Raw genomic sequence first — 144179 nt, forward strand, 5'->3', positions numbered from 1 at the left:
TTTTAATCAAATAATTCAGAAATTTAAAACTGATTCCCTTTTCTCTGTAATAATAAAACAGTACCTGTACTTGATCCCAACTAAGATATAATTACCCCTTATTGGGGGCAGAACAGCCCTATTGGGTTTATTTAATGGTTAAATGATTCCCTTTTCTCTGTAATAATAAAACAGTACCTGTACTTGATCCCAACTAAGATATAATTACCCCTTATTGGGGGCAGAACAGCCCTATTGGGTTTATTTAATGGTTAAATGATTCCCTTTTCTCTGTAATAATAAAACAGTACCTGTACTTGATCCCAACTAAGATATAATTACCCCTTATTGGGGGCAGAACAGCCCTATTGGGTTTATTTAATGGTTGAATGATTCCCTTTTCTCTGTAATAATAAAACAGTACCTGTACTTGATCCCAACTAAGATATAAATAATCCTTATTGGAGCCAAAACAATCCTATTGGGTTTAATTAAGGTTTTATTGATTTTTTAGTAGACTTAAGGTATGGAGATCCAAATTGCAGAAAGACTGGATAATGGGTCCTATACCTGTAGTATAATAAGTACTCACGGTCACAAAATGGTGAATTCACTTACCTAGATGCAGTGCAATTTCTAGAGCAATCGCCATGTGTTTCCCCATAATGCACTGGTTTTTCCTCAGAATTCTGGCATCATTGTGGACGCAAACAGGTGACTCTCTTGATGCAATTACACTGCTCTGACCACAGTTGTGTCTTATTCACCAAAATGGACACAACTGCATGTGTGGTTCGTTGCAAATTGGGTGCATTTTTGCCGAATATAAGTATGTCTGTAATCATTTGTGGTGTTAGCTGGTATCATTTCCAGTGTTCATTGTGCAAGCGAATTGTGCACCCTAAAGTTTTTGTTACAAGCTGCTCCTATTGATGGGTGCTGAGAAAACTCTGGAGCTGCCACCTGGTCACGAGGCAGTGGTAGCTTCAGGTATCCCCTGCATAATTAGGCACAGCAGCGCCTGATTTGGAACGGAAGGCAGGAAGGACCGAACAGCGCCAAGTGTAACTATACAGAACTACAAGGAGTGCATTTTGACACAAGTTCCATTTAAAAAAAAGTTGTGTTAAGCACACGTGACTGTGGGGAAAAGTGCAAGTTGCCCACTGTGCCTGCAGACATAAATATGCCCTAGTGTGTCTTGGGGGACACAGGCCTGGATTTGTGGAAAGGCCACAAAGGCCCGGGCCTAGGGCGGCAGAAGTTTAGGGGCGGCAAATCGCCCTGCTGCAACAAAATGTTTAAATTTGGCTCCCATACGGAGCAGTCGGGACCTCTCCCCACTGCTCCGTATGGGAGTTTAAAGGAGCGCACTCGCGGCTGGCGCGGGGGGGCACGCGTCCACGCATGCGCACAGGTGGAGGGGGCGACCAACAGGGGCGGCCTCGGGGTGCCCAGAAGACAAATCCGGCCCTGGGGGGACAGTCATATTGGGTAAAGAAGATATAAGAATAAGAACAGACAAAAAGGAAACTTAGAGGCCCAAGGGAGCAAAGCATCAATGGTCATTCAGAAGTACCTGTGGGAAATCTGCCATAATGCATTTTATATACCAATTTATATAGCGTTATAGATGGACATTATGAACTTGCCCAAAGAGAGTACTGGAAGCACAGGTAGGGGATCTATTATCCAGAAACCAATGATCCAGAAATCTAAAAATGCTAAAATATAGTATCTATTTCTCACAGCGAGGAATGTAATAAAAGTAATTTTTTCCCTTGTGAATTTATTAAAGATTTTGCAAATGTATTAAGTATTTTAGCAACCCCATAGTTTGCACCCAGAACTGAAAATGTTATTTTTGCATGTGGCACTTTAAACAGACCTTTGAAATGCTCTTTTTCCAATAAAATGCTCATTGCCAAATTGTCTTTTCTCTACAACTTTCATTTAATGTTCAATAGTTTCCTATTGAAAAAAAATGACCAGGGCAGCATCAAGGCATCTAGAAATCATGTTTCCCTCCTGCAAAGCTGGAGAAAACTCAGTCCAGTTCAGGCTGAATATGACAGGACAATAACCACAATGGACTGCAAAATATTTAGGTTTAAACGGCACAATATAGACCAGGAATGGGAGCCAGCACCTCAGGAATGCTCACCAAGTATACTCCCATATACCCTCAGGCCACTCCTCCTTCATACAGCTAACATTACCCCTGTATTTTCAGACCTTAGCAAGGCTTAACCCCTTGGTGTCCAGGGAACAACATTCTTAATTACTTCTGATTTGTTTTTTTCTCTACAATAATAAAACAATATCTTGTACTTGATGGTATCTAATCTACAATAAAACCATGTTTGCAGAACAACAATTTTTAAGGTTTTTTTCTTTTAAATGTTTTTAGTAGCCTTAAGGAATGGGGCTCCAAATAACAGAAGGACCCTTTTTGCCAAAAACTCCAAGTCACGATAATAGAGCCTATACCCAAATGGGGTGCCCCACGGGGTCTAAGCGCTGCATTGCAATTGAACTGTTTTTTACCTATTGGTTAAGGGGTGCAGTACACAGACTGTGAGGAACATGCATTTTTCTATATATTATGCTATTTTGCTTATATTTGTTTATAAGTGTTTATGAATACACTAATAGGTACATGGTACAGTGTGGTAAGTATCAACGCAGTTTTTATAATCATCAAGTTGTGAGTAAAAATTAATGAATAGCTGAGTTTTAGAAAGAAAAAGGGGGGCCCCCATATACTGAGCTAGAGGAGCTAGCAGATTGGTATGAAACATGTAATTATTTTGTGGTTTAATAACATTTTTTTATCATGTTTTAACCTTTGCACGGTGCACTTTTGTGATAGTATTGATATATGTGAAACTGAAATGACTGTATATGCTTACATGGTATTTTAATCACTCTGGCAGATTGCTGGCTCTTATTGTATTTTTAAACGAAAGTAAGTCAATTTGCACTAGTCACTTTGCTCATTTGCATATGGTGATGTCATGTTCCCAATTAATGGTTATCACTGGCTATATATACTTGTTAAGGTGTAGTTGCCTTGAGAAAGGGCCCAGGGAGGACTGAAACATCACGTTGGCTGTATATGCAGAGAAATCCCAGTGTTGCTGGTCTTTTTTGTATGATATATATATATATACATACTGACAGTGTATTTAAGAAACACAGCTGTCTTGCCTAAAAATGTACAGGAAAGTGGCCATTTGAGGTGCATGATGTGGACTGCAGGGGGATGCTGAGTGCAGATAGGGTTAATATTCCCTCTCAGTCAGGTAATTATGAGGCAGCTGAGAGAGGAGTTGTCTGAAGAGGTAAAAAGCGGTGTGCTCCCTAACCTGGGGGTGACTCAGTGTGAAGGGGTGCTCACTCTCAGAGCAGGAAGGCTACCTGCCCGTGTTAGGAACTCCCAGAGGGTTTTTATATGTTTTTATTAAAAACTTCACAAGAAAGAATTAGCATAACTCAGACCGACATGCCAGCCAATAATTTCAACTGGGGGTGCTGCCTGCCACTGCAAGGAGCAGAGGGAGCGGTAACCAGTGAGGAGTCACTCAGAGAATTGCCAGGTGTCACAGAGAAAGGACTCTCAGAGCAGGGCACAGGGCAGGAAGGCTGCGTGCCTGTGTTAGGAACTCCCAGAGGGGCTGGGGGTGCTGCCTGCCACTGCAAAGGAGTCGTGACCAAGTGTATGAGAGCTGAGAAAAGCTGAGAGCTGAGAGTCGGCAGGGCTGAGTAAGAAGCCCGAGTGTTCATGAGTGTCACTGTGGAAGTGTGAAATCAGGGATGGTGAGAAACCCCAAAATGGTTCCAGAGTGTGAAAGTTACCCTGGAAGGTGAGAGTCCCATAGAGGGTCTTGTCTTGAATATGTTTTCTTGAAATGATACAGAACTGTGTTCCTGTAATGTTTATGTTGGGAAGAGTTTGGCTGAAATCTGCTTACCTGCCTACCATAGCTAATTTCCCCCAATAATCTGTTATACTAGTAGTACAACAACAGAAGAGATTGCAAACAAATGCTAACATTACCAACAAAGCCAATGTTTGTATATTTTCACAAATGTAGGCAACTGCTTACAGCTGTGGTAATCTGCTGCTTTTTAGCACAGAAGAGCTGTTAACCAGATCAGATATTTCGCTGCATTAGAGAGATACTGAGTGATTCCCCTTTCCAACAACATGAATAGGTGAATATGCGATGTTTTCGGATTATCATAAAATTGTTGTGCCAAGGTATCACTGCTGGGTGCAACTCTGACTGCCATCATACAAACTGTCAGTTCCAAGAACGGTGTTAAAGAGAAGGAATTGAAAGTGTAAAACAGAGGAAATACTGTATAATTGCTTTAAGCTCACAGTGGGGCAATAAGAGGCAGAAAGTTCTCCAGCAGCACTGTATCATTTTTTTCTGCACGTTCTATTAAATAACATCAGCTCTGATCTCCCACAGCGCTGGCTGTGTCTCCAGGTATCTGAGCAGCCTCTCCACTGAGTGACAGAAAGAAATAACAGTCTGGGCAGAGAAATGCGCTGGGCAAATCAGGAGCCAGTCAGCAGTGACCAATGGGGATCTGCAGGGGAGAGAGAGAAGCTTTAACTAACACCGTGGGTGGAAGAGAGTTACTCAGAGACTGGGAGGAGGGAGAAAAAGATAATTGAGTAGAAAAGCACAGAGATCAAAACTGCATCTTGGGAAACCCGAAGGGATATCTCCAACGAGAGACGCCTGCTTTCCAGCAGAGAGAGAGAATTCACTCTCCATATATGTCAATGTGCAGCAGCCAGGGAGAGTGCACACAGTGTTGCTCATTCTGCTCTGCATGCTTCTTCATTAAAGCAGGAGAAGAACGGTGCTATTTTCAGTGCAGCGTGGGATTCCCTCACACAGGGATCTATAGGGGTTTGTGACATCAGCAACACGCTTTATAAGCCCCCAGGTACTGTTATCCAGTCTCCCACCATGCATGGTGGAAAAGAACCAGGTACCAGGGAACTTTCTCTCATGCGGATGGAATAACAAAATCTAGCAGTTCAGTTAACTGAAAGGATTTGATCCCTGGATATATCACTTTCACGCCAAGTAAGTTTCTGCAAGTTATTCTTTTTTGTGCTCTCTATGTAAATGATTGTTACAATAATGATTTCTGTGGTGCATGAATGTTGCAGGTGCATATGCACAAAGTGCTCCTCTTGGTTACAGTAAATGTTACATTCTTTTTGGTTCTGGGATTTGGAGCAGCGCAGGAGAGAGAAAAGGAGCTGTTGAATCTGGTTCAGTATCTTACTGGGGAAAGTGTGACATCTGCAGGATGGATTAACAGCGAAAAGAGGCGAGAAACCAAATGTATCCCCAGTGGTTCACAGAATAGCTTTTACATGGGTGCTGTGTGATCCTTATACCAAGGTGCACTGTGAATCTATACACTGTGCACAATTAATCCATGAACCTGTGTATACATTAGATGCAGTATGAGTTAAACAGAAAGTACAATACAGGATGAAACACTGTGTTTATAGTGGGAACTATAAAATGAATACTATTTATATAGATATTAATGGCATGGTAATATTGAAATGAATATATAGGTATAGAAACATTAGGAAATTAGCTCAAACAGGGAACGTTAAGATAATTACAGGTATGGGATCCCTTATCTGGACACTTATTATCCAGAAAGTTCTGAATTACGGGAAGGCCATCTCCCATAAACTCAATTATCAGCAAATAATTCCAATTTGTATTTTCTCTGTAATAATAAAACAGTACCTTGTATTTGATCCCAACTAAGATATAATTCATCCTTCTCTAAGGCAAAACAAGCCTATTGGGTTTAATTAATGATTTTTCAGAAGACTTAAGATATGGAAATCCAAATTACAGAAAACCCCAGCTACTAAGCATTGTGGATAACAGGTCCCATACCTGTATAATGAATGGTAGGAACAACAGTAAAGCAGAGTGGCACAGGTTTACAGACCTGCTATAATTGGAGTATTGAATAACAGATAGGAAGTTCTTGCCTTCGACAGATCTTTTGTGCCTCTTGGCAGGGAGCAGGCAGTTACATTCAAAGTGCTCGCAAAATGGTCAATAGCAGTAACAGGAGTTAATTCTAAAATAACAAATTGATTTTTTATTCATTAACAGAAGCTTTACAAGGGGAAATCCTCCGTTATTTCTAGCTGTATTTATGTGTTGCTCTATTTAAGGGAACCTAGCCAATATAGGCAATGAGGCAGGTGCATTCTATAAGGCTCCAATTTTTTAATGGGGTTTTCTATGACTTGATTCCATCACCTTACTGAATTCTGTTATGGAATTCTCATTTCTACAGAGCACAGGGGAAAAGGGGGCTGAGTGAATTACTGTGTATTGTGCTTTATTAAAAACACATGGCACCCAGGCACTTGGAATTGGATTTTGTGAAAAGTGATTGGATTTGCGGATATATTTGTTTGTAGAATTGTATTTCCCTGAAATAAATGCTGAGCTTTGCAGATCTGTAAGGTACAAATTTTATTATAGGCATTGAATCGTTTTGGATGCAGTATTCGGAAAAACGATTTGCCTGAACTGCACCCCAAGTTGTTGCGCAGATATACAGATATTTGAAGCTTGGTGCAAGTTGTGTAGAAGGCTAGAAGGCACTGGCTGCACTGCAATGGCTGCAGTCTTTCACATTTTACATTTTTATATTTTATTCTGGGTACATGAAAATCAACAGGAATGTGCTTACTGTATCTGTGCTATTGGAGGGCTGAGCTCTTGCTCCGAGTCAGTCAGGCACCGGGTCTCATTCTATTATGTCTGATCCTACCAGTGAACACTTACCTGCTGGAGCTGCGTCACATCCGTAACCATGAATAATGCCCAAGGCAACCGTATGAATATGCTCTTTTTTGACAGGTGCGCTGAAATACTAAAGAATAAAGCAGAAATCATCTCATTGTACAGGGGGTGCCCAGTGACACAGTAGAAGGAACTTTTCTGTTTGGGGATTCCCTACAAAAGCTGAGACATCCTTCACTCAGTTTCATAGGGTGGTGCCATTGTCAGTTTAACATACTGTATATAGGGAGGAGATGCATAATACCGAGATTCGTTAAAGTGTTCTGTATGATTGCTGGGTGTATGATTGGCTTTAAGAGTCTTATTTATTAACAAATATGACAGGACGTTCACGTTATACCAGTTGCCATACATCACCCCAGGATATTATTTTTTGGCTTTGGATATATAAGAAGATCTCTAGTACATCTCCTGAGGTTGATGGTGACATGCTGGACTTTGGGGCTGATATAAGAACAAAACTGCTCAATTGCATAGGTGCAGTTGCCAATAGCAACCATTCATAGCATTCACTTTGCAATTCAGAGAAGATTGTTTGCTGATTGGCTGCTATTGCAATTAAGTCCCTGTCTTCTTAAATCAACCCTGTGTCTTTTATTACATTTTCTTAGAAAACCAGAGTAAATACGGAACCACTCGATTGGCACGGGGTAAAAAGGGTATTTTACTAGTATCAGAATGATAAGGAAAATAAACAGGTATTATAATCTGGCAAGAACAATCTGAACCTGTCTTTTATTCTTTTTATGATCACAGGTATAGGATTTTTGTCTGTTAACAGTCAATTAATATTTTGGTTTGAATGACAATTTTTATGTTACTTTATTGTTCACTTCTGCCCTCCACAGACTGAGTTGTGCATCTTTCCCTACATATTTGTGTCATGTACCTTAACCTCATGTATCCTTGGTCCCCCCCAGCCCTATAGACTGTAAGCTGCCATGGACTAGGCTGTCTGCCCAAAAGTTTTGGTTTGCTTTTGTTTATTCCACTGGTTTGTATCTTTGTTAGTATTCTTGGCCAGTCACCTTTGCAGTACTAAAAAACATGTAATCACAAAATGATAATAATATGTAGTCACCGTGCGGTCCAGGCCACTGGACCACTAAGCCAATGTAGGTCGACTTACAAATGATAGGAGGTCCCTTAGGAGCCCACCAGTTGGTTTAACTACTCTACTCAACTTGAACAGAGAAGTGGGGTGCAGTGGACCCCTCCAGTGTATTTTTTCTCATCCCCTCCAATATGTTGATTGGCTAAACATGTCAGAGCCGATTGGGTATGGCAAGTGAAAACTGTAATGGTCTGTTTATTGGGAACCACTGGTGACAGCTGGTGTGGTCTAACTATTCTGTAAAATAGGTGAAACCCATACCAGCACTGATCTTCACCAATGCCCTTTGGGGCCTACGAGCAACTTTCTTAAAGGAGAATGCAAGTCAAAATGTAAAAAGCATACTGCCCAATAGTCCTCCTATTGTTTAGTAAAAACGCCACACTTTTGGCTCACCTAATCACACACTTACTTCACATTTTCTAGAACAGGCAGCCATCTCTAAAAAGGTATTCTCCCTCCCTTTCCCTCCTTGCTTCATACTGCACATGTGTTTCATTCCCTCCCCCCCTCCCCTCTCCTCTGCCAGATCCGCTTTTGATTGGCTGGTGGGCATGTGTAGCTCAGAACAGGAGACAGGATCAAGTTACACACATGCTCAGAGAATAGGAAGGCTGCCGCTGGCACCTACAGGAAGGGGAGAGAGATTTCAGTGATGTCACTGGAGTATTCACACTGCTGTAGGCTGCCAGCACCATATTTCAGAGAAGCAAGCAGGGATCTGGGAATTTAGATATGCAGTAAGTACTTAAAAGTAATGCCTTTAGACTTACTTTTAATTTATATTAACCTTTCATTGTCCTTTAAGGTCATAGTAAACAAAGTACAGGCAAACATGGTTAGTGAGGGGTTCAGGTTAGGGCAGGTGGCAGTAATTGCTGGCAGAATAGGCCCAATCCCCCATCTGTAGTAAAAGGCACTAAGTTTGCCCAGGAGCAAAGCTCATAATAAGGTTGCTATGGGTTACTGTACCTGGGTAAACTTAGTGCATTTTATTAAATACCCCCTTACAGCTACAGGCTTGAGCAGTGAACTCAGCAGGGAAAGGGTTTTTATATGTAGAAGACAGCAGTCTCCTGGTTTCCTTACAAACACAGAAGCTACTGGAGGAGAGTTTTTCATGTGCTTAATATAACTGAGTAGAAATGCACAGATGATGTGTGTCGTCTTCCCTTTACCACCCAGAGTAGGATTATCAGGCTGATTTAGTGGGCCCTTATGCCAGACATGGCACACAGCAGTGGCTGCTTGAAGATGCCTTTAGACAATAAAAGCCACCGGCATTCAAGACTTTTCAAAAGCAGCTGCAGTTCATTAAGGACAACTGCTCTAAATGAATGTAACATTTTTGTAAATAGGGGGAGGAAGTAGCGCAGCAGCATACAAAGCCATTCAATCAGATGTGCCATTTAAATAAGTAGCTTATCAGGATGCGCTAAAGGCCAGCTTAATTGCCTAATGATAACACTTCCTAATGATGGCATTCAAGTTAATAATATTCAGTGTAGAAACAGACGATTGAAATATTGTGCTCAAACACACACAGTGGGGTCATTTTCATTGAGAACTATATTACCTGCCTGTATGTAAGTAGGGGAGGGAACGGGAGTACCCTGATGAAACCAGTGCAGATATGGGAAGAACACACAAACTCCTCATAGATAGTGCCCTGGGGAACATTTAACCCCAACACTGCAAAACGGTAGTGCCACCCTACACCCCTATAAACCAGCCCATACATTGACATTGTTGTTAAAAGCTGACTTGCTAGCGTAACTCAAGGCATTGCGCACCCTTGATCTCTATAGTAATACCTTCTGACAAGACTTCTCATGCAAGTTCCGAGCTATACTCCTACATGTCAGTATAATTAGGCTGCTAAGAATCACTTTATATTTTATGCTGAATAGTACTGCAGGAAAGGGTTATATAAGGGTTATATCACATGGAAACGTTATATTGTTATCTTTAGCTTTATGTTTCCAACCTTACAAGCTTACACACTTTGGGGCTGATTTACTAACCCACGAATCCGACCCGAATTGGAAAAGTTCCGACTTGAAAACGAACATTTTGCGACTTTTTCGTATGTTTTGCGATTTTTTCGGATTCTGTACGAATTTTTCGTTACCAATACGATTTTTGCGTAAAAACGCGAGTTTTTCGTATCCATTACGAAAGTTGCGTAAAAAGTTGCGCATTTTTCGTAGCGTTAAAACTTACGCGAAAAGTTGCGCATTTTTCGCGTAAGTTTTAACGCTACGCAAAATGCGCAACTTTTTACGCAACTTTCGTAATGGATAGGAAAACTCGCGTTTTTACGCAAAAATCGTATTGGTAACGAAAAATTCGTACAGAATCCGAAAAAATCGCAAAACATACGAAAAAATCGCAAAGTACCGATCATTACGAAAAAAACGCAATCGGACTCCATTCGACCCGTTCGTGGGTAAGTAAATCAGCCCCTTTGTGTTGCAACCTTACAAGCACCAGTATGCTTTAAAGAAAAATCTCAAAATTAACAAAAAATTAAATAATTAATAAACAAAGAGAGGTGCTATAGTACTCAAATGACCTTCATACTGTACAATTTACCCTGTGTAGTCCAGGGGAACACCTACTCTGGCATAGTTTTATGGGTCTCAATGTACGATGTATGATTTTGCCTGTACATACCCCTATTAATGGCAAATCATGCTCCTTGGCTGACATTACCCCTAGATTTTTTGCACACAGAAATGATTTACTTAATTTCACTATGATGGGGCAAGGTGTCCTCTTCTTTGCATGCTGAGGTGCAACTCATTGGGCTCCTAGAATGGAGAGCAAAGACTTGTGCTTACAACTGGACTGGAGATAGGAAGAGTGTGAGTGTTCCCTGGAATGCCCTAGCTTGTGCATGATTTGTAATGGGGGGTGCTATCTTTCTGTTTTGTCTTTTAGTTTAAATGATGTAGCAGTTAATAGGCAGGGTAATGTTGCTGTTCTCGCACACCAAACAAGTGCAGGTTGTAAGTCATGCCATCTACAGTAGAACAAAGCATATTGGGTTTCTACTGGAACAAAATGCCTGCTAATGCACTCAACACTCAAGGACAAAACATTGAGTTAGCAGAAACATGAGCAGAAATAACAAATGGGGACAAGAATGAACTTTGAATAGGTTATTTATGAATGGAAAGGATCTTAAAAAAGAATTTCCAATATGGAAGGGAAACAAAAGGAATTCTGGGAGTGAATTCCAAACTCTTAAAAAAATCCCATTTACATGGGTTTATCCTATAGGCTACAGCTCAATATGGAAGGGTGGATTGAACTTTTTATACTTGCTTTTAACCCCACTGGGTAGTCTGATCAATGCTACTAAATGGCAACTGCAGTAAAAATGCCACATATTATTGCTTTCCATAGGGAGCTAAGGGAAATGCACAAGTTATGGCGCATATACCGGTGACTGGTAGAACTCAGGGGAGCTTTTAAAAGCAGACGTCCACCTATGTGTGCTTTATCTTGTGTGTTAAAATGATAATTGTGCCATCAGACTAGAGCTAATTTACCTTAAGCTATAAATCTCTTGATTAACCCAATGTTCATAGAAAATGGAAATAAACATTTGTGCATGTTTGCATGCATCTATATCTGATTCCTAATTAATTTGTAGTATTGTATCGCTGGTTATGCCTCGTGGTTAGAGTGCATGAAACATCCAGGGACCGTATCATTTCAAACTTCTTGTGTTCTTAGATAAGGAGTTACAGTTAGTACAAACTGTGCCGGGAGAAAACATTAAAGTGCGTGACTTGCTAAGGAAGAAAGACAGAACATCGTAAGAAAAATTCCTGCAGACTGAAACAAGACATTGAATTATTATATAAGTTGGGATACAAAATAGCAGATTTGGAACTTGCAATAATGAGCTCCAGTAACATAAAGGCTAAATATAGGATATAATGATGGCCCTGAACTTACTTTGGCAACAGGATAACCGTTTGAAGTAAAAGCTTCTTCAATGATTTGCATGCCATACAGTGGCATATGCCATGTAGGAACCAAGGCGGCTTGGGTGTAAATATGCAAGTGGTGGAATTTCCTAGTGGTGTAAAATACAAATATTTCAAGCCCACTGACACCTATGCCCATGGCCAGCTCTTTGGTCAACCTCTCTGCCTGTGGTAGGTGCTCCTGTTCCATTGATCCTGGTATTGACCCATGCCTGTCTGACTCTGCCTATACACCGCCAGTCCTGTACTTTTGTCTGGACTTTGTACTTTGTACTGTGTTAACTCATCATCTACCAGTTTACCCTGTGTTTACCAGTACCTACCTTCTGCCTTACTTTGTTGACCCATCAGCTATGCTTCAGTAAAATGTTCTTATTTGCCAATCATCTGTCCTGCCTGATCTCCAGTCAGCTTTCTTCTGGGTCCCTACTCCAGTTAATTTAAACCCTTTGGCCATTGTGACCCTATCGGTTTTGAAAGGGCTAACAAACCACTGGCTGTGACAGCCTGAGAGCTGCAGAACAAAAAAATGTAAATTGTAATTTATTTTAGAATCCTGCTATCCACACAACATTAATATATTGTATTTACCTTTCTGTTTTCCTAATGGCTATATTAATAGAATAAAGGATAATATTGTTTCTGTCAAAAGACCCTCTCTTTTATTACATTTTTTTCTGTTCTATTTTTATCTTTGCAGAGATAAATACTTTTTTTTGCCTAGTATCCTTTTTATCCTGTTCTTCTTATAGCAGCTTATTATGAAATCTGTTAGCAAAATACTGGTTTGAGGCTGAGCTAGTATCTCTGATGTTAAACGGCCTTGTTTGGTTCTATGTAAGTTTTATCGTAGCATTTACAGAGTGAGAAATAAGAACTATGCCTGGCGTGTGTATTTCCAGGCACTAGGTACAATTAATTAAAGAAAACGTTTGAGGTGTGAGTAGCTTAAATCCATCTCCGACATAATCTCACACCGAACCATAAAAGTGCAAATTCAAACATACAATGGTGCATCTGTTTCCTGTTGGCCTTTTCCCAATTGTCTAAGGGCTGTTTAGCGATTCTGTGACTTTTTTTAAGGAGTATTACTATCCGCCAAATTTACTTTTTTAATATGTTTTTATATATTTCTAATAAAACTGAACTGTTTTATGTTACCAAATAAATTATTTAAATTAAGGTCTTATTTCTAAATGGCTAAACTCTGTATGTGTCCATAATGGATTAACATTTTCGTATACTGTATAGCAAGCTATTTAGGAAAAAGTCTACATTCCTTTTCTAAACTGGATTTAATGTTCTTCCTTGAAAAACTGTATGCCTTTTCTGTCAAACCTAGTGTTTATTCTTCCCAAAGGGACTCCAGAGAAAATGTGCATATGGCGACGGTAAACTGAATGAACACGGGACAATAAAATGGCTTGTTGATGAGGCTATGTCAGCCTGAGGTTCTTAACTGTGCACAGAAATCACTGAAGAAAGAAAACATTACTTGTGGGCAGAAACTGGCTGATATATCACATACAAGTGGTTGAAGATAACCTTACAGTATGAAAGCCTGTATTGGTACAGGATGGTACAACTCAGCTATCATAAAATATTTACTGGACAGCATGGGATCTGTTATACAGAATGCTAGAGACATGGAGTTTTCCAAATTAGAGAGATTAAAGGGGCAGTATATCCCTTGGTTGAACACAAGTGCATTATAATAGCATAGCAATGAATAGAGCTTGAGCTGAAAATACATTTTGTCTTTTGTAATCATAAAAAAAATCTGTTTTTTTGTTACTACTTAAGCTAAACAAGGCAAACAGGGAAACTGAAACTGCTCCATGTTTGTTGCTGGAGAGGTAGACAACCAGATTCCAAATACACAGATTATCCCCATGCATAAGGAACTCCTAGGAGAGTGTTGTATATTGGTAATCTAATGATATACCTTGCAAGGACCAAACATGAAGGTGCTTCAGTTTCCCTGTTTGCCCTATTTAGCTAAAGGAATAAAAAAAATATTTTTCATGATTAAAATAGTAAGATTTTGTTCAGGTATATTCAACATGATCCCTATTCATTACACTCATGTTAAACAGGGGGTTGTGAGTGCAGAACCCCCATTGTGTCACCTGTCCCAGAGATCACATGTGGCTGCCCTGGGCTGTATCCATGTGCAACAGAGTAAAATTGTAACCTAGACACTAAAAGCCAAACTTTAGCTCTACTGTGGATGTACATATCATAGGGTGTCAGCAAATATTCCAGGAAAGGAATAGGATGGCTGCATGCTGCTCACTAGTACCCCAGACAGGGGTGTTTTTCAGGGAAGAGCAGTGCCAACCCAAGGTCTGAGGTTATGTATTACAACCACTGTGGCTCCCCAACAAATAGGTGCCTAACAAGTCTTTTCTTGTGCTTCAAGGTTCCTACATATATGCAAACATGAAAAACACAATATGACTGTTTCATCAGATAAAAAGCAAATCAGTCAAAAATGGAAAGCTGTTTTTTGTCTTTTAAATAGGACACTATGGATATTTTATGAATATTGTTTTCCCACAGGTTCCTTACATATCTGATTATATAAAGAAACAAATCTTTGTATACTGACTTAATAATGAATGAATAAGATGATATGCAGAAATGTGAATCTCAGCAGATTTGCTTTGCCTTTGGAGTTTGCGAAATCCATGAGCTTTTGTGAACTTGGCAAATAGGTGACAACATGTTTGCCCTTCTCTTTGACAACCAAGGCAAACAGGAGATGCAATCCAGTGTCAGTGTCATTTCTGTGGCCAATTCTGGTGCAGAGCAGTAGTAGCTCCATTGCTGCCATATCCATGCCAAGCACCAGAGGTCTCCTGCTTGGCACAGGCTGTGTGCACAGAAATCATAGGATGTTCAAGCTGTAGATGCTATCCTGAGCATATTCCCTGCCTGCACTAGGCAAATTAACAAAAAAAATTAACAAAAAAACCCCACAGTTTTTGCTTCGAATTTGTCAAAGTTTAGCAAAGTTTTTTACTCATCCCTAATGGTATGTGCCATCTGCAACTGTTACGGGAAAACATGTTTTTTTTTTACAAATCACATCAGTTAATAGCGATCCTTCAGCAGAATCCAGTTAAATTCATTTTTCAAAGGAGCAAACAGATTATTTTATATTTCATTTTAAAATTTGACATGGGGGCTAGACATATTCTTACTTTCCCAGGTGCCCTCTGTCAAGTGACTTCATATGACATAAACTTCAGTCACAATTTACTGTTGCGCTGCAAGTTGGGGTGATACCAACCCCCTCCCTTTCCTCCCAGCAGCCAATCAGCAGAACAATCAACAGGTAGCTCCCTGACGCCTCTGTTGCTAAAAATGCCCCAATTAGTGGCAGATGTGAGAATAGCACTCAATAGTAAAACACCCAAGTCTGGCCATGACTCCTCCAGTTAAATGGGAGTAGGAGAAACAATAGGTTATCTGAAAGAAATTCTATTTTGTAGCACTGGCTCCTTCCGAAAGCTCAGACTCAATTCACTGAGATGGCGCCTACACACCAATATTACAGCTAAAAAAATATTTATTCATTAAAAAGTAACATTTTAAATAGTAGAATCAATTATTTGCAATGTGAACAGTGTAATATAGGAATAACTACTACACCATGAAAATCACAACAGAATCTATTTAATGAAGTGATGTACATGTGCAACTAGGTGTAAGAGACTGAGAGAAGAGTCAAAGAGCAAAGAAAAAGAAAACATTGTCGGAAATAGTTACAGATTGTACAGGATATTATGTGGCACGGCAGTGGCTACAAAACAAATTACAAACAAAACGACAGGCTGTTCTTTTGGCAGATAATTCACTGTGATGTAATTACAACAGCAAATACGGCAGCATTTTTCCAGTTGCCATTTCTTATTTATGCTTCTCTGAGGAAATCTGTTGCTTGTCAGAGCTTCTCTGGATAAACTTTGCAACAATTATTGAACTGAAAAGCACTTCTTGGGAAGAGTGCAAAGTATGGAATGCAGAACAGCTGAAACCATATGAATCAGAAGAAGGACAAAGGACATGCAAAGTTTTATCTATGTCCCAAATGTAGGAACAAGAGGGAACCATCTCTTGCCTTCATGTGTTTGCATGCATACCTCTTAGTGATTAGGAATGTTCATTTGCTTCCATTGTGTGGTCTTTCCATCTCTTGTCTTCCATTCCGTACCTATAGCCTAGCCTTGTTCCTTCCTGCCCCAGTTCTTCACTTGACCTAACTTTCTCCTTTTCCTGTGCATCACAAGACTTGATTTCTTAAATTCAACTATGGTATAATCCATATCTACCTAATCCATAATTACTTTTTACTACTATCCTGTTTTTTTAATTAGAAGCTTCATTCTTATCCTTTTTACTACACTGTATATTTGGCACCTATGCCTACCACTACAGATGTTCCAGGAACCTCATGCAATAGGCCAGAAAAGCATCAGATCTTAAAGAAGGAAATCTTAACAAAGTAGTAGTCTAGAAATGCAAAGCATTTTGTTTGTTTGGGGCTTTTAAAGCCCAAGGCCAAGGTCTCTGGTGATTTCTAATTTTCTAAACTTTTTTAACTTGTTTATTAATGACCTGGAGGTGAGCATAGAATGTACTGTTTCTATTTTTGTTGATGATACTAAATTGGGCAAAACTATAAGTTCCATGCAGGATGCTGCCACTTTGCAATTTGACAAAATTGTAAGGGTTGATGCTGAAAAATGCAGTTTTGCACTTTGATAAAAATAAGATAAATGCAAGTTATACACTAAATACTAATGTTTTGGGGGGATCCTTAACTGAGAAGTATCTGTGCAGTTTTGGGCTCCAGTCCTTAAGGAGGATATTAATGAGCTGGAGAGAGTGCAGAGACTGCAACTAAACTGGTTAAGGGGATGGAAGATTTAAGCTATGAGGTTAGACTGTCAAGGTCGGGTTGTTTTCTCTGGAAAAAAATGTGCGAGGGGACATGATTACTCTGTATAAGTACATTAAAGTGGATTATATACAATTAGGTGAAGTTCTTTTTTCCAATAAAAACAATCAGCGCACCAGAGGTCACCCCTTTAGATTGGAGGAACAGACCTTCCATTTGAAGCAGCGTAGGTGGTTTTTCATGGTGAGGGCAGTGAGGTTGGGGAATGCCCTTCCTAGTGATGTTGTAATGGCAGATTCTGTTAATGCCTATAAGAGGGGCCTGGATGAGTTCTTGAACAATCAGAATATCCAAGGCTATTGTGATACTAATATCTACAGTTAGTATTGATATTGGTATATATAGATTATATGGAGTTTATATATAAGGTAATATGGTAAGGTATATATGGTAAAAGTCTATATATACATGTGCACTGGGGTTCGCATGGAGGGGTTGAACTTGATGGAGTTTTCTCAGCCCAACTTAACTATGTAACAGCTGCCCAAAGCACACTGGGCATGTGTAGTGTCACTGATGCAAATGATGGTGAACTTCTGCTGACAACTAAAGAAGACCGGTATTTATTACTGTTATAGGGATATTGAATCTCTGTTTTGGTACATTAAGTTCAGTATATAAAATATAGCATTTCTAGCCATTTTAGGTTATTTTTAGGTTTTAATTCTCCTTTAAACTGAAGGCAACTGTTAGTATCGCACATCCAGCTTCAAATACCCTCCCCTAGGTTTGGGTAGTTCTACATGACAATATTGCATGTACTGTGCTTTGGAACTTAAACATGAATGGGCATGAATGGCCTGGTAGTTTGGGAAACAAGGGAGGTATCTGACCCTGCCCACGTCGTGCAATTAAAAAAGATATATTTACCCTGTTGTATGTATATCCTAGAGATTCCAAGCCTTTATGCAGTACCTTAAAACCCCATCATCTTTGCAACCTTAAAATTTATTCTACATCTACATGAACTTAGGTCATTGTGCCCATAAAACAGGTTAATATACTGTTTAGGGCTCCATGAGTAAGTGACATATAAGATGCCATTTACTAACTGAATGCAATATGCAAAGTTTAAAAATGGATGCCAACTAACATGTTTCAGCCCCAATGCAGCATTATTACCTAGGATTCCTGTGCAATGTTTGGATAGATACCAGCTATTGATCCCAGGGCCCCCTTGTGCCAGTGCAAGGCCAACTCCACAGAGCAGACTACTCATTTATTTTGATTGTGCTCCTATGAAACAATAAAGTAGAATTTTACTTTCCATTTCAGCTTTTGCCCTGTTTAGCACAAAAATACAAATACACACATATTTTCAGAACAATCCTGATTCATTGAGCTAATATTGAATAAGTGGGTGTCCTGCCCAATGTACCATGCAACACGTTGCACACATTCTGGGAAGACACAATATGCCAGAGCAAAACATGTGTGATAATGCCAACTGGCTGGATGAAGTCAGATCCATATTTATATGTCTAAAAAGAAATGCTAAAAGCTTCACAATGAAAACACTGATGTTTAGTCTGTTAAACATTAAAGGGGAACTCCACCCCAACACAACTTTTTAAACAGTAAACATAATTTTCAGCAACTTTGCAATATAATTCAATAAATATATACAGACTTTTCTTGATTTGTAACTTAATAATATGGTTTGGAACAGTTCCCTAAGCCCTGCCCCCTGTTCCCCTGCTGATCTGGCTGACTACTTGGAGACTCAAATAAAATGTAACAGTAGTCGACTGTCCTCAGCCTGCCTTCAGCCTGCATCCTCCCAATCCCACAATTCCCTGCACTCGTGATGTCAATAAGGAAAGGAAAATCACAGTGCAATGCATTGTGGATTATGTAGTTCCTGCATGCTGTCTGTAAGCTGTAGAGAAATAATTACAATTTGCAACATCAATATTTTAGTCCCTCCTCCCCTGCTAGAATTTTGAATGATGCAGAAAGAGAAGAACTGTTTTGCAGCTGAATTTAAGCATAAAACAATTGTATTTGTATGTATATCTTTATTTATAAAATGCTACTTATGTACGCAGCGCTGTACTTTAGAATAGATTAATACAAACGGGGTTATTAAGATAATAGATAAATACAAAGTACAGCAATAAATACAAGATACAGTTGTAATAATTTAAGAGTCAAAGATACAAGAGGTCCCTGCCCCGTAGCTTACAATATATTTATTCATACTTTATGAAGGAACAAATTGCAAGTGATATTGGGGGTTTTTGTGTTGTGTTTTGGAAGCCGGAGTTCCCCTTTAATGTCCATTTATTCAGGGCTTAGGGGAGTAATGGAAGATCAGCAGAAGAAGTAGGAGACCATGAAAGGAAGGTTAGAAAATTACCAATTATCAGTAAAGGAAGCCCATTGGTTATATTTTACAGCATAAGACTGATTATGGCAACTGTTACTTACTTTGGATCTTTTAAAAACAAATGTAATTTCAAGGTCTTTTCAGGAAACAGTTTAAACTGGGTCACAACGTCAACAAATTCCTTCTCTACATTTCCCTTCTATAAAAGATTCATTGATGCCATTATTATAACATGAACATGAAGCGAGTCGGATCTTATCAATGACATTACTACTATTAAAACCAAAGAATGGTTTTAAGCAGGTGAAGCTTATTTACTGGGAGTGTAAACATTACATAAAGGTGTCTATTAAGGGATACTGATCATGTAATGTAGTAACATAGCAACTAAGGCTTACCATTTTGCCCTAGTAAAGCCTGCCTAAAGGTGGCCAGGCGTGGGAAGTTTCACTCGTTTGCGGAGGTCACCTTTTCCTGATATGCTGATTCTTCCGATATTGAACTAATTTGATCGTTTGGCCCTAGGGCTGGACAACCGGATTACAATGGCAGGCATTTATTAATATTAACATTTATTTATAAAGTGTCAACATATTCCGCGGAGCTGTACAATAAGTGGGTTTCATACATTGGACATACAGAGTAACATATAAAGCAATCAATAACCGATACAAGAGGTGAAGAGAAGAGGCATAGGTGGCGTTGGATTGGGGACTGCATCAAGAAGCTGATGTGGCTCCTGATTGAGATCTGGGCAATTTTAGGCCAGATATTGGTCGGGTAGGCCTGTTTGGGATCCCTATACATCGACAGAGAAGCTGCCAAATTGGTCTGAAGGACAATCTGCCTGTGTATGGCCACCTTAACTGTTCGTTGATCCAAAGAAAGGTAAAAAAAAACTCTTCTGGAAGCCTCTGCAATTTGCATCACAGGGACTAGAGAATTCCTTCCTTGTTCAAAAGGGCAGTCAGACTGGTCCCTGGATCAACTTTCTGCTAGGCATCAATTCAATAACATCATAAATTATTGCTTGCTATAAAGGCATCCAACCCCTTCCTAGAGCTGTTTAATGTATCTGCCAGTGGAACTGCACTGGGAATAGAATGTATTTGCTTTACAGATAATCATTTAATGTTAAACAAAAATGAAATAATGACACAAATATGTTTTTATGTATATTTAGGAAAAAGTAAGAAACTAAACTGATAAGTTTATATCAATATATAATATCCAATATCCCCAATATCCAGGGTCTGACACATACTTTTTTCTAAAACGTCCAGATATGATGATGGAAATTGGCTTGTACAAGGGAAAGTCACTTCCATCACAGCAAGTTTGGGCAGCAGAACCGCTAAAAAAATAAATATCTTTTAAGAAAAAGAAAAGCATAATTGGGCCTGGGCATAAACAGAACAGTTGGTTGAATCTATAAACATGATTTTACTATTTCTATGTTGCTGAGAGCTTTTCAAAAAGATACTGAAAAATAGAAGACATGATCACCCTGACACATTAACCCAAAATACCCTTGTAAATTAGATTGAAATGAGAATGTGTTACAATGTGCAATGGACATTTTTAAGCATTTATATCCGTGATGTTCAGCCTGTAGATCTCCATTTGCTGCTGAACAAACACAGACACCATTTCTATTGTTTTAATGCAGTTTCATTTAAGGTCAAAATCAACTTCCTTAGAATAATCAGCATAATGGGAAAGGAAATCAAAGCCAAGCACTCTGCTGATACAGGTTTCTGCCCTACTTGCTGTCACAACAATTATTAAAAAGAGCTGCTGTCTAATTTGTTATTCTCTTTTTCATTCTTCTGCCTAAAATGTGACTTTGCATCTACTGTAGTGTTTATAGACACGCAGATTTTTTTGTTTTCTGTTTGCATCAAAACTTCACTCATTTACTAATTCATTTTGGATAATTCATAGGTATATTTGTACCCTTAAAATCAGTGATCCCCAATCAGTGGCTCAGGGGCAACATGTTGCTCCCCAACCCCTTGGATGTTGCTCCCAGTGCCCCCAAACCAGGGAGTTATTTTTGAATTACTGACTTGGGGGCAAGTTTTGGTTGAATAAAAACAAGATTTCCTACCAAATAAAGCCCCTGTAAGCTGATAGTGTGCATAGAGGCACCTAATAGCCAATCACAGCCCTTATTTGGCTCCTCCATGAACTTTTATGGTGCTTGTGTTGCTCCCCAAGTCTTTTTACATTTGACTGAGGCCTACAAGTAAGAAAGGTTGGGGATCCCTGCTTTAAATTAATACAGTGTCTAATTATTTGAACTGTCTTTATTATACAATATTATTCAAACTTTTTAAAGAAAATCTAACAAATGATTTTATTATTGTTTAGGAAGGTTTTTTAGGAAGAAAATCAAGGGTTCCTTTGGATCAAATAAAGGTTTACTAATGCCCATGAAGAGAAGTTTATGTATCCCAATGATCAGTATTGAGGCACCTTGTGTTCTTGTTCGCTTTTCCTGTGTATGCTATTCTAATGAACTTCTACTATGCAGCTCTGGGGGGCTTGATTCTGGCTTGTACTTCCTTCCAGTATCTATGTGGGTTTTTCTCCAACACTCCAAAAACATACAGGCAGGTTAATTGTCTCCTAATAAAAAAAACTGACCATAGTGTGTATGTGAATGTGACCGTAGATTGTAAACTCCAGAAACTGAGGTGAATGATGTATATATTTCTTTAAAGTGATGCATAAATGTGTTGGCTATGGTGCTATTAGAATGGCGCTTCAATAAAAAAAACAGTCTGGTTACACCCCTAATCAGCCTTAGTAGTACCAAATTGTGCCAAAAATCCTCCTGCAATCCATCCAGACCCTGTCTATTTCCCCAAATCCTCTTTTTGTGACCCGCAAATCACATTTTTATGTTTCATGGGGTTCTCTCTACTATGAGACTCCTTACTGGAGTAGCCGCTAAACCCTCTTGATTCAGGCCCTGGGGTAGGGGGGGAAATGTGAAGGAGAGATGGGAGTTTATTATGAACTGACTGATTAATCCTTCATAAGGTATTGTCAGCAATAAGTCTGCCTGCTCTTGGAAAAATATTGTTATGTATACTTCTCCCTTCTATCTTATGAAGAATGCTTCATGGATTTCTGTACCTGAGGAACTACTGGGGCTTGTGCCATATGAAAAAATAAAACATGACCAGGATGTAAATGATCACATGTTGTGGAAGTGTAGGAAGGGTCCAGATCAGACTAAAACTAGTGTCAATGATTTTCTCTGCAGTTCCAAATACAGGTATGGGACCTGTTATCAAGAATGCTCGGGACCTGGGGTTTTCCGGATAAGGGGTCTTTCCGTAATTCGGATCTCCTACCTTACGTCTGCTAAAAAAATTATTTAAACAGTAATTAAACCCAATAGGATTGTTTTGGTCCCAATAAGGATTAAGTATTTCTTAGTTGGGATCAAGTACAGGTACTGTTTTATTATTACAGAGAAAAGGGAATCATTTAACCATTAAATAAACCCAATAGGGCTGTTCTGCCCCCAATAAGGGGTAATTATATCTTAGTTGGGATCAAGTACAGGTACTGTTTTATTATTACAGAGAAAAGGGAATCATTTAACCATTAAATAAACCCAATAGGGCTGTTCTGCCCCCAATAAGGGGTAATTATATCTTAGTTGGGATCAAGTACAGGTACTGTTTTATTATTACAGAGAAAAAAAGAATTTTTAAAAAATATTAATTATTTAATTAAAATTTAGTCTATGGGAGATGGCCTTTCTTTAATTTGGAACTTTATGGATAATGGGTTTCCAGATAAGGGGTCCGATACCTGTACTGTGTGGAGAAAACACTTTTCCTGCATTCCTGCCTACTTGTATGTTGCAGGTAAGTCTGCTCAACCATAGATCCATAAAGATAGACAGTTTCTTTTTTTTGAGTTTTGTGAGGAATTGAAGGAAATGGTGCACTTCTTGGCTTATAGCTATATAGCTTTGTGATCTATAGCCTTGTTGTTGGCATTCTAACTTAATAAATTAGATGTGTATAGGTCTAGGAACTTGATGGCGTTCCCTGCTTGAGTATCTTTCCTTCAATCTGTCATACAGTACTTTGTGCAGTCTTGAGTTTTTCAGGAAATCTGAAATCAATTTTTTTCACCCTTTTAATTACCCCAAATGCAGCTGTCCTGCTCATACTGGCCTGTTCTAATTACTTGACTTTCCAAAATATCTATCTGACGTATAAGTTTCGGGTTTTTTAATGTGATGAAAGGAGACTGACCTCTCTCTAGTGCGTATAAAGATTTTAGTGTCATGGGAAATATGAGATAATTTTCAAGATAGCAGTGTGCACTTGGATTGCATGAAGTACACACACACACATACACACACATACACACACACACACACATATATATATATATATATATATATAATTTCTTGACCATTGACTGCAATGACCATTGCCATTTGACCATGCAGAGTAAAAATTGTACCTTGGGGATGGCTAGCTTCTTTAAAAACAATAATATTCAAATAAACATAGAGGTCTTATTTTCTTTCATTGCTTAAAGTTTTTCATACCTGTATTGCTGGGTTAAGCATTGGCCCTGGTTGCAGTTGGTTTCTGAATGCCAACGCTGTCATAGTTGTCAGCATCCAAAGTTCCTGACATACAGTTTGAGTTGTGTCATATAGTTGTACATTCACTTCAGAAAAATTTGAGGCCATAGAGTTTCACTTCAACCATTACTGCCTCTTTCTTGATACAGTTTTATATCTATTGGTAGCATATGAATATATATATACTGACAGGGGCATACTGGAGGAAACCAAGAGGGCCCAGTGAGGCCGTAATTATTGAGCAATTTCAATATATCTTGGTAGACTAGGTCATCTTACCAATGTTCCGGGGCCCTAAATTTGCAGTGGGGCGCAGAAATATATATATAGTTACGTCACTGTATACTGGACAATGTGTTTTTTCTTATGAACCCCCCTCCATTATGTGTTCTTTCTGTTACAGGACTGGTGTTGGCATTTTTATGACTTTTGATTTCCCTATTCATAATATGAAAACCCCCTTGTCAGGCAAACAAGTTAAAGGTGTACACAGCCCATTCCCTGGGGGTGCCACTCTCCCTAGATAGAATAATGGGACCATTAGCAGCAGCCTTTACAGTAGAAATGACTGCCTTGTGATAAAGTCTTCCCTGCACATACATAAGTAAAACAGCTGCTAGTGGTAACACAAAATATATTTTTTTCATCTGTGACCTGAGGGGTAAGAGAATTAAAATGCTGTTTTTTATCATCTTGATATCTTTCTTTTTGCTCCATTGGATTAATGATTTGTAGACTAAGATTTTGCGGAAGTTGGTGCTGCTGGCAACTCCAAGTTCTATTACTCATCTGTCAACTATGGCACTGAAGGGCATATTTATGAAACTGTGAAAAGAATGGCAGAAATACACATTTCAGTGTTGCTCTTTTGTTACAGCCCAATGCAGTATAGAATCTGGCTAATTTACAAACCAAAAAGCTTCTTTTATGAATATGCTCATTGAACAAACTTTGAACTGAATGTGAAAAAGTGGCACAAGTGTAGTAAACTTGCACGGACACTAATGTAGGCAGGAAACTGAAAAAGTCCTTAGGGGTAATCTATGACAGCGAGTGCGGTGAGCAAACTAATATTGTAAGCCATGTTTTTTAACTATAGCGTTTTCCAAGAATGACAGCATTGTTGCACGCGCCAGTGGACACTTGATTTAATTATGACTGATGCATCAAAATTAACACAATTGTCATTAGAGCCACAGGACTAGAATGGAGCTCAAGGACCTGTGCCTTTCCCTATGAATATAACACTGCCTCTATTCAGCACATAGGTGTCTTCTGGCCCACTAACTTGAATGTCATTGAGATACATGGTAGGAAGCTCTGGTAAGTGTAGGGTGCAAAGGAGCCCTTTCCTTAATGCCTGCCTCTGCTGGTCCTACATTTTTTAATGGATCAGTTGGTTTTCTGTAGTTAATTATTTACTAACACTAAGGGGCACATTTACTAACCCACGAACGGGCCGAATGCATCCGATTGCGTTTTTTTCGTAATGATCAGTAATTTTGCGATTTTTTCGTATTTTTTGTGATTTTTTCGGCGTCTTTACGATTTTTGCGAAAAAACGCGAGTTTTTCGTAGCCATTACGAAAGTTGCGCAAAGTCGCGATTTTTTAGTAGTGTTAAAACTTGTGCAAACGTCGCGCCTTTTAAGTTTTAACGCTACGAAAAAGGCGCGACTTTGTGCGCAAGTGTTAACGCTACGAAAAAATCGCGACTTTGCGCAACTTTCGTAATGGCTACGAAAAACTCGCGTTTTTCTGCGAAAAATCGCAAAGACGCCGGAAAAATCGCAAAAAATACGAAAAAGTCGCAAAATGTTCGTTTCCAATCGGAATTTTTCCAATTCGGATTCGAAATCGTGTCTTAGTAAATCAGCCCCTAAGCAATACACTTTTTCTTTTTTCCCTTTTCATTATGTTTTTATTTATCTTTCACTCTTTTTCTGTGGTTTTCACACTAAACTTAACTTTTCCTTTAATTTCTATAGTCATATACAACTTTCAAACAGATCATCAGCCTGAATCTGCCAATCTTATTTTAACTGTAATTATAGCTTATGTGCCTTAGAGCAACCCGAGAACACTTCCTATGTCTTGGCGCTTGGTATTTTGCACAGCCACTGTCATTTGTTAGATTTATTTATTCGAGTGGATATAGAAAATAATTTATGGAATTCCAATAAAACCCTGGGCAATATAATATAATAGTATTGATCAGAGCAAACCTGAATTTATGATTCTCTGTGCTTCTGTCGGTTCCTAGCAAACAACTTCTATTTATAGGGTTATTTGAATAAGGTTATATGCATTATACCTTTCTCCCACAGATGTGGATTTCACATGGTCTTCTGCTGGGTTCCATTAGTACCTTTTAGATTTGTAGTGTTGTGAGGGAGCTAAGAGTTAGGAGCTGAGATGACAGTTTTTGAATCCTCATTGAGTCTAATTAAATCCCCAAGTCTGTTAAATTAACGAAATGCTAGAAAAGGACAAACACTTGGATTGGAGGGAAAAAGGCTTTGCCATCAGCATAGGAAAGGTATCAACAATGTAATCAACAAATAATGCCACTTTTGAAAAAAAAAAGTATAAAGTTCATTACAAGAGCAATAATGGGTAAAAAATCATGCCTCTTAAAAAAAAAAATTAAATACAGGGCTCTTTGAGGAAGAACAGGTCCCTGGGCTCTATTTTGAAGCACAAGGACCTGGTACATGGGCCCAAGTGCGGAAAACATGGTACATTGTGTCTGCTTATTCACCCTGCCCTGTGGTTTGTAAAACAGACCTGCTGGGTGTAACCAACTCTACGCTAGGGTTACCACCCAGTTGGTATTCGACCGGCCCAGCTGGTAAATAGCCAGCTAGGGACAGGCCTTTAGTGAGCTTCAGTGATTCATAGGGTATTTACTTGCAGATAAATTTGTAATAAATACCCTCACCAACAAGAGTTACTAGGATGGTAGGGAATTCTGGGTTGAGAGTGGGGCATGCCTGGAAGCATTGTGTGTGCAAAGGGAAATACAGAAGGTGACTATTCAAAAATGTGGTCTTTTTTCAAACACCATAGGAAGCATTATTCTGCCTGTTACTAGGCCTGGCAGCAGTGGTGTAAATACAATTCAGCAGACCCCATGGCCACATTGAGCCCAGGCCACAGGGACTTCAGTATTGTCATCCTTTTAACCAATATAATAAAGCTTTCCATCCGCTTCAGATAAGTGGCAGGCTGCTGGATAACCAGGATTTGGGGGGAGCACCGGGCCCCCGCTAAAGATTATGCCACTGCCTGGCAAGAGCATGGCTTTGGGTTCGGAGAGTCACTGGATATGATTTTTTTTTAGTCACAGTTGTTCAACAGAGTTTAGTTCAATGTCTCGTTAACATGTAGTCCTAGGGGTTTGGAATGAAGGTACCCTCCCTTGCTTATACAAGTATGGCAGAGCTAGGCTGCCAGCAAAGCAGGTGTCCTGTTTATTCCTGTGGCGTTTTGTCAAGCTTTGCATTGACTTGGCTGCCATTACATATTCAAGTGTTCCAGTGCTTAAGTTTGCAATTTTACACTTTGCGTTTTATTTCCTATGTTAATAAAGCTGAGGCCTTTAATATCCATCCTGCTCTCCCATTATGTTTATTGGCATGTTATGGGAGAGAATGGGGGTTGCTGGTTAAGAGAAGGAAGGAATAGCTTTGGTGCTGCCTTTTTCCATTATTATAACAACAATATATGTTTATTTTTTTAATTATATTTCTGTGTTATTTGTTAATTTGTTTTTACCTTAAAGGTACAGTAACACCAAAAAGGAAAGTAATTAAAATATAATTTACTGTTGCCCTGCACTGGTGCAGCTGGTGTGTTTGCTTCAGAAACACTATTACAGTTTATATAAATAAGCTGCTGTGTAGCCATGGGGCCAGCCATTCAAGCTGAAAAAAGGAGAAAAGACACAGGTTAAATAGCAGATTAGAGATAAAACACCATTGTATTCTATCAGTTAACTGCTTTGTAACCTGTTCCTTTTCTCCTTCTGAATTGCTGCTCCCATGGCTACACAGCAGGGTATTTTTATAAACTCTAGCAGTGTTTCTGAAACAAACACACAACGTTTAACAGTGCAGGGCAGCAGTACAATATAGTTTAATTTCTTTCATATATTTTCATTGTTTGGTGTTACTGTTCCTTTAATCTCCATTTTATCATTACAAGGCTTGGATGCTGTAACTAAAACAGTTAATAGGAATATACAGTACATACTGTAATACGATTGCTGTCGGTTTTATTCAGTTTAGTATGCATAGGGTGCATTAGCAATTAAATAGCATCAGGGACTGGTATTAATAAATACACTATTCTGCAGAGCCAAGCCTAACTGCCAGCAACTAACTGCTGATGCAACTCTGCCTTAATAAAGTGCTTTTAGTTAATAGCAAAGCAGTATATCACTGTGGGTTTGTACGTCTTGACTTTCTGCCATTGCTCTGGGCTCCAGTCGTGCTCCTATTATTGTGTTCAGAAAAGCAGAATTACAAGTTATTCTTCTGTTATAAAACATGTATAAATGGTATATTAGTTAGACCGCACGTACTACTCACTAGTAAAAATTCCATTTGTTTAATACATATGTGAGTAGTGATGTGAATGCGTAAAACTAATGTGTACTGTACCTTGTACTTGATCCCAACTAAGGTATAATTAATCCAATCATGATTTTTAGCAGATTTAAGTTATGGAGATCCAAATTATAGAAAGATCCATTATCTGCAAAACCCCAGGTCCTAAGCATTATAATGGATTCTATACATTTTATTACAGAGAAAAAGGAAATCATTTTTGAAAATGTGATTTATTTGATTAAAATGCTAGGGGTAATATGGGGGCCCGGGGGGTCCTGCACACACCAGTCCGACCCCATTCTTTACTTTGCAGCTATCAGTTATAATACAGACGACAAGATCAAACAAGGAAAAAAGGCAAGTCTGTTTAATCGCTTTCTCCTGATAGGTTTACTATCCACATTTTACTGCACTGATGTTGCATACATTTAACCCATCGTTTATATGCCCTTGAAGTCACCTTTTTTCTAATAAAAAAGCCAACCCCAAGTTACAGTAAGTCTGTGCAATATAATCATCCATTCCCTTAATTAATCTGGTTGCCCTTCTCTGAAGCTTTTGCAGTTCTGTGACTTTAGAGATAGGTGACTAAAGCTACATTTTTATTGGAATGGGTCTGGGTACCAAAATATCAACCCTTATTCCCTTCGCTGAAACCTTTTTTATTTAATATATTTACCTTGCATGTTATTGCATAACTTTACACATAACCACAGGCAACTTCTGAAGCCTGCCCAGTGTTAGACTGGCCCAACAGGATACCAGGAAAACTCCCATTGGGCCGAGGTGTCAGTGGGCCTCCTACTTCTGACCATTTGCCCTGCTTCATGGCAATTTCCTATTTCTGAATGGGAATAAAGAGGAGAAATAGATGGAAGAATAGATGCTAGCATGTAAATAAAAGAGACTGGGAGAATAAAGAGGTTGGGCAAGGAAAATAAGAAAAATAGTTCAGAGAGTAGGCCTAGGGTCTAAGGGTTTTCTGGTGGGCCCCTTGGGTTCCCAGTCCGACACTGAGCCTGCCCCCACCAGCGATCCCTACGTTGTGTGCCTTAATGACACAATACTAGTGATGAGCGAATCTGTCCAGTTTTGCTTCGCCAAAAAATTTGTGAAACAAACATTTTTTTGACGTGTGTGTTTTTTTTTTTTTTTGTCGCACACAAATTTTTGCTCCTGTTTTGCACAAAAAATCCATCAATGGCAAAACATGAAAATTCTCCGCAAATCCATCCTTGGCCAAAAATTTTGTTCATCAGTACAAGTTGGAGTAACAGGCAGGAGCCTATGTGCCTTTCCCCACAAGCCATTTATGAATACATTCTTGTAACTCTGGCTTTCTATATCTGATCCTATCAGCTAAGGGTGGCACTGAGCAGAGGTGAAACCCCCAATGGGGGCTTGAAACAAAAAAGGTTGGACAACCACAGCCTTATGTAGTCCTGTGCCCACAGGCTTCTAATGCCTAATCCTAGCCATTTATGCTTGGAAAGTTTTTAGTTGCCAGCAGATAAATGCAATGCCTAGATGTAATTATTGCTGTATTTGGCATCAAATTGATTTCCTAGATTTTATATGCACTTACGCTAAATGAGAGTAGGTCAGTTATACAGATGAAGTAATTGGAGTGGATCTGCGTACTGTATATTTACATGAACTGCAAATCTCTAGAGCAAGCAAAAACCCTACAAAGATTGATACCCGCCCTGAATATATTTGATATGCACCAATAACTGACCTTTCATTTGTGATTGCATGGTTCAGATTATTTCTGCTTCATTATTGATCTGCATTATAGTAATGACCTGTGTTTGAATTTATTTTGTTCTTTTTCACTACCTTTCTCACTGTTTTGTTCAATAATACCCCAGCTGTAATGCAAAGGAATCGAATATGTCACCTTAGCCCTTGGGTAATTTATGATGTTGTCTAGTTTCATGATTATCATATTTTATCCCCCCCCCCCCAAGTAATGTTTAGTTTTAGGAAAATCACCCCCTTCAGTTTTAATATTTCTGATAGGTAAAAAATTGATTGATGAGAGAATAATGAGTTTGCCTTACCAAAGCTGACCATTAGAGTCAAGCCGGAACTAGGGGTAGGCAGAAGAGGCAGCTGCCTAGGGCGCAACAATTGGGGGGGCGCCAGGCAGGTACCTCTCCTGCCTACCCCTAGTGCTACTTTGTCATTGCCTCCGCTGCTTGTCATTAGCGGTGGAGGCAATGACCGATCTAATCGCACCACCCCCCCTGCACCTCCTCCTGTGCTTTGGCGAGCATGCGCAGTTCGGGGGGCGGGGAGGTGGGCGGAGTTGGCCGACCGGGTTGCCTAGGGCGCCCGGTCGGCTTGGCCCGCCCCTGATTAGAGTGTATTTAATACAATAATGTGCCTTCTTTCCTTTTTTTGGCTCAAAATGAAAACAACGTTTTTTTCATCCAAATGTTGTTGCTAGATTAAAAACAATTTAGTGGTAGATAAATAATTTGAGTTACACCAGCTTCTCGTATTTATTTACTGTTGAGGCGTTGAGCTTTGCCCACAGTTTGTCCTTGAATGTTGTGCTTTTGGCCAGTTAGTGTAGATGGAATGAGTTGTCCTCATGGAGACAGAATGTTAAGCACAATAGCAAGATCTTATTGACTACTGTGTTAAGTAACTGTAAATACAGAAATGACTTGTTCTGGGTAATCTTCCCTAAGTATCTAACATACTCTAATCATCATATTGCCACCATTTACTTCCCAATCAAGTTGCTATTTATAATACTTGTCCTTGGACACACATTATGTTCTCTTTTCACGTGTCACTCAACACCTATCATTATCTTTCAATCAACCCATTCCATCTGTTTAGATTGCTTGAAGCATCAACATAATTTCTCTTTGAACTGCCTCATTATTTTATCTTTAGTCATAAGATAATATTTTTACATGTGAGGAGAGCAGACATATTGTACATGTACTGCCACCAGTGTACAAAAGAATACACACACAAACAATGAGATATATATAAATTGTTAAGGGCTCTGGTACACGGGGAGATTAGTCGCCCGCGGCAAAACTCCCTGCTCGCGGGCGACTAATCTCCCCGAGTTGCCTTCCCTCTGCCATCCCACCGGCGAACATGTAAGTCGCCGGCGGGATGGCAGACGCGGCGGCGCGATTTCGCGCAAATCGGCGAAAAAGCCTCGCGAGTCTTTTTCGGCGATTTGCGCGAAATCGCGCCGCCGCGTCTGCCATCCCGCCGGCGACTTACATGTTCGCCGGTGGGATGGCAGAGGGAAGGCAACTCGGGGAGATTAGTCGCCCGCGAGCAGGGAGTTTTGCCGCGGGCGACTAATCTCCCCGTGTACCAGAGCCCTAAGACATATGTAGCTTGTTAATTAGCTGGTTTATTCTTGGATCATGTTCCTTAATTAATCTTTAAAGGGGGTGTAAACCTTCCTTACGCCCCCCCCCCCCCCCCCCCCCCATTTGCCTCCTAGCTCTTTGCGCTTAATTACAAATGTGAGGGGATTCTCCAGTATGGATTATTCCAACCAGCATTTAGAATTTTACAATATAGAAAAGAACACACAGGAAAGACAGCATAATCATAAATAATAGTAAATAAATAAGTGTAAATATACAGCGACTAAGTGCCATGTGGCAAAAGGCACAGTAGGAATGATGTTCCTACCCCCAGAGTATACAATCAAACATTTAAGCCATAAAACATTACAGGGCTGTACCCTATATCCTCCTTTATTCAAAAATAACAATAATATACCTTTTTGAAAATGTCATTACTTTTCCAATACATCTCCACTTTAATATGGATTGCTACACATACATATACACACTATGATTTAGAGCAAGTAGCTTCTTCACATCAGGTTAGATTCATCTAAGGCTTTCCTGAACCTGCATATTCTGCTCTGTTTCCCTCCCCTGGGCTATTTCTATACTTCACTGGGTTGGCTACTGAAACAGAGTACTGTAGAAATTAGAAATACTACTGCACATATTTGTATTTGTCTACAGAACGTATTCATCAAATGTTCAATCAATTCCTGTTGGGAGATACTTCACTGACCCCATATGTCAGCTATTACTCCCCTCTGGCAATGAGCCCCTAGCTCTTACTGTTATATACTGTAATTGTTGAGGTTGGAACTTTTACCCAAGTAAGTCCTAATTTACTTTTATCTGATCCAAAGGAAAGTGAATAAAACGCTTTATTAACCTGTCTCCAATTTGCCACAGACAGTTTAAATCAGTAGCTGATCTGCCCATGTATGGGGGGCCTACTCAACTGTTATTTGGGCAAAAATCAGCCAGATATCAACAGGACAAGGTTAAAAATCCCCTCAGCCTGTTGATGTGGTCCTTTCCTCAAGCCTGTATCCCTGTCATTGGGATTAGTGATGAGCGAATCTGTCCTGTTTTGCTTCGCCATTAAATTCGCGAAATGGCAAGAAAATTCGCAAAACTCATTTGTCACGCTTTTTTTGTCGGCCTTATTTTTTTTCTTTGTCTCCTGCGTCTATTTTTTTGTCTCCTGCTTTTTTTTACGCGACCCTTTTGTGACCACGGCCTTTTTTGATGCGACCGTGCCCAATTTGACGTGCGCCAAAAAAAAAATCTGTGCAACGAATTTTTCCACTGCGAATTTTCACAGAAGTTTCGCAAAACAATTCACCAATGGCGAAATATGGAAGTACGCTGCGAATCCATGCCTGGCAAAAAATTTGTTCATCACTAATTGGGATTTAGGCATTTTCCCTGATTTGCCCTCGAGGTGCATCTCATTGAAACCAAACAAGCAGATCATTCTATCCTGTCTGTGCTTATAACTTTTGGGCCTATATATAGTACTTACCTGGAAATATCAGGGCGTGTTAAAGATTTTTAAAAATGCAACATCTTCTTAACTTAAATCTTTAATATACACCAAACATAGCAGGGATTCAATTTACATTGTTTTTTGTCATTTGATCAACTCTCACAAGCCTTGTAGAGCCAGAATAGATATCTTTATAGATAGATACACACAGTTCACAGCATCATTTATGAACACAAGTGCCCAAAGTTCAATATTGGATACAAATTGCCTTGTTTTTACCCATAATGCAGTATATTTTCAGTGCAATTGCAGCCATGTTGCAAGTTTCTGATCCAGTGGGTGCAATTCTGGTGCACCAGGACCAAGGTGGCGGTATCTCCTGGGTTCCCCAGCGTCAATAAGTGCAGTAGCACACTATTTATTAGAAGAGGCAGGATGGACACATGGGTAACCACGTGGAAGTGCAGAAGCAAGTTTGGACACAAAAACTTATGAATTTTGTCAATGCCCTCTCCATTTTGGCCATGTTGGAGCAACTGCATTTGTTGGCACATTCATATATTAGTCTTATTGACTATTTCTCATTATCACTGTAAACATATAAAATTATATTGAACAATGTGTAAATTATTACCTATTCCCTAGCCTAGTAGTGGCCATAAGGTTGTAACTTGCAGCCAGTGCTGTAACTATGAAGGAAGCAAATCCTGCAGTCGCCGGGAGAAGGGGGGCTGGGGGTCATGGTCTGCTATAGCTTTAGCAAAACCCCCTCCCCAACACTCTCTTACCTGAGTTAGTGAGCAGGGATCTGAGACAAGAGGGAGGGGCAGGTAGTGCTTGGGTTAAACCCCGGGCCCCTTTATAGATTTTTTGGAAGGAGGGCTTGGCACGCTCTAGGGACGCCACTTCTTGCAGCTATTTCAAAACAAGCCCAAATTGTTTTCCTGAACTGTAGCTTTGTTTGTGTTACCCATAACATTTTGCATTGACTCTTGTAGTGCAGTTATGCTGAAATTCAGCTAAAACACTGCATTGTGGGAAAAACTTGGTGCATTGTCCCTGTTTTCTGCATTAGACCTTGTATCCGGAGAAAGTATTGCCCAATATGTTTTTCTCAGCATTGGCTTTCCTATTACTGAATGTAGCGCTGCCAGTTTGCTTTCTTGCAGATAAAGCATTTACTGTTCTGATTTATACCAGCCTGTAGAGAATTTGATCAAAGATGCTGTTCCCAAATCTGATTAAAATGTTTTTTTTATTCATTTGAATGTGCTCCACAGACACCATCTGCCTGATTAAAACAAGCTAGTTTTTAATTTATTAAAGGATGATTAAGAAAATCAAGGGCTATTAGGCCTGGATCACTTTGGTACATTAGCACTTTGTCTTGCAATGCGTTGGCATCGGCAGCTAAACTGAATCTATAGAGCTAGAAGGCTGGGACACCTGAATCATTCTTTTCCTGTGTCTGCCGCTCCTTCATTCAGAGCTAAAATTTTATCACTTTTTGTATAATAGAAATGGAAATACTCACAGATAGGGTGCCCAGGTACTCTGCCTGATGTACTGTATGCTGCGGGAATCAGCTTTGATGCAACAAAACAATCCTTTTTGGCTTATTTAATGTTTAAATAATTTTTTTAAAAGACTTAAAGGGGACCTGTTACCCTAAGAAATAATTCCAAATTCTTTTCTATTGTGTTTGTTAAGCAAAATAAACTTCACTTACACTATATAAGTAATATAAATCTTGTTTCCTTCAGTCTGGGAAATACACAATAACATCAAACAGGCAGGTGCCATTTTGTGGGCACTGTCATTAAGACAAGCTTTGTATCACCCCAAAATCTTGTGTATGTGCCAGAATGGGGGGGCAAATGCCCAGGCTCATGCACTGGCTACACAGTTAGATGGTTAGGAAGGAGGGGGAAAGTAAGGGCTGATTTTGAAGTTAAATTACTTGTCTGCCCCGCCTCTATGACTAAGGCATAGAGGCGGGGCAGGCAATATATGATTGGTAGCTGGGATTTTTAATTGCCTTTATAATGGGTTTGGATGTGTTAATATAGAAATGAATTTGGGTTTCTTGTTTAACTTGAAAAGGACCTTTATTATACAGCTTTTTATGTCTGGGTGACAGGTCCACTTGTAATATGGAGATCCAAATTACGTAAAGGTTCCTTATCTGGAAAACCCCAGGTGCTGAGCATTCTGGATAACAGATCCCATACCTGTACTGAATTTGCTTTCCCTTTATCTTCCTTTACCTGCAATGTACTCTCCAAACTTCTCAAAAACTTTCACTAATTTGCAATTTACTTGCATCTGCTCATATTTTCAGCCATTTTTTCCATAGTTTTTATTTGCATTTAACCTTTTACATAGTTGAACCATTTTTTTAACCATATAACAATTCACGAAGAGTGCAAATCAGGACAAGTCAAATAAACAGGGAGAAACTGATTTACTAACCTATTAACACTTCTGGTTCTCTGAAAATAGGTTTCAGATGAGGTATTTAATGAACTGTAACTACTAGTATATATATTACCGAGTCTCTTGAATTGGATTGATTTTAGTGCTAACCCTTTAATAATACATTTTATTATCCCAGCTGTGCTTATGAGACCCTGACTGGTATTGGATAGTGGAACACTGCAAGATACTGTGTGGCCTTTGTATTTTAAGCTGATCATGCGAAACGTGGCATTAACACTGTGGGATGACAAGTCAGAAACTACCCCCATGTGGATATGGTATTATAATATTTGCTCATCTCCCATTGCTTTCAATGCCCCAAGTTCCAGAAAATGGGCTTTGTAACCTGTAGAGTTAACGTAAAAGAAAAACGAAACCCAAAACAATGCAGGTCTCTAAAAATATATGGCATAAAACCCTAATTCATCTAAATAAACCATTTTCATAAAAATATACTTTTGTAGCAGTATGTGCCATTGTTTAATCCTAAATAGAAAATAGCCATTTTCTAAGGGCCACCCCCTGGGATGATACGATTTTCATACGGGTGCACACAAACAAGCCAAGGGCACACATACATGTTAGGCCCCATCAGCCAATTAATGGACATAGTTCTGTCTTTTACTCTCTCACTTCTCCCTGTTACAGCTGCATTATTATATTATTATATAACAGATTATCAGACTAGTCTGACCTTGGCTGACCCTTGCTGGAGTCAGGAAGTGACCCACTGGCTCTACAACAATGCTGTTTAACTGGAGGCCTGTAAGTCAATTGTGGATCTCCAGAATATTTAGGTTGTTCTCAGCCTGACCACGGTATCAACTGCCCTATTTGTGTGACATTATTTTACAAATATGTTATAGTTAAATAAGCTCCCATAAAAGGTCAGACAGCACTGTTCTACATTGTCTAATATTGTAAGCTCTACGGGACAGGGATCTATTCACTCTTGTCTCTTTGGCACTCTTAACCTCTAAATACTCTTTGACAAATCCTAACCTTTAATGTAATTGTACTTTGTATTTATTATTGTAACGACCCACGTTTGTTCTATTAATTTATTGTTCTACTGTACAGTGCTGCATACTGTACATTTTGCCTGTTTATAGGTCCCTGGTAAGGCCTCACCTTGAGAATGCAGTGCAGTTTTGGGCTCCAGTCCTTAAGAAGGATATTAATGAGCTGGAGAGAGTGCAGAGACTGCAACTAAACTGGTAAAGGGGATGGAAGATTTAAGCTATGAGGTTAGACTGTCAGGGTTGGGTTTGTTTTCTCTGGAAAAGAGGCGCTTGCGAGGGGACATGATTACTCTGTACTTGGATGAGTTTTTGATCAAGCATAGTATCCAAGGCTATTGTGATACTAAAATCTACAGGTAGTATTAATGTTGGTATATATGGTTTATGTATGGTTATGTAGGTCAGTATGGGTCTGTATGTGAGTGGAGAGATAGGTCAGTATGGGTCTGTATGTGAGTGTATAGATAGGTCAGTATGGGTCTGTTTGTGAGTGGATAGATAGGTCAGTATGGGTCTGTATGTGAGTGTATAGATAGGTCAGTATGGGTCTGTTTGTGAGTGGATAGATAGGTCAGTATGGGTCTGTATGTGAGTGTATAGATAGGTCAGTACGGGTCTGTATGTGAGTGTATAAATAGGTCAGTATGGGTCTGTATGCAAGTATATAGATAGGTCAGTATGGGTCTGTATGTGAGTGGATAGATAGGTCAGTATGGGTCTGTATGTGAGTGTATAGATAGGTCAGTATGGGTCTGTATGTGAGTATATAGATAGGTCAGTATGGGTCTGTATGTGAGTGGATATATAGGTCAGTGTGGGTCTGTATGTGAGTGTATAGATAGGTCAGTATGGGTCTGTATGTGAGTGTATAGATAGGTCAGTATGGGTCTGTATGTGAGGGTATAGATAGGTCAGTATGGGTCTGTATGTGAGTGTATAGATAGGTCAGTATGGGTCTGTATGTGAGTGGATAGATAGGTCAGTGTGGGTCTGTATGTGAGTGGATAGATAGGTCAGTATGGGTCTGTATGTGAGTGGATAGATAGGTCAGTATGGGTCTGTGAGTGGATAGATAGGTCAGTATGGGTCTGTGAGTGGATAGATAGGTCAGTATGGGTCTGTATGTGAGTGGAGGGATAGGTCAGTATGGGTCTGTATGTGAGTGTATAGATAGGTCAGTATGGGTCTGTTTGTGAGTGTATAGATAGGTCAGTATGGGTCTGTATGTGAGTGGATAGATAGGTCAGTGTGGGTGTGTATGTGAGTGGATAGATAGGTCAGTATGGGTCTGTATGTGAGTGGATAGATAGGTCAGTATGGGTCTGTATGTGAGTGGATAGATAGGTCAGTATGGGTCTGTATGTGAGTGGATAGATAGGTCAGTATGGGTCTGTATGTGAGTGGATAGATAGGTCAGTATGGGTCTGTATGTGAGTGGATAGATAGGTCAGTATGGGTCTGTATGTGAGTGGATAGATAGGTCAGTATGGGTCTGTATGTGAGTGGATAGATAGGTCAGTATGGGTCTGTATGTGAGTGGATAGATAGGTCAGTATGGGTCTGTATGTGAGTGGATAGATAGGTCAGTATGGGTCTGTATGTGAGTGGATAGATAGGTCAGTATGGGTCTGTATGTGAGTGGATAGATAGGTCAGTATGGGTCTGTATGTGAGTGGATAGATAGGTCAGTATGGGTCTGTATGTGAGTGGATAGATAGGTCAGTATGGGGTCTGTATGTGAGTGGATAGATAGGTCAGTATGGGTCTGTATGTGAGTGTATACATACGTCAGTATGGGTTTGTGCGTGCTGGGTTTACTTGGAAGGGTTGAACTTGATGGACTCTGGTCTTTTTTCAACCATATGTAACTATATAAGTAGCAAAAACTAGAGGTGCTAAAATGTTCTAGTTGTCAGGATCATCTAGTTTTGGCCGATCACATGCTAATTTGAGCTAACACACAGCAACATTCTAGACAGAATTATAAATACTGAATTCTACCAATGCACACTAGGCAGACTACAGTTAATTGCAAGTCAGTACTATGGCATATTTACATTTCTGTGCCTATATACTTATCCACAAGATAAAAACTGAATACCCTTAAGGTCCCTTAAAAGCACAGATGTAAAACACTGACGTACAAAACACTGGCAGATGTTCATATCAGCAGTATTCCTGCTTCATATCATAATCATAGTCACCTTGACATGTTGATTGTGGGACTCCATAGAATTGTAATGAAGTGCTAGATTTTATGCCAGAGATATGGAATTGCTCATCACTTACTAAGCAGCTGAGTAACTTACATAACACTTTTGGGAAGTAAGACTGAAAGGAAGATTTGCTTTTGGAGAATTGTGAAATATTTAGAAGTTGATAAATAAAACAGTTCATGCCACATGAATAATGCATTGGAAGAAGAGAACTGAAGTCATTTTAAGTAACAGGAGGCTTTCATTTGACCCTTACTGTACCATCCATGCTGCACGATAATGTTTGTTCTGTGACTCCGGCAGCAGTCAGTGACATTCACAAGCTGTTGAGTTCATTAAAGGGAACCAAGGGCTTGGAGAAAATTAAAGTACATTTACAGAAAGCACACTTTTACAATTATCTTGAATTTTTCAATCATGGAAAATGAGCCAATGAAAGACACCTTTTCCCTATCTTACTTACAGTTGCAATCAAAGAATTCTGCATGGGGGTTCAGTGGTTTATTCAAAAGCCCCTGGGATTGTCAGTTCATTGGACTACGGATCTGTAATCTGTCCTTCCAGAGCCCAATAAACCCCCAGGGTGAGAGAAATAGGCATTTAATAAAGCATTATTTTATCAACGCAGTTCAATAAAGGAGAAAAAAAATCATAATTACTTAGGAGTGGCAAAAGTTAGGCACCCCCCCCAATAATTGCATTCACTTATCTGATACCCGGGCCACTGTGCCTGTTAGCAGAAAACTACCCCAGCCTTACTTTGTTGTGAGCACCACTGAGCAATCCAGTTTTTCTGGTAGGAAAGCATTTTGTGTTGGGGTATATATACAGTATATATGTATAATGTTCAGGTACGATTGACTATTGTTATGCTTATTTCTCTACATAGCAATGTAATGATTAATAACAATTTGTTAATAACAGCTGTGGCCTGTTATATCCCAACCTGGCTGTCCTTATTGTCTCTGGATGTTTGATAATGATTTGAGGGATAAGGCTGATGGCACATGGGCGTATTCTCAGCAAGCTGAAAAACGATTGGCGAGAATACGCCCCGCTACTGTACGTTTATCCTACCTCGTGCCTGCACTCGAATGAATGGAATACGCTAGGGTTCAGGCACATGTAGCCAATATCCGCCAAAAAACGCGACACCTTACATCTTCAGCGGCTATCGGCTACATGTGCCTGCACCCAAACGTATTACATTCATTCGGGTGCAGGCACAGGTAGGAGCGCATAGCGCTATTGCGTTTTTTGGCTTGCCGAAAATATACACCATACGCTAAGGGCTTCATTCATTAAATCACGAGTTCGAATACCGAATGGGAAAAATTCAGATTGGATACGATAATTTCTGATCACAAATATCACAAAAATGCTTCAGAAAAAATTGTATTAGTCGCGATAATATCGTATTGGCAATCCGAAATTTTTGTACCGAACGATTGTAAACAGCGGGAAAACCTTTCTGACTTTGATCCTTCTGTGCATGATTTTGGAAGCCTCCCATAGGACTCAATGGCACTCTGCAGCTCCAACCTGGCCCAAGGAAAGTCTCCCATAGGGCTCAATGGCACTCTGCAGCTCCAACCCGGCCCAAGGAAAGTCTCCCATAGGGCTCAATGGCACTCTGCAGCTCCAACCCGGCCCAAGGAAAGTCTCCCATAGGGCTCAATGGCACTCTGCAGCTCCAACCCGGCCCAAGGAAAGTCTCCCATAGGGCTCAATGGCACTCTGCAGCTTCAACCTGGCCCAAGGAAAGTCTCCCATAGGGCTCAATGGCACTCTGCAGCTCCAACCTGGCCCAAGGAAAGTCTCCCATAGGGCTCAATGGCACTCTGCAGCTCCAACCTGGCCCAAGGAAAGTCTCCCATAGGGCTCAATGGCACTCTGCAGCTCCAACCCGGCCCAAGGAAAGTCTCCCATAGGGCTCAATGGCACTCTGCAGCTCCAACCCGGCCCAAGGAAAGCCTCCCATAGGGCTCAATGGCACTCTGCAGCTCCAACCCGGCCCAAGGAAAGTCTCCCATAGGGCTCAATGGCACTCTGCAGCTCCAACCCGGCCCAAGGAAAGTCTCCCATAGGGCTCAATGGCACTCTGCAGCTCCAACCCGGCCCAAGGAAAGTCTCCCATAGGGCTCAATGGCACCCTGCAGCTCCAACCCGGCCCAAGGAAAGTCTCCCATAGGGCTCAATGGCACCCTGCGGCTCCAACCCGGCCCAAGGAAAGTCTCCCATAGGGCTCAATGGCACTCTGCAGCTCCAACCCGGCCCAAGGAAAGTCTCCCATAGGGCTCAATGGCACTCTGCAGCTCCAACCCGGCCCAAGGAAAGTCTCCCATAGGGCTCAATGGCACTCTGCAGCTCCAACCTGGCCCAAGGAAAGTCACGATAACAAGCTTGAATGAACCCGAAACATTAGTACTCGGTATGACAATATGATTTTGTCGCACAAATTTTGTTGCAAAGTACGAAAAAGTCACCGAAAATACGCACGGAGCGTTCGTGGATTAGTAAATGTCCCCCTAAGTGTGGCAACAGCCTTAGAGAGTCAGCCTGCCAGCTCGATGTTGCACACTCATTTCCATGCACACCCAGCACGAGGAAAGAAGCTGGAAGTGGATTGCCCCATGGTACTCTCTGAAAGTACCCCAGGCTTGGGTTTTCTGCTGAGCAGTCGATTTGAGCACCGGCCCGAGGTGCGGGGTGCCTAACTTTATACAACACCCTGTAATTGTTAACCTTTCCTCTCCTTTAAAGAAAAAATTAAATTAAACTAGCCCAGGTTGAGCTTTATGCATATTTACCTTAATGTTTTGTCAGCCTTTAATTACCCTTTATTGCCAGAATTGGAAGGCACCGTTAAAAATAATTAATTAATTAATTAATCATTATTATTATCTACTTCTCATAAATACTGTACTTTTATTCCCTATATTTATTTATTTAGTAAGCCTGGGAAATATAGCCACTGAATCTCAAAATGCCATTCCTGTTTAAGTAAAATAAAGTGAAATAAGTTTAAAAATGATTTACACGTAAATTAACTTTTATTGTAGTAAACAGATAAAGATTAGTTAGTTAAGATGAATGTAATAACATGTACAAGGTTTAGTACAGGTCTGGTAACCCACACCAACCAGAGCTTTACGCTACATTATGCTACATTCCAGTTGCATTGATATATATATATATATATATATATATAAAACAACTTTTAGTCTATTCTACTATGTAAGTTTAGGGAATGTTAATTTTCTTCTAACTTTTAAACAATTTATTTTCTAACAATCTAAGGAGTGACATCTCCCAAAATTCAGTGCACTTTTATTGCTTTATTTTACTTTATTTGGTAATGGCTGTGTAACGTTATCTCTACTGTGCTGCACAGCATCAGCTTCCTTGGCAAAGCTGATACTTTCAAACTAAGCAGAGCCATGTAAGTGTTCTTCTGTCTTGTGACCTATATAAATTTACAGATTAAAGGAAACTAAATTAGCCAGTCTGAAAAACAATGACAAAAGTAAAAAAAAAATAGTAAGTGCAAAAACAACAACAACAAGTATATAAAAGCACAATGAGCCTTTTCTCTGTGAAAGAGTTAACTTACCATCCATCTGTTAGGGTAGGTGATAGGGATATTATAGATGACAAGTCAGGCAAAAAACACTTTAATTTCAACTAGTGATTCAGCCTTTAGAACTGTATAGTACCTGTGTATAGTGCCTGTGTATAGCACCTGTGTATAGTGCCTGTGTATAGCACCTGTGTATAGCACCTGTGTATAGCACCTGTGTATAGTGCCTGTGTATAGCACCTGTGTATAGCACCCGTGTATAGTACCTGTGTATAGTACCTGTGTATAGTACCTGCGTATAGCACCTGTGTATAGTACCTGTGTATAGCGCCTGTGTATAGTGCCTGTGTATAGCGCCTGTGTATAGTGCCTGTGTATAGCACCTGTGTATAGTGCCTGTGTATAGCACCTGTGTATAGTACCTGCGTATAGCACCTGTGTATAGTGCCTGTGTATAGCACCTGTGTATAGTACCTGTGTATAGCGCCTGTGTATAGTACCTGTGTATAGTACCTGTGTATAGCACCTGTGTATAGTGCCTGTGTATAGCACCTGTTTATAGCACCTGTGTATAGCACCCGTGTATAGTACCTGCGTATAGCACCTGTGTATAGTACCTGTGTATAGCACCTGTGTATAGTGCCTGTGTATAGCACCTGTGTATAGTACCTGTGTATAGCGCCTGTGTATAGTACCTGTGTATAGTACCTGTGTATAGCACCTGTGTATAGTGCCTGTGTATAGCACCTGTTTATAGCACCTGTGTATAGCACCCGTGTATAGTACCTGCGTATAGCACCTGTGTATAGTACCTGTGTATAGCACCTGTGTATAGTGCCTGTGTATAGCACCTGTGTATAGTACCTGCGTATAGCACCTGTGTATAGTACCTGTGTATAGCACCCGTGTATAGTACCTGCGTATAGTACCTGCGTATAGCACCTGCGTATAGCACCTGCGTATAGTACCTGCGTATAGCACCTGCGTATTGTACCTGCGTATAGTACCTGCGTATAGCACCTGCGTATTGTACCTGCGTATAGCACCTGCGTATAGTACCTGTGTATAGCACCTGTGTATAGCACCTGCGTATAGCACCTGCGTATAGCACCTGCGTATTGTACCTGCGTATAGCGCCTGCGTATAGCGCCTGCGTATAGCACCTGCGTATAGCACCTGTGTATTGTACCTGCATATGGCACCTGCATATGGCACCTGCGTATAGTACCCGTGTATAGTACCTGCGTATAGGGCCTGTGTATAGCACCTGTGTATTGTACCTGCGTATAGCACCTGTGTATTGTACCTGCGTATAGCGCCTGCGTATAGCACCTGCGTATAGCACCTGCGTATAGCACCTGCGTATAGCACCTGCGTATAGTACCTGTGTATTGTACCTGCGTATAGCACCTGCGTATAGCACCTGTGTATAGTACCTGTGTATAGCACCTGTGTATTGTACCTGCGTATAGTACCCGTGTATAGTGCCTGTGTATAGTACCTGTGTATTGTACCTGCGTATAGCACCTGTGTATAGTACCTGTGTATAGTACCTGTGTATTGTACCTGCGTATAGCACCTGTGTATAGCACCTGTGTATAGTACCTGTGTATTGTACCTGCGTATAGCACCTGCGTATAGTACCCGTGTATAGGGCCTGTGTATAGCACCTGTGTATTGTACCTGTGTATAGTACCTGTGTATAGTACCTGTGTATTGTACCTGCGTATAGTATAGTACCCATGTATAGCACCTGTGTATTTTACCTGCGTATAGCACCTGCGTATAGTACCCATGTATAGCACCTGCGTATAGTACCCATGTATAGCACCTGCGTATAGTACCCGCGTATAGCACCTGTGTATTTTACCTGCGTATAGCACCTGCGTATAGTACCCATGTATAGCACCTGCGTATAGTACCCATGTATAGCACCTGCGTATAGTACCCGCGTATAGCACCTGTGTATAGTACCTGCGTATAGTACCTGTGTATAGTTCCTGTGTATAGTACCTGCGTATAGGGCCCGTGTATAGCACCTGTGTATTGTACCTCTGCATAGTACCTGTGTATAGCTCCTGCGTATAGCACCTGCGTATAGTACCTGCGTATAGTACCTGTGTATAGCCCCTGCGTATAGTACCCGTGTATAGTACCTGCGTATAGGGCCTGTGTATAGCACCTGTGTATAGTACCTGTGTATAGTACCTGTGTATTGTACCTGCGTATAGCACCTGCGTATAGTACCCATGTATAGCACCTGTGTATTGTACCTGCGTATAGCACCTGCGTATAGTACCCATGTATAGCACCTGCGTATAGTACCCATGTATAGCACCTGTGTATAGTACCTGCGTATAGGGCCTATGTGTAGCACCTGTGTATTGTACCTCTGTATAGTACCTGTGCATAGTACCTGTGTATAGCACCTGTGTATAGCACCTGCGTATTGTACCTGTGTATAGCACCTGTGTATAGCACCTGTGTATTGTACCTGCGTATAGCACCTGTGTATAGTACCTGTGTATAGCACCTGTGTATTGTACCTGTGTATAGCACCTGTGTATTGTACCTGTGTATAGCACCTGTGTATAGCACCTGTGTATTGTACCTGTGTATAGCACCTGTGTATAGCACCTGTGTATTGTACCTGCGTATAGCACCTGCATATAGTACCCATGCATAGCACCTGCATATAGTACCCATGCATAGCACCTGTGTATAGTACCCATGTATAGCACCTGTGTATTGTACCTGTGTATAGTACCTGTGTATAGCACCTGTGTATTGTACCTGCGTATAGCACCTGCGTATAGTACCCATGTATAGCACCTGCGTATAGTACCTGCGTATAGCACCTGTGTATAGTACCTGCGTATAGGGCCTGTGTGTAGCACCTGTGTATTGTACCTCTGTATAGTACCTGTGCATAGTACCTGTGTATAGCACCTGTGTATTGTACCTCTGTATAGTACCTGTGTATTGTACCTGTGTATAGCGCCTGTGTATAGTACCTGCGTATAGGGCCTGTGTATAGCACCTGTGTATTGTACCTCTGTATAGTACCTGTGTATAGCGCCTGCGTATAGTACCTGCGTATAGCATCTGTGTATAGTACCCGTGTATAGTACCTGTGTATAGTACCTCTGTATAGCACCTGTGTATAGCGCCTGCGTATAGTACCTGCGTATAGCATCTGTGTATAGTACCCGTGTATAGTACCTGTGTATAGTACCTCTGTATAGTACCTGTGTATAGCGCCTGCGTATAGTACCTGCGTATAGCATCTGTGTATAGTACCCGTGTATAGTACCTGTGTATAGTACCCGTGTATAGTACCTGTGTATAGTACCTCTGTATAGTACCTGTGTATAGTGCCTGCGTATAGCACCTGCATATAGCATCTGCGTATAGCCTCTGCGTATAGTACCTGCGTATAGCATCTGTGTATAGTACCTGCGTATAGCATCTGTGTATAGTACCTGTGTATAGCATCTGTGTATAGCACCTGTGTATAGTACCTGCAAATAGCACCTGTGTATTGCGCCTGTGTATAGTACCTGTGTATAGTACCTGCAAATAGCACCTGTGGGAGTGCAGCAAAAAGTTGAGAGTTGGTTCTCAGGTAAAGTTACAGCTGCAGATTCTTCTTTTCAGTCATTATTTCTGCCCTGCCTTCAGTCTGTAATATCTCCCTGAGCCCTGTCTGCATCTGTGCCTTGATTTGTCAATTTTACTGTCTGTCAAGAAAGCTGTGCTCTGATTGGAGAATCCACAACAAGAAAGATCCAATCAGAGCACAGCTGATTACAGCAGAACAGAGCTTGCAGGGAAAAGAGAAGATTTCCAGGACAGCGCAGAAACTGAGGGAGGTTTTTTTGTTTTGTTTTTTTTTTATTTACTAATGGAGACATTTGCATGCAGCAATCTGCACCTGTCATCTACTTGTCACTGCCCTATAGAGGCCGTATATAGGGGTTATCCTAAGCAAAACAATCAGAGAAGAACAGACAGAGCAGCAGTTTCTCTCCCTTCTGCATCTGCTAATGTCCCATTCACCTGTTAGGCCGCCATAAGCACAATGTCATTAACTATTATCATTTGTAGAATTTCTTTTAGAGCTTGTCAACCCATTAAAATGATAAGTCAAATACCAATTTGAGGTCTTCAGGGTCTTTTTTTTCAGAAATAAGGTATCATTTATGTTTTTGTTTTTTTTAATTTAACGTTATTTGAAATAGAAACAAATAATAAAACTATACAAATACAGGTTTAGGATCCATTATCTGGAATTTCGTTATCCAGAAATCTTTGAATTACAGGAAGTTCATGTCCCATTGACTCCATTTTAATCAAATAATTACAATTTTAATAATATATAATTATTCCTTATTGGATCCAAACAATACTATTGAGTTTATTTAATGTTTAAATTATTTTTTTTAGCACTCTTTAGGTATGGAGATCAAAATGATGGAAAGACCCTTATCCAGAAAACCCCAGTTCCTGAGCATTCTGGATAAGAAGTTCCATACCTGTACATTTCTATAAATAACCCGCTATGGTTACTATTGCCAACCGCATTGGTGCACTTTAATAGTAAATTAATAGAGATGCAACAAATCTGCAACAAAAGCTGCTTCTGACCCAGTTAGCTCATAGGATTTACAGGTGTAAGAAAAACATTGGTGTATCAGCCATGCAGCCATAGTTTTAGGAACATCTAGGGCAGCACATCAGTGTTTGCCAGAAATCTCATTCATAGGGGCACATTAACTAATCCACGAATCCGAATCACAAATGGGAAAAAATCGCATTGGAAACGAAAATTTCGGAAGATAGAAAATATCACGAAAATGCTTATGAAAAAATCGAATTAGTTACGATAATATCGTATTGGCGATCCGAAAGTCACAAAATTTTCGTACCGAATAATTGTAAACAGCAGAAAAACCTTTCCGATTTTTTCGTGCAAACGTCCGAAAAACTTGTGCGCCGTACGAAAAAGTCGTGCGGACGCCCGTAAAAATCGGCAAAAATACGCTCGGAGCGTTCGTGCTTTTGTAAATGTGCCCCTAACTGTCCTTTAAAGAGATACTGACACCAGAATTAAACCTTTTTTATATCTATCATAGCATTGTCTTTGCAGGCTGTTTATAATTTTGTCATAAAGGTATTAGCCCAATGATTTTACATTACCCATCTGATCCCCCATGTTTCCCCTATGAGGGGGCGGCCATATTTGTGCAGCAGGAGGCCGTTAGCATTAGAAGTGTAGGGAACTGGTAAATTGAACCTTTTTCCTATTATTGGACAGCTATGAAGGGTCCTTAATGTAATGGGATGTAAGTCCCTTGTTCCTAGGTGGTATAAAAGGCTAAGCAGCCATGAGGCTGGAGGCCATTTTGTGAAGTCTCTGCCTGAGCAAGCAGGCAGAGAGATACTGGTAGGTTCAGAAAGAATAGTCAGCTCTTGTTATAGGTCACACTAGGTGTGATAGACAGGCAGGGCTATTTAGTGAGCAGTATTTTGGCTCCAACCAGGAATTGTAGAGGGATTATAATCCCGGGTATAATACTGCCCAGAGTAGGGTTAACAGTGTACAGACCTAGGGCTAGATAGTGATCACCCAGGTTCCACTGGAAGCAAATACCTGAAAGCTGGGAGTTAACCCATTGTGCCCTGCAACTAAAGAGTTATTGTGACCATTCGTTGTAAGTACTGCCTATTCTATGAGATGCTACTACCTACCTATTCTGTTCTGTAATTACTCCTAAGGGCTCTGGCACACGGGGAGATTAGTTGCCCGCGACAAAACTCCCTGTTCACGGGCGACTAATCTCCCCAGATTGCCATCCCAGCGGCGAAAATGTAAATCGCTGGTGGGATGGCATACGCGGCAGTGCGATTTCACTGAAATCGCACAAGTTGCCTCGAGAGGAAACTTGCGCGATTTCAGTGAAATCGCGCTGCCGATTTCTACTAAGTGGCTGTGTAAATAAACAGTTCATGGTTTCAAGGTTAAGAACCACTGGCGCCTATTTATTGAGAAATACAACACATATATGCCTGGCCTCCATACAAAGCGAGGGCTCACCCCTGAAGGATAGAGTCTCATCTGGGATAAAATACGGTGTAGCTTGTGGTAATAGAAGGGCTAATTTACTATAAGCTTACAGAACTGACAGGCTGAGAAGGGACAGTCAGGTTGGCAAACCAGTCAGGTTTAGGGACTTCAAGTAACAATTACTAACAAAAGCAGCCCTATCAGTAAAAAACATGACCTATAGGCAACTTTATATGTACATTCAGATTTTGAAGAGTTGTTTTTTAGTGTCAGTATCACTTTAAGATGGGTTTCCAGAACAAAGGGCAAGAACAGTTTGTAACTTTAGGTGAATGTCTCCTTTAAGCTGTTTGATATTATTTTATTATTTCCCTGAAACTGCTAGCTGGGCTCATAAAGCCTCATTTTAGCTTCCCATGACTCCATGAATATTTGTGCTGTGATATTAGGGGTTTGCATTCCCCTTGCTGTGCCTGGTGGATGAGCATGAATCAGGAAGTGAATGGTTTATAACTACTCATGTTACCCTGTAATAAAGTGTATCTATTATTTCTCATTGCTACTACAAACACAGACAGATCTTTTGTTTTATAAAACTTTATTTAGATTTTACATATACATTGTATAATAACAAGATAAGAATGAACAATGTGTCCGACTGTCCAGGCAGAAAATGTTTTTTTTCTTGTTGAACATAATTGTCTGGGCCCTGTGATTCAGTTTATAGAACTTTCTGTGCCTACTTCAGTACTACTTCAACGTGACTCCAATGCTTGAAAAAAAGTCATTGTGTAAAAAATGCCCATTGACATCATGCGTTTAATGAATTTTCACTGTTTTTTCACTAGTTCTCAGTTCTGTCATTGCTTTTTCAATTATCGTGTATAGCAGCCATTGCTGTCATTTGCTGTTGTAATTGTGTCCTTGATTCTGTGTGGCTGTAATAAAGGGTTTTCTGAAGACCCCACTCCTGGGCTTACATGGCACTCAGAAGTCAGACAAAACTCTACATTATTTTATTTTTAGAACCGAAAGGATCTTCTAAAAACATTAACAGTGAGTGAGGAAAAAATATTAGCAAGGCGCTGCCATACTGATTCCTCATTTCTCTTGATATTCTGGAGTTTTGATCTCATCCAGTTCTTTCCGTAAATGGGCATATTCTCTTTAATGCTGTGCATAGCAACCATGGTGTCTCTATGTTCCATCTGAGCTGCAGCCATTTTATCCTTTAGCTTCATTGCTACTGCCCTTAATAGCTCCAGTGTCTGCTCTTGCTGTGAGGCAGTGCTGCTTGTTGGACTAAACCAATGAATAAAGCCTACTTGCCACATTGCCAGGGAAAGTAACACAACTGCTATGAACACAATCACAGTGATCTTGCATGTTGTGCCCCTGCCTGGGTGAGGCTTGTACTGCTGGGTGCTGTGGGGAAGATGTATTATCCTGTAATTAGAGGAAGATTCAGAAACAATATTTCTTGCTTCACCTAACATTCACCTAACGTTATATCGCTTTAATCCTTTGCCTTTTTAAATAAAACATTTTTCCAGCCTATCAAGTAAACCTACAGTAGTACTTCCACAGTTTTTACCTAATAATCATGCACTCCCACAATTCGCGATTGAATCGGTACCTTCATGATATACTTAATAGGGTCACCGACCCCCTTATGCCACTGTGCTACTGGTTATTATTATTAACATTTATTTATAAAGTGCCAACATATTCCGCAGCGCTGGTTAGAACCCAATGTTACATACGATGAGAAAAGCAACACTGTCTCTGGCAGCTAACATGTTAACTGTCTTATAAACAGGTTGTCCTATTCCAAATGGAATTATAGGAATATTTTTATCATTGCAAACTGTTCTTGTCCTGTGTTTTGGAAACCCATCTTAAAGTGATACTGACACTAAAAAATAACTCTTCAAATTCTGAAAGTACATTAAAAGTTGCCTAAAGGTCATGTTTTTCTCTAATAGGGCTGCTTTTGTAAGTAATTGTTACTTGAAGTCCCCAAACCTGACTGTTTTGACGACCTGACTGTCCCTTCTCAGCCTGTCAGTTATATCTTCTAATGCTAACGGCCTCCTGCTGCACAAATATGGCCGCTCCCTCATAGGGGAAACATGGGGGATCAGATGGGTAATGTAAAATCATTGGGCTAATACCTTTATGACAAAATTATAAACAGCCTGCAAAGACAATGCTATGATAGATGTAAAAAAGGTTTAATTTTGGTGTCAGTATCTCTTTAAAGGACAGTTAGAATGAGATTTCTGGCAAACACTGATGTGCTGTCCTAGATGTTCCTAAAACTATGGCTGCATTTTTCTTATATCTGAAAACCTTGTTATGAGCTAAGGGGGTCAGAAGCAGATTTTTTTTTTAATTGGAAAAAGTCCAAACAAATTCTGTTCTACAGACACAGCTCTTGGAAAAGATCAATGTGTGGGTTTCTAACCCTTGAATTACAGTTATACTATATACAGTACTTACAGTGACTTTTTTGATTATGACGGTGACGGTCTTAACTCGGTGCTGAATAATGGAATATTCTCAGTGGGACTAGACAGGAAAGTTGATGTATTGTATATATAATAAAACAGAAGAAATAACAAAGCAATCACAGTATCACCGTAAGGACCATTGTCCCTAGAGGATCGAAACATGTCGTTGCTTTGGTACATTTGATAAAGTAAAGAACCTTCTTCCATAACACCGTGAGAGCTTCGTTATTTCTTCTGTTTGATATCATTTTTGTCAGTGGCTGCTGGTTAACATTAGTTCTACATACAGGTCCTTTTCAAAAAATTAGCATATTGTGATAAAGTTCATTATTTTCTGTAATGTACTGATAAACATTAGACTTTCATATATTTTAGATTCATTACACACAACTGAAGTAGTCCAAGCCTTTTCTTGTTTTAATATTGATGATTGTGGCATACAGCTCATGAAAACCCAAAATTCCTATCTCAAAAAATTAGCATATCATGAAAAGGTTCTCTAAACGAGCTATTAACCTAATCATCTGAATCAACTAATTAACTCTAAAAACCTTAAAAAGATTCCTGAGGCTTTTAGAAACTCCCAGCCTGGTTCATTACTCAAAACCGCAATCATGGGTAAGACTGCCGACCTGACTGCTGTCCAGAAGGCCATCATTGACACCCTCAAGCAAGAGGGTAAGACACAGAAAGAAATTTCTGAACGAATAGGCTGTTCCCAGAGTGCTGTATCAAGGCACCTCAGTGGGAAGTCTGTGGGAAGGAAAAAGTGTGGCAGAAAACACTGCACAACAAGAAGAGGTGACTGGGCCCTGAGGAAGATTGTGGAGAAGGACCGATTCCTGACCTTGGGGGACCTGCGGAAGCAGTGGACTGAGTCTGGAGTAGAAACATCCAGAGCCACCGTGTACAGGCGTGTGCAGGAAATGGGCTACAGGTGCCGCATTCCCCAGGTCAAGCCACTTTTGAACCAGAAACAGCGGCAGAAGCGCCTGACCTGGGCTACAGAGAAGCAGCACTGGACTGTTGCTCAGTGGTCCAAAGTATGTCATTCGGAAATCAAGGTGCCAGAGTCTGGAGGAAGACTGGGGAGAGGGAAATGCCAAAATGCCTGAAGTCCAGTGTCAAGTACCCACAGTCAGTGATGGTCTGGGGTGCCATGTCAGCTGCTGGTGTTGGTCCACTGTGTTTTATCAAGGGCAGGGTCAATGCAGCTAGCTATCAGGAGATTTTGGAGCACTTCATGCTTCCATCTGCTGAAAAGCTTTATGGAGATGAAGATTTCATTTTTCAGCACAACCTGGCACCTGCTCACAGTGCCAAAACCACTGGTAAATGGTTTACTGACCGTGGTATTACTGTGCTCAATTGGCCTGCCAACTCTCCTGACCTGAACCCCATAGAGAATCTGTGGGATATTGTGAAGAGAAAGTTGAGAGACACAAGACCCAACACTCTGGATGAGCTTAAGGCCGCTATTGAAGCATCCTGGGCCTCCATAACACCTCAGCAGTGCCACAGGCTGATTGCCTCCATGCCACGCCACATTGAAGCAGTCATTTCTGCAAAAGGATTCCCGACCAAGTATTGAGTGCATAACTGAACATAATTATTTGAAGGTTGACTTTTTTTGTATTAAAAACACTTTTCTTTTATTGGTCGGATGAAATATGCTAATTTTTTGAGATAGGAATTTTGGGTTTTCATGAGCTGTATGCCACAATCATCAATATTAAAACAAGAAAAGGCTTGAACTACTTCAGTTGTGTGTAATGAATCTAAAATATATGAAAGTCTAATGTTTATCAGTACATTACAGAAAATAATGAACTTTATCACAATATGCAAATTTTTTGAAAAGGACCTGTATATATCATTTTTATTGTAGCAAACTGTTCTTGCTCTTTGTTCTGGAATCCCATGTTAAAGGACACAGTGCCGGATTTCTATACAGTGCACCCCTAGGCCGACTGGGCAAGCTTTTTATTTTGTTGGGAAAAACAAAAAACTGATTAGCTCGAAGCATGTTATTTGGATAAAGAAACCATGCAAGAGATTGGGGTTTTGGTACCCAAAGGATCGAGCATTCTTATATGCGCCCCTATAAACTTAATTACAGGAGCCAGGAGATTATGTTCAACTAGAAAAAAAAATGTTTGTCTAGACAGTTGAACACATTGTTTATCATTATCTTGTTATTTTATATGTAAAATCTCAAGATTTATAAAACAGAACTTTTATCCCTGTTTTAGTACCAATATATATATTATTGCATCCACATCCGAGCATTCTGATTCATACTCAGGCACCAGCCAAATTGTATGTCTGTTATTCTGACATATATGGCGGGTAAGATATTTGCAAGTTTAAGAGATCATATTCAAGATAATGTTCTGGAGAATGGCATTATGGGTGGGGACAATCATGGCTTTATTAAGGACAGCACAACAGAGACCCTTTCCGCACACCCTGGCTCTCCAAAATGTTGAACGCCCGGTGCACACTGCTGGAGGGATCGGCACCCTCCCAAAACCAACTTGGCAACAAAAGCAAATGGCACACAGAGCTACGAACTAGGGAGCAAGCCCTTTAAAGTTTTATTGCAGAAGTGCACTTCCGCAATAAAACTTTAAAGGGCTTGCTCCCTAGTTCGTAGCTCTGTGTGCCATTTGCTTTTATTAAGGACAGGTCACAGGAAACAAATTTGATTGTATTTTATGATGGAGTAAAGGTGGCCATACACTGTAAGATCCACTCTCTTGACAGCAGGCATAGGCGCCGTTGGTTTGGGGACTGCATCAACAAGCAGGTGCGGCCCCTGATTCGACGGTCATGCTCATACATGGACAGATAAGCTGCCAATATCAGTCCTTCAGACCGATTTGGCAGCTTATCAGCTTATCTGAAATCGGCCCTTGTATGGCCACCTGAAGTAAAGGTTGCCATACACGGGCCAATTCTAGCTGCCGATATTGGTCCCTTAGACTGATTCCGCTGTTTATCGGCCTGTGTATGTGCACTAATGATGGGCCTGCCCGAAAATCGGCCAGATCTCGGTCAGGCAGGTTTGAAAACTAGTCGGATCATTGACCGTTGTTCTAACTCGAATTAGCCTGATATCTCCCACCCATAGGTGGGGATATTGGGAGAAGATCTTTAGCGTGTATGGCCACCTTAGGAAGTTGGCCAGTGGGGATGCAGTAGATGTGATATACCTGGATTTTACCAAAACTTGGATTCAGTGTTACTTAAGAATCATAAACACAATTTCAGTTTTACATGGGCTTGAGACCCAGGGCATGTGGCTTTTTAATTCAGGCCAAACAATTGCACTGATGTATCCCGGGCTGTGCTCCTCTATAACTGCTTTGCCCATCAGAATAGAATGTGTGCAGCTGCAGTAAAATTGTGGTTAATTTCCAAATTTTCTAATTTGGGTTGTGTATCAATGAAGCATTATGTTCCCATTCTGAGAGTAAAAAAGATACGTCCCCCAAATTTTCTGGTTGGTCAGAGGGAAAGTACTGATCTGCTCTGATACCCAATAAGAGTCAAAAAAACAATGTTTTTGCACTCTAAAAACAACATATAATTTATTGTTCCGGTGTTTATTAATAAAAGTAATTCTACACACTTTTTCTAGAAAGTTATTTTTGCCCCCCCCCCCTTGACTGGACCCAGGTCCCCCCTTAAAGGGATTGTTCACCTTTAGATTAACCATGAGTATGACACAGATATTGATATTCTGAAAGGATCTGAAATTAGTTTTCATTTTCTATTGTTTCTGTTTTTTGGGTTTTTTTTTATATTTAGCTTTTCGGTCAGAATTTTAGCAGCAAAATGAGAGAATTCCATATAAATAGGAGAGGGACTTCATAGAAAGATAAGGAATTAAAAATAACAATAATACTAAATCTGTAAGCTCTCAGAGCAATAGTTTTTTGGGTTAGTGACCCCCAATTGAAAGCTCAAAAGATGTAGAAAAGGAAGGAAACTAATACAATAACTATAACAAATAAATAATAAGGACCAATTGCAAACTGCAATCTAAAACATATTAAAATGTAATGTAAAGGTGAACCACACCTTTAACTCCATACATTTGCAGTATATTTAACCTTATTCAGGGTTGGACTGGGAGGTGCAGGGCCCCGCACCCCACAAGGTACCCCCTCTGGCCGTGTCACCCGCACCCCCCCCAACCCCCTGCAGGGGCCCCTGTCACCCGCCCGACGTCCTCCCCTGAGAGCGCGAAAGTGAAACGTGTCAGGGGAGGACATGGGAAGCGGCAACAGGGATCGGGTACCAGTCCGACCCTGACCTAAATCAGTGCTAGAGATTGGCAGCATTCATCACAGAATCCATGTTGTACTCGTCAGAATCAAGATGGCGACTATAATGAAAGATGCCTATTTATGCAAGTGCTTGCTGAGGCAAGGTCCTTATGGTTGAAATGAGGTGAATTTTCGGTGAGGCTGATTTAGTTCATGGAATTATTTCTACTGATCTGTTTCCAGACTGCAAATGCTAAAGCTTAGCTGATATTATGTCAGATGGAACATAGAGACACCATGGTTGCTATACAGAGCATTAATGAGAATATGGCCCATTTACGGAAAGAACTGGATGAGATCAAAAATCAAAGCTCAACTCCAGAATCACAAGAGAAATGAGGAATCAGTATGGCAGCGCCTTGCTAATATTTTTTCCTCAATCACTGTTTCACTGTTTAATTCTCTGTAATAATAAAACAGCAGCTTCTGCTTGTTGGAAACTAAACTGTATAAATCCATATTGGTGGCAAAATAATCCTATTGGGGTTTTCTTAATGTTTAAATGCTTATTAGCCTTTAGACCTGATGGTTTGGAAAAACCCAGGTTCCGACCATTCCTGATAATATATCACATACCGTATCCCATTTTCTTAAAAAAATTAGAAAAGCATATTGGTTTTAAAAAGGCATTAATATCCCTTTAATGTGATCAATGTACAGTACGTACATATATACTGAATACTGTGTATGCTTGTTTGGTGTGTGCGCTTCATTTGAATGCTTTAAGTGAATTTATCAATAGTAAGTGCATTTAGAATTAGGGACAGCAAAAAATATTCTTTAGTAGGGCCCCAGGCAACTAAAAAAAAAACTCAGTTACAACAAAGCCAATAGTATTCATAAAGAGAGAATGTCATAGATTATTTCCTTACCTAAAGCACTCTCTCTTGATTAATGCCGTCTTTTCTTTTCATCTGTGGAAAGGCCAAAAATCAATTTAGGGATTATTTCCGAGCAGATTATTTTGAAGGTGACTCCTGTTTCTATACCAGCTAATGTACATAGATGGGCATAACTGTATATTCTTGTGCAAAATGCCACTGCTACACTGCGGCTCTCACACTGCTAGAGTGCAAGCTCTGTGACCCCAGAGGTGCATTGTGCACATACGCTGTATCTAAAGGCTGCTAGGGAACCTGTACTTTATACAGCAGGAGCAATAAATAATGAAAAAATACACATATATGAATGTCACTGGAGGTATATATATTGATTTGCTTGTCCAGTACTACTATATTATGCTAGGCGCCTTAATAAACTCCCACTTTGTATTTCAAGCACAGGCATACCTCCCAACTGTCCTGCTTTCCGCGGGACAGTCCCGGTTTTTAGAGCGCATCCCGCTGTCCCGGATAGTTCCATGAATGTCCCGCATTTCCGTAATAAATTACGGAAATGCGGAACATTCATTGACTTACCCGGGACAGCGCGATACGTTGGCGCTCCTTCTTCCCAAGCGGCTCCTCAGTGTATGCGGCTCCTTCTGCGGCGGTCCCTGGCCCTTTTATAAGGTTGCGCCCTTACGCACGGGTGACATCATTACGCACGGGCGCAACCTTATAAAAGGGCCTGGGACCGCCGCAGAAGGAGCCGCATACACTGAGGAGCCACTGGGGACAAAGAAGACGAAGGGAGTGCTGTGTATGGGGGGGGGCTGTCTCTATTGGGGGCGCTGTGTATGGGGGGGGTGTCTCTATTGGGGGCACTGTGTATGGGGGGTGTCTCTATTGGGGGCGCTGTGTATGGGGGGGTGTCTCAATTGGGGGCACTGTGTATGGGGGGGGCGCTGTGTATGGGGGGGTGTCTCTATTGGGGGCGCTGTGTATGGGGGGGCTGTCTCTATTGGGGGCGCTGTGTATGGGGGGGCTGTCTCAATTGGGGGCACTGTGTATGGGGTGCACTGTCTCAATTGGGGGCACTGTGTATGGGGTGCACTGTCTCAATTGGGGGCACTGTGTATGGGGTGCACTGTCTCAATTGGGGGCACTGTGTATGGGGGGGACTGTCTCAATTGGGGGCACTGTGTATGGGGGGGCGCTGTGTATGGGGGGGTGTCTCTATTGGGGGCGCTGTGTATGGGGGGGCTGTCTCTATTGGGGGCGCTGTGTATGGGGGGGCTGTCTCAATTGGGGGCACTGTGTATGGGGTGCACTGTCTCAATTGGGGGCACTGTGTATGGGGTGCACTGTCTCAATTGGGGGCACTGTGTATGGGGTGCACTGTCTCAATTGGGGGCACTGTGTATGGGGGGGACTGTCTCAATTGGGGGCACTGTGTATGGGGGGGACTGTCTCAATTGGGGGCACTGTGTATGGGGGGGACTGTCTCAATTGGGGGCACTGTGTATGGGGGGGACTGTCTCAATTGGGGGCACTGTGTATGGGGGGGACTGTCTCAATTGGGGCACTGTGTATGGGGGGAACTTTCTATGGGGGCATTGTGTATGGGGGCACTGTGTATGGGTAGTACTGTCTTTTAGGCTATTGGGGGCACTGTGTATGGGGGGGCAAAGCTGGTACATAGTTATAACTCACTTATAACTGACTGCCTTCTCTCTATATTTGTATTTTATATGTAGGAGTTGCTATATTGTTTCCCTTAGGTAGTACAGTATGAAGGTATAGCACATTTGCGTCTGATCCTGCCATTTCTACTATATAAAAGGAGAATTTTTTGAAAAAAAAATGGATGGGGTGTGGTAATTGGGGCGTGGCCACAAAAGTGGGTGTGGTCAAAAAATTGCCACGCTGCGCGCACCAAATCTTTTTGTCCCTCTTTTCATTTTTCAAATGTTGGGAGGTATGCACAGGGGACAGTCATAAATGGGGGTATTGTAATAAAAATATAGAAATTTTGCTCCACTTCTCATACCCCATTGCTACCAATCTGATAATAGCTTTGAGAAATCATACCAGCAAATGCTATCTTGTTACATTGCTCACAATGGGGCATATTTATCAAAGAGAAAAATTAAAGGGGTTTTTAACTTTTTAGTATAATGTAGACATTGATTTTCTGAGACAATTTGCAATTGTTTTCATTTTTTGCAGTTTTTCATATATTTACCTTTCTGTTTAGCAGTTTGTTTTTTCAACAGCTATCTGGTTGCTAGGGTCTTGTTTACCCCAGCAACTAGGCAGTGGTTTGAATGAGAGACTAAAATATGAAGGCCTAAGTAGAATTATAAGTAACAAAAAGTAAGCGTAACAGTAAAATTATAGCCTCACAGAACAATAGTTGCTTGGATGCTGTAGTCAGTGACCCCCAATTTGAAAGCTGAAAATAGAAGAAATAATTCAAAAACTATAAAAAAAAATAATGAAGACCAATTGCAAAGTTGCGAGGAATAGGGCATTCTGTAACTTTTTAAAAGTCACCCTTTAAAAGCTAGCGCAGGGCTTTAACAGAACGAAATTCCACCAGTCTCTTTTCACTTATATGGGATTTTTGGGGCACATTTATCAATTGTTGAACTGTTAATAGCTGCGGTTTAAGTCTGATATATGTGATATATGTGCCGTAGGGTCTTTGCAGATGAGTTTTTTGCCAAATCTTTCATTTCAACTAATATCTGCTTCCCATAGAACAAAAGACTCATTACATGTTGCCGTAAAATATTATTAGAAATAATGACGTTTTAATCTCCATTTTCTTCCATATTAATTATACTGGAACCAGCAATCATGACTGGCTCAAAGGTGGTTTTGGCTCAGCTTACAAATTTAGGGCTATAGCATATACTGTATGGAGTCTAATTTACTAGTAAAGTGCACCAGTGCAGATGGCAATAACAATCAATTGGCAAATAGTTTAGACCAGTCTAGTACAGGATAAAAAATCAAAGCCAAGATCTGATTGGTTGCTACTAGTGATGGGCGAAATGTTTCGCCAGGCATCGATTTGCGGCGAATTTCCGCGTTTTGCTATTGGCAGATAGTTTCGCGAAACGGATGAAAAAATTTGCAGCAGAAAAATTCTCCACGCGTCCAAAAATTGTCGCCCACGGCAAATGAATAAGCGCGCATCAAAAAAAAATAGTCGCATGTCAAAAAAGAATAGTCGCGGGCATCAAAAGAATAGCCACAGGCGAGAAAAGAATAGCAGCGCAACAAAAGAATAGCCGCGGGCGACAAAAGAATAGCTGCAGACAACAAAAGAATAGGCGTGGGCGACAAAAGAATAACCGCGGGCAACAAAAGAATAGCCGCGGGCGACAAAAGAATAGCTAAGAGGTAATTGGATAGTTGCTTAAATGTACCAGTGCATTTGCCAGTAGCAACTAGTGATGAGCGAATCTGACTCGCAACATTTTCGTCGTTTTGCTTTGCTGAAAAATTTGCGAATCTTTCAAAAGATTCGCAAAACGGCGAAGTCAGATTCGCTCATCACTAGTTGCTACTGGCAAATGCACTGGTACAATTAAGCAACTATCCAATTACCTCTTAAATACTGTATATACCACTCAAAATTCTCAAGTGTTGGGCAGCAAAACACCACATGTAGGATACAAATTAATCTTGCTTATTAGCTGTTGTTTAACTGGCAAGCCAGCAACAAACTTTATTAGATAAATCCAAAAATTGTTATTTAAGAATTGGTATGAGAAATGTTTTTCAGCTAATACAGATTTGCAGCAAAATTTGCAAGTGTTGAAATCTTTTACAAATCTGCCCTAGAAATCAATCATGAGTTCTGTTTCCAGGAATTTGGAAAAATAAACCATTGTCTGTTTCTCAATGGTTAATAATATGACAAATGGTAGAGATTCTTTTTACAGACAATGGGCAAAATCTATTGGGTCACTTATCTATTGTCATTTATCTATTATCTGTTATCATTTATCTATTGTGTCATTTGAGCACAGTCACCATGTTTTTTTCCCACAGTGCAGCATTTTTCCCAGTGTTAATTCCAGCACCATTTTGCAAGAGTGCAACACAATTGCACTGCACCTGATGCAGTTATTTCTGATTCACCATAATTAATGCAGCTGCATGTGCATTTTGGCTCAAATTGAATGCAATGGCATGGAAGTCCAGCTGGCATCATCTCTGGCATTTGGTGTGCAAGTGACATCTGCTGCCAGTTATTTAAGTGCAAGTACGCCATGCCTATTGACACTGGGTGCAAAGGAAACCCTGGAGGTACGGCCTTGTTAAGAGGTGGCAGTAGCTCCATGGTTCCCCTGCGTCAATGGGCACAGCACGGCTCAAACTGGAACAAAAGGCAGGACGGACTGAACAGTGCCGAGAGCAAACAGGTAGTGATAAGTGAAAATTTGCGAAATGCGGGTACTGCGTGACTGTTTTGTCATGCACAATTTTTTTTACTTGATCGTGCCATTTTTTATGTGACCGCATCCTGTTTGATGTGACTGTGCCTTTTTAATTTCACAACAACCTGTCCCGCGTCATTTTCACATTTTCCTATTTTTTACAATCTTTTCAAGTTGCTGTGAATTTTCCTGTGAAGCGAAGTGGCGAAAAATTTGCGGAACGTGGTAAATGACATTCATTAAATTTAAAATTAAAATTTTTTTTTATTGCTGCACATCGGGTTTTTTTACAGGTAGCAAATTTTTGCGCCCCTTTCACAAAACAATCCGCCAACGGCGAAACACGGATATTTGCTGTGAATTTAGCCTTGTGAAAAATTTCACATATCACTTCTAACCTTATTTTTGCTAGTGATAGTAACAACAACATTGCACTGGAAGACAATAACTTGCATTGTACTAAGGGACCACTTACTGACACACCTTTATTATTTGCACAAAGCATATGGCAGGCACTCCAAATCCAGGTTTGTAAGAATAAAAGTATTTATGAGAAGGCTATCAGCATAAGCTCTTCCCTACGCGTTTCATGCTGTACCTATGTGATTTTGTGCTCCCCTGTGGGAAACTTTTTTTCTGTATATTAAGTCCCAGTGTGTGGTACTCTGTCTCTCTCTATATATATATTCGTTCAAACTTCATAGGCAGATTAATTGAAGCTAAAGTTAAAAATGTCAAACAAAATGCAAAATACCCACAGTGTAATTTGAAAAAAGTGACATAAGTGACAGTTATTGACAGTGATATATACAGTAGAACTTGTTGTGCTCTTTGCTATACAAAGCTGCAGCTGCCGCTGTGACAAACTGGTACGTTCTATAAACGGGTTATTAGAGTTGCTGCCTTGTGCACGTTATACCTGTATGTCTGGGTTGCTGTTACTGGAATTTAAAAATTGTAATTATACTACAAATTGTGTGAAAAGGTACAGGATTTATTGGGATAATTACAAATTTAATTAGAAAAGTCATATAATGTTAAGGCACTCTGCATGGTAATGTGCTCTGTATATACAGAGTGTTCCATTAAAGCCCAGTTATTTTCATTATAACCGAGATATTTCTTTTAGTATATGTTGTGCAGAGAGATACAATGAATTAAAAAAAATAGAAAGGTTATGTGCTGAGTCTTTTTAATGGATATTTATTGCAAGAGAGTCTGACCTTAGAAAACATAACTTGTAGGTAGAATTTTATATTATGTAAAACAGACCTGGACTGGCAATCTGTGGATTCTGGCAAATGCCAGAGGGGCTGCTGTAAGATGCCATAGACAGTCACTATTTATTGGGCTGGTGGGGGCTGTTTGGGCCTCTGTGTACTTGAAATGCCAGGACCTATACTGAATCCCAGTCCAGACCTTGTACGCTATTACCCTTTTCTACTGACTTTGTCTTTTTTTAATTCCCTATTATTTTTGTATGTCATTTGAATTTACATCACTGAATGAAAAATGTGGAACGCTATAAGATGAATTCAGTTTGTTTATGTGGCAAAGTTTATCACTTGACCTCACAAGAAAGGGAAAAAAGCGAGCCTGAACAGCTGTGATAGGAAGGGTAACATCAAAACAAAATATGGGTTAAAATGTAGTCAAATAGATCATGCTAATAGCATAGTTTACCATCTAGAAACCATTCGAAAATATTCTTAAATCAGTCCAAACATCAGGGGGCATCTTTTTACCGCAGGCTGATGTGCCTCTTCTGTCATAAACACAGCAAACTAGGGTAATTCAAAGCATGACAGCACCATCTTTGCTGAAGCCCTCGATGTCGTTTGCGGTGGCTTGGACTGGACGTGCACAGCACAGAATGGCTAATGGCTTCCAATCAAGAAAGACTAATACAGTATAAAGAGAAGTGATCCAGACCAGTTTATTTTTTAAAGAAATGAAAAGTTACACTAGACATTGGTCATCGGTTTTGTACTTTGTTGGTCGTTTAAGAATACATTTTCTGTTGGTCTAAAGTTGACTTTTAACCTTTTTTTTTATATTGGTCAGTCCCAATAACATTTATTTATCCTTTTATCTCCTGCAGAGAGTAACATGGCATAAAATATGGCTCAGTTTTACTATAAAAGAAACACCAACTCGCCCTACCAGGACCGGATTCCTCTTCGCATTGTGCGTTCAGAATCTGAGCTCTCCCCGTCTGAGAAGGCCTACTTGAGCGCTGTAGAGAAAGGGGACTATGCCAGCGTAAAACAAGCACTTGAAGAAGCAGAAATATATTTTAAGATCAATATTAATTGCATCGATCCTTTGGGAAGAACTGCTTTACTTATTGCCATTGAAAATGAGAACCTTGAACTCATTGAGCTACTTCTGTCTTATAATGTCTACGTTGGTGATGCGCTACTGCACGCTATAAGAAAGGAAGTTGTGGGGGCAGTAGAACTGCTATTAAATCACAAGAAGCCAAGTGGAGAAAAACAGGTACGTTGATTGAGTTTCTATAAAGCATATAACATGCTTTTAACGGACAAAGTTATTTCAGGTCAAATAATTAAAAAAGGTTCTGTTAACTCAGATTACAAACTTCCCAGATCCAACCAGCTTGCTTTATATCTGGGTGCAACTGGGCTCTTTTCACTGTGAAAAATAACTTTTATAGCCCAAGTGAAACCTTTGCTTTTGAAGATATCTATTAACTAGTGATAAGTGAATCTGTCCTGTTTAGAGAAATTAGAGAAACTGCAAAAAATTGTCGATATGGTGAAAAATTTGTGAAATACAGCAACCTGTATTTCACAGACTTTTTTGACATGACTGCGGCTGTTTTTGTCGTAACCGTAACCTTTTTGGCGCAACCATTGCTTTTTCCTCCCTCTGCAAATTTTTGTCACTGTGAAGAGTTAGGTGCAAAAATATTGTGGTCCATTGTCATAAAAGGAATGTATACTTCACCCCTACTACTCAATACTCCAAAATTTGCAATACACTATGGGTCTTTAGCAGGGGTCCCCAACCTTTCTTACTTGTGAGCCACAGTCAAATGTAAAAAGACTTGGGGAGCAACACAAGCACCATAAAAGTTCATGGAGGAGCCAAATAAGGGCTAAGATTGGCTATTAGGCAGCCTCTATGCACACTATCAGCTTACAGGGGCTTTATTTGGTAGGAAATGGTGTCTTATTCAACCAAAACTTGTCAAAAATAACTCCCTGGTTTGGGGGCACTGAGAGCAACATCCAAGGGGTTGGTGAGCAACATGTTGCCCCTGAGCCACTGGTTGGGGATCACTGGTCTTTAGAATTAGGGGTTAAAATTAAAACAGTCTACAACATATCCAATATGTTTTCCTGTAAATTCTATAGTCCTGGGATGCATTATATTTGTAAAAAGACTGGGCCACATACACCCTAACTTGCATATTGAAATCTGAGGAAGGTTAAAAAAAGTCATATGTGTATAGAATATACAGGAAAACAATTAAAAGATATTGGATATGCTGTAGACTTAGAGACTAAAATTTGCAGTTTTAATTTTAACCCTTAATTCTAAAGACCAGTGATCCCCAACCAGATTGGAGGGATGGTAGAAAGACTGTTCTACTGGTGGGGAATATTAAAGAGGTTCTATTTATGCAAAATTGAATATTGTACTGTTGCCATTTATTTATATTGCACCACAAATCTATGCAGTGCTGTAAAAGGCAGAAACACAGACAGGCAGTGAGAAAAACAGATCCTTTCAATTTGGTCCAGATACAGTTGGGATGAGGTTCCTGCCCTGAAAATCTTCCTACCCTTTTACAACTGGTTGTTGTAAAATTTCAAAAAATTTTAAAATTGTAAAATGTTGTTATCTTTCTTTAGACAAACCTTAACCTTTACAAACCTTAACCCCAAGATATAGGTTTTAATTTTATAATTAAAAAAAAAATGACAGTACCTGTCTAGAGTGTAAGTGTTAGTTTCCCTTAGCCATACAACTGTGTCTGTGTCCCCCAGCACTAAAGGCATGAGGTACAGTAGGTGGAAAGGTAGTGGGCCATTCAGACGCAAAATAATTATGTATCCACAGCACACAGTTTAAGGGCTAGTTTAAACATGGAAATTAGTTTAAAAATACAGGTGTCTGTCTGGAAAAAGCAATACAGGTTCCCCCACACAAAAACTGCTCACGGCTCAAATCCTCTGGTCCAGGTGCAACCTTCTCTGAACCCTGCACTCAGGTGAAAAAACTCATGGCCAGGGAGAACCCACTTCCAAACAAGAAAGCATTATGCTTACCAAACGATCCTGTTGGCCTGGGTGCTCCTGCCCCGAGTCCGTAGCCAGGGGACAGATGTTGTCACAAAACTTCACACATTGGCAGTGCACTCCAGGTCAGCATAAAGCCGCAGCGGTTGGTATTAAAATCGATCAACCTTTATTTGCACATCTAAAAAACACAGCTTGAGGTGTCAAGCTCTCAAGCTGTGTTTTTTAGATGTGCAAATAAAGGTTGATCGATTTTAATACCAACTGTTGCGGCTTTTTATACTGACCTGGAGTGCACTGCCAGTGTGTGAAGTGGGCCATACAGGGTTTGTACCCATCAAAAATCTGCCCTCAGTAGTATTAGAGTGACTCAAGTTATCCGCAAAACTAGTTACGCATCACCTCCTATCCAATCCACTGTAAATGCAAACCTTCATATAATACAGTACAATGAAACATGAGCTAAAAGTAAACTAAGGTCTAAAAATCAATATACAGTTGTTAAAATGTTGTATTTTATATACTGAATTTATGATATGAGCGGAAATGTTCAGCAGCCCGGGAGGTCATCATCTTAGAGCCTGTTAGGCCACTTCTTGAGTGTCATGCTCAGTATGCTCTGGGCAGCTTTTACACAGCTCAGCTTATGGGTTGTCATCAAGCAGGGAATAAGGAATAAGGTTCATTTTAATAGAAGTTGATGCTGTAGGCCTGATTATTATATATATATATATATATATATATATATATTGTGAGTGGGTCCCTCAGCACAAAGCATGTGCAGTGAATCAGCAGAAAAGAAGATGGGGAGCTACTGGGGCATCTTTGGGGGCATAGATCTTCCCTGCTAAAGGGCTGGGGTTGCCTTGGGCTATTATTATTATTTATTATTATTATTATTATTATTAACATGCATTTCTAAACCACAACATATTTTGAATGTTGTATATTAAATGGGTGTATCCATTAAACATACAAAAACAATGAAAAACCAGTACAAGAGGTAAAGAGGTCCTTGCTAGTAAAGAAACCCAAAGAATGATGTGAAGCATTCTATCCTTCTACTTTGTTGAGCATTAGTTTTCCTTTAATGTACAGTATGCAAATATCCTTCAAATACCATCTTATTTTCTATGTGTATCTATTCACTGATTATACACTCAAAGGATCAGCCCCTTTTATATCGCTGACTTCTCAAATAGGAGCTTAGAATGTTTTTTGCAGACAGGAATTCGGCAACATTGTAATGTTAATTATCAGCAAGCAAAATGCTATTTCGGATTATTAATTGCTAATTCAGAATCAAGGTTTTAATTTTACGGAGTATTGCATCTATTGATTGACTTCTCACAGCACTGGCACGCAACCCGTTATGTAAAACTATTAACACAAAACTCAGACAGCTATCAAATATAGTTTGGGGTTTAATAAACCATTTTTAGATGCAATAATGTTTTGTTAAGTCAGACCTTCTTTTACTCATTTATTATTGTTAGTATTTTTTTTTATTCTACATTTGTGAATCCATGTTATTGGGCAAATAATACTGAATAGTGTAGTGTGCATTAGCGCATTAAGGCACTGTATGGAAGGAGGCCATAGGGCTCATTCATTGGGGGGCACAAGGACAAGGTGTTACAGGGTAACCCTTTTGAAATAAAAAACAACAAAAGTGGTAGAAAGGTGATACCATTACTGGCTAAGGTAATCAGCTTGAAATAGGAACTAAAATGTTCTGAAAGCTTGCTATGGTTATATTAGTTAGCCAATAAAGGTATCACCTTTATACCACTTTTGTTATTTTTTATTTCAAAAGGGTTACCCTGTAACATTTTGACTGGCTAGCACGGTAAATCAACTTTTCCTGCAAGGACAAGGTGCAAAGTGCAAAAAAAAAAAAGAAGTATTTGCCCTTCCAAGAGTTGCATTTTCTGCTTATTAGTGCAACCTTTTAAGGGCTCATTTACATCCAATACTGCAAATTTCCCATAGATATTTTCGGGTTAAACCCCATTTTATAAAGATACGTCAACATGTGCTCCTTTTGAACCTATTTCCACAGAGGAACCCTGAAGCGACTGCCACCTCTGGCCCAGATGGTAGTTTCAGGGTTCCCTCAGCACCCTGTGTCAATAGGCACAGCAAACTTGCGTCTAAAGAATCGGGTGCATGGATCACATTATGGCCAACAACACCAGAAATCACACCGGTCAGATTTGGAAAACTTTGGCGTCTAGGAGCAATTACATTCAATTTGATGCTACAATTTGCGTCAGATGCAACGCCGCCTTGTTACTGCAACACTGTTGGAATTTTAGGAACACAATGCATTATGGGAAAAATATGACGATTGTGCTTAAAATTGCACTTAACTCCCTGCACTTGCAGATGTAAATGAGCCCTTTTGTGTTTCCAACAATATTTGTAGAAGTGCTAAGGCTTTGATCCCCAACCAGTGACTCGGGCAACCTCTTGGATGTTGCTCCCAGTGGCCTCAAAGCTGGTGCTTATTTTTGAATTCCTGGCTTGGAGGCAGGTCTAGGTTGCAAAAAAACCAGGTGTACTGCCAAACAGAGCCTCCTGTAGGCTGCCAGTCGACATAGGGGCTACCATGTACAGCCCTTACTTGGTAACCGCTTGTGTTGCTCCCCAACCTTTTTTTTACATTTGAATGTGGCTCACGGGTAAAAAAAGATTGGGGACCCATATTCCAAGGCTGCTTTCCAGCTCCTCATGCTAAACAAGTAAAACAAGGGCATTTTTTTTGAGGGTTGCAATAGACCTAGGGCATATAAGTGTAAAGGTCTGCAGGGACTACAAGGGGATCCACTGACCTCTTGGCATGTTGTGTAGGTTGTGTGGCTGCTGTAAGTATCTGTTTATTCAGTTTGATAGCACAAGGGATCTCAGTACTTAACAGAAAAGGGAACAGGAAAAATCATACTCAGAACATACTAAATATAGTCATGGGGGACACAGCTTCTAAGAGCATAGAAGGCATAAACAAGGTCATTTTCTGGCATGAGCAGGTTTAACAGTGTTTTATTTACTTGTGCGAATGTTTGTGCCTGTTTTCAGTTCTTTTTTTTTAATGCGCTGGGCAGTGAATTGTTGAGCAGAAAGCTTTCCATTAGACGGTTGCCTTTAGGCATCTTATCATTAAAGGCAAATTCTATAGCAGCAGTTTCACCTGCAATGAAAGAAAAGAAAAAGTAGACTACAAAGCACTATTTTTGCTAAAAATACACACTTTAATGTATACAGTTCTTTGTAAAGGATGAAGAAAAATGCCCATAGGTAAACTAACTGCAGGATTTTTTCAGTAAGTGTAATATATTGGGTAATACGCTCATGCCCTGAGTAGCCAAGTAGGGACACCACCAGACCCTTGTGTGATTACACATGAATGTGTAAGAGAGCAAATTATTAAATAGTTAAGTGATACTTGCAGATGCAATCACTTGATGGCAGCAACCCCTACGATTGGCTGCAGATAGGAATCCCCTGGGAGGTTTCTAGGGTGGGGTGGTCCTAGGACCAGAAATCTGTATAGGGGGTTAGTCTAGAAGAAGAGAGTTTGGCCTGACTAATATCTACAGTGTATGTATTTTAAACTAGAATCTTCTCCAGCCTAGGTACCAGAATCTAGGGTTAGCCAGAGCATCAGGCTAGTACCTCTGAACTTGCCCTAGAATTGAGCAGCAGTTGTTAAACTACAGATAAGATAGTGCTTAGACTAAGCTGCCCTCACATTCAAAGATCCACTTGTTTGATGAGGTCGTCAAATGAGCCAAGCTTTCCCCAATATGTCCACCTTAAGGTGGGCAATATCAGATTGATCTGAGCGTTTGGCCTCAGGGATCACATTGATGAGATAAAAGCCCTCGGGACAAGGACTGCATCAACACGGCAATGCACCCCACACCCGACAGGATTTTTAAACCTGCCTGATCATCATCTGCCCAATTTTCACCGAGATATCGGTCTGGTGGGCCCATCTGAGGGCCCAATAAATTGGCTGATATGCTGCCAAATCGGACGGTCGGCAGATTTAATTGGCCCATCAATGGCCACCTTTAGTTCCAAAAACTTTAGGAGCAGCAGGAAGAGCAGTTCTGTACATAAGGGTCCAACAAGTTACAAACAGCAAGGGGAACAGCACCTCTCTGGGAAAGCCTTCTCAATAGCCTTTGGCAACCATGCCATGGGAAGTAACCATCAAGGGAGAGAAGCAAAAATTATAAGAAAATGCTAAATAGATTGTATATTCACACTAATAAAGGCCAGCAGTGCCAGGAAAGGCTGTACTATTTATCAATGGCTAGGGAATAGAGTTACAATAAGGTTATATGTTTGTTTCACCGCAGACAGTGTTCAGCAGGTTCTGGTAAAGGCTTGAAACTTCTTTATTTTTATGGGTAGCACCAACTAAGCCTGACCCACTTACACATGTGTGTGACAGACAGCAGGGTAAATAAAATTAAATATTAAAAGAATGGGATAATGTAGAAAGATGCTAGGGCAAAGGAATACTAGGCAAGCTAGACTGATGTAGAGTATCAGTGCTAGGACAGACAGGGTAGGTGGATGAGAGACTAATAGTGTTGACTGACAATGATTACCAGTTTTATCTTATAGATTTATGGTTTATTTATTAATACATGCTAAATTGCTTAGGTACATAGCATTGCTTGGAATGGTGTAGTTATTTGTCAGTTTCTCAGTTTTATTTGTATTCCTGCTGCATATAACTCGCTCATGCATTGAGCCCCAAACTGATAATAGGAAAAGTTGTTTGTATGAGGTGAAACTTGTAAGAATGAGAGTCTTTTTATGAAGTTTCCTTAGCTAAAACAATGATAATCACTGATCTGAAATGCTCAAGTGCCTAACAGCATGGGGCACACTAATAAACATTAAATACCCATTACAGTTTGGCTGCATGTGTACAGCTATGGCAGTTCCCCTTGAAGTCATAATAATAATAATGCCTAATTTCATTATATTTACCTTTACACAGACACCAACATTACTGTTTCCTCTGTAGCTGACTATAAATAAATAATAAGAAAATGTACGATTAATTCTAAACAGAGTGACTGGTGTTTATTCCCAGACATAAATTCTGTATCCTTGTCAATAAAATGTAAGAACCACTTAAAACACAGGGGTTTGTAATTATAATAAAAATATTATAGCATAGCCGGTGCCCGACGGGAGAGCTGAGCCAGTGCTTAGTGCTTGCAATAAAAATAATCCACATAGATTGCCATTTTTAAGATGCTGAACCGCTGCACTTTTAATTTATGAGGGAAGAAGCCCAAGATGGTATTTTATCTAATCATTGTGAAATGAGAAAAATAAAGTAGGTATCGTTTTAATAAAACATCGCCCAATGCAGTCTATGTTTTTATAGGATTCTGCATAACTCAGCCCCTTTCATGTCTCCATGTTTGATGTGATGCCTCCTGGCACATTTCTCATCTGCACACCACAGGCACGGGCACGTGTTTTCTCCTTAGGCATAAAGTGACACTCGTAAGGAATGAAAGTCACAAAAGCTGGTGGCAAATTCAAATTAAAATGTAAAAAAAACAAGGTTATTATTCCTATATAAAATATTTATGAATATGAGCTTCAAGATATAGGCCACACCACTGAAACATGTTTGATTTTCTTGAGCTGTGAATGAGTGCCTACCAAGATAGGAAACTACAGCAAGAGGCTTCAGATAAACGCTGTTAGTAACTGTAATGGAGGAACTAAAGCAGGGATCCCCAACCTTTTATACCCGTCAGCCACATTCAAAAAAGTGTTGGGGAGCAACACAAGCATGGAAAAAGCTCCTGGGGTGCAAATAAGCTATAATGGCTATTTGGTAGCCCCTATATGTGCTGGCAGCCTACAGGAGGCTCAGTTTGGCTTTACACTGGGTTTCATGCAAGGCAGGAATTCAAAAATGAGCACCTACTTGGAGGACACTGGGAGCAACATCCAAGGGGCTGGTGAGCAACATGTCGCTCACGAACCAATGGTTGGGGATCATTGAACTAAAGGCTATGAGAATATGACCTAGTGTCAACCTGCTGCAAATGGATAATCTTTAGCTTACATCCCCGGGGGTTAACATTTTTTTAACAGTATAGTAAGAAGGACAGTAGAAAAACAAAAGCTAGATACCATCCAGTAATCAATGTAATTAGGGCTGGACTGGGCTGGTAAGACACCGGTGGGCCCCTGACCTAGTGGGCCCCATTGGCCACCCAGTTCCTGCTGGAAACTGCAAGTGCTCCCCACCCTATCTGTGCGGCCGCATGGAGGAAGGTAGGAGGAGCATTGGGGGTGGGTGGCAGCAACAATGTCAAGCTCAGTGTGGAGCATGAAGCAACTGCCCCTGAGGTGGCAACCATGGTGGATGCCAGACACCCAATTCAAACACTGGTGATAATGTAATGTCCAATACATGGAGAAGTGCCTGAGTGATGAGGCTAACCCTTCACATTTTCTAGCTCCTAGCTACAGGATGTGGGTGTTTGAGTCACTGTGTACTGTGCAACCTTTTCTATATCACTAAATTTCTGTTTTGTTCCATCTATCATTGTACTCATGCAAGCACCATTGGATTGTTCAACAATTCTTGCGAGTTGCAGGGAGGATTCATAAAACCTTTCCTCATCTCATGTGCAATGGCTCAGCTGAGAGAAAGGGTTAACAATGTTGGGAAAAGGTGAGGGTGCCCACGGTAAGCACTCCAGCCTTGCTTCACATCACCCTTGCCAAACTCAGTGATCCCCAACCAGTGGCTCTGGAGCAACATGTTTCTCACCAACCCCTTGGATGTTGCTCTCAGTGGCCTCAAAGTAGGTGTTTATTTTTGAATTCCTGGCTTGGAGACAAGTTTTGGCTGCATAAAAACCTGGTGTACTGCCAAACAGAGCCTTCTGTGGACTGCCAGTCGATATAGGGGCTACCAAATAGCCTTTTGTTGGCACCCCAGGAACTTTTTTAATGCTTGTGTTGCTCCCCAACTCTTTTTATATTTTAATGTGGCTCACGGGTAATGAAAGTTGGGGACTCCTGTCTAACTGATTGTATAGCTCTGACCCAGATTACCATTGCTATTAAGATAAAATGTCCCAGGACGGATACCGTTCTCCAATAAAGCTCTAGCGCCAGTAAGAATGTTTGCAGCTAATATATATCATTTCTGTGTTAAAATTGGAAATCATTTGGGCCACCATCTTCAAAAAATGTTCCACTACTTTACAGGTCTACGGTTTTAGCACATCCCCTGGAAACAATTTGATATGCCTAAGTTTTTACTTCTCTTGGAAAGGCGAGGTAGACTTACGATTTTGTGGTTGTTTTAAATAATTGGCATTTTGACAACTATAGTTTCAAGCTCTTGGACTTCAGTTTCTGAAACAATTTTAGAGTGGGGAACAGAAAATCCTGTCATTTCACAATATGTCAAAATATAAATGTATTTTGATTATCTTAATAAAAAAAGATCAAATAGATTGGAAATGGATTTCTTTTGAATAAAAGAGCAACAATGTTCCTTTACTATACCTCTTTGTACAGTCTGTTAATTTTAGCACTCATTACCATTTTCCTAAGAAATATGACATTCCTGGCATGAAGAGATTACATTATAAAAGCAGAGGTAGAATGAAAGGGAACAATGTACAACATCATTTACTTCCATCGCTAAAACCAGTGCTATGCTGGGCACTTTTGTTCTTAAAGGTTACCTGTTTGATTTATGATCTGTGTATAACAGACACGCGTGTAATGAGACGTTCCTGATGATCCGGCTGCTTGCCATTTATTACTTATTCATCAGTTGTGCTAGAAATAGAAAATGGAATTTGTGGCAAACTAACAAAAAATTTAACCTGTGTGTCTGTTGTACTGAATTTTGTTTAAATTGTCTCATTGCCCATTAAATAGTGATTTTTTTTTTTTTTGCACCAAAATGAATGCAGTTTCTATGGTTACTAAAGTTTAATGCCCCAAATTTGTCTTGCGATAACTGCTGATATATCTGGCCTCGCTTAGGGCAAGTCTATTTTCTCCTACAAACACGGCAGATTTAAAATATTTATTCAATGGTGCTAAATTTTATAAGTGGCAATAGGACCAGGTGGGTGTAGAGTAGTCAAATCTAATTCCATGAAGCCGGAGTGGAACCTGTTTGAACCTGGTTGAATTAGGACAGCCCATTAACTCATTGTTTGACAACGTTTCTGCCAACAACCTTTATATGTTAACAAAACACTGAATTTCAAAATTTTTAAAGGCATATACGGTTGCAGAAAACAAAATTAACTGTGATTTTAAATATGTAGACTGTGTTCCTTATCTGAAAACATATTATTCAGAAAACTCTAATTATGGGAAGACCATTCCCATAGAATCTACTTTAAGAAAATTGTTTTAAATAATTTCAATGTTAATTTTTTTTTTGGCAATAACTTTTTCCAAACTTTTGCCAAACTGGCCATACATTTTCCAATTTAGTTAGGCAGTGTTGACAGTTTCAACCATATGACCTGACCATATAGACATGTATGCCTGTTTGAGGGTTGGTTTCAACAAATTATACCGCAATCTAGTTGGATAACAGATGATCAGATAAGTTTAAGAACCTCATTGCTGATATACCATGTTAGTAAATGCACGGTGCATCAGTTGATGTGGAAGTAAAGAGTCAACCACAATAAAGAAGGTGGGCATCCAGTGGCTCAGGGGCAACATATTGCTCACCAACCCCTTGGATGTTGCTCTCAGTGCCCCCAAACCAGGTAGTTATTTTTGAATTCCTGACTTGGGGGCAAGTTTTGGTTGAATAAAAACAAAATTTCCTACCAAATAAAGCCCCCTGTAAGCTGATAGTGTGCATAGAGGCACCTAATAGCCAATCTTAGCCCTTATTTGGCACCTCCATGAACTTTTATGGTGCTTGTGTTGCTCTCCAAGTCTTTTTACATTTGACTGTGGCTCACGAGTAAGAAAGGCTGAGGATCCCTGTATTAAAGCATATACCAGTGTGTGTATTGTACATTTAAAATTGTGTTTTTAAAGAAAAAAACAGTTTAATGTATTTTTCTGCTTCCTTTTTAAAGGCATTCATGTTTGTTTTGTTTTTTTACAGGTACCCCCAATACTCCTAGATAAACAGTTTTCAGAATTTACACCCGATATCACTCCAATAATATTGGCTGCTCATACAAACAATTATGAAATCATAAAGCATTTGGTACAAAAGGGCGTTTCCGTGCCTAGGCCCCATGAGGTTCGGTGCAATTGTGTTGAATGTGTCTCCGGCTCTGATGTGGATAGCCTCCGACATTCCCGATCAAGGCTAAATATCTACAGAGCCCTGTCAAGTCCCTCTCTCATTGCATTATCCAGTGAGGATCCCTTTTTGACAGCATTTCAGCTGAGCTGGGAGTTGCAAGAGTTGAGCAAAGTGGAAAATGAATTTAAATCAGAATATGAGGAACTGTCAAGTCAATGTAAGCAGTTTGCCAAAGATCTCTTAGATCAGACAAGGAGTTCGAGAGAATTGGAAATTATTCTTAACTACAGAGATGATGGTGGATTGCTGGATGACTCAAATGGCAATGACCTGGCTCGATTAAAACTGGCAATTAAATATCGACAGAAAGAGGTAAATGTTGCAGTTTTCTTTATATGTAATATACACCCAACCTTTAGCCAAATTCTTGATAGGATAATTGTAAAGGGATACTGCTGCAATTTGAAAAATTATTTGTATGTCATACTCAGTTTCAGTTATTATGGGAATGACACCTTTTTCTCCCCAAAATTGACAATTTCCAGCAGTACAGTTGCCTTAACTTCTAGGCCTCATTTAGTCAGGATGCTAGTGTGGAAGAAAACAAGATGGCGCCTGACTCCCTAAGCAGCCTCACTCTGTTGGGCCTGAGTGTCTTTGCTACCATATCTTTATAAAAATAAAGGTTGTGGGGCTGAAATACAAATGATGAAATGAGGCCTTATATCTTAAAATTACTTAGAATTAGATCTTGACAATGTCACTTGTCACATCAATTATTTAAACTTTTCTATTAATAAAAATAATGTGCCCTATGCTTTAAAATAGCAGTACAGGTGTGGTATCTATTATCTGGAAACCCATTATCCAGAAAGCTCTGAATAATGGAAAGGTCTTCTCTTCCGGCTCTCCCCCAACATGCCCACCCCTTTTGTGATGTCATTGCAGGGCGGGTTGGGTGCAAGTCTATAGAGGTAAGAAGATGGGTTAGGGTTGGGTGAGGGTCGAGGAATTCAACTACCCTGCTGTATAAATGAGTATATATGTCTTTTCACAATTCATGATTCTTTTGTCCTAAAACACTAAATTTTTTTTATTTAATTCATGCTTTTAGAGGTTTTCATGGTTTTTTTTCTGCTTGAAAGTCCACAAAGATTTGTGAAAAAATGTAAGAACTACAAAAGATGTGGTTTTCATGTTCTATTCATTTTTTGTTACACATTTTCATTTGTTCATGCTTTTTCAATTATCGTATAATAAATGACTAAACATTCGGGGTTTTAGTGAAGATGAGTTTAGCTGCGGTTTCAAAACCATGAAAATCAGAGTGTTAATAAATCTGCCCCTAGGAGTTACCTCGAAGTTGCACAACCTGTATAAAGCACTCAGCATGTCTATGAAGATTCTCATTCATCCAGGTCATGATATACAGTATCTAGTAGAATTAAGTCTAAAACACTCAGCATGCAATCTTATGCCATTATATGGTCATGGAACTTGGTCATGGACTCAAATCCTTATATTTTATAATAGGGTATATTATCTCTATGCATATTTTGATATATGATGTATGAGATATTATTCTGAGGAAGGAAGTATGTTTACCACCAAATTAAATCTGAGGCAAGCAAATCTACTGGATGTGTATTTGCACTTTTATTTGCCCTTTTCTCTCCAGCAGAGTAGAGGATGGGGGAAGAAAAGAATGTAGACTAAAGAACATTTTATTTTGTGCACAGCATTAAAGGGAATAATATTAGATTACCAGTACAGGTATGGGATCCCTTATCCGAAAACCCGTTATCCAGAAAGCTCTGAATTACGGAAAGCCTGTCTCCCATAGACTCCATTTTAATCAAATAATTCAGATTTTTAAACTGATTTCTTTTTTCTCTGTAATAATAAAACAGTACCTTGTAACTGATCCCAACTTAATCCTTATTGGATGCAAAACAATCCTATTGGGTTTAATTAATGTTTTATTAATTTTTTAGTAGACTTTAGGTATGGAGATCCATATTACATAAGACCCCTTATCCGGAATACCCTTGGTCCCAAGCATTCTGGATAACTGGTCCTATACCTGTATTGCCAAAGGTGTGAGAAGAAAATATTTGAGGCCCTTCATTAGATTAAATGTTCCCACTGTTATTATGTTGGGTTGAAAACCCCAACAGACTGTTCTTTGACTTTGGCTTATTCTTCCGCTTCTTCTTATTCTTAGCGCCCCCCATATTCTAAATGCTACTCCTCCTACAGGTTTAGGGGTACAACACCCAAACTCTCCACACTTCTTCGCCCTATAGTGGAGCAGGTTGCTTGTGCTTTTCTAAGGAATCCCGCCCCCCGTCTGTTTGTGGCGCTGCACCGGACCCCCCAATTTTCCCATTGACTTTGACAGGGAAGATTTCAAACTGCTGCCACTCTAACAGCTTTGAAGCTTCACCCCCCAAACATGAATAACATAACAATGGAGTCACCTCAAATAAAACAGCCACATTTGTTGGATGACCCCAAAGTGGGAGGGGCCAACAACAGCCAATCAAATTTCCCCTATGGGGAAATTGAAACTGCTGCCACACTTACAGCTTACAGCTACACTCCCCAAACTTAAATCACATAGTTATGGTGTCAGCCTGAATGAAAATATGATGTTTGTTGGATGCCCAAAAGTGGGCGGAGCTGTGTACAGCCAATCAGATTTTACCTATTTACTTGGCGGAAATCCAACCTGCTGCCATTCTCACAGTAATAACACCGGGGTCCCCAAACTTTGCACAGTCAGTCACTGCTTGACCTCATACCCAAGGTTAGAAAAAGTGGGCGGGGCAGCCAAAAGCAAATCACATTTCTTTTATTGTTATCAGTGGGGAAATTTTAACTGCTGCCATTCTCACATGTTTCATGTCAGGGTCCCCAAACTTTGCACAGTTTGTCACTGGGTGACTACGTTCCAAGTTTAGAAAAGTGGGTGGGGCCTGGACCGCAGGGTCTGCTTCCTCTATAGCCACTCTCCTTGCCAAAGTTAGGCATGCCCACTGTTTAATATTTGTAGGGGGTGCGCATAACGGTGGTGTGCGCATAAGAGTAGGCAGGAAGGGGCCGGTGTCCACGTTCCTGTGCGTGCTGGGGTCCTGCTTAAGGTTTTCTTGCATAGGGGCTCGAAGCATTCTCATTAAGCCACTGTGCCTATGTGAGCAAAATCAAGCATCAAATTCTCCCTTTTTTAAAAATGCCTTAAAATATAAATAAGGGAGAGTTTTACAGTGCTTACAAATTAGCTTCTGTTAAATAACAGTGTTACAAGCAGAACTAAATCAATAAACATCCTAAAGCTGGCCATACACGTGGCGATCCGACGATGTTTCGTACGACCATCGGTCGCACGAAACATCGTCAGATCCGCCACACACCATTCAGGGCTGAATCGGCAGGTAAGGAGGTAGAAACAATAGGATTTCTACCTCCTTCTGCCGATTCAGCTCTGAAGGGAGAATTTTGGTCAGGCGCCTTCTATGGCGCCCGATCAAAATTTTCTAACTTGGCCGATCAGCGAGCCGACCGATTTCAGCAGCTTCCTGCGATATCGGTCGGCTCGCTGACATGCCATACACGCACCGATTATCGTACGAAACGAGGTTTCGTACGATAATATCGGTGCGTGTATGGCCACCTTTACATGAGTATTTTGTTTTATCTAAATGAGACAAAGAAATGTGCTTTGTTTGTCTGTCTGTCAGTCTATGTCTCTCTCTCTCTCTAAGTTTGTCTATATCTCTCTCTGTCTGTCAGTTTATGAGTAACACTTTTGCTACCCTATTTCATTATTTTATACAATCTGAACCTCAACTGAAATACAGTACCTGAGTGGAATATGTGTATTACACAGAATTACATCCCATATTTTTTTTAATTATTTTTATTATATAAAACAATGTATTAATAAGTCTCACAGCATAGGGAAAGAAGCTATTCCACAATCTCAGGGATGATATCTGCCTATAATGTCCTCTGCTATTTTCCCAACCCTTTGTTTATTTCTTATGGTTTCTTACTGTCAGCAGCATTGGCATCCACAGTAAGGGACAAGGGAGTCACTTGCCCCCAAGAATTTCCCCCTCAAACAGGGCAAGTACAAGTGCCCCAGGTGGCCATAATGGTGTTTAAGATCTCAGCTTGTGCTGATTCTGGGTCTCTCTCCTGATAATACCGGCTGTCTCTATGGCAGTTGCTGCAGCCTGAAACGTGTTCCCTTGTATCTTCTCTGAGCCCCAGCCTGGTCACATGATGCTGTGTGAGAGTGAGGCTGGCTCACAAAATGGCTCTGCTTTAGTGTGTGTGTGTGTGTGTGTGAAGGCACTTCTTCCCCTTGATATTGTCTGGCCAGCCATCAACTATGTAAACTCTCTCTCCTATAACCCACATTGAGGTCATTTTTAAAATAAACTGAACTTAAAATATAAATAAGGGGGTATTTTACAGTGCTTACATATTAGCTTCTCTTAAATAACAGTGTTAAAAGCAGAACTAAAGACAATAAACAACATCCTTACATAAGTATTTTGTAAAGTATGTAAGTTTTGTAAGTATTTTCCAAATAAGACAAAGAAAGATGGAGAGCAGCAATAATGGCCTCCACCGTAGATGAATTGGAGCAATAGGTAAATTGCAATGGATCTAATGACTTAAGGCGCTTGGCTTTAATATGTGACATAACTACTCTTTGACTGCACATAAAAACTTGGGAGCGGCCAACTCCCGGGAACTGTAACTGGCAACTTATGTCTTTGTGCTGTGGGGGCGCAACCCACTGCCCGCACGGGGAGGACATAGAGACTCCATACGCGACATGAAGTGTCCTGCTCGGAACTGAGCTCAGGTCTTCAGCGCGCAAGGCTGCAGTGCTATGCACTGAGCCACCGTACGGCCCAAGGGGTTTGGCTCTCAGTTTATATATGTCTTTCAATCTGTCTTCTTCTTCTTAGCACCCCCCATTTTCTAAACGCTACTCCTCCTACAGGTTTAGGGGTACAACACCCAAACTCCGCTCCGAACCCCCCAATTTTCCCATTGACTTTGACAGGGAAGATTTTCAAACTGCTGCCACACTTACAGCTTTGAAGCTACACCCCTCAAACTTATATACCATAATCATATGAAACAGCAACATTTGTTAGATGACCCCAAAGTGGGAGGGGTCAACAACAGCCAATCAAATTTCACCTATTGACTTTAATGGGGAAATTGAAACTGCTGCCAATCTTACAGCTTTGAGGCGACACTCCCCAAACTTGAATCACATAGTCATGAGCTCAGCCTGAATGAAAATATGATGATTGTTGGATGCCCAAACGTGGGCGGAGCTGTGAACAGCCAATCAGATTTTACCTATTGACATGGCGGAAATCCAACCTGCTGCCATTCTCACAGTAATAACACAGGGGTCCCCAAACTTTGCAGAGTAAGGCACCAGGTAACTGCGGTTCAAGGTTAGAAAAAGTGGGTGGAGCCACCAACAGCCAATCTGATTTACCTATTGTCTTTCAATGGGGAAATTCAACCTGCTGCCATTCTCACACTATTAACACCGGGGTCCCCAAACTTTGCACAGTCAGTCACTGCATGACTTTGTACTCAAGGTAAGAAAAAGTGAGCGGGGCCGCCAAAAGCCAATCACATTTCTTTCAATGTTTTCAGTGGGAAAATTTTAACTGCTGCCATTCTCACATGTTAAATGTCAGGGTCCCCAAACTTTGCACAGTTTGTCACTGGGTGACTATGTTCCAAGTTTAGAAAAGTGGGTGGGGCCAACAACAACCAATTAGATTTCAACTATAGACTTCATATGTTTAAATTTAAACTGCGGCCATTCTTTAAATATTAATACTAAGGTCTCCAAACTTTGCAGAGCTAGTCACCTGGTAACTGCAGTTCAGAGTTAGAAAAAGTGGGTGGAGCCAACAACAGCCAATCAGATTTTACCTATTGATTTTCAATGGAAAATTCAACCTGCTGCCATTCTCACAGTATTAACACCAGGGTCACTAGGGAATTGCATTTTTAGGTTTTAAAAAGTGGGTGGAGCCACCAACAGCCAATCAGACTTCACCTATTGAATTTTTTTGGTTTATATTTAAAATGTTGCTTTGCTCACACAGGGTTCCAAAACAAGTGGGAGGAGCCACCAACAGCCAATCCATTTCCACCCATTAGATTTCAGTGGTTTATATTTAAACTGATGCCATTATTTAAATATTAATTCCAGGGTTGTTAAAGTTTCCAGAGTTAGTCACTGGGTGTTTGCCATTCAAAATTTTTAGAAAAAAAAGTGGGCGGAGCCACCAACAGCCAATAACATTTCACCTATTTACTTTCAATGGTGAAGTGTAAAATGCTGTCAGTCTCACAATGAATGCCTGAGTCCCCAAAATTTGCAAAGTTGGTCACCGGGGACTGCAGTTCAAAGATAGGAAAAGTAGGTTGGGCCACTAACAGCCAATCAGATTTCATCCATTGAATTTTATTGGTTTAAATTTAAAATGCTGTCATTCTCAAACTATTTATGCCAGGGTACTCACTGTTTGTCACTGGGTGACTTCAACTCAAGGTTAGAAAAAGTGGGCGGAGCCGACTGCCGTCGTTCTTTAACTATTAATCCTAGGGTCCTTAACTTCGCAGAGTTAGTCACTTGGTAACTGCAGTTCCAGGTTAGAAAAAGGGGGTGGAGCCACCAACTGCCAATCAGATGTCGTTGACTTTCAGTGGGGAAATTTAAGTTGCTGCCATTCAGACACTAATAAAACCAGGGTCCCCAAACTTTGCACAGTGGTTTTTACTGTATAACTGTGGTTCAAGGTTAGAGAAAGTGGGCGGAGCCCATTCAGTGACTTCATGTTTTTCAACCCAACATGAAGTTTGTTCACAAACTTCCCTTTCTAGTTGCTTTTTCTCTGTTTTTGTTTTTATTCTGTTGTTACATTTAGGGATGCACTGAACCTACTTTTTTGGGTTTGGCCGAACCCACTCCGAAGGATTCGGGCGAATCACAAAACGAATCCGAATCCTAATTAACATATGGTAATTAGGATCGGAAAGGGTTAAAAAAATTCACCTGACCATTTAACCCTTTCTAAATGCTAATTAGCATATACTATTTGGTGCTAATTAGGATTAGGATTCGGTGCGGCCGGGACCACTGGTTTGGCTGAAGCCGAATCCTTAAAAAACAGCCTGGATTATCCCGAACCGAATCTGGGATTCGGTGCATCCCTAGTTACATTGCTGTCATCTATATTTTAGTGTTTGCGGTACCCCAGAAGGCTTCCCAGGTTCATTCAACAACTTGACATAGTGGTGTGCATTATACATGATATTCTTGTCATGCATCTTCCTACAAAATGATGGTGTTTTTTTCCCCTATAATTTTCCATTGCACTGCTTGTACCTGAATTTAAGACAGCATGGACAACTTGAAAAGAAATATAGAAAGGTGACAGATGCAGACAAAGGAACATGTTTCCTAGAGGATCATTATATGATATGATTTCATATTAACACATATTTGCATCTGTCCAATATCTTACTCTTCTCCATTGCGTGCAGACTATTTTCTTTCTATTACAGTAAAATATGTAGAATACTAATATTGAGGGGAAAATGGATACTAGATGTATTCTCCTTCCATGATTCAAGATGATCAAGTCTTTGAAAAGTTCACAAGCTCTTATTTTTACTCATTAATGTGGGAAACCACACTGTCAGTACAAGATAATTATACGGTTTTCCCCCCAATTATGCATGTATTTTTGCCTTTTTAATTCTGCCATTGGAGATAGTGCTTGGAATTTTTACTGTAGATTCTGGATTTTGGTTCAAGATTTGACTGAATTCTGGTACTTCTGTAACATTTGAGCTTGACCACATCCCCAATACTGAACTAGAATCCCAACCCCTAGGGGCAGATTCATTCTTCTTTGGCTTTGTGTTTTGCCATGATATAAATTAGAGACAAACATATGTTTATGGCTTCCGGTTCAATCAATCTAATCTAAACCCAATGCAAAAGTATGTTCAATGATAACCCTGAAAATCTTGCAGTCCCTTGACCAATAGTATATATATGTTAAATAGTGATGAGTAGTGATGGGCGAAATGTTTCAGCAGGCATGGATTCGCTATGAATTTCCGTGTTTCACCATTGGCGGATTGTTTTGCAAAACAGATGAAAAAATTTGCCGCCCGTCCAAAAATTTTGCAGGAATAGTCGTGCGTCCAAAAATTGTCGCAAGAATACTCGCAGACGTCAAAAAAATAGTCGAATGTCCAAATTGTCGCAAGAATAGTCGCACATCAAAAGAATATTTTTGCCACGCAACATTTTCGCCGTTTCGCAAATCCTTTGAAAGATTCGTGAATTTATTGGCTACGCAAAACAGGACAGATTTGCTCATCACTAGAATCACAGCGAATCTGTCCTGTTTCGCTTTGCCAGAAAATTCGCGAAATGGCAAAAAATTGTGAAACGCATTTGTCGCACGATTTATTTAGTCTTTTTTGGTTGCCAATGTCTTTTTTTGCCCGCGCTTTTTTGATACAACCGCACCCAATTTGACCCAAGCATGCCCTTTTTTATGCAACCGCGCCCAATTTGACATGCAACTTTTTTTTTACGCACAGCAAAATTTTTCTTCGCCGAATTTTCATGGAAGTTTTGCAAAACAATTCGCCCTTGCCGGAATGCAGAAATTCGATGCGAATCCATGCCTGGCGAAAACATTTGCTCATCACTAATGTTAACTAGTGATGGGCGCAATAATTTGGCAGGTATGGATTACGCGTTTCGCCATTGGTGGATTATTTTGCAAAACAAAATCGCGACACATAAAAAATATACAGGTTTTTTTTACGCGTCTTTTTCTGTGTTTCCGATTTTTCGCCATTTCACGAATGTTTTCAAAGATTTGCAAATTTTCCGGGACAGATTCGCTCATCCCTAATGTTAACTATTGGCTTACTTTAGATGCATTCTGTACAGTATAGTAAAATTGCCTATTATGATTAAAATATGCCAGAATTAGTACAAATGATGCCTGCAGAGTTTTAGCATTCAATAACTATCTAAAATTGAATCAAAGCCCAGGCTTTTATGCATTATTTAATTTTTAAATTTGTGTTTAGAGAGACATCACATTATTGCAGTTCAAGTGATGCCATACTTTTTTGCTTTAATGTAATTTGTACAGAATTCTTAGCTTCCTTTATGTGAAAGCCAAATCTTCTGCAGCAATAGAAAACAGAAGACCCCAGTTTCTCCCAGAATAAGATATAAAACTAATTTGTAGCTCAATCCAAAGTGACAGTTTTAAAGAGGATTTGCAAAACCATTTTGTCCTTTTGTATTGCTTTATGGCTAAAAAGCTATCAGAGAATATTACAGCCAATTGGTTTCAAGATAAAAGAAATACAAAGAAATAAATACTTTGCGTTTTTATTGGCGAAATTTGATTTATGAAGCATTATCACAAATATGTGATGTTAAAGGATTAGCTTCATGCCCAGACTTAATAATGATATGGCACAAATTACCTATTGTCATTTTTTATTTTATTTCAAATTGTTTAATATATATTTTATATATTCTGAATTATTGAAAAAAAAGTATTTCTTGAATCTGGAAGATGCTTCATTCTAAAGGTATTCAGATTCACTCATCCATGTCACTGATTGAACTGATAATGTAGTTATTCTTGCTGCAATTGCCCATTGTCCTTGTCAGTCATTGTTGGTCAAATGGCACATAATTCCCTAGGGGAATGTGATTGAAGATGGGGTTCTAAAGATCGGGGTCAAGATGATTCCCTTTAATACGGTGTCCAAAATAGATGTAGCAGTCAAGGTCAATACATCATTTCAGGACTATATCTTGGGTTATGGAGCTGTTTCAATATGGGTCTCCTGGGAAAAAGGTTAAGAAATCCTTCACTAAGGGCCATATTTATGTTTGCTTAAGCCTTTGGGCTCAAGATATCATAAAAGAAACTCGAGTGAGTTTGCTAATTCATTCTGAGTTTCTAGTGGAAAAAGCTTGGTGATTTCCATAAGAAACCTTAGACAGCTTTTACCCAAAATGCAACAATTTCCTCCACAATTCCAGCAAATTTGTTTTGCGATTGTGTTTTGACATAGATGGACTGAAAATTGCTAAGTGATTTTTTAGGAGCAAGTCTCCCTCCTGGTGTGGGTGGTTTAGCCTGCAGTCGGGGAGGGGGATTGAAAAAAAAAAATAAAATAAAAAAAGCTATATGTATTGGTTTCTCCTACCAGAGTGTGGGCTTTATTAGCCTGCACTTCCAGAGGGGAAATGGTTTTTTTTGGACAATAGGTGACACTACATAATTCATGACACAAATTAAACGCAATCATTATTTTCTTATTAACTTGAAGTAGTGGCCAAATGCTACTAATTGTACAATTCACTTGAAGAGTTTGTGATGTAGCATGTTACAATTAGTTGGGACATTAGAAGTCAAGCTCTTAAATGGGTTCCTTTAAGAGCGCGGCCCATGTTGCCTCATACCAAGGGTGAGCACAATTTTTTGGGGGCCTGGCTTATTGCCGAAAACCAGAATTTGTCGCAAAAAAAATGTGATGGAAACATGAATGGCACCTAATAATTAGTATGTACCAATCCATCATTTTTGTATTAAAACAAATATATATATATATATATATATATATATAAACTCACATTATCCTTACTCAAATCTGAGCACAACTGAAGTAAATGCTCATCTGCAAATTGGAACGTATCTTCAACTGCCCAGCACATTAGATTCACTGAATAAGGGGATAACATACATTTTTGCAATATCTTTTTTTTCTAGATTGTTATATCTCGAAATAAAGTCAGAATGGTTAATCCAATCTACATCTATATAAGCAGAGTAGTTTGTGCTGCCATCATTATCTGTCTAAGGTTGGGCCACACTGGCAGCTTCATTACCCTGGGAAATGTATGGAAATTCACGTTCAGGTCTGATGAATGTGTACTGTGCAACTGAAAATTGAATTTAAGCCTTATTTTCAATATAATCTCCGCTTCTGTCTCTGTACGTTCCTGGCCGACTCCTTTGTTCCTTGCAGAGCAATCGTTTGGTTGCGCCCCCCACTACTACTGCTGTTTCCCGCCTTAAACCTTTCTGCCTTGCTGCCCCTTACATTTGGAATGCCCTCCCTGATTTCCTCCGGAGAGAATCCTCCCTCAGTCTTTTTAAAACTAAACTTAAAGACTACCTTTTGGAGCACTCACCCAGCACCTGATCTGGGAATCAGCACTTATATTATAGTGTCACCCACTGTGACCTACAGCACTTATATTTGCCTATTTGTGTCTGTAAGTTACCCTCCCATATAGATTGTAAGCTCTACGGGGCAGGGACCTTCATCTTCTTGTGTCTTTGACTCTTAACTTATTGCAACTGTATCTCGTATTTATTTCTATTTATTGTTATACTTTGTATTTATCTATTATTATCTTAATAACCCCCCATTTATATTAATGTATTCTACTGTACAGCACTGCGTACATAAGTAGCGCTTTATAAATAAAGATATACATACTTACATACATACATATAATCAATTAAAAATGCTGTACCATACAGAAAGAATGAAGGTGTAGATTTAGTGGGTGCCAAGGTAAACTTTTCTCGACTATTCTGACATTTAGCCAAATAATGAAACAGTGGCTTTTAAGACGATTCCTTCCTAATTCTGCATTCACTCAACTGCAAACAAGCTCTGTTTAGAATTCTTTATATGTGTATCTTAAGCTGCCCGTAAACTCCATTAACTGCACTTTTTTAGCAAGGTCTTTGCCAATCCGTCCTTATCTTTACTAGAGGAACACAGCTAAGCTGGAGGCGGCTGCAGTCGTTCTTCTCGCTGTTTATTTAAGATCTTTATCTGTGTAGGTTTTTCCAAGTTTATTGAAGCGAATGTTTCGAATTCATATCTTTACTATTGACTCAATGTACAAATAAGGTCAAGAAAAATAAAGGCAAACCAAAATAACTTAGTAGCACAATATAAAAAGGAGAAAGTGTTCATATTTCAATATCACATATCTGACTATGACTGTGATCTTTTACTTTATTTTTTTCTGCCCTTCTGATAATTTTTTCTGCTTCCATGTTCATTTAATTAATCAGGCCTAAATTAAAACTGTTTTTTCCATGTACTTCAAGAAATAAGGCCCTTTGAAACCAACTAGTTGTTAGACTTTGACAATGAATGAATTGCAATCAAATAATGTACTATGTAAGTGGATTTAGGTGAATGGCATTTGGCATTTTCCCTGCTGGGATTTTCTCTTACTAAAAAGCCCCTTTCCCATTCTGGTCTATTTGGATCACATGGAAATGCAAGTACAGGGGATTTTAAAGGGTGGCTCACCCTCAAGATAACTTCTAGTATGATATACTGTACAATGAACATTTGTTAGCAACTTTCCAAGTGGTCTTTATTTTATTTTATTTTTTTGTAGTTTTTAATTTTTTTTGCCTTCTTTTTGTTCTGACACTATTCAGCTTTTAAATAGGGGTCACTGACCTCATCAGCCCATAAAGTGTGGCTCTGTCAGGCTAAAATGTTAAGGTTACTGTTACTTTTTGTTACTTATCATTCTATTCAGGCCCTTTCCTTTTATGCCAGTTTCACATTCAACCCACTACCTGGCTGCTAGGGTAAATTGGACCCTAAAAAATAATAAATACCAATTGTCTCAGATTCTTTTATCCAATTTGTTTTATAGTTCTCTGGTGACAGATCATATGAAACAGCTGTATCTGTTCTCAATTGTTTATTGGGATTGTGCAGTGGGAAGTGCAGTGGAAGAGAATGGCTAGCAAAACTACCAACAAAATAAAATGTTGGATAATGGGCAAAAATGAAATTCTGAGCAACTTTCCAATATATGTAAATTCAACATTTTCTGGGATTCTGTCATGATTTTTATGGGGCAAATAATTCACTCTGCCATTTAAAATGTTATTCTTGAACCAACAAATGTATTTTTTTAGCTGTAATATTGGTGTGTAGGCGACATTTCAGTGCATTGTGCCTGAATCTGAGCTTTCCCCTCCCCATTTTGTTTCTGTCTCCTCCCACTAATAGACTGCAAGCTCTTTAGGGCCTTCCTGCCTCTCTAGCCTTCTTTAGCAGCAACACACCCCTAATGTATGCACTTGTTTCCCTTCCCATTTTGTTTCTGTCTCTTCTCCATAACAGATTATAAACTCTTTAGGGTAGGGACTTTATTGCAACTGTAAATTGTATTCCCACTCTCTAATTTTTAATAACTGCACCCCTGTTTGTGCTTATACTTTGCAGTAAATACTATAAATACAATGTAGGTATTGGACCTGTTATCCAGAATGCTCAGGACTAGTGATGAGCGAATCTATCCTGTTTCGCTTTGCTTGAAAACTAGATTTGCAAATCGGCGAAAATGACACGAAGTAAAAACAAATTGTCTACGTTTTTTTTTTGATGCAAACAACAATTTTTGTCTGCGCTGCAAAGTTTACTGCTACAAATTTTTGTGCCAGTTCTGTGAAAAAAAGGCAAAAGGCAGAAATTTGCAGTGAATCCATGCCTGCTGAAATATTTTGCTCATCACTACTCAGGACCTGGAATTTGGATCTCCATACCATAATATTATTATTAAAAAATAATTTAAACATTAAATAAACCCAACAGGATTATTTTTCTTTAATAAGGATTAATTATATCTTAGTTAGTATGAAGCACAAGGTACTGTTTTATTATTACAGAGAAAAGGGAATCATTTAACCATTAAATAAACCCAATAGGGCTGTTCTGCCCCCAATAAGGGGTAATTATATCTTAGTTGGGATCAAGTACAGGTACTGTTTTATTATTACAGAGAAAAGGGAATCATTTAACCATGAAATAAACCCAATAGGGCTGTTCTGCCCCCAATAAGGGGTAATTATATCTTAGTTGGGATCAAGTACAGGTACTGTTTTATTATTACAGAGAAAAGGGAATCATTTAACCATGAAATAAACCCAATAGGGCTGTTCTGCCCCAATAAGGGGTAATTATATCTTAGTTGGGATCAAGTACAGGTACTGTTTTATTATTACAGAGAAAAGGGAATCATTTAACCATTAAATAAACCCAATAGGGCTGTTCTGCCCCCAATAAGGGGTAATTATATCTTAGTTGGGATCAAGTACAGGTACTGTTTTATTATTACAGAGAAAAGGGAATCATTTAACCATTAAATAAACCCAATAGGGCTGTTCTGCCCCCAATAAGGGGTAATTACTGTATATCTTAGTTAGGATGAAGCACAAGGTACTGTTTTATTATTACAGAGGAAAAGTAAATAATGTTTAAACATTTTAATTATTTGATTAAATATTTGACTCTATGATAGATGACCTTCCTGTAATTTTGAGATTTCTGGAAAACAGGTTTCAGGATAACGGATCCCATACCTGTACAATACCATTTTTTTAATGAAAAGCACTCAATTTTAATGCACGTTACCAACTGTTATGGATGGCGTCACTAAGCACTATTTATAGGATACATTTATAATGATATATTGTACAGGTTAATTAAAGCTCTTTTGTAATATATATATATATACTGCAATTAGAGAGACAATTATTTTTCTCTTTATTTGATTTTCCAGTTTGTTGCTCAGCCCAATTGCCAACAGCTGCTTGCCTCCCGGTGGTACGATGAGTTTCCTGGCTGGAGGAGAAGACACTGGGTAGTGAAGATGGTGACCTGTGTTATAGTAGGACTGCTCTTCCCCGCCTTCTCTTGCTGCTACTTGATAGCTCCCAAAAGCACCTTCGGACTCTTCATCAGAAAGCCTTTCATCAAGTTCATCTGTCACACCGCATCATACTTGACTTTTCTATTCCTTCTACTACTTGCGTCACAAAACATCAACAAGACAGAGTCTCTGCAGGGACCCGCACCAACCATTGTTGAGTGGATGATATTACCGTGGGTTTTGGGTAAATGCATTATTAAAGAAAATACAGAGTAAAATATTAAATGTATCAAAAGAACTTTCCCTCTAGGTATAAGCAGTTTTATCTAGGCATGTAATGGGCAAGTTAGGGTCACAGAGTGATTCTAATACATAAAAATCAATTTTACAGTACATACATATTATTAAGTGTACATAATACTCAGCATGCTTCTCTGGGCCATAAGTAAGCATTATTTTCTGCTCGTAGGGCCATTGGAGGGTCAGTTTTAAAGTGTGATTTGTAGTAAAAAAAATTCATATGCCATTACTTACACTTACTAAATGTGTAATAATCTAGAGTGGGTGGTTGTGGGTAAGAGCAGGGTTGGACTGGGGTCTGCAGACCCACCAGGCATGGGTTCGCCGCAAAATCCCGCATTTAGGCATTGGCAAATTTTTTTTGCCACAAAGCCTTTTGCAGCCACAGAGATGCCCTAGGGTGGTCTAGGGGATGCCACCCCCTTCCCCCTCAATGTTTAGTTTTTTTTTGCAGCAGGGGTGGGCAAGGGGGGGCCACATTGTTAGTGCAGAGGGCTCAGTAGAACTCTCTGCACTAGAGAAGCTGAAATATCAATGGCCCATGGTAGCTGTGCTTACCCACAGGCTGACAACCTGCCCCATGTGCCCTTGCCCTTAGGCACAACAATCCAGGTGTTATTATTGCCGCTACTTAAAAAGCAATCGAATTTAGTGATGAGCGAATCTGTACACAGAAAGTTTTGCCAAAATTTATGAAATGCGAGTGTCGTGTGACTTTTTTGTTGTGCACAACTATTTTTGACATGCCCATGACTATTATAATGCGACCACAGCCATTTTGATGCCACGCTGTAAATTGGGTGCTGCAAAATTGTTTTGCTGTGAATTTTCCCAGACGATTTGCAAAACAATTCACCAATGGCGAAGTGCAGAAATTAACTGGGAATCCACGCCTGGTGAAAATTGCTTATCACTAATCAAAATCAATAGTTCTAGTACTAGCTTAATACTATAGTCCTAATGGCTGGATTATTTCTGTTGCACTTGTGTTGCCTTGAAGATCTTTGTAGCACAATATGGTTTCTGTCTACAAACATGAAAGCCGCTAGACACGTACAGAACAGCTAAATGAAAAAATGAGCAAGAAGTCACCTGAAGCAGAGCAAACAGAGCACAGAAAGCTTGAATTACATTAATATTTCAAGGCAATATTATATGGCAGGAAAAATATTTAATAGTTTAATTATGCAATGGCAGTAGGGCTTGGGGTTATTTATACAATGGGGTTCACCAAAGTTTTGCTTCGAATTTTAAACAAAAATTGAACCACACAACCATTTTTTATGGATGATTCAATTATCTTTTATCAGACAATTCTTCTTGTTAATTGTCGTGCATCTCTGAAATATGGAAGAGCACTGGGGCCAGCAAAAACAAAATGTTTATCACGACTTTTATATGGAAAACTAAAATGGTATAAGATGGCTGTATTAAGCTTCTTGCCGGTATGCCCAAATTAGATAAGGCAATGTTACCGATCATCTTAGCATTGTAATGAAATGTAAAACAAGCAAACCAGTTATTGTGTCTGCTGTTAGCCAGAGGGGAAAATTACTGTGTGAAGGATGAAATTGCTGTGGATTGCAAGTTTGGCTGGCTGGCTGGCTTGGACATAGACATATACAGCACATGCAATTAAAGCTGGGAGGCAAAGCAGAGAAGATATTTACTTCATTGGATACAGCATACTGAATGCAAGAATAAACAAATTATAGGTCTAAACAATGAGATCTAGCTTAAGGCTGGGATATTTAGGTATTGCTAAAAATATTTATTCTATATGTATTACAGGTATGAGACCTGTTATCCTGAATTACTGGGACTTGGGTTTTTCTGCATAAGGAGTTTCTTCATAGTCTGGGTCTCTGTACCTTACGTATACTAAAAATAATTTAATTATTAATTAAACCCAATAGGGTTGTTCTTCCTCCAGTAAGGATTTATTATATCATAGGATCAAGTACAAGGTACTGTTTTATTATTACAGAGAAAAAGGAAATCATTTTTAAAATTTGAATTATTTGATTCAAATTGAGTCTATGGGAGATGACTTTTTCTATAATTCAGAGCATTTGGGATTAAAGGGATAAGGGATCCCATGTATGCATAACAATATTTATGTTGTTTAGTTTCATTCAGTGGCTGTTAAAGCAAATAAAGTTCTTGAATAAAAAGGCAATTACCTCTGATGTGGGATGAAAAACATTTTTGCCTGGTAAGACCTCATTTTGAGTATGCAGTGCAGTTTTGGGCTCCATCCAGGATGGATATTAATGAACTAGAGAGAGAGTGCAGAGATATAATAGGGATGGAAGATTTTAACTATGAGGAAAGACTGTTGAGGCTGGAGTTGCTTGAAATAGTAGCACAGATTCATAGACATTATCAACGCCTTGAATCTGTATCAATAGAAAATATTTATTGATATTTATTCTCTGTAAATTATTCTTAAGCTAATTTCTATCAACGCACTAGCGATTGTACCGTATATGTGATGCTTTATTGAAAGCCTTTGTAATATCTTTTATGTAGTGACAGTTCCCAGGTTTCTACTCATATCTCATAGTAAGCAAGTGAATCTTGAACAATAGAGCTACATCTGCTTTTTATCATATGACTAGAACATTCCAGAAAAAGGTATGAGTATGAGAAAATAAACAAATAGATGCCTTTATAAAACTTAACTAAGCTGCTAAAAAAAAAAACATCTTTCTGGTTTCCCTATCTTTATGGGTGTGGATGCAGCTGTCTAGTCATATTTATAATCCCCATTAGTGATGAGTGAAACGCGTTTGTCGTGCGCCATTTTTGTCACACGTCATTTTTTTTTGTCGCCCGCATCTTTTTTTGACACGTCTGCGCCTATTTTGACGCATCCATGACCAATTTGACATGACCACGCCTATTTTTACATGACCGCAACTTTTTTGACACTTTTTTCCTCGCCAAATTTTCACAGAAGTGCGGAAATTTGCTGCAAATCCATGCCTACCTAAAAAATTTGTTTATCGCTAGTCACCAAGCTTCTGGTAACTTGTATGGCATGATCATTTTAATAGAATAAATAGGATTGATCCATTTACTAGGAGGGATCCAAGATGCTAGTTAAAATAGAAGAAACTGTACAACTATCTGCAATCTCCAATTTTTTTTAATCAAGTTTTTCAAACTTTCTATCAATAGAAAAAAATCTTGTAAATTTAAAAGAAAAACATTTAGCAAGTAAAAGCAGCCAAGCTTCTATAGTAGTCAGTGGGGCTGATTTACTAATCCACAAATCCAAATCCCGAATGGGAAAAAATCGGATTGGAAACGAACATTTTGCAACTTTTTCGTATTTTTTGCGGTTTTTTTTCGTCGCCATCGCGACTTTTCCGTAGCCGTTACGACTTGCGCGAATTGTTGCGATTTTTTCGTAGCCGTTACGACTTCCGCAAATTATTGCGACTTTTTCGTATTGAGAGCTCGTAAAAGGCGGGCAAGCCTTTCACATAGGGCTCAATGGCACTCTGCAGCTCCAACCCTCCATAGGACTCAATGGCACTCTGCAGCTCCAACCTGGCCCAAGGAAAGTCTCCCATAGGGCTCAATGGCACTCTGCAGCTCCAACCCGGCCCAAGGAAAGTCTCCCATAGGGCTCAATGGCACTCTGCAGCTCCAACCCGGCCCAAGGAAAGTCTCCCATAGGGCTCAATGACACTCTGCAGCTCCAACCCGGCCCAAGGAAAGTCTCCCATAGGGCTCAATGGCACTCTGCAGCTCCAACCCGGCCCAAGGAAAGTCTCCCATAGGGCTCAATGGCACTCTGCAGCTCCAACCTGGCCCAAGGAAAGTCTCCCATAGGGCTCAATGGCACTCTGCAGCTCCAACCTGGCCCAAGGAAAGTCTCCCATAGGGTTCAATGGCACTCTGCAGCTCCAACCTGGCCCAAGGAAAGTCACCCATAGGGCTCAATGGCACTCTGCAGCTCCAACCTGGCCCAAGGAAAGTCACAATACTGAAGCGTGAATGGATCCGAAACTTTCGTACTCGGTGCGACGGCGACGAAAAAGTCGCGACAATACGCGCAAGTCGTAACGGCTACGAAAAAGTCGCGACAATTTACGGAAAAGTCGCAACAGCGACGGAAAAATCACAACATGCCGATCATTACGGAAAATCCGCATTCGGACGCTTTCCATCCGTTCGTGGATTAGTAAATCACCCCAGTGGGTGTCATTTTAACATTCAAGCTAATTTACTTTTTGAGTTTTATATATCACTGTAACAGTGATATACAGCAATGAATTCATGTAAATAATTCAGCATGACACTAAAATGGTAACTACTACATCCCTTACTATAATACAAACTAGAAAGGGAAGTTTGAGAACCAACTTCATGTTGGTCTGAAAAACATGTGAAGTTACTGAATTAAATCTGATTGGCTGATGTTGGCTCCACCCAGTTTTTATAACCTAGGACCACAGACATATAGTAAAAAACACTGTGCAGAGTTTGGGGACCCTGGTTTAAATAGTGTCAGAATGGCAGCAGTTTAAATTTCCCCACTGAACTATTACTATTATTAGTAATTAGTGAATCTGTCCCGTTTTATTTAGCTGAAAAAAGAAACTGTGGAAAATTTGGGAAACTGCCAAAAATTTGTGAAACGTGGGTACCACGTGACATTTTTGACTAGAGCAACTTTTTTTGAGTTGAACATGCACTAAAATGTTATCATGTATTTTGTTCCAACTATTTATTACTGAGACCTGTGACCTGCAATGCCCATTCTTACACGAAAATTCAACACACGTCAAAAAAAGTTGGCTATTTTGACGCGGGTGCAACCTTTTTTGACGTGTGGCCAATTTTTTTGTGATGAATTTTCACAGAAGTTTCCCGAAACTATTTGCCAATGGTGAAATGCGGAAATTCACTGCAAATCCATGGCTGCCAAAACAATTCGCTCATCACTAACCATAGTACATAACTTTGCTTTAAATTGTAATGTTTGCCATATTTTTATCCTATTAAAATCCATTAAAAATAGCAGCAAGCAGTGCACTCTGGGAGGATGCCAGCAGCTAACTTAAAGGCTTGGGGGAAATCGTACAGTTTTTAGAAAGTACTAATCTATTTTTTTAGATATTATTATTTTATATTATTATTGTTTTTGTCGTTATTATTAACAATAATAATAGCAAAGCAACCGATAACCAGGAGGTGAAGAGGGCTTTGCCCAAAAGGCACAAGGGTTGGGAAAGGACAGGATCAGAAATAGACAAGGTGAGAGATGTAGAATAGGGTATTGCATTTGGCATCACACTAAAGTTATGCTAAACTTAATGAGGGTAAGCTTCTCTAAATAAATGTGTAAGGAAAACTATTCCCCCAAACAATGTAGGTCTCTATAAATATATATTGCATAAAACAGCTCATATGTAAAACTCTGCTTCATCTAAACAAACCATTTTCATATGAATATACTTTTTTAGTAGTATTTGCCATTGGGTAATCCTAAATAGAAAATTGCCATGTCACATGTAAAAAAAAGGGCATGCCAGCATCAAAAAAAGGCATGGTGTGCCAAAAAAATTGTGCACATCAAAAAAAGTCACGTGATACCTGTATTTCGTGAATTTTCATCACTAGACTCCATAAAATTCACAAAACAGCAAGAAAATTTGCGAAACATCGGAAAATTCGCAAAACGCATTTGTCACTAGGTTTTTTTGTCGCCTGCATTTTTTTTGTCACCCGCGTCTTTTTTTACACGACCGTGCCTTGTTTGGACGTGACCACGCCATTGGCGAATTGTTTCTCAAAACTTCTGTGAAAATTCAAGAAACAATTCACCAATGGCGAAATGCAGAAATTCGCTGTAAATCCATGTCTGGCGAAAAAAATTGCTCATCACTAGACTCAGTCCTTGTTGGGGAAGAAATGCAGAAAAAATGGCAAGACCCTTTCTATTCCAATCCATATCTTGCAGTTTACATAATTTTTTAGCAAAGTAGAATGGCCAGATTAGATCATCACTACTCATTCTCATTTAATATTTTATTATTTTCAATGAGTCTGTTACTGATAGACTCATCCTTCCATTGGTCCATTAATTTTTGTCTGAAAACATGTGTATTACAAACCCTAACAATAAAATGTCTTGAATACCAACTTCAACAGTAACTCAATTTTTTTTGTGATTTTTTGGTTCATAAATTTGATACATTTGAGTTAAAAAGGCAAACTCTTCTTTTTTTCCACAGTTTTCTTCAAATGAAGAAAAAATGTGACAGGAAATATCAATACATAGGAATAGTATCTAGTAGAATTAAGTCTAAAACAACTGGACTTTTCTGAGTTTTTCTTGAAAAGTTTCACCACTCATCCGAGTGGCTCCCCGGTATTTAAATGTGCATAGTAGCTGTATATCTACTTAATGCTCTATTGCAGTAATTGCCATTAAAAGGCAAAACTGAATCTACTTCTCCAGCAGCTGTAATGAAATGCATTATATTTCTAAATGAAAGCTGAACCTTGATCCTTTCCAACTGTGTTAGAATCCCATTCTGTAAGAGCATCAGAATTATCACATCAGAACTCAGAATTGTTTACTATGTGCGATTTTTGTGCGGGTAAGCCCCCTCCTCTGTTCAGGGATGGTTTTTCCAGGCTGGCATACTGTAAATGGCCTCTTTCACACCTCTTTCAAACCATCTGTTAGTTTCAGCTAACACCTAACTAAATAGGTTCAATGGAACCATTGTGATTAGACGTCTTTGTCTGAACTACCATCAAGGGTTTACATACCGAGGAATTCCCTACCAGTCATTTGAACTGAAGAAGCCACTCGGATGAGTGCTGAAACGTTTTCAAGAAAAACTCAGAAAAGTCCAGTTGTTTCTAGATTTAATTCTACTAGATACTGAAGGCCATTTAAGCATTTTTTTAAAAATTCTTTCTTCACTGTAAAAATAAGACAGTACCTTGTACTTGATGGTAACTAAGCTACTTGGATTCATATTGGTAGCAAAACAATCCTGTTGGGTTTATTTCATGCTTTAATGGGTTTTAGCAGGCCTACAGAACTATCTTTTATCTGGAAAACCCCAGGTCCCAAGCATTCCAGATAACTGATTCTATACCTGTATGTTTTGTCACACAATTCTGTTTTCTTTTGACTGGCAGAAGAATTAGTCACATGTATTATTAGATTACTTGAGTGGTACACTTATACAGGTATATACAATTAGAAGCAGCTGAATTACATACTTAGCCATCTGTTCTTAGACAAGGACCTTCGAAAGAATTGTATCTGTGATATGTAAAGCAGCAATAACTAACAGATATCAATTTAAAATACATTATTATTTGTGAAATAATACAATCATGAGCCTGTGCACAGTACATTTTAAAAACAGCTATGCACTTTCAATTGAAAGAGTCCTATGTATTTGAAAAAACTGCACCCCACCTGCCACACGTGCATACAGTGCTGGGTACAAAGCTCACACGTATTCATGAACCAACAAATGTATTTTTTAGCTGTAATATTGGTGTGTAGGCGCCATCTCAGTGCATTGTGCCTGAGTCTGAGCTTTCAGAAGGAGCTTTCAGGTAGCCTATTTTTTCTCCTATTCCCATGTAACTAGAGGAGTCCCAAGCCGGATTTGGATTGCTTACTATGCTATTCTGATACCTGGGAGCTGCAATCTTGCCCCCCTTCCATTGTTCTGCTGATCGGCTGCTGGGAGGGGGATATCACTCCAACTTGCAGCGCAGCAGTAAAGTGTAATTGAAGTTTATCAGAGTTCAGGTCACATGGCTGTGGCACCCTGGGAAATGAAGAATATGGCTAGCCCCATGTGAAATTTCAAAATTAAATATAAAAAATCTGTTTGCGCTTTTGAAAAACATATTTAAATACAGGATTCTGCTGGAGAAGCTCTATTAACTGATGGGTTTTAAAAAAAAAAACACGTTTTCCCATGACAGTACTACTGGGCAATAAGATACCTCTAATTAAAAATGGATGTCAAACTTTTTGTTTAGAATAGTTGCAGTTTTAACCTACAGCAACACAATTTATGATTTGTGTCAATGTACAAATGTATCCCAAGATCTAATGTGAATTTCACTTTACAGAACGAATAAAGGCAAACTAATGAATAAATACAAACTGGTATTAGACTAGACTAGTGGTTAGACTAGTGGGTAGCTGATAAGGGTGTTAGTATAAAATTCCTTTTTGAAAACTAAACTAAACATGCTTTTTGTAAATCATCAACAGGTTTCATATGGGGAGAAATTAAACAGATGTGGGACGGTGGATTCCAGGATTACATCCATGACTGGTGGAACTTGATGGATTTTGTAATGAATTCATTGTATTTAGCAACAATATCATTGAAAATTGTTGCATATGTTAAGGTAGAGTCATTATTTCTAATATCCAAACTCAATTGTTGATTAAATTGCTTAAGATGTTATTAGTGTTTAAAATGTAACTTTACCCCTTATGGCATTCTGTTTAACATTAAAGACCAAGAAATGCCAAAAAGTGAAATACTTTATATGCATTTAAAGATTACATTTCTCTATCTGCAAAAAATAAAAGTTTGGGCAGCAATGACACTATTGTGAAAGGTCCTTATCTTGTATGTGTGTGTCATGAAAGAAATCCCACCCCTCTTATCACCACTTCATCTTATGTATCTTCTTTCCAAAATGGCCTCTACAGTCCTGCATGGATGCCTCCACTATAGTGATGGGCAAACTTATATGGTAGGCAGCGAATTTCCGCGTTTAGCCATTGGCGTCAAAATTCACCACATAAAAATTAGGAAAAAAATTGTTGCACAACATTTTCTCCGTAAGCAAAATGCGACAGATTTGCTCATCACTACTCCTCTTCTATAAAGGAGCTTATTTATATAATATTTGTCAAAAACTTTATCACAGGAAGAGTTAATTTGGGCCGCTGAGGTTTACATGTGATTAGATCATATAAAGACCTGTTGGCCATTGACCACATCCATGTATTCTGCTTGGTCCAATCAATATTTGAATAGGCCCTGATCAGACATCAATCAGGGGCCCATTCACTGGTCAACAGGCTACTGCTTCAAACAAGAATGACCAAGTAGGAAGTCAATGGGGCAGATTTACTAATCCACGAACGGACCGAAAGCGTCCGAATGTGTTTTTTTCGTAATGATCGGTATTTTGCGATTTTTTTCGTAACCGTCGTGACTTTTTCGCGAATTGTCGCAACTTTTTCGTAGTGTAAACGTACTGTAGCGCCGAGTTCGAAAGCGATCAATACGAAAAAGTCGCGACAATTCGCGAAAGTCGTAATGGCTACGGAAAAGTTGCGATTATTCGCGAAAGTCGGAATGGCTACAAAAAAGTCACGACAATTCGCAAAAAAATCGCAACGGCTACGAAAAAATCTCAAAACATACGAAAAAGTCGCAAAATGTTCGTTTCCAATCCGATTTTTTCCCATTTGGGATTCGGATTCGTGGATTAGTAAATCTGCCCCAATGTGTTCCTACATATGGGCAACTTTACAACAATTTATATAAAATGTATTTAGTATTCTTTCATAGTTTAATGTAGAGTGACCCTTCAAGAGGACAATGCATCCTTCATTAAAAGGATTTAATGCAAAACGGCAACCTAATCAATTAAAATTTTATAAAAGCAGTGGGATTTGGGTTTTCCTTATTCCCAAATTTCCATTTCAACCTTGGCAATTCATTTTTAATTAAGTTTGCAAAAAAAAAAAAAAAAAAATGAGTCCATCAAAATACATTCGGTTTTACTTCAATAATCTATACAAAGTGAATGAGAGGCCTTGGTGTGGGTGTTATGGTTCTTTCTATTTCTAGAATAACAAGAATACAATTTATACTTTAAGACTCACATCATAAATATTTTCCTTTTTGCAGTTTCACGGACAGCGCAATCGAGCTGAATGGGAGATGTTTCACCCTACCCTGGTGGCAGAAGCAGTTTTCGCAATTGCCAACATCTTTAGCTCTTTGAGACTGATCTCATTGTTCACAGCAAATTCTCACCTGGGTCCTCTACAAATCTCTTTAGGGAGAATGCTCCTGGATATTTTAAAGTTTCTCTTTATATATTGCCTTGTATTGCTGGCATTCGCAAATGGCTTGAACCAATTATATTTCTACTATGAAGCGGATGCTAAAAGCTCAGGCTGCAAGGGAATCAGGTGTGAAAAACAGAATAATGCCTTCTCAACGTAAGTTTTCAATCTCTTTTTTTTAATATGTTAATACCTTTGGGCATTTGATATTCATGGGGTAACCATTTAGTATAAATAGCAAAGGTGTTTGGGCAATTATGTATTTAGTTTGTGTGGCAGTTTTAATATATTAATACATGTCCCATGTGCATCTACAAATGTATAATGGAATGTTGCATAGCATTATAAAAGGACATAATGTGGTCAGCTGACTCTTTTACAGAGAGGCTCTTCCAGTGACCCTTAAAGGAACAGTAACACCAAAAAATGAAAGTGTATAAAAGTAACTAAAATATAATGTGCTGCTGCCCTGCACTGGTAAAAGTTGTGTGTTTACTTCAGAAAGTCTACTATAATTTATATAAATAAGCTGCTATGTAGCCATGGGGGCAGCCATTCAAAGGAGAAAAGGCACAGGCACATAGCAGATAACAGATAAAACACTATTGTATTCTACAGAACTTATCTGTTACCTGCTATGTAACCTGTGCCTTTTCTCCTTTTTTTCCAGCTTGAATGGCTGCCCCCGTGGCTACACAGCAGCTTATTATATAAATTATAGTAGTGTTACTGTAGCAAACACACCAGTTTTACCAGAGCAGGGCAACAGTGCATTATATTTTTATTACTTTAAGGCTCTTTTATTTTTTGGTGTTACTGTTCCTTTAAGCTGTTGACAGCCTTCCTCTCATTAGACATGATGCAAGGAAGGTCTTAAGTTGCAAGACACAATCACATTTAAAACATGGCATGTAGCCAGAGGGCCATTTTACATGATGGCAGAGGTGGGGGATCAGAGTAAGTTGTAGGTAATAGAGTTAAAAAGAAAAGCCCAGGCAGCTGGCTGGCCACAGACACTAGTGATGAGCAATTTTTTCCGCCAGGCATGGATTTGCAGCGAATTTCCATATTTTGCCATTGGCAAATTGTTTTGAAAAACTTCTGTGAAGTTGCGGTCTCATAAAATTGGGCGCAGTCGCGGCAAAATAGGCGCGGCCATGTAAAAGACTTTTAAGTTGCGACAAAATAGACGCGGTCATGTAAAAGACTTTTAAGTCGCGGCAAAATAGACGCGGTCATGTAAAAGACTTTTAAGTCGCGGCAAAATAGGCGCGGCCATGTAAAAGACTTTTAAGTTGCGACAAAATAGACGCGGTCATGTAAAAGACTTTTAAGTCGCACGACAAACCTGCAAATTTTTCAGCGAAACGGGACAGATTCGCTCATTACTAACAGACACATCTGCAGGGACTACAGCCCCAGTCTCCCAAGAACTATCCAAACTAGTAGGCCAACCTAACCCGCTGCCTCTGCAAGTGTTCCCCCCCCCCACTCTATTATGCTCAAAGTCCAGGATAGAGAAACAGGGGTAACCTGGACACCCCAAAATTTGTGTTTCTTTTAGTCCAAGCCCCTTGGTTGAACAGATGTGTCCAGATAGCTGGTAATGGAGCTGGATTTAGCCATTCATTGCATACACACAATGACAAATACATATTATCTGAGAAGCAATAGATACATATGTACAAAATGATGCAATTTTTTTCTCCTAACTTTCTCTCCTGAGCTCAGCTCAAACAATGTAGAACTTTTGTTGTGCCTGTGTGAGCCTGTATTCTTGAAGAAATGTATGCTGAATAAGGGTCTGTGTGTGTAGGCTGTTTGCAGATTTAAATGTAACTGATTATGTATCAGAGGAAAAATGGCCTCCGGGTGAAAGCTGCTATTTGCTGTAGGAAAATGTGATGGTGCTGGCAAGGGGAGGGGATATATGCAGTACAAATTATGCCATTTGGGTGGGGGAGACGTGCCCAACTGATAAACATTGTAGGCTTTACATGTCCTTTAATACAGTATATACATTTAAAGATAATTTATAGATTACATACAGAGCAAGAATTAGGGTATCTACTGAAGAATGTTTTAAATTGTGTTTATTGTGGATTTATATGCGTTCGACTGAACAGCGACATGTTATTTGATTTCAATCTGCCCTCTGGGTCAAACACTTTAATGCTTAGTGCAGAAATAACTGAATAAAGCCCTTTGCCATTATTTCCTAGATACGTAGGCGTAAGGTCATTTCACATAGAAAAGTCATTTTACAAAGAGGCAAAAACTTAATCCCGCCAGAACTAGATTTCACCTTTTATTAGACTATCGCACTATTTCTGAACGTAACCAAATAAGCAAGCATGAAAGCAAGCAAGAAGCATGAAGTATAGGAAATAGCCCAACTGATTAAAGTTTTTGAAATGTAATTACTCCAGCTGGTTTAGTCACATACAATTCTGTTCTGCAGGATTTCATTTAGCTACAGAGCAGCTATTAGATTTGTTGTGTTTAGATGTACCTAACAATTAATTATGTTCTTCAGGCTAATTGTTCCTATAACTTTAAATATTTTTGCATTAAAGGAACAGTAACACCAAAAAATGTATATATTTCAAAGAAATTAAACTATAATGTACTGCTGCCCTGCACTGGTAAAAGTTGTGTGTTTGCTTCAGTAACATTAGTAGAGTTTATATAAACCCTGGTGTGTATCCACGGGGGCAGCCATTCAAAAGAAGAAAAGGCCCAGGTTATATAGCTGCTAACAGATAAACCCCGTAGAATACAATGGTGTCTTATCTGTTATCTGCTATGTAACCTGTGCCTTTTCTCCTTTTTTCCAGCTTGAATGGCTGCCCCCATGGCTACACAGCAGCTTATTTATATAAACTATAGTAGTGTTACTGTAGCAAACACACCAGTTGTAGCAATGCAGGGCCACAGTACATTATATTGTAATTACTTTAAAACACTTTCATTTTTTGGTGTTACTGTTCCTTTAAGGGCAGGGAAATACCAGTTCTGGAATAGACTTATAGTATCATTCCATAAAGGCTATAAGTGAATAGTGCTGTTTATGGCCCTGTTTGACTGGTCATGGCCTTACCTTGACTATCAGACTTTTTTTTATTATTATTATTGTTGTTATTATTATTATTATTATTATTATTATTATTACTGAATGTAATAATTATTCATTTTCCTATTTTAACCCTCATCACTTAGTTTTCTTTATAACATTTGCCTGGTGTATTCCTTATAATAACATGGTGGCACCGTGGTTAATATTGCTGCTAGTGATGAGCGATTTTTTTCGTCAGGCATGGATTCGCAGGGAATTTCCGCCATTGGCAAATTGTTCCACGAAACTTCCCTGAAAAGTCGCTGCGGAAAAGGTCACATCAAAATAGATGCAGTCGCTGCAAATTGGACATGGTTGTGTAAAAATGGGCATGGTCACGGCAAAATAGGCAAGGCCGCGGCAGGATTTTTACGTTGTTTCACAAATTTTCCGGCGCAGGGAAATGGGGCAGGTTCGCTCATCTCTAATTGCTGCCATCCAGCGCTGGTGTCCACTAAGCTGCCTGTGTTAACTTTGTACAGTATATTCTCCCTGTATCTGTGAGTTTCTTTTTTCTATTCACGGTCCAAAAACATGCTAGAAGTAGTGATGAGCAAAAAATTTGTTCGAAAGATTTGTACAAATTTCAGGAAATGGGCGAAACTGTTGCGCATCAAAAAAAATTGTTGCGTGTGTTATTTTTTTGATGTGTGCAACAATTTTTTAAAGCGCCATATTTTTATGTGCGCGCGACTTGTGGCGAATTTCGCCCATTTCGCAAAACAATCAGCCAATACCAAAACGGGGAAATTCGCAGCTAATCCATGTCTGCCGGATTATTTCGCCCTAGCATGTGTGTCTGTGTGCAAGTATGCTCCGCTGAGGCAGGGACTGATGGGAATAATTAGTGATGTATATATAAAGAATAATAATAATATTCAGAATACTGCAATTTCAGTCAGAAACCCCTTTTCCCTCTCTGTAATCAGCCTTTACTGAATAACTGGATGCGTCACTGTGTTTTTTCCACTAACATATTTTTCCATTTCAGGTTATTTGAAACGTTGCAGTCGCTGTTCTGGTCTATTTTTGGCCTTATCAACTTGTATGTGACAAATGTAGATCCAAAACACGAATTCACGGAATTTGTTGGAGCCACAATGTTTGGAACCTATAATGTCATCTCTCTGGTTGTACTTTTAAACATGTTAATTGCCATGATGAACAATTCATACCAGCTTATTGCTGTAAGTCATTTTCTGCATTTTTCACACTTTTTATTTAAAGAAACATATACTATCTAATACTGGACATTTTATTTATCATTTATTAGTTGAGAATGTCGGTCTGTAATTCAATACTGCACATCTATTTTGACCCGGAGGGTCAGCTATTTAAAGTAGCAAATAATTAAGGAATAAATAATGTTAAAATAATTATTGCCTAAGAAAGACTTTTATGCCTGGGACCCAAAATTGAAGGTGGAAAACACTGCTATAGCTTACGGACACAGCAATGCTGGAGAATAGAGAAAATAATTGAATATGAGGATAATATAATTTGAAAAGGTAGATGCTAATTCTTGGATTTTGACCCAGAGACCACAAATGTTGAAAAAAAATCTGCCCAGGCTAAGCTGTTCCTCAGTTTTGCACAAGAGTTGGGATTTCAAAGAATTTTTGCTGGATTTTAGATAAAAGAACATCATTTGTAGCAATGGTTACTTCAATATGTTTAAACTGATATTGCTAGACATATACAGGTATGGGATCCCTTATACGGAAACCAGTTATCGAGAAAGCTCGGAATTACGGAAAGCCCGTCTCCATTTTAATCAAGTAATTCAGAATTTTAAAACAGATTTCCTTTTTCTCTGTACCTTGCAATTGATCCCAACTAAGATGTAAATAATCCTTATTGGATGCAAAACCATCCTATTGGGTTTAATTAATGTTTTATTGATTTTTTATTAGGCTTAAGGTATGGAGATCCAAATTACGGAAAGACCCCTTATCTGGAATACCCTTGGCCCCGAGCATTCTGGATAACGGGTCCTATACCTGCATAAGAATCGCTTTAGGGCACATATGTCAAACACAAAGCCTGCAGGCCAAATCCAGCCCGCCTGGCTGTTTTATGTGGCCTGCGGCGCTGACTGCCTGTCCGATCAGCGTGACCAATTCCCTGACTGGGCCACTCCAGGCGCTCCAAGCAGCCGCTCTTACGTTCTGCCCTGCAGATGTGGGTGTTGCAGAATAATTACCCTGTGGCGCTGTGAGGGTAAGGCAGTCACAGCGCCACGGGGTAATTGGTCACGCTCCAAACTCACAATAAGGGAAATTAAAGTAATAAGTACAGAAATACAGTATTCTTTTATTTAAAACACAGGCACTTTACACCTACAGCACATATGTTAATCTGAACAAAGCTTCTCTCATTTAGAAAGATTCTAGCCAGAAAACTAATATATGAGCAATTTTAAAACCTAAATTTCAAAAGAAGGATTATATCTAAATGTATTAAAAACTGTTGAGTTTGTAATTGAACTGTTTTGCTTACAGTGTGCTTTGTGCCTGTTGTTATTTTCAAAGCATGATTAATGCACGAGGATGGCTCGTTATATGGTGTTTCAGGGTGAGGTAGGATCTATCCAAAATTATCTTAATAAAAAATTGGGCCCGCGACTTGTGTTTTACATTTCGGCCCCCTTATGTGATTGAGTTTGACACCCCTGCTTTAGGGGTTTAAGATAAACTGGAAAGTAAAGAACACAGGAACAGGTAAATGAGACTATAGGATGGGACACCAAAGAGGGACTATGAAAACAAGATGAGTAAGAGGGTCAGATATAGACAATGATTATTTGCAATCATACTGCACTTTAATGTCTTTTAGTAAACATTCATTTTTGCATCAGTTCAGTTATTCATGTTAAATGTTGTGATTTTTTTAACTTTTTTCCCGCTAGGACCATGCAGACATTGAATGGAAGTTTGCAAGAACAAAGCTGTGGATGAGCTACTTTGAAGAAGGAGGGACACTTCCCACCCCTTTTAACATTATCCCAAGCCCAAAGTCTTTATGGTATTTAATTAAATGGATAAGAAAACAGATCTGTAAGAAAAAAATGAAAAGGAAACCTGAAAGCTTTGGAGCAATAGGGGTAATTGAATCTAAAATAATACATTATACTGCATTATATTTAAAGAATGAAAACGTTTTTTCACAGTCTAATAGCAAATTTACTTTTCTACAGTAGGGAGATAACATCATTGGCCTTCTAGCTTCTGTGTGATGCAATGTGTCAAGGTGCTAATAAATAAGCATAGGACTTTTCTCTTACATTTGATAGGGCAAAATTGGGTTGTAATATTAAACATTTGCAACTAAAGAAGCTAAAATTAATGCTGGCGAAGGCTGTTAGAGTGAAGACACACAGAGCTACTAGTAGCAGCTACTTTTTAATGACTACTAAATGCCAGAAAATACCCTGCCATAGACAATACTGAGAATTGCCTCTGCTAAAACACACATACTGTAGAGGCAGTTATCCGTAAATGATCAGCATTGTCTATTTTAGTAGCCACAACAAGTAGCTGCTACTGGTAGCTCCGTGTATCTTCACCCTTAAGCTGGCCATACACACACAGATGATATTGTACGAAACCTTGTTTCGTACGTTATTCGGTGCATGTATGGCGACTCAACGAGGCAAATGATATCGCAAAAGGCTGCGAATAACGGTCGAATCATTAATCGGCCAGGTTAAAAGATTTTGATTGGGCGCCATTGAAGGCACCTGAGCAAAATCTGCATTCAGGGCTGAATCGGCAGAAGCAGGTCGAATTTTTATTGTTTCTACCTCCATATCTGACGATTCAGCCCTGAATGTCAGTGGCGGGTGGGAATGATCCCTCCACTGATGACTAACATCGCACGAAAGATCAAAATTACTACGTGTTTGGCAACCTTTAGGGTGAAGACACACAAAGCTACTTAGTAGCAGCTACTCATCAGGGCTACTAATTGCCAGAAATTGCCCTGCCATAGACAGTACTGGGAATTGCCTTTGCTAAAACACACGTAGGGACAATTATCAGTAAATGATCAGCAATGTCTGTTTTAGTAGCCACGACAAGTAGCTGCTACTAGTAGCTCAATGTGTCTTCACCCTTATACTTAGGTCAATTTTGTTCATTAAATGAATAAACACATATTTGTAATTCAGTTTTTATTGACATGTATTCCACATTTTCAATGTTACAGAGAAGAGCAGCTGACAATTTGCGAAGACACAATCATTACCAGGTAATTATTTATTCCTTTCAATATTATAACATTAAAACTAGTGATGAGCAAATCAGTCCCATTTTGGCGTAAACTCAGTGAATCTTGCAAAAGATGCACGAAATGGTGAAAAATGAGAGAAACAGCGAAAATGTGTTGCATGTAACACGCTCTGTTATTTTTACACGGGTGACACGTTTTTTTGATGTGGGCGACAGTCGGCGAAACACATACATTTGCCACAAATCCATGCCTGCCAAATTATTTTGCCCATCATTAATTAAAACCTGTTGTATAGAGGGTTAAGACTCCCAACTCCAACTAAGGGAAAGGGATAAAAGAAGTAATTACAGGTTAACCCAACCTAGTTTTTAGTAGTTTCCTTCTATCCCCACTGTGCAGTTCCCCTCACCTTCTTCACAGTTTAGGGGTTAGTCAATCCTGTGCTATATCTATCAACAACACTACTATACTTAGTGGTTGATCTATGAATAATCAAATTTCAATTTTTGCTGCGATTTGAGTTTTTTTACGCTAAAACTCTAAAAATTTGAATTACGGTACAAAAATGCAAATGTCCAATATTTATAAAATGGAAGAAACCCTAAAATTTGAATGTAAAATTTCAGCATCTAAAAGCTTGCGAGTTTATGTAGATGTCGATGGGAGTTGTCCTATGAAAAGTCAAGCCATATTTCCAATTTGAGATTTTTTAGTTTGTCTAGGTTTTTTTCAAGTCTGTAGACTTGCAAATTCGAGGTACAGGTATTTGAGTTTTTAATTTAAACAAGTTTTCCTTATTAATAACATATTAATAAATAAGCAAGCATTTGAGTTTATTCGAATAAGAAAAAACTCTCCATGTCACAAACTCAAAAATTGATAAATAAGCACATTAGAGTAGAAATGTTAGATGTTAGACAGCACTCAACTGTAATAAAAAAATGTACATATATCAGACATACAAATGAAATAATAATGCTGCTAGGTACAGAAGTAACGAGGCATATATTCAGTTCAGCTTTTTTCAACCTAGTTCTCCCATTGTCCACCAGAGGTATTACATGAAAATAAGGAGGACTACTAGGTATGGTTAAGGGGCACAGTGATGTGATAAACCAACAGTAAATTTTGAATTTCGAAGCTAGAAACTCACTATTCCATCATAGAAATCTGAAAAGTTATATACTGGCCTGAATAATTCTAAAAGCTGCCAACATATTTTTTTTACCAGAATCTTCTGGTGGGGTTAATCCCTATTGTCTTCAGAATAGGAACACTTCAATCAGTGTATTTTTTTTTGCAGAGGCCAAAATACCTAGATAAATGTAAAGTCTACATTTTCCTACCATGTATATAAGGTGGGCACATCTTGCCCACCTAACTCATTTGTACTGCATATATCCTCTTCATTTGTCAGCCCCATCACATTTTTCTAAAACAAATTTAACCCTGTGGATATTTTCCCGCTGACATCATCAATGATATTGACATCTGTGCACTGTACACAGTGCACTGTAAAGTTCATGCAATCAGGAATGCAGACTTACACAGGCAGAACTTACTTTGAAAAAATGTTCTGCTTTGATTTAGCGCTGTAGTAGTTAAGCTGAGCTCAGGACAGGAGTTAAAAAATAGGAGCTGACAGCTAGAGCAGAGTTTCTATGGGAATCAGCAACACCATCACTCTGTTGGCTGCTAGACTGGTGGGACATTAAGTAATCTGAGCTGAGAAGAACTGAGCATGCCCAGTAGCCAACAGTCAAAATAAATATCTGAGGGAGGGGGCCAAGTGGGTTCCCATTAAGCCGTTCTTTAATAGGTGTACCTCAATAAATATTCTTTTGTTTTAACAGGAGGTTATGAAAAATCTGGTTAAAAGATATGTTGCTGCCATGATCAGGGATGCGAAGACTGAAGAAGGATTAACAGAGGAAAATTTTAAGGTGTGATGATTTTATGTATAGTATTGCTATCAGTGAAGCTTACAAGGAATTATTAAGCATAGATGACAAAAACAAGGTATTTTTTGCAAAACATACCAAAAACATGGTAGTTTACTGGTAGTCATCTTGGTTGCCCCCAAGTTTTCAGTTTTTTTAGTCCCCCCACCTTTGTCAATCCACATATTCCCCATGAGAAATAACGTGAGCAGTCCTTCATAATGTATTTTATTTACTTCATTTACTTTTTATTGCTTAATTACTAAACAATAGTTATGTTTGATCAACTTCCTGCACAAAAAATATAAATAAATTAAAACATACTGATTGCTTGGTAGGCGTTAGCACACTGGTATATTTTGTATCTGTCAATATTTATTTTAAAGAACCATTGTGACAATCTGGTCAGTTGATTCGCTGTTTTCCAAGCTTTCCTGGTAGTAGTGTCTGTGCTTTATATGCCTATGCTCTTTTTCAGCAGCACATACTTCAACAATAGAAACTGCCATCATATTATTTTCACACTTCATCTCTGAACAGATACAAATCTAATTTGGTCTTGGTCCTGACAAGTTCATTTATAAATATGCTCTGGGTTTTCAGTGTTAAAATTGAATTTCTAATTAGTATATCATGCTTTGCTTTTTTTTATATGTCAAGTGATGATGTAGCCAACCCGCTCATTGAGCCCCTGCACATTTCTCCTATAAATATAGCTGTATTGTAATTATGGTAGGCATAATTGTTCTTCTTAGATTAGAGATGGTATACTTTTCCGAAGGTGTTATTTGCATCAAGGAGCAGCCATGTACAGGCATGATATATATATATATGCATTCATACAAACAAAATCCTGCTGTCACTGTGTTAAATCTTTAAACTATTACAATATTGCTAGTGGAACAAATCAACAGCGCGTTATACAACACATCTCTATCTAATATAAATATGTCAATTGCATTTCCTTTGGATCAGAACAAGTGTGCTTAGTAGCTCATTTTGTTTATTTAGCACGGTGCACTAAAATTTTTCACAAGTAGTAATGGGCTAATTATCAGATACGCACAGGGTCTAAATTGTATTAACATTGATAACAGCGTCCGACTTTATTTCTTAGGCCTTGCAAAAAAATCCATATAGCCTTTGAACAAGCTGGGGGCACAAATATCTTTTGGAGACTTCTATCCTATCTATAGTCTTATATATGGTGGGATTTATATTGGTTTTATAACCAGAGGGTTAGATTCTTTTCCCAATATTGAATTTCACTTTCAGCCTAAAGCCTACGAACCTTTTCCTTCATTGGTTTGTGCGTTTGTAAGTTTTCAAGCATGTGTTTTCTTTATTTATTTTATTAACCTGTATTCCAAAATGCCTTATCCCATCCCCTTAGACTAATTTAGTTTGGATATTACTTTGATAAAAAGTAAAATGTTTCTTGGATTAAACCAGTAACTGGGTTAGTGAAATTAATGGATGGATTAATGAAATTAATGGATCATTGAAGATGTAGCAGTGAGGTAGGCTCAACTAAAGCATCTGACACACAGCCTTAACATTTTCCCTGTTAGAATAAATGGTACCATGTTTGTCTGTTGTGAGAAACAGATGCATCAAAAATGTCTGCTCCATTTGTAGGTTGCATTTGAGACACATAGAATAGAATGTCACACCTCTATATTTTATTTGTATTTGTTGTGTTTCCTCTCTTTAGTATAAGTAGCTAGGGCAGCTAGCCATAAATAAAAGGATAAATGAAAAATGACAATCACCATTTTCCACCCAATAAGTGGCCATGAACTGTATAGTAGACTTTAAAGAAAGGGACCCTGCTCACACCAACATGATGCCATGAAAGCTATTTCTTATCTCATTCCACAATATAATAAATAGCTATGACAGCATCATTTTGGTGTGTACTATCCAATACAGATATATCCACATTTTGTGAGTGCAAATCCTGCAGTAGAGAAGTAGGATATAACTATTACTATGTAGATTTTTAAAGGAGAAAGAATCTCCAAGGAATCAAGCTGCTTTACAGCCTACATACTATTCAGTTCCCTGCATGCAGTGTGCTTTTGTTCAATGGCAGGCCCTAATTACTTGCTTTATCTTTAATCTTTTTGTACAGTATATTCTTCAACAAAGCAAGCAAGTCCTAGAAGCCATTGCTACGTGGGCTGGTTTTCATTTATCTGGAGCAGCTTCAAATGATGAATTTCACTAATGTTATTTGACCACTTAAACAAGCTTTTTTGGTTGGCTGACAGAATTCAGGAAGTCTTACAATATACCAGCTGTTGGTTATAAAAAGAGAATTAAATCTTCTGTAGAATTAAATCTATTCTCAGCCCCCGGTGTATTGCCATTAATCTAGCTTCTCCCAGCCTCAAAGGAACTCACAGTTTCCCAGTTCATTTTCCAAGCATGGTTTTCTTTAGCTTGCTTAAAGAAGCTGTGAATCATATTGATATGGAATCAAATATATTATTTTCTATATGTACAGAGTCCTGCTATTATTCAGTGCTATTAAGATTAAGAACTAGAATTATTTCAAAAGCCATGTCTTGTGGTGACAAAACCCCCAACCCTGAGCAAAGGTGAGTAAAATATCTTGTGGATTAGTAACCCATATAATAGCATGATGTATTTCTCCTAACCCCTGGGCCCCGTTATATATATATTAATAGAAAATAGTATACAGGTATGGGATCCCTTATCCAGAAACCTGTTATCCAGAAAGCTCAGAATTATGGAAAGCCTGTCTCCCATAGACTCCATTTTAATCAAATAATTCAGATTTTGAAAACTGATTTCCTTTTTCTCTGTAATAATAAAACAGTACCTGTACTTGATCCCAACTACGATAGAATTACCCCTTATTGGGGGCAGAACAGCCCTATTGGGTTTATTTAATGGTTAAATGATTCCCTTTTCTCTGTAATAATAAAACAGTACCTGTACTTGATCCCAACTAAGATATAATTACCCCTTATTGGGGGCAGAACAGCCCTATTGGGTTTATTTAATGGTTAAATGATTCCCTTTTCTCTGTAATAATAAAACAGTACCTGTACTTGATCCCAACTAAGATATAATTACCCCTTATTGGGGGCAGAACAGCCCTATTGGGTTTATTTAATGGTTAAATGATTCCCTTTTCTCTGTAATAATAAAACAGTACCTGTACTTGATCCCAACTAAGATATAATTACCCCTTATTGGGGGCAGAACAGCCCTATTGGGTTTATTTAATGGTTAAATGATTCCCTTTTCTCTGTAATAATAAAACAGTACCTTGTACTTGATCCCAACTAAGATATAATTACCCCTTATTGGGGGCAGAACAGCCCTATTGGGTTTATTTCATGGTTAAATGATTCCCTTTTCTCTGTAATAATAAAACAGTACCTGTACTTGATCCCAACTAAGATATAAATAATCCTTATCGGATGCAAAACAATCTTATTGGGTTTAATTAATGTTTTATTGATTTTTTAGCAGACTTAAGGTATGGAAATCCAAATTACAGAAAGACCCCTTATCCGGAAAACCCTTGGTCCCGAGCATTCCAGATAACGGGTCCTATACCTGTACTGTATTTTTAAAGCCTTAAAAAATTACAAATAACAGAAAATAATCCTTTAACCCCCTTGGTTCCCTCCCTTGCCTCGTCCAGTCTAACCACCAATGAAGAGATGGCAGTGCTGGTTCCCATAGAAACTGTGCTCTAGCTGTCTGCTTCTATGTTCATCAAGGGAGTTTACTTCCCCTTTAAGTACTTTCTCTATGTCCCCTCAAGAAAAAGCAGCTTTTGTCAAAGTTTCATGGGCAACTAATTGGCAGTTGGTTCCACATTGATAGATGCAAGGTTAGTAGAAACAACATGAATGCTAGTTATAGATGGTGGGATAATTTATTTAAAACATTTGAATTTGAGTTCTTACTGTGATTCAAGTTTTTTTTACCTAAAACTCACAAATTCTAATCCCGAAACCTGCAAAATTCAAGAGATTTTTTGAGGTTTTTTGCAAGTTGGTAGAATGTGATTGCATTGCCTTTGAATTTGTTTTAACATTTTTCAGTGTTTGAGCTTTTGAGATTCTAGTGTTTTAAAAAATGTATGTCTGTATGTATGTATGTATGTATGTATGTATAACTTTATTTATAAAGCGCTACTTATGTACGCAGCGCTGTACAGTAGAATACATTAATACAAACAGGGGGTTATTAAGATAATAATAGATAAATATAAAGTATAATAATAAATACAAATAAATACAAGATACAGCTGCAATAAGTTAAGAGTCAAAGACACAAGTGGATGGAGGTCCCTGCCCCGTAGAGTTTACAATCTAGATAAAAATAGATAAAAATATAATCAAGAAAAAATAAGTGCAGATATGAGTTTGCTAGGTTTTCGCTGAAAAATAAAACCTTGCAAAATCGAAATTTGATTTTTGATAAATATGCCTCCAAATGACATTGTGTTGTGAGCCTTTTTAAATGAGAAGGAACAGGGGATTATTGTAGATGAAACACCTTGCAGTGACAGACAGTGCCTACTTAAGCTAATTAAATACTTTCTTTTATCTAAAGATATTGAATTGAGGTATAATAAAAGCATATTTGATCCCTTTATGGGTCCCTGGGAAACCTCCCCTTGAGTATGCAGCACAGTTTTAGGAGCCAGGCCAAAGATATTATTGAGCTGGAAAAAGTACTGGTAAATGGAACACTTGTGTGTAAAATAAATGGAATTAGTTATGAGGGAAGGCAGTTGGTTTTGTTTTTATTTTTACAAGAGGCCCCTGTAAGGGCTTTATAATGCTTTACTAATACGTTACAGCCCAGTATTAACAACACTGTCAATTAGTCTGGAGGGAAGGGCATTTTTTTACCTGAAGCTATGTATGTATGTATGTATGTATGTATGTACAGGTCCTTTTCAAAAAATTAGCATATTGTGATAAAGTTCATTATTTTCTGTAATGTACTGATAAACATTAGACTTTCATATATTTTAGATTCATTACACACAACTGAAGTAGTTCAAGCCTTTTCTTGTTTTAATATTGATGATTGTGGCATACAGCTCATGAAAACCCAAAATTCCTATCTCAAAAAATTAGCATATCATGAAAAGGTTCTCTAAACGAGCTATTAACCTAATCATCTGAATCAACTAATTAACTCTAAAAACCTTAAAAAGATTCCTGAGGCTTTTAAAAACTCCCAGCCTGGTTCATTACTCAAAACCGCAATCATGGGTAAGACTGCCGACCTGACTGCTGTCCAGAAGGCCATCATTGACACCCTCAAGCAAGAGGGTAAGACACAAAAAGAAATTTCTGAACAAATAGGCTGTTCCCAGAGTGCTGTATCAAGGCACCTCAGTGGGAAGTCTGTGGGAAGGAAAAAGTGTGGCAGAAAACGCTGCACAACTAGAAGAGGTGACTGGGCCCTGAGGAAGATTGTGGAGAAGGACCGATTCCAGCCCTTGGGGGACCTGTGGAAGCAGTGGACTGAGTCTGGAGTAGAAACATCCAGAGCCACCGTGTACAGGCGCGTGCAGGAAATGGGCTACAGGTGCTGCATTCCCCAGGTCAAGCCACTTTTGAACCAGAAACAGCGGCAGAAGCGCCTGACCTGGGCTACAGAGAAGCAGCACTGGACTGTTGCTCAGTGGTCCAAAGTATGTCATTCGGAAATCAAGGTGCCAGAGTCTGGAGGAAGACTGGGGAGAGGGAAATGCCAAAATGCCTGAAGTCCAGTGTCAAGTACCCACAGTCAGTGATGGTCTGGGGTGCCATGTCAGCTGCTGGTGTTGGTCCACTGTGTTTTATCAAGGGCAGGGTCAATGCAGCTAGCTATCAGGAGATTTTGGAGCACTTCATGCTTCCATCTGCTGAAAAGCTTTATGGAGATGAAGATTTCATTTTTCAGCACAACCTGGCACCTGCTCACAGTGCCAAAACCACTGGTAAATGGTTTACTGCCCATGGTATTACTGTGCTCAATTGGCCTGCCAACTCTCCTGACCTGAACCCCATAGAGAATCTGTGGGATATTGTGAAGAGAAAGTTGAGAGACACAAGAGCCAACACTCTGGATGAGCTTAAGGCCGCTATTGAAGCATCCTGGGCCTCCATAACACCTGAGCAGTGCCACAGGCTGATTGCCTCCATGCCACGCCACATTGAAGCAGTCATTTCTGCAAAAGGATTCCCGACCAAGTATTGAGTGCATAACTGAACATAATTATTTGAAGGTTGACATTTTTTGTATTAAAAACACTTTTTTTTTATTGGGCGGATGAAATATGCTAATTTTTTGAGATAGGAATTTTGGGTTTTCATGAGCTGTATGCCACAATCATCAATATTAAAACAAGAAAAGGCTTGAACTACTTCAGTTGTGTGTAATGAATCTAAAATATATGAAAGTCTAATGTTTATCAGTACATTACAGAAAATAATGAACTTTATCACAATATGCTAATTTTTTGAAAAGGACCTGTATAACTTTATTTATAAAGCGCCACAAGGGTACTCTCCTTTTTTAGGAGTTACCCTATTTTGGCCCCCTGCCATCATTCTACCAAATTCCCCTCGTTTTACAGGCTCTCTGATGATTTTCCCAGCATTCACGCGCAGTAAGCACATTGTCATTTGTCATCATTGGTGTGTGTGTATGGGCAGGGGACTTTCTGCACCTTTGGAAGCGCAATTGTGCGTATGCAGTGACGTCACTTCCACCTACACGTGTGCACAGTGACACTTCTGGTGACATCATGGCACAAGCGAAAATGTGCTTTGCGTCCAGCATTCATCCCACAGTGACTCCTAGTGACCATTGTTTTTGTTTTGTTTTTTTTAAAATATTTGACTACATTTATGTGTGTAAATATGTGTGTGGGTATACTGTATGTATGTATGTATATATATATATATATATATATATATATATATATATATATATATATATATATATATATATATATATATATATATATATATATATATAGTACACAGAGAGGAGCACACCCTATACAAGTCCAAATGCCTTTGGTGCAGGTCAAAAATAAAAATATAATAGAAAGAGTGCCGCACACACAGGGACTTGATAGAAAAGAAAAAGCGTTTTTATTTATACATATATATTCAGAAGAGAGGTGTTACTGTGAATCAATGATGCTGAGTGGGCCATACACTGAACAAATAATTTTTTTTCTTTTAATTCAAATGAACTATGTAACTATGTTCCACAGACAGTCATTCGGATTCTGCATTCTCTGGATTAGTAGAAGCAAATCTCTGGCTAAAAAAATGAAATTCTATTACACTTCTAAGGGCTGCCCCTAAAGAAATAATATGTTTGTGTCTGTGTTGGTCCCTATTAAGCAAGTTCAAAAGTGTTTGATATGATTAGCTAATACCCAGTCACTGTGCAAATCTTTTCTAGTTTTACTCGGTTGTGCCTCTAAAGTATAGGATATAAACTGTATTAGATATAAACTCACTCAATTATAAAAACTAATTACATTTTCTGTGTTTCAGGAATTAAAGCAGGACATTTCTAGCTTCCGCTTTGAGGTTTTGGGGTTGTTGAAAGGAAACAAATTTAATATCCAGTCTTCAAAAATGAATAATGGCATCGGAGATATCCAAGAGACTGAAGAAAAATCGAAAATAAAGGAAAAAAGAAGTCGAACCCAGAAAAAAAATTTCAGCCTCTTTGACATAACCACTATGATCCATCCCAAATCGGCAGTAATAGCCTCTGACGTACACAATAGCGTGAGCAATGGGTCGGCTTTGTTGGCCTCAGAACTTGTCAAGGAGAAACAGAGAAAAAACAGCTTTGTCACAGACATAAAAAGCTTTGGCTTGTTTCACAAACGTTCCAAGTCAAACTTCTCAGATCCCATTTCCAAGACAATCTACTCTGTTTCCGAAGAAGTCGCCAACCAACAAGACATGGAACTGGGCGACAACACAACTGACTTACAAGTCAAAGAGTCAGAGCCTGCGAGCTGCGAACTAAATGTGAATAAACTAACTGAACAGTATGCACTCTCCCCCAGTAGTGTAAATACCTCGGAAATTCCGTCTCCTCAACCCTCGGACTCTCAACACAGTTCTGTAGCTTTAAATGAACATTCTACAGATGCCCTTAAACATATGGATTCGCCTGGGGACGAAAATAGCACAACAGTAGAATCTCCCAATGAGCAAGATTCTATAACAAGACTGTGATTTCAAAAATATATATACAGGTCCTGTATTTATGAATATATATAATTTTATATCTAATTTTTGGAATGTTTGGACTTTGCACAGATTAATTAACACTTTGCCTGTGAATATTATCAATGCAGAAGTGTTAAAGTTGTAAAAAAGGCAATACACTGTTGGGATATTCTCTTTTATGACAGGTACCACAGCCGTTCACATTCATATAGAAATCTGCAAGTTTTGTAATAAGCTGTCAAAGGTCGGTATAACATTTTATATGAACAGATGTTGTGGCCAAAGCCAGAGATTGGTCTCTAATGCAGAAGAGAGGCATTTTCATACATTTATCATGAGCTAGATGTGTCTGAGGGGCACATTTACTAATCCACGAACGTCCGGAAAGCGTCCGAATGCGTTTTTTCATAATGATCAGTATTTTGAGACTTTTTCTTCGCCGTCACAACTTTTTCACGAATTTTTCGAGTGCTCAATACGAAAAAGTCGCAATGGCAATGGCTATGAAAAAGTCGGCACAATTCACGAAAGTCGTAATGGCTATGAAAAAGTCGGCACAATTCACGAAAGTCGGAATGGCTATGAAAAAGTCGCCACAATTCACGAAAGTCGGAATGGCTATGAAAAAGTCGCGACAATTTGCGCAAGTCGTAACAGCTACGAAAAAGTCACGACAATTCACAAAAAAGTCGCGACATTGACGAAAAAAATCGCAAAAAATAAGAAAAAGTTGCAAAATGTTCTGATTTTTTCCCATTCAGGATTCGGATTCATGGATTAGTAAATCAGCCCCTAAGTGTATTGAGTTTATTTCCATGTTACATATATTTGTATCACTATAATTGTGCATTATGGTTTTATTTTTATTCTTTGTAAAGAAGCATGGACATGCTCATGTCACTGACTAACTGTGCCAGAGGAGTAATTGATGGACTTTTGTCAGCACTATCAATGGTTCTGGCTTAAAAGTCAAGTCAAGAACCTGTATCAAGGCTTAGTAGTTTAGGGTTTCTCCATAAGGCAGGTATATAAGAATCTTCCCTTGCATGGTAAATGACATTATATGACTGGATGACATTATATATGATCATAAATGACAATACCAAAATGGCAGGAAACATTGTTAAGGATAAGGATTCTTTTTCCAACAATTGCCCTGATTCTTTCATTTACCATCAATGTAATCTATACAGGTAAACAGTCTTTCTCACATACACTATTCTATGCATAATCAAAGCTTTCAGTCTCGAGCAAATGGACATTTGCAAATATTACAGGAACTCTCGTGTATTATGTATGTTGTGAATTCTTATGCATGTTTCAAGACTCATACTGTTAATTTGCCTTAGACATGATTCATGGATACATTGCAGAATTAAATTTGCTGCTCAGGGAATTCACAGCTAATTTTTTATGCTGTTTGTGTAAAATATACTAACAGGAGAAAGGGATCGGAACAAACCATCTTAATGGGGTAGAGCAGGAAGGACTCTAATTCAGAATACTGACCAAATAGAAAATGTAGCATCAAAAAGATTTTGAGACAAATTTGGACTTCTATGGATCATACAGAAGTATCTTAATTATCTTTCAGTGCCACTTAAATGTACGGTATCATTATCTGTCCTCTGATTCTGCTAAGCTCTTTATAAAACATAGTACTTTTTATGTAATATGACGACGCTGAAGCTGAGCAAGCAAAATATCTGGGAAGTTTTTATATATTTTGTATACATGGATTCCACGTTCAACCTATAAGTATATCTTCTTCTGCTCAGAATTGTTTAGTATCTGCTGACCTTGTGAAAATGGTGTCATTATTGCCTATGCCTCAATATATATTATTTATATGGTAACTTATAGAAAATAAGCTTTGCACTATAAAACCAGTTCTATTAGGCCTCACACTGGGCTATATTTTTTTACCTAACATACATACAGTGGAGGAAATAATTATTTGACCCCTCACTGATTTTGTAAGTTTGTCCAATGACAAAGAAATGAAAAGTCTCAGAACAGTATCATTTCAATGGTAGGTTTATTTTAACAGTGGCAGATAGCACATCAAAAGGAAAATCGAAAAAATAACTTTAAATAAAAGATAGCAACTGATTTGCATTTCATTGAGTGAAATAAGTTTTTGAACCCTCTAACAAAAAAAGACTTAATACTTAGTGGAAAAACCCTTGTTTGCAAGCACAGAGGTCAAACGTTTCTTGTAATTGATGACCAAGTTTGCGCACATTTTAGGAGGAATGTTGGTCCCACTCCTCTTTGCACATCATCTCTAAATCCCTAAGGTTTCTGTCTCTGTGCAACTCTGAGCTTGAGCTCCCTCCATAGGTTTTCTATTGGATTAAGGTCTGGAGACTGACTAGGCCACTCCATGACCTTAATGTGCTTCTTCTTGAGCCACTCCTTTGTTGCCTTTGCTGTATGTTTTGGGTCATTGTCGTGCTGGAACACCCATCCACGACCCATTTTCAGTTTCCTGGCAGAGGGAAGGAGGTTGTCGTTCAGGATTTCACGATACATGGCTCTGTCCATTTTCCCGTTAATGCGAATAAGTTGTCCTGTGCCCTTAGCAGAAAAACACCCCCAAAGTAAAATGTTTCCACCCCCATGCTTGACGGTGGGGACGGTGTTTTGGGGGTCATAGGCAGCATTTTTCTTCCTCTAAACACAGCGAGTTGAGTTAATGCCAAAGAGCTCTATTTTGGTCTCATCAGACCACAGCACCTTCTCCCAGTCACTCACAGAATCATTCAGGTGTTCATTGGCAAACTTCAGACGGGCCTGCACATGTGCCTTCTTGAGCAGGGGGACCTTGCGAGCCCTGCAGGATTTTAATCCATTGCGGTGTAATCTGTTTCCAATGGTTTTCTTGGTGACTGTGGTCCCTGCTAATTTGAGGTCATTAACTAACTCCTCCTGTGTAGTTCTAGGATGCTTTTTCACCTTTCTCAGAATCATTGACACCCCACGAGGTGAGATCTTGCGTGGAGCCCCAGAGCGAGGTCGATTGATGGTCATTTTGTGCTCCTTCCATTTTCGAACAATCGCACCAACAGTTGTCACCTTCTCTCCCAGCTTCTTGCTAATGGTTTTGTAGCCCATTCCAGCCTTGTGCAGGTCTACAATTTTGTCTCTGACATCCTTGGACAGCTCTTTGGTCTTTCCCATGTTGGAGAGTTTGGAGTCTGCTTGATTGATTGATTCTGTGGACAGGTGTCTTTTATACAGGTGACTAGTTAAGACTAATTGAGTAGAAGTGTCTAACCACTCTGTGGGAGCCAGAACTCTTAATGGTTGGTAGGGGCTCAAAAACTTATTTCACTCAATGAAATGCAAATCAGTTGCTATCTTTTATTTAAAGTTATTTTTTCGATTTTCCTTTTGATGTGCTATCTGCCACTGTTAAAATAAACCTACCATTGAAATGATACTGTTCTGAGACTTTTCATTTCTTTGTCATTGGACAAACTTACAAAATCAGTGAGGGGTCAAATAATTATTTCCTCCACTGTACATACATTATTGGTGTGTAGTCCATATTAGTACAGGTATGGGATTCGTATCCAGAAAGCTATTATAAAAAGATCCATATTAAGTAAAGGCCATTTCCCAAAAACTCCAATTCAAGCTAATAATTCTAATTTTTAAAAATTATTTTTTCTCTGTAATAATAAAACAGTACCTTGTACTTGATGGTGACTAAGCTGCATGAATCCATATGACATTCCATAGACATAACCAACCACCCAAACTAAAGACTATATTCTGGTAGGTGTTGCTTTAGTTGGGATGGTTGGTTAAGACCCTAAAACCCTAGAACCCTGCTCAGAATCATGAGTATTCTGGATTGCAGGTCCAATACCTCCATTATGTTAACATCAAGCTGTAACAAGAGTTGGGCAGTATTGCACTGCACCTTTTGCCTGTGGTTTTAGACCCTGTTTAACACAAAAACTGCATCATACATTGTTGTCCTGGGTGCAGGATGGGAGCATTATGTTTGCATTTACATTGCTTGAGGAGTTGTTAGCTAACATTAGTTGGCTAAGAATTGCAACAGTACCTTTCAGAAGTTATCATAAGGAAGCAGCACAGCATTTAAACTAGAGCACTTTTTGAGATGTAGAACAGATCATGTGACATGTAAGAAAGAGCTAAATTCCTAATTGTGTGACACTCATCTCTATAAAGAGAAATTCTTGTCTATAGTGGAGAAAACCATAACTTTTAAAAATGTCCCCATCTATACGATATATATTGATAAGGGTTTGTGCTCGTGTTTCAAGCTACCTTTCTCCAACACAACACAAAAAGGACATTAATGTTTAGCAAGGTCTAACATATGAAACACATTCTTCTACTAGCCAAAATATACAAACAACTCAAACCGTAAAAGTATTTTTTGATGTTTATGGGTTTTTTGCAGTAGTGATGAGCAATTTTTTTCAGCAGGCATGGATTCGTAGCGAATTTCCACATTTCGCCATTTGCGAATTGTTTTATAAGACTTCCGTGAAAATTTGCAGCGAAAAAATTTGTTGCATGTCAGAAAAAAGTCAGTCGTGTCAAAATAGGCGTGGCCGCATCAAAATAGGCGCAGTCATGTAAAAAAAAAAAAAGACGCGGGCGTCAAAAAAAGACACGGGCGACAAAAAAAGACGCTGGTGACAAAAAAAACGTGCAACAAAAGTGTTTTGTGGATATTTCGCAAATTTTCTTGTCATTTCGCTAATTTTGTAGGGAAACAGGACAGATTCGCTCATCACTACACAACATTGTCAACAGGAATACAGTTTTCTGCTCGAAGGAGCAATAATCTTCAATACAATATTTGAACCTTCCTGAATTTTATCAGAGGCAAAGTGCACCGTGTGCTCCCTTTCCTTCAGTAACAGCAGTTCCACAGAGGGCGACCTGTTAGTCTTTACTTGCCCTTCACATGATTAAACTTAGATCACCGCAATACAGACAATATAATTGGTGTGCTTTAATTATACAGATGGTAATCGATGTTGGTATAAAGGCTGTATGTATTAAAACTCTTACTTGTTCCAAAAAAGCTTTATTACTATACTTAATCTCCAAAAACAGTGATGTGTAAATTATTAATTATGCATATATGTATATAATATAGTACAGTATAATTGCATATTCATATTTAATCACCTACATCATTTTTTAAAGGCAGCAATGTATCTACTGAAAATAAATTTAATGCATAGAACAGTTTTAGATGAATTGTCATTAAATTCATAAATCAACGTAAAATATATGATGTAATATACAAAATAACGAGTATTTCGCTAACAGGTTATTAGAAGATGCTGCAGATTGTCCGCATTTTATTTCTTCCAAATGAAACTAAATAGCAGCTCTTAATGATACAGTTTATTTAATTAGCAGTCGGAGCTTTGCCTACATATGCACTGGGGCCACAAAGACTCATAAGAACACAATAAATTACACCCATAGAAATGTTCACCTAAACAACTGAATAAAAATGAGGGAGAAACATGTTTACAAAAAAGGAGACAAGAAATCCTGTGTTTCTTTTGATAGAGGACTTCTGTGAGTGCTTCTGGCTGTATTTACATAGACCTTTCTGATAAAGCTTACTTCGTTTTTACCTTTCCTTCTCATTTAAGTACCAAAAATTTGCTGAGATTGGCCAACAATGTTGTGGTTTTACACTGCTATTTCAATTTTACTCTCTGCTTCACAGTAATTCACATTCTCTGACACATACAACCACAAAACTTGGGCTTCTTACTAGGAACTCAAGAGCAGATAAGAAAAGTCACAAATAGCAATTTCAGTGCCTACAATGTTATGTAAACATTAAAAACAAACAAGTGCACACCAGGAATGCTTTACAATGTTCACCTGTTTGTTTTTTAATGTTTGTATACCTTGGCATAATCAGGTAGCACCCAGGTCATTTGTTTTGTTGTTATGTATAAACAATTTTTGGATGGTTTGGCTAGATCAAAGCAGACTCACTGCCCCAGATTTGGCTTGACATGAATGCCTCCTTCCCATTGGTTCTTTACAAATGAAATAAATCATAATGTATTTTTTAAGAGGAAATGTAGCTTATACAAAGGGGATCATTATACACTGCCCTACAAATCCCGACCCCCAGGTTGGTAGGCATTGATAAGGCTTAATCTGAGAAAGCTATTTTATTGGTTGAAATAATCTCTGGTGTTCAAACAATAATCAAATATTTTTACATAAATTCTTTGCTTTTACAAAGTTAAAATCCAGAAATATTTTATAGCTACCTCTATAGCCTGGACAAGGTTAAATGAAATTAGGTGGAAGAGCGCAATTGATTGAAAAAATTGTTAATAGAAGTAGAGAATGTCACACGGGGGAGGGGACATTTATCAAAATTTGAATTTGTGAATTTGACATTTTTTTTTAATTCAAAACTCACCAAACTCAAAAGTGCACTAATTTATTAAAAAGCCTGAATCTCAAAAACTTTAAAAAAAATCACATATTTTGCCTTAGTGAGTACAATTCAAGGAGTTTGTAAAAACAGCTCAGTAGACTGAGAAGTTAGTAGAACTAACATCAAAGTTCCTTGCATACAGTGGTCTAACACAATTTCAGATTCAAATTCTGATAATATTTGAGTGAATAAACCAAAACTTTAATTCCAGTCTTCTCTAACAAACTCAATTCCCATTGTATTTCTGATACAAAAAATAAAAGGCTTTTATGGCCCAATAATATAGAAATATAAAAGTGAAGTCTTTACAATAGGGTGGTCCCTTCTTCAGGCTGACATTTACACAATAAAGTTACTGAAACCTGTACATGTGTGTCATTGTTTATATGTAAAAGAGAGATAAGGTTCATGTGGGGTTATGTAATACACGGCACTAGGTTTGCCCAGAAGCAGTAACCCATAGCATCAAACCAGGAGGTAGAATTTTTCTGGTCACCTGTTTAAAAACAAACATCTTATTGGCTGCAATGAGTTGCTGCTTTTAGGCAAGCTTAGTGTCTTTTATTACATATAGGGGATGGAGTTGGAGATTCTAAACCAGTCAATCTATTGATAATAGGTATGAAAGGTCTGTGGCAATTTTAATTGAAATGTTAATGTTAGCTTTGGTAAAGTCATGACTGACCCAGAATAACTGAACAGTTTTTTTTATAAGAGATATTAACCCATGCCTAAAGGTGGCCATACACGGGCAGATCCGCTCGTTTGGCGATGTCGCCAAGTGAGCAGATCTTCACCCGATATCCCCACCTATGGGTGGCGATATCGGGGAGGCATGTCGGTGAATTCGATCGTTTGGCCCTGGGGCCAAACGATCGAATTCTGCACGCGGCAATGGGGCAGTCGGTTCGGGGACCGCATCAACGAGACGATGCGGTCCCCGATCCGACGGGATTTTCTAACCTGGCCGACCGGTATCTGGCCAATTTCAGGCCAGATATCGGTCGGCCAGTCCGATCGTTTCTGCCCCTACACGGGCCGATAAGCTGCCGAGTCGGTCCAAGGGATGGGGACCTTATGGGGACCTTAAGGTTAGTCCTTTTTAAGTAAATTCTGTCACTGTGATTTAAAGCAACCCTTAAAATTGCACAGTATAAATAGTAGTCTGCAGTACGTAATCATCTTTCTTCAGAGTTTCGGGTCTGTTTTTTCCCTATGGTGGGAAATTGAATCATGTAGATATGGCGCATATGAAAGTATTTAGAATTGTGTCATCCTGGTGTCTATTAAAAATGTCCATATTATCTGTGCGCAAAACATAAAGGCATGGCCAGCATCTTCAGAGATTATAAAAAATGTGCCAACAGGCTGTAGTTTGAATAAAGGCTGAAGCAGTTCATCTGCGTGAAGGTGCTCTCCTCTTTTTCTGTGATATTCCAAAAAGCCATGCGGTGGGCCATTGGGCATTGACGCATCATGCCGTGGGAGCAGTAAGGCTGAGCGTTTATATATTCAATTTTCTGAAATAATACAATTCTGACAATATTTTCAAAATGTGTATTTGGCCACTGCTTTGTCTCAGCCATTTGTGTATCACTGGTTGCAAGTCTTATGTTGTTCTTCTAAGTGTCGCCTGTAGGTTTTTACAGTAGCTATGGGGTTGTGTTCTTGCCACTGTCTATACTGGAGATTTCTCCTCGGGTATCTGTGGCCCATCAGCATCATCTGCACTTAAAAAGGTCACTCATCTAGTATAATGTTGTCTCAATTGTGGATGAGTTCTGGTTTGTGACTTGGCTGTTGCTGATTTGTTAGTTAAGATCTCAGTGTTTCTAAATGAAGGTCCAACTATCACCTGAATGGAGGCCCACTTATCACCACTATTCACTATGGAAAGTAGTGTACTGGGACATTAAGACTACCACTGTTTTCAGAATAATTATAGAATCAGTCAAAATTCCCTCTGTGTCTAAAGTCCTCCTGGCATTCAGCGTCGGACTGGGCCCAGACCAGAACCCCCCAGGGTGCTCCCTCCCTCAACACATCGCAGGTGAGTTTCAAAGGGTGTTGGGGGCTCCTGCGGGAGGGTGAAGGCGGCAGGGGCCATAGGGAGGTGCAGGGGCCCCTGGTGGGCCCTGCAACCCCCAGTCCGACCCTGCTGGCATTCATTGTACAAGAAGTATGGGACAATGCAATTTATAATTCTATCAAGAAGTATAAGACAAAGCTCATGACTGATCCTAAAATGCTGAAGGAGTTTCCCCTTTAAGTTCAGTCATAATGAAATGTAGCCAGGTTAGCTCTTGGCTTATCTGGCCATAAAAATTAATGCTTTGAATTGAAATGTGACCCCCCATACTAACAAACTGATATTCACAGGCATTGAAACAAGAGTTTTCATCATCTGTCAGAAAGCATCTGATTTTCAATTCCATTTTAACCAATAAAATGCTTCTCTAACATGATTGGTCTGACTGTTTAAATATGCTTCTTTGTATGTCAAATGGAATTTTATATAAAATTGTCCTTAAAAAATGGTCCTTAAACCCATTATCCAGAAAGCTCAGAATTAAAGGAAACCCGCTGTAATAATAAAACAGTACCTGTACTTGATCCCAACTAAGATATAATTACCCCTTATTGGGGGCATAACAGCCCTATTGGGTTTATTTAATGGTTAAATGATTCCCTTTTCTCTGTAATAATAAAACAGTACCTGTACTTGATCCCAACTAAGATATAATTACCCCTTATTGGGGGCAGAACAGCCCTATTGGGTTTATTTAATGGTTAAATGATTCCCTTTTCTCTGTAATAATAAAACAGTACCTGTACTTGATCCCAACTAAGATATAATTACCCCTTATTGGGGCAGAACAGCCCTATTGGGTTTATTTAATGGTTAAATGATTCCCTTTTCTCTGTAATAATAAAACAGTACCTGTACTTGATCCCAACTAAGATATAATTACCCCTTATTGGGGGCAGAACAGCCCTATTGGGTTTATTTAATGGTTAAATGATTCCCTTTTCTCTGTAATAATATAACAGTACCTGTACTTGATCCCAACTAAGATAAAATTAATCCTTATTGGGGGCAGAACAGCCCTATTGGGTTTAATTAATGTTTAAATGATTTCTTAAGCAGTGCTAAGGAAAGAGATCTAAATTACAGAAATACCCCTTCTCTGGAGGTCCTGAGCATTCTACTTAACAGGTCCCATAACTTTATAATTTGTTAGAATAAGCATGCTGTGCTTGGGTAAACCCAATCTGTTTGGAAGGTAACTGGTTAGTTGGTTAGTGTAGCCCCATTTTACCCTGAAATATTTGATACATCATACAGTACTTAGTAAAGAAAGAAAACCTGTTCTGGTGTCATTTTATAGAGTCTCAGTCTGTGCAGGATATATATATATTTCAAAAGAGCAGAAATATTTTGACACCTCTGCTGAAGGATTCAACTACCTGAACTGAAAGTGAATCTATATTTCTGTGCTGCTGCCACTGCTCTACTTTGGGCTAACAGAATGTGCTGGTACCATCCTGTAAATAATGGAACATTGACTTCAATGAACAACTGCACATCCTTAATACATTATACAATGAGGGGCAGAAGTAGTGACACCCAAAAATACATTAAATACAGTGAGAGGCAGTGGGAACTTTCACCCCAGACACATTAAATTCAGTAAGAGGCAATGATCTCTGACATGCTCCTATGCCCTGCCTAGTGATAGACATGACAATAGCACCCATGCAGGAGAAATAATAGAAAACCCCAGGTCCCAATGCGACTTGGGAAAGAACACTAAGCAAGTGAAACACTAGTTTATATAAAAGCAGTTCTATTGTACAGTGATGGCTCCTTTTCAAAGAATGCCAAATGCTCAGAATGCACAAATATTACAGTTAAAACAATTGTTGATTTAAGAATAAAATTGTAAATGGTAGAATGAATTATTTGTTAATGTAGCAATAAAAACTACACCATAATAATCATGACACAATCCCTTTAAACCACAGTGTAACCATGGGGCCAGTTCTTCTAGCAGAACAGATAAATTGTGTAGAAAACAATAGTTTAAGTTCTTACACAGGGAGATAAATGGGATCAAATGTCATTCATAGTGATGAGCGAATCTGTTCCGCATTTATTGTTTCGTCGCCCGCGGCTATTATTTTGTCGCGTGGCTATTATTTCGTCGCCCGCGGCTATTATTTTGTCGCATGGCTATTATTTCGTCGCCCGTGGCTATTATTTTGTCGCACGGCTATTCTTTTGTCGCGCGGCTATTCTTTTGTCGCACGCGGCTATTATTTCGTCGTGCGTCTATTCTCTTGACGCCTGCGACTATTCTTTTTTGACGCCGGCGACAATTTTTGGACGTGCAACGAATTTTTCCGCGGCAAATTTTTTCATCCGTTTCGCAAAACAATCCGCCAATGGCGAAACGCGGAAATTCGCGTTTTTATTAAAAGGATATATAATAATAATAATCAGACTTTCCTGAATAATACTTCCACAGTTACATGACACATATGATATTTCTAGATTAGAGCTGATGCCACAAATGTGTTGTAAAATCCCCCATTGCTTTATTATAAATTACTGGTTGTGACACGTGCCGTACACTGACTATTCAGGCACAAGGACCTAAAATGCATGTAGTCCCCAAGTGGCCTAACCTTGTTATATTTCCAACCCAACAACTATCTAGAGCAGCCAGAATCCCAATTACCAATTATTCCAGTCAAAGCTGCTGCCAAACACAAGTACTCCCAACATCACATGGATAAATTATCACACACTAGTGAGCAAGGTGTAAATATTCAGGAAAAAGATGAAAAAAAGGAAGTTAAGCCAATGGCTGCAAAATTATTTACTAGGGTTCAAATCATCATCACCCCATGAAAATCATAGGAGGACTCATTTATTTATGGCGTGCTTTGGTCCAAAGTGCAAAAAGCAGGTGTAAGCTGGCTAGTTGTTTTTGCACTTTTTGCACTTTACCCTGTGTACTGCCACCAGTGCCTGTGGGCATATACACTGAAAAAAGTGCAGGTCCTTGCACCCTTGAATAGACCTATGTGGTGAAGAGTAAAACTGGCCCACTTTGCCAAGAAGTCAAGAAACTGCGTCAATATATGGAAAAATCAAGGAAATGCATAGAAATCCATGGCAATGATAAATTGCATTGGGGCTAAGGTGTTTTTGTCGGCCAGTCTGGATGGTGCACCAGGTTAAGCACAGGCTCTCTCAAATTGACACTTGGCAACAAAACGCACTTGTTGAGTGTGCTAATCATGATGCAGGAAGGCAGATCACATGGTGAAATTCTAGGCGATTCACAAAAATTTTGCATCTGGTGAAACTACAAGTTTCGCTGCAAATCTGTATCAGGCAAAAGACTTTGCTCATTCCTAGACCTGAGCTTCCTCAGTGAATACAGCACCGGAGGCAATAAGTACTTTCTGCCCCCCTACCCATCATTCAGATGCGCAAAATCCAAACTGAATTTTTAATCCAGGGGAAGCTCCAGACTGGAGGTACAGGTATGCCCTGACAGAAGTGACTGTATAAACTGTATAATGCCCTTTTAATAAGATGGACTAATGCACCAGAGCCTGGTACATTATTAAAACCCTTTTGTCTTTTCCAGACACATCATTTCTCAACTGCCTGCCTGTACTATTCAGATTGTTATAAGCACTGACAATGACATAAAGCAGCTCACAGAGCTGGAACAAAAGCTTTGCTGTTGAGATGGGATGACTTTTGTAAATATGTTAAGTACCAGAATGTGATGTAACACGCAACTTCCCCACAAAACACCGTTCCACTGACTGCCAGTAAGACAGCTGCTCTTAGTATCTTTTCCGCATTGCTGAATTCTGTCACTGGTGTAACCACTTTTTAGTTGTAATACAGACAAGTCCAGCTAGGATGGATTAAAGCATGGCATATACTGAACTCTCTTTCGTAGGAAAGGCCTTCACTATGTGGAAGAGTGATCATGGATGGTGTTGTTGAACTGCCAGATGTAATAAAGTAAGTAGAAAAGAACACCAGAAGCTCTTTGCAACAAAACTGAACTGGTTTATTGTCCAAGACAATGAAATGCAGGGTTCAGCAAAATACTCACAACAGATGAACATCAGTAGATGCAGGTTCAATGTAGAGCAAGCAAATGTAAATATTCACCATCACGGAGGGTAGCTTAGATAGTAACAAAGTCCTTAGGGTTTCTACCTCTAGTGCAGTGATTCCCAACATGGGGCAACATGTTGCTCCCCAACCCCTTGGATGTTGCTCCCAGTGCCCCCAAACCAGGGAGTTATTTTTGAATTCCTGACTTGGTGGCAAGTTTTGGTTGAATAAAACAAGATTTACTACCAAATAAAGCCCCTGTAAGTTGATAGGGTGCATAGAGGCACCTAATAGCCAATCTTAGCCCTTATTTGGCTCCTCCATGAACTTTTATGGTGCTTGTGTTGCTCTCTAAGTCTTTCTACATTTAACTGTGGCTCACGTGTAAGAAAGCCTGGGGACCCCTGCTCTAGTGGATCCCATACAGCAGACCTAGATCAGGGAGAAAACTATGCCTGATACCCTTGTCAGTACTGCGGTCCCTTCACTAAGGCAGCAGAGCTGTAAGGAGAATACTCCCAGCTATCTCTCCTGGTTGGAGCTCTTTATAACTAAAGCTGACTATCTCACTTTCCTAGAAAGATATCCTGCACTTACTAAATCCTCTTCCACAAGCTCCCTGCTCCCCGACTTCACTAGAGAGGATGGGTTTTCTCTAGGGCCAGACACTTCTGGGCCATGTGAATCCCAAACTTCCTGGAGCACATCTACACAGATGAACGGCTAAGAAGAAAAGGCCAAGAAGAAAGATGCTCCCCTAACAAAGCATCATATTAAAGTGGTTATACCTATGGGCAAATAAAGTACAATGTGTAAACAGGAAAAATAGATAAATGGGTCTCTGCCCAGTAACAATGGAAATAAGGAATATAGGGTTTAAAGCTATAGGGATTGTATATAATAATAATAAAATAAATCCCATATCAAATATTAAAGAAGAAATGGACATTCTTTTTAATAGAAAGTACAGTATGGCTTCTTTTAGTTTAGGAGCATCCAATAGTGATCAGCGCACATATTTCAGCAGGCTCTGGGTATAGAGCAAGGGTTGGGCCTAATGGTCCTCACATTAAAAGAAGTGGGCCTGCTAACAATCAGTTTTATTGGAATTTTTTTTTTAAATGTGGCACAAAATACCAATAGACCCCAATTTTATTTTGCATGCAAAACCCTTGCAGTGAAAAGTCGCCACAGGAAAAGTTGCCACAAGAACAAGCCCATAGACACCGCCATATTTTGTGTGGAAAAATGCTAATTGTGAATTTTTGCTGTTTCACAAATTTTCCTGCAGTTTTGCTAATGTTGTTTGGTCAAGCAAAACAGGGCAGATTCTCACCACATATGACAGAATGTGAACCCTAAAAATATATTAAGCTCAGTACAAGGTTTCTTGTGTGTATACACAATCATTAGGTAAGCAACCCCAACACCATGAAGAATTTAGTCAAAATACCAACCAAGAAATCTTATACAGGTATAGGACCCATTATCCAGAAACCCGTTATACAGAACGCTCCAAATTACGGAAAGGCCATCTCCCATAGACTCCATTATAAGCAAATAATTAACATTTTTACAATGATTCCCTTTTTCTCTGTAATAATAAAACAGTACCTGTACTTGATCCCCACTAAGATATAATTACCCCTTATTGGGGGCAGAACAGTCCTATTGGGTTTATTTATTGGTTAAATGATTTCCCTTTTCTCTGTAATAATAAAACAGTACCTGTACTTGATCCCAACTAAGATATAATTACCCCTTATTGGGGACAGAACAGTCCTATTGGGTTATTTAATGGTTAAATGATTCCCTTTTCTCTGTAATAATAAAACAGTACCTGTACTTGATCCCAACTAAGATATAATTACCCCTTATTGGGGGCAGAACAGCCCTATTGGGTTTATTTAATGTTTAAATGATTTTTTTAGTAGACTCAAGGTATGGAGATCCAAATTACGGAAAGGCCCCTCATCTGGAAAACCTCAGGTCCCGAGCATTCCGGATAACAGGTCCCATACCTGTACTACAAACAGTTTCAAATAGTAACTGCAGATTAAGCTATGATTCTAATTCCTAGTGTTGGAACCTTCTATTGGAACATTATTGTCTGATGAGCTTTAGGTTTGGTTTTTCTACTGATCTGGGTAAAGAAGAGCTGCCGTGAACATTAAAGATTTATTGATTATTCACTCTGTTAATTGATTTAATGTACAAAACATTTTCATTCTGAGAAGAATTTCTAAGTTGAAGTAACAGATATTAAATACATGTTTAGGTGGGTTCCAATTCATGTCAGTGTATTGTGGCCAAAATAAAGGCAAATTATATTCTTGAATAAAAATGTTTGTGGCCAAGTAGTTGAAATTATGCCAATGTATTGTTAAAGCTTTGTCCAATGATGCCCTCTTGTGGTCTAAAACAATATTAACATATTATTAATATTATATAACTTTAATTAGCTTTTATTTTAAATTCTATCTTTACCAGAATAACCTACGGAGCTGCAATTTTCTTCTTGTACATACAGGAATCACTAAGTGGGTAGTGTACAAAAGTGACAAATATTGCTCCAGGTTTTGTAACCTTAGCAACCATCAGTAAGCAGCATGTACTGGGGGTTGCTGGGTTGCTATAGGGGTTTCTATAGGTTACTAGACCAGATGCACACATTGTATTTTATAGTACATCGCCCTCTATAATTGTGATTGCTGTTCATGCAGTTGTGCTACTGTGAATTCATAATTTGGACATTGGATACTAATGGCTGAGCGCAGTTGAGGGCGGCTGATCTGTATACCACAGGAGAATGGAAGAGCACCCCCAAATACATTTATATTTTTTCTATTTCTGCCTTGTGTTGAATAATGAATAAATAAAAAAAGGAATACAGACTCTGACTAACAGTAACAAGACCTACGTCAGGTTCCAACAGTTCCTGGATGGATGGAACATCTTGGTTCACGCAGATGCCCTGCCTCTATGATGTGTCCCCTCTGTGAGAATTCATTTTGAATGAGTGTGTATTGACACCAGTGTATGTTGGTCTGACCCAGAGACCTTTCAGCATCGTTTGTTTTTGCAGTCACTATGTATGGCAGCCATTTTATTGATTTCACCTGAGAAGTATAGTAACACCCTTCCTCCAACAGCTTCTGTAGATGGATATGGAGTATTTTAAATTCAGTTTAAAGAAAGATAAAATGAATTGCTGATAAATATGATTGTCACTCACAGCTGTCATATGCGACAGCCATGTATTATACAGTACAGGTATGGGACCTGTTATCCAGAATGCTCAGGACCTGGGGTACTCTATATAAGGATTGTTTCATAAACATAATTTAAACATAAAATAAACCCAATAGGATTGTTTTGCCACCAATAAGGATTAATTATATCTTAGTTGGGATCAAGTACATTACATTACATTACATTAACATTTATTTATAAAGCGCCAACATATTCCGCAGCGCTGTACAATAAGTGGGTTACATACATTGGACATACAGAGTAACATATAAAGCAATCAGTAACCGATACAAGAGGTAAAGAGGGCCCTGCCCAAAAGAGCTTACAATCTACAAGGAGAAAGGGTTGAGACACAAGGTGTGGGAATGGGCATGACCAGAGATGTGAGAGGTGGGGCACAGGGTATTGCTAAACTAGATTAGGGTAAGCTTCTCTGAATAAATGTGTTTTTAGAGATCTCTTGAAGGCAGAGAGATTGGGAGAAAGTCTGACAGTTTGTGGGAGTGAATTCCAGAGAAGGGGGGCAGCCCTTGCAAAGTCTTGAATGTGAGCGTGTGAGGAGGGAATGAGAGAGGAGTTGAGGAGCAGGTCAGTAGAGGAGCGTAACAAGCGGGTTGGATGGTACCTAGAGATGAGTTCAGAGATGTAGGGTGGGGCAGAGTTATGGACTGCTTTAAATGTGAGGGTCAGTACAGGTACTGTTTTATTATTACAGAGAAAAGGGAATCATTTAACCATTAAATAAACCCAGTAGGGCTGTTCTGCCCCCAATAAGGGGTAATTATATCTTAGTTGGGATCAAGTACAAGGTTCTGTTTTATTATTACAGAGAAAAGGGAATCATTTAACCATTAAATAAACCCAATAGGGCTGTTCTGCCCCCAATAAGGGGTAATTATATCTTAGTTGGGATCAAGTACAGGTACTGTTTTATTATTACAGAGAAAAGGGAATCATTTAACCATGAAATAAACCCAATAGGGCTGTTCTGCCCCCAATAAGGGGTAATTATATCTTAGTTGGGATCAAGTACAGGTACTGTTTTATTATTACAGAGAAAAGGGAATAAATTAACCATTAAATAAACCCAATAGGGCTGTTCTGCCCCAATAAGGGGTAATTATATCTTAGTTGGGATCAAGTACAGTTACTGTTTTATTATTACAGAGAAAAGGGAATCATTTAACCATTAAATAAACCCAATAGGGCTGTTCTGCCCCCAATAAGGGGTAATTATATCTTAGTTGGGATCAAGTACAGTTACTGTTTTATTATTACAGAGAAAAGGGAATCATTTAACCATTAAATAAACCCAATAGGACTGTTCTGCCCCCAATAAGGGGTAATTATATCTTAGTTGGGATCAAGTACAAGGTACTGTTTTATTATTACAGAGAAAAGGGAATCATTTAACCATTAAATAAACCCAATAGGGCTGTTCTGCCCCAATAAGGGGTAATTATATCTTAGTTGGGATCAAGTACAGGTACTGTTTTATTATTACAGAGAAAAAGGAAATTGTTTCATAAAATTTGAATATTTTGATTAAAATTGAGTCTATGGGAAATAGCCTTTCTGTAATTCAGAGCTTTCTGGTTTCCAGATAACAGATTCCATACTTGTATATGACAATAGATATATTATAATGTTCAGTGTTTAATATTGTCACTAAATGTATGAGGAATAAATAATACAGTTATGGGACCTGTGAGGGGGGAGGGGAAGAGGCGGGTCCATGACCTCACGAGGACGATCGCCGCATCAGTGTCAGTGAATCCGGCCTGCTTGTCCTAATTTGGGAAACCCGACAGGAGGTTTTGTCCCAGACAGCCCTAATGAAAACCAGGCTGTCTGGGTCAAAGCCGGACAGGTGGCAACCATAAGTACAAGGTACTGTTTTATTATTAGAGAGAAAAGAGAAATAATTTCTAAAAATTTTAATAATTTATTTAAAATGGAATCTATGGGAGAGGCCTTCCCATAATTCAGAAACTTTCTGGATAACAGGTTTCCAGATCAGGTCCTATAGCAGTGCTGCTGAAAGAACATTATTATTATTATTATTAACATTTATTTATAAAGCTCCAACATATTCCGCAGCGCTGTACAATAAGTGGGTTACATACATTGGACATACAGAGTAACATATAAAGCAATCAATAACCGATACAAGAGGTGAAGAGGGCCCTGCCCAAAAGAGCTTACAATCTACAAGGAGAAAGGGTTGAGACACAAGGTGTGGGATATTTATAATATGTAATAATAGGAGGAAATTATGGAACACAGAGAGAATGCAGAGCAGGGTCAGAATGGGCCAGCGGGTCCGGAAAAATCCAGTGAGACCTGGCCCTTGTGGGCCCCACTAACCCAGGCTCCATGGGGCCTTGTGATCCCTGCTGACCCAGACTCACTCCCTATTCAATCCCCACCCCCAATCATGGCCGAGAGGAGCAGGTAAAATCTATAAAACTGGACCTAAATACAGCACTGCTGGGGGCTGGCAGCAAGTTGGACACATGGAGATAGGAGTTTGCGACTGGAGATGCCCCTAACAGCCCCAGTAAGCCCTAGTGGCAGTCTGACAGTGATGCAGACACTGGATACTTCAGTTGCAGAAAGGCAATATAACTATAGTATTTGTACTAGCTATTTCATTGCTCTCACTCACGTAAGTAGCATGTAACAACTGGCATCAGGGATAGGTCTATGGTGATCACTTGAAAATTCAGGGATTTACCTACATAATCCAGCTGGAAGGGTTGCACTGATTGCAATATCATTTAAATGCAGTCAGCGTGGCCTTGCCTAAACTCATTTCCATGAATGTCTGCAGAAACTGTGACTTTTTCAAATTGCTGCCCGAAAACTCAAATTTTTCAAATTTGTGGCACAAAAACCAGAGTAAAAAATACTAAACCGCTTAAGTCTTAAGGCAAAAGACTGATCTTTCAGGAAAGGGACATCAGCCATTGACTTCTTCATGATCTACATGAGCTGGTGAATTGTTGGATTCGGATTTTTGGACGCATAGTAAATCTTGAAAAAGCCGCTATTTTTTCCCCCATGATTTTTAGCTCTAAAAATCCAAATCGGAAAAAAAAAAATCTGATTGTTAGTAAATGGCCCTTAAGCTGGCCATACATGGACAGATCCGCTCTCATGTCGCCAAGCGAGCGGATCTTCACCCGATATCCCCACCTACGGGTGGGCGATATCGGGGAGGCATGTAGGCGAATTCCCCGATCCGACTGGATTTTCTAACCTGGCCGATCGATATCTGGCCAATTTCAGGTCGGACAGGCCCCTCGATTCTGCCCCTACACGGGCCGATAAGCTGCTGAATCGGTCCAAGGGACCGATATCAGTAGCTATAATCGGCCCGTGTATGGGGACCTTTAGTCTTACAAATGAGCAGTACAAATCCTTACCCAGAAAATGATTTCAGCCTTACCAGCATTATTCTCCTCTGATATGCAAACACAATCTACAGTGTTTTAATTAAAAAAGCAAATGGAACAGAATAACAAAAATGTCAATGCTCCAATGTTCCACTAGGGGGCTCTAGAGATGCACAAGTCACAGCTGATTCCCATATTCGTGAATAGTAGGAATACTAACTGCTAATCTTAATGATGGAACATTTAATAATGGAGAGGAATAATTATATCTCATATCAGCGGTACTTTTTTATTTAAGTTTATGTGAAATGTAACTAAAACCAACTACTTTGTTATGCAGCACATTATAAATCAGAGTTAAGTAAATGTTAGCACTAATTCCAGACAAAACGTGTATTTTGCATAGTATTTCTTATTGAATATTAAAGGGGATATTTACCTTGAAGTTAATCATTAGTATGTTATAGGATTATTGTAAGCAACCTTTCGTTTAGTTTTCATTTTTGATGTTTTATAACTTTTATATAGTTTTTAATTGTTTACCTTCTTCTTCTGAATCTTTCCAGCTTTCAAATGGGGGTCACTGACCCCAACAGCCAAAAACGTATTGCTCTGTGAGCGTACAATTCTATTGGTAGTTTTCATTACTTATCATGCTATTCAGACTCACTCCTATTCATCAGCCTGTCATTCTAACCAATACCTGGTTGCTAGCATAATTTAGACCAGATAGCTGCTGAAACTCCAGACTAAAGAGCTGCTGAGCAAACAGATACATAATTGAATGAAGACCAATTGCAAACTGACCCAGAATATCACTCTCTACATCATGCCAAAAGTTAATTTATAGGTGAACAATCCCTTTAAGTATTTTTAATTCTTTGTAGAGCATGATTGGGCTATTATACAGATTGGACCATAGAAAATAGGATTTAGCTGCCCTTTCAGGCACGTAGGATTTGCTTCCATTAATGTATATGTAAGTGTTTTGCACTTCCACATACACAAAAAAATATATACAAATGTGCTCATCCCTAGCAGTGATGCTACGGTTGCCACCTCTACTGGCTTCCTCAGCTGGGCAGGGGGCGGGGAGGAGGTGGGGCTGTGAAGTCATGGGGCAGTGTTGTGACATCACGGAGACGGGGTTATGACACGGTGATCAGCAATTGCCTGACCGTTTGGGAAAACGGGCAGGAGGTTTTGACCCGGGCAGCTTTTCTGAAAACCAGCTGTCCGGGTAAAAACTGGGCAGGTGGCAACCCTAAGTGACGCCCATCCAGAAAATCTGCCCATAACTGGTGCAATTCCAGATTCTTTGGGCCTTTAATCCAGCTACACAGTTATCATAGATTCATGCTAGAATTATTAACATCAAGTCAAGGCCTAAAGTATTCTTTGTTAATGCAGGACACTAGGGGAAATGACATCTTATTCTGGGGGTTTCTGGATAACAGATCCCATGCCTATATTTTATTTGCATGTGTAGGGACCCATAGGGTTAAATGGCCCCTATGGCTTTAAATCCCTACAGGTTCAGTTCCCTTAGTTGCTGGGCGGAAGTAAATGTATCTAAGTGAGTTCATTTATAAATGTATGCTATTGGCTAGAAGGTAAGGTGACCACTTCCTGCCTCACTTTGGTATAGTGCTGGGAGAGGAGTGGCACCTTCCTGTTTGCTTCCACCTGAGGAACAGGGTGTATGCTGAGAGCCTGGGCCCAGCCCTAGTCAAAGTTGGGGAACAGGGCCCCATGAATGAGGCATTAGATAGTGGCAGGTGTAGCTCCCATACCAGTATCACTCTAGGGGAGTAAGGCAGTTAGGGTTCAGCTAGAAAGAGCAGCTCTGAGCTCCTACATAGGACTTGCAGTTTTGTAGGTATCTCTCCCAGGCCATATTGCCTGTAGTGTAGGGATCTCGGTGGATAGGGAATCAGGATATAGAATTCCCTGAGGGATCCACTACGGGGTGTAGTGAGAGACCTGCCAAGTCTGTCCTTACACTCCTTACAGTCTGTTACACTCTGCATGTGGTGTTGCCTGTACCACGGCCTCTGAAGCTGTATTGTGAGTAAACCCTGTGGATGTTCAAAAAACACTTGTTGTTTGCAAGAACCTCTGGCAACCTCTGTTTTTATTTTTTTGTATAGCAGCAAAAGTGGTGTAGTTGCACAACACCCCCACCTTCCTCTTCCACTTAGCGAAGGCCCATTCTGGGTAAGTGTAATCCATGTTCTACTGGTACTAGTCCGGGAAGGCATTTATTTGGCCGAAATAGAGAAAAAAAGAATCTTGAAATTGCTTTAATCTACATACATATAGGTAGCTAGAGTACCTTTTAATTTTAAAAGTGAAGCCCTACAAAGGACAAGTGACTTATGAGTCCAGATACCTAGAGAAGTTCTTCAGCAGCCATTCATCATGGAGCAGAGCTGCCTAGGGATTAGCCCTGCAGCATGTAGAGTCTATATGTGTCTGGTTTGGAACAAAAGATTAGGAGCCAACCCAAAGTGCAGGTTATATATTCATCTTCACATCTGTTCCAGCACTTACCTTCATGCTAGGGCAAGTCGTGCCGACGCAGCAGTATTTACCTCATACCCGGCCTGCAATAGGCATCACATATACACAATCAATTGCATTTAAATGAAACATTACACAGACGTGCTGCTTGTTTGTCAGACATTTCCAAAGCGTGTATGCCTAAATTGCTTTTATGTTTTAGGTGTGCGGTTTAACGAGGTGTTGAGATTACTTAATGAGCACAAGCGCCCAGGAATGCTTCAATGTCATAAACGGCCTGCGGCTATAGCATTGCAATGATGGAAGTGATTTAAAGCACTACTTATATAAACTCGCAGCAAATGGAATGGCTCGGGCTACATGTACAATGCCTCCCTGTTAGACGTGTTCAAACTTATTCCGGGGCAAAATTGTTGTAAGCGATGAAAATAATCCTGGAGGAGGAAGTCTCTGCATACGGGCCGTGTAAAGGTGAAAAAAATAAACATTTTATGTAAGACCTGCTGGGGAAAGGGTGTTTCCCATAACCCACTAATCTTTCATGTACATTTCCCTGATTGCCCGAGGTACATCCAACATGGAAACAGTAGACACATAGGGAATACATTTGGCAAATGCACTAAAAAGAATATTGAGGACAACAGAAATTTGTAAGTACAGGTATGGGACTTGTTATCCAGAGTGCTTGGGACCAAGGGTTTTCCGGATGAGGGATCTTTCTGTAATTTGGATCTCCATAACTTAAGTCTGATAAAAATCATTTAAAATATTGAATAAACCCAATAGGCTTGTTTTACCTCCAATAAGGATTAATTATATCTTAGTTGGGATCAAGTACAGGTACTGTTTTATTATTACAGAGAAAAAGGGAATCATTTAACCATTAAATAAACCCAATAGGGCTGTTCTGCCCCAATAAGGGGTAATTATATCTTAGTTGGGATCAAGTACAGGTACTGTTTTATTATTACAGAGAAAAGGGAATCATTTAACCATTAAATAAACCCAATAGGGCTGTTCTGCCCCCAATAAGGGGTAATTATACCTTAGTTGGGATCAAGTACAGGTACTGTTTTATTATTACAGAGAAAAGGGAATCATTTAACCATTAAATAAACCCAATAGGGCTGTTCTGCCCCCAATAAGGGGTAATTATATCTTAGTTGGGATCAAGTACAGGTACTGTTTTATTATTACAGAGAAAAGGGAATAATTTAACCATGAAATAAACCCAATAGGGCTGTTCTGCCCCCAATAAGGGGTAATTATATCTTAGTTGGGATCAAGTACAGGTACTGTTTTATTATTACAGAGAAAAGGGAATCATTTAACCATTAAATAAACCCAATAGGGCTGTTCTGCCCCCAATAAGGGGTAATTATATCTTAGTTGGGATCAAGTACAGGTACTGTTTTATTATTACAGAGAAAAGGGAATCATTTTTAAAAATTAGAATTATTTGCTTATAATGGAGTCTACGGGAGATGGCCTTTCCATAATTCGGAACTTTCTGGATAACGGGTTTCCAGATAAGGGATCCCATACCTTTAACAGTAAGATTAATATGACTCCCATATTGCAATGTACAGTGTATATATAATACTCAAGAGCCATGAACATCCTGTAAATAAAATTCTTAGTGATGACAGTTATAATCTGTGCTTAGTGATGTCATTTTCATCACATGACTCAATGGAACTTGTGTATTATAATAAATAAAGTACCCCCCCCCCCCCTGTAATATGAGGATATTAGAAGTCACTTCAGAGTTCCAAGAGCTGTATTAAAGCACTCGTCTTTTGGCTTTGCAGCAGCACTTAGTAATATCCCTATATTTTACAGCAGGGGATACATTATTCACTATATGTTTTACAATGGGGGTGGATTATTCTCTATAGAAAACCAGTTTATGTTATTGCTAGTGATGAGCGGATCTGTCCCATTTCAGTTTGCAAAAGATTTGGAAAACAACGTCTTTTTTTTGGCCCGACCCTGAATTTTTGCAGCAAAATTTCACAAGTTTTGCAAAACAATTCACCAATGGCGAAATGCGGAATTTTGCTGTGAATCTATGCCTGGTGAAAAAAATTGCTTATCGCTAGTTATTGCTCTATTTATCACAAATCAAGAAGTCATGGCAAAAAAACTTGAATTAAGGCTGATGCCAGACGTGGCGTAGGGATGATATTTTCTACGCCTTCTACTTGTGCCTGCACCCAAATGAATGAGATACGCTCGGGTGCAGGTGCATGTAGCCGATATACGCATGAAAACGCGAGATAATGCAAAGTCTCACGTTTTCATGCGTATATCGGCTACATGTGCCTGTGCCCGAGCGTGTCTCATTCATTCAGGTGCAGGCACAAGTAGGAGGAGTAGGGCTGAATTTTCGCCAAGTGTTTTTCCACTTGCCGAAAATATAAGCCCTACGCCACATCTGGCATCAGCCTAAGAGTCTCTTTTTCATGCTAGCAATCGAGGGAAATGCCCCACCTGCCCAAAAACAATTGCTCTATTTTTTTGTAATTGCAAATTTTTTTCTTGAGCAATTTTTAAAAATCTCGAATTTGAAAATAAGTTAATCGGCCACCCCATTCATTCTCAAAAGCTCTTGAATTTACTTGTGTCTTCTCTCCAGCAGTTTTTTTTTGTTGACTGAAGAAATCACCAATAATTGATTGTTTCAATGGAAATATTTCTATCACTCATCTTATTTGTGAATTCTCAATATTTGTGGAGACTTCTCAGTCGCTTTACCATTCAACCTTGCGCAGTGTAAGAAATCTCAAGCATTTTCATGCTCAGGAAAACTTAAGCAACGAATACGATATACCTAAGATTCGGTGAGAAAAATCGAGAAGAATGACTGAATCCCTGCTAGTGTAAAGATGGAGTCACATGTTCCTCAGGGGGCACCATACATACAGTACATGGGTTCCTTTGTAATATCCAAGAACATCTTCCTCAGGGCCAGGTTCCTTTACACAATCAAAGGACTACCTCCTCTCAGACAGACATGCCAGGACCTATTTTGCATCCCCGTCCAGACCTCCTCTCAGGGCAGAGTTCATAGCTGGTTACCTTTATAATATCAAAGGAATTCTTCCATCAATCCTCATTCTACACCTGTTAATTATGAAGAATATTTACTGAAACCAATGTTGCAGACCCTGCCTTTAATGTAGGTCACCTATGGTAGAAAACAGCAGCATTCTCACATATAAAGTGTTTCCGTGCATGTTCCACTGAAAGAGACCTTTGTTCACTTTACTGTGTTACATTTGGATTCAAGTGTCAAACAGAATTACATTAACGCACTGATTGTCAAACAAGGGAAGTTTTTGAAACTCCAACGAACAGCACAATTAGATGAATCAGCAGCTAAAGCAGATCCACCAAATTACCCCTCCACTTACTGATCCTTTATTGTTTTGATTGACCATTTGAAAATACCTCTACTTGGCCTTGTCATCAGTGAGCTAATTATCCAGGACTGACATATTTAAGAGGTTATTTACTTTAATGCCCAATGCTTTGAAACACCTGGAATGAATTAATATATCAATGATGACATGGGATATCCCTGCTGGTGGTCCTATAGACAAAGGTTATCCCCAATTTTAATGATTAATGAATAATTCTGAATGCCTTTACTTTCATCAAACACATTTGAGCAGCTGAAGTTTTATCAGGGCCCCCGGCCTCCCCCTGTGATATGGGGTCTGCTATATTGTAGTGACACTACTGCAGAGATAAATATTTGACATATATATGCCATAATAGACCTGGCAGTCTGCTTATAGTTGTCCCACCTCCCCTCTTCTGTGGAGGACAGACACAGATGGATGCTGTTCAATTATTCAGCAGTTACTCATGAACAAAACTTCCAGAAGTGCTTGCTCAGATCAGGGGTCAGAAAGCAGCCTGAGGATTTAGTCTCACTTGAAATTGTCCAACCCCAAGTCTGAACACATGAGTCCCTGCCCTTCTGGTGGCCCCCAGGATTACTAATCTTTCTACTTTCTCCTTCAGAGCATCAGGTTGCTCACTAGCTACCCTCATCCTAACTCTTACTCCTAGAGGGGGCTATTACACAGCTATCCTCCCACTAGCCTTAACTACTGGGCCTATCTCCACCCAGGCTCTGAGTTCCATCCCATCCTCCAACAGGTGGGATCCAAAGAGGCAGATGGTGGTTTCCCCCTATAATAACTAGAACTATGACATCTCCTGTCCAGTTGAATTGCCAAGAAAATACTTTAACACCTCCCCCATCTAAACTGTAAATTAGAAATACCCTTAGCATTCCAAAACCTGCAATAAAGGGTAACCAAACCTATGTTCCCTATGAATGTAAATGAATACAATGTTTATTTTACACAATTTACCCTTTTTCCATCCCAACAGTGTGCCCTGCAACTTGCAATTGTCTTTTTTCTGTTGCCAGTAGCAATGTAAAGCATGTCAGTTCCAACATTACAATGCTTGCTTGTGACACTGGAATTTTTTTTTTCTCAAGGCAGGTGTTAATTCTGCCCACCATCTACTTTGTCCCTTGCCCTTTCTTCAGAAAAACCCAAACAAATGAAATTTTATTTAAATATAGAGCAAAGTGTATAGGTGCAAACACCAGCACTCGTGTTTCTTAATGAGCCCTTCTACCTTTGCTTGTGCTTAAATTCATAAATCTCTTTTACAAGACAAACTTTCACACTGTGTTATTGCTACTAGAGGGCATGTATACACTGCCACTGTGTTTTTTGTTCCTGGATATTATATGAGGAACGGGAAATGATGCGGATAAAAATGTTGTCTACAAAACTGCTAAACACTGGATCGGCACCGTGACAGCTGAAGAATCACAGCAACAAATGACTTGTCAAACATGCAATCACATAAAGATCAACAGAAATGATTTTGTTGTTGTGCAGAAAAGTTATGTAAGTTGCGTACAGGTCTACAGAGGAACTCTAGCTGCTGTTGCAACTATTCTTGAGGTGTGAATTGTCAGTTTCATGTATAAGATCCAGAAACTGATCCTGATCCTTGCAATTACAAAATTTGCCACGTAGAAAGGGCCCCCATGCCATAGATAAATGTATTGGCTTCCACAGTGAGTATACATGCCTCCTAGCATTTTAAACATAGAAACGCCACACCCATTGTACTAAAACAAACCCCTGAGCCAGTATAATCATTACAGAAAATGGTTAATGAGCATATTAACCTTACATGCACCAGT

At 39.3% G+C, this 144179-nt stretch overlaps 1 protein-coding gene across 1 annotated transcript; it reads left to right on the forward strand.

Moving 5' to 3' along the window:
- The first annotated feature begins 4500 nt into the window (after nt 1-4500).
- Nucleotides 4501-117552, forward strand: trpc4 (transient receptor potential cation channel, subfamily C, member 4). The gene is made up of 11 exons (XM_002939583.5): nt 4501-5090; nt 62917-63314; nt 74241-74759; nt 89113-89446; nt 97778-97917; nt 99441-99757; nt 103708-103903; nt 105625-105819; nt 106923-106964; nt 108800-108889; nt 116449-117552. Exons 2-11 carry the CDS (start codon nt 62937-62939, stop codon nt 117145-117147), a joined length of 2910 nt encoding a protein of 969 aa, XP_002939629.3. The 5' UTR covers nt 4501-5090; nt 62917-62936; the 3' UTR covers nt 117148-117552.
- Nucleotides 117553-144179: the final 26627 nt, after the last annotated feature.

This window comes from Xenopus tropicalis, chromosome 2, assembly GCF_000004195.4.
Source record: "Xenopus tropicalis strain Nigerian chromosome 2, UCB_Xtro_10.0, whole genome shotgun sequence".
Classification (NCBI taxonomy): domain Eukaryota; kingdom Metazoa; phylum Chordata; class Amphibia; order Anura; family Pipidae; genus Xenopus; species Xenopus tropicalis.

Coding starts and splice junctions, on each gene's coding strand:
- trpc4 (XM_002939583.5), top strand. CDS start 62,937: ATGGCTCAGTTTTACTATAAAAGAAACACCAACTCGCCCTACCAGGAC. Junction 89,447..97,777: donor GATATTACCGTGGGTTTTGG/GTAAATGCATTA, acceptor AATCATCAACAG/GTTTCATATGGGGAGAAATT. Junction 99,758..103,707: donor CAGAATAATGCCTTCTCAAC/GTAAGTTTTCAA, acceptor TTTCCATTTCAG/GTTATTTGAAACGTTGCAGT.